Below are 123,428 nucleotides of genomic sequence, written 5' to 3'. Positions count from 1 at the left end.
GGTTCCTTGTGAAATGCCAACAAAGCAAATTTGAAAGAGCCTATGTGATTAATTACTATTCTTGGTGCGCTTATGCAAATATCCAGGCCAAATAGAAACTAGACTTTAGTCTGGCTGATGAAAACTGAGGGTTATTTTAGGAAAAGAAATTGTGTTTCAGTGGAAATCACAATGCCCAACAGTAAATATTGGACTGTAGTTAAAGTTTTATTTTTCACCTACAAACTGAATTGTATCCTGAATTTGATTCTGAATTTTTCTAGTTTTCTTTCAAACGAATGTTTTACTTTTTCTTTCATCTTTTGACTTGGAATTACTGAGAGCTCCTGATGCAGAGCTTCTGTATGATCAGCCATACAGAATTTACCTGAGCACCTGAAAACATCATCGGAGTTATTTAAACTGCAGAAAAAGAAGCTGTATCAGATTGTCAGTTCTTAATTTCATTCCAGCAAAAGGTTTGCATTTGGAAGTCTTCTCAACTGACAGTCTTGCAGACTCAGAAACTGGTTTTTGATTTGCTGTTTTGTTTTCATGTAGTGTACAATATGACCTTATTTATCCAGTTGCATGTTTACGCAGTATAGGTCACACTTTAGAAGTCCATCTGCATTGCCTGAAGTTCCTGAAATGAGACTCAGTCTGGCTGAAATGACTTCTTGTTAGTACTAGATGATTGAATTGGAAACAATTCCATCTCATGATCTGGGGATTCCAGCCTACCACTACTTTGGAAGAATCAGCTAATAGCCTTTTGGTTCCAATCTCAGATCCTATCCCCTTGTCTTCTTAGATTGGGCAGAAAAGAGACTTCCATACCCTATGCAGACAGGGACCACATCCTTGTCAGCAGGAAGCAGTTACTGAAGAGAAAGAAACCCTCCTCCCTTCATCACCCCTAAAGATTTTAGGGATGGAAGTCTCTGAGTGGGGAATGAGACAGCATAGCAAGAAATCAGGAAAATTCCTTGGCCAGTGGACTAGGGAAACTGATACAGATGATTGAACACAATGGCTGAGCAATTACAGCCAGGTGCAGTCACCAGGGGAAGGCCTGGCAGGGAGCAAAAATGGAAAAGAAGGACCTCACCCTCAAGGTAACCTTTTCTCCCTGGCCTTTCATCCATGGAGACAACATCTAGGCCTCAGTTGTGTTTTAGCTCCAGCCCTAGAAAAGCAGCAAAATCAGGTGGGCAATGCCAGAACCAAATGCAATGACTAAAGACCCCCTGCTCTGTCCCTGACCAATCAGTGGAGACCAGGACCCTGGAGAACTGATTAATATTCTACCAACCCCCCCCCCCCCCCCCCCAGACCTCCCCTAATATTCCTGCCTGCCTGGGAGAGATAAAAGCCTCAAGACAAAAGAGTCAGTGTGTGTGCTCTCTCTCTGGACAGCAGCCTGTACCATTCCCTTTCGCCCTCACCTACCTTTCCTACTTTATTCTTCACAGGTATGTACCTCATATACTCTAGGGCAATAGGCACTGGCAGGTTGCCCCACGCTAATCCCCTCAACCTGTCTCAAAGACCCCCTGACTTCCCAGTGCGCTCAGGCAACCCAGTCTAGGCTCTCCTGTTGCTTCTTCTTTGCTAAGCCCTTTGTTTCACTGTGCTCAGCTTTAATAAATGAATCCTCCTAGTCACCTAGACTTATGTTGTGAAATATTTCCTACATGAAGTCAAGAACCCATATACTACAGCTGGCCCTAGGCGGACCCACTCTGGGCCAGGCCCCCGTCTGGTAACATAATTACCTCTAATCCTTATCATGGTTGTGCTCAAGAGATATTACTATACCTATTTTTTAAAAGATTTTATTTATATATTTTAGAGAGAGGGGAAGGGAGAGAAAGAAACATCACTGTGTGGTTGCCTTTAGTATACCCCCAGCTGGGACCTGGCCCGCAACCCAAGCATGTGACCTGATTGGGAAACAAACCTGCGACCTTTTGGTTTGCAGGCCAGCATTCAATCCACTGAGCCACACCACCCAGGCTTACTATACCTATTTTATGAACAGAAAACAAATTCAGAGTCAGGAAAGGCTTGGGTTTAACTCAAAGTGACCCAATAACAAATGCTAATTTTAGCAATAAAAGCCCACTTTAGTGATTGCAGGGAGTCATGTAGCTAGACCCAGTGCCACTGAGGGAGGTAGGGAAAAGGAGGAAGGCAATGATGAAAGGCAGAAATGGCTTTTAGTTTTGATCTCCTCATTGCAAGTGTCAAACTCTTGGCCAGAGAGGTCATCTGGAACTGTCTGACCTAGAGCCAACTTGGATATGTGATAAATGGCTTTCCGTATCTGAAGAGCTACCAAGGAGCAAAGAGAGACAACTTTGATAGCCTGGGACAAGGTGTCAGCTGCCCATTTGTTAAAGCTTCAGGAATGGTGACTTTGTTTTATGATTGAACACCCCATGCAACAGTGGAGCAGACTACCTTAATGGGGTGGTGAACCTCCCATCACTTGGTAAGCAAGCACAACTGACTTTCTTATTTGCCAGGGATAACCCCCCAAAAAGGGTATTTTAGTGAGAGAGGTTGGCCTAGGTAATTATTTCCCTGCATGCGCTCAGACCAGAGAGTTTTCAAAAGGCCAGGCAAGGAATTCTGCCCCAAAATATCTTCAGCAGGAGGCTTTTGATTTTAACAATCCTAATCACACTTGAAGCTGTAGTCTGGCTTCTGCATGTTTGGGTGTTCTCTTTTCATGGAGTGGCAGGATGCAGGTTGGGGTGGAGGAGTAGATTCCTCTAGTTGCATCAGCTTTGGTGTGACCTCTGATATTTACCTTCTTTGTTCTCAAATAAACTAAACACACAAAAACTCATTTTCCTGGCTCAATAAAACAAGAGAGGCAGCCAGGTAGGTGAGGAGAAAACTGGGGCTTCTGTGAAATACATCTGGGGAATTCTCTGTAAGAGCCCTCCCCCTTGGTGGGCTCCTCAGAATTGGCTCTGGTTCCAGCAGGCCCAGAGGGCATCTTCTAACACTTATAACAGTGCTACATAGGCAAACCAGCTCTTGAGCACCTATTGTGTACCCAGCCCTGTCACACCAAGCGGTTATTTAAGCAGTTCTCACAGCACTGTGTGGTGAATTCAGTCCTGTATGTTGAGTTTTACCACTATGTATTGTCCTTTTGCTTAAAAAAACCCTGAAAGTCAACAGTGCATGCTCCAAAGCAAGGGTCCTTCCTGTCTCTTTGATGGGCACATCCCATCCTAAGGCTATTGTAAAGGTTGGGCCTGTCTGTAACAGCAGGCAGCACAAAGGAGCATCTAGGGGATTGCTCAGTATATGCTGGAAGACTGGCAGATGCCCAGCGCCAAAGTGGAGTGCAGTGAGCAGCCTGAATCAGGAAGCAGCAGACCTCCCATTAAGTCTGGATTCCAGCTGCCCGGACGACTTGGCAAAATATGGGAATCTCTTAAGCCTATTCCCCTATATACGTATTTAACACCTGGCTGCAAAAGGGACTCTCCTGGCACCCAACCAACTAAACTTCCGCCTACTTCCCCTAAATCCTTCCCTCTCGCTGCCCCTCCTCCACAGCTCACTAGCCTTTCCTGGATTTCGGAAGTGCCCTTAATTCTGCCCTGTATCCTGGTCTTCGCACCAGCAGTCCCTCTCCCAAGTCTGCACTGCCCCCACACCTTTTTGTGTGGCACCTCTCCCTTAGTTTCATCTAACCTAGCCCCCAGTATTTTCCACTCTAGTACTTATACAAATTATAAACCTTTGTTCGTGTTTTGTCTCATTACTTCCGTTAGGAGACAGAGAGGGCCTGGATCTTCTGTTGCTGGCTACTGCTTTGAGTCAGCAAATACCTGATGACTGAATGAGAGTGCCAGAGGTGTTTCTGGCTGGGGCAAAGACCGTGGACGCCGCGGACGCAGCGCCCCGAATCCCCAGGAGTAGCCGGGAAAACGTGAACCTCAGACCAGGTGGGGGACTGGAGCCTGGGCCAAGGCCGCAGGAGGCTACGCCGGAAGCTGTTCGTACCTACGACCTGCAGCCGCTGGCCCTGCTGCCGCCAGCCAAAGACATGGACGCCAGGTCGGTTGGCAAACCGGGTGCCCTAGGAGCCGGGGACCAAAGAGAAAACTGAGGACACCGAACCCCAGAGGACAGTGACGCGAGCCCTCCTCGGAACCCGCAGTAGCTGCAGCATACGACTCTGGGAGTTGTAGTTCTCGGTTCCTGGAGAGGCCGGCCCGCGAGCTCCAGGAAAGTGGCGTGTCGTGAGGATGAAGAACTACATTTCCCAGAAGGCGGGGAGAAGGTGGGGTCACAGGGAAAGGGTCCCGGCTGGCTGCGCTTCCCGGGCGCAATGAGGCCGGTCCTAGAGGCCAGTGTCTGCCGCGAGGCCCCTACGTGGTCTGGCCAGGCCCCTGGTTGAGAGAATCTGTGGGCCTGGGAGCAGAGCCAATGAGCAGCTCCCTGGCAGGGCCCGACTGCTGCGGAGGACTCGACAATATTGACTTTAGGAAGGTACTGAGCTCATTAAGCCTCCAGGAGTACACGGAGAGGGTTCCAGAGCGTCCGCGTACCACGCAGGCCTGCGGGCACCGCCCCCAACGCCTGGAGGGTGGGTCCATCTTCACTAGGGAAACTGGGGCGGGGCGAAGTGCTGCTGCTTGACTGGCGAGGGCTAGCGAGTGCGCGTGTGCCTGCTTGTGAGCCTCAGGGACTGTGTGTGTGTGAGGTCTCATAGTCAAGGGTTGCGATGCGAGTCCCTGAGATTGTGAGTCTCTGAGAGTGTGTGGCTGGAGCTGCTCTGAGAGCAGATCCGGGAGTCTGCGTGTGAATGTGATGACCAGCACACCCCTGCAACGTGTGGGAATGTGAAGCAGGCATGCGTGTTTGGGAGTGTGGATGGTGGAAGCATGCTGATGTTGGACCTGGAAGGGTTCCCGCTGGTATTTAACCTGCACGTGTGTGAATGCGTGTGCGTGAATGTGAAGCAGGCATGCCTGTTTGGGAGTGTGGATGGTGGAAGCATGCTGATGTGGGACCTGGAAGGGTTCCCGCTGGTATTTAACCCACAGGGCAGGGGGCTTGCTCTGTGCTGCGGAATATGGCCTGTTTCCTTGGCGGGCGGGTCGGGGAAGCATCTGGCCAAAAGGGAGGCGTCGTGGCGCCGAGCGGAGCGCATTTCTTTGCAAGTCGTAGGCCGCAGTTTGCCTTTTCATGGCGTCTGTCCTCTGGCTCCCGATTCCAATGGTTTCCTCCTTCCTGCATTTTCTCTTAGATTTTGCATTTACCTTTTTCATTAATCAGCCACTCTCCATGGACCCCTAAGATGTATCTGTCCGAAGCAGCCTTTAATCTAACTAGGTTCCCTCTCTCAATGAATCTAACATTCATTCCCTCTCCTCATTCATTTATACAGGTGATCCTTACTGAGAATCTAGTTGGGGGACAGTTGGGGCCAGCTGTCATTGAGCTTCATGTTAGTGAGGGAGACAGTCAGCCCGGAAGCAGGACATTTTCTGAAGGACATAAAACTGGTCCATGTTTTAGGGAGTAGCTGGTGGGAGGTGGGATTAAAATCCCCTGATAGTGGTTTCCTGTCTGTGAGGGATGGTCTGAGACCTGCATGATGAACCAGCCAGTGGGACCAGGGGCTCCGGGTGCGGGTCAGCAGGGTAGGGGCTCAGGGGAGGAAGTACTGCTCCTGGCATGAAGAGAAGGCAAGCTCAGGGCTGGAGGGAGTCAGGACTGGTGGAAGTGGATGGGTGGGAAGCAGAAGAGAGAAAGATGTCTATCATCATCATCATCATCATTATTCTATAGTAAACTCTTCCTTAGGAATAATATGCAATCAGATGGAGTGAAAGATCACATGGGTACAGCTTAGACATCTCACAAAGTGAACGAACCTTCCCATGGAATGAGCACGGGGATCAAGTTGGATCATCACCACCTGCAGGGAGCCGACCTTGGGGGATGATTGTATTGATGACATTCTTAGCACCTTAAATTGTAAATGGCCATTAGAGAACCTCTGGATGTGCATGGTTGGTGGTGGGTCTGTGATTCATGTTTCCATCACAGCAAATCTCAGATACAAAGGGCACTTGGAATGCGAAAGAGGGACCTGTGGCATTGCCTGGCTCAGGTGGGCACTTCGTGGACTAGTGACTCCATGTGGAAGAGGAACTCACCATTAACCTGAGGTGGGAATGCCTTCCAGCCACCAGGGAAGATGCAGGAGCCAGGGGTCCCCCGGCGGGCCCCGTGGGGCATTAGGGCCCTGCCTCCCGGTGTCTGAGCAAGGCCTGTGTTCCAGATTTAGAAGAGGACGGTGAGGATCACCCACAGGAAGAAGATTAACTCAATGTTTGCTTCTTTGCCCTTTTCTCTGGAGCCCAATGGGCCTGTGCGGCTGGAGAGACCTGGGACAGGCCACTGTGACCTTAGTTGACTAGTGTTTCATTTTTTTCCACTGCTGCCCTTGTTGGTACAGTTAAGCTTTCTGTTGCCAAGGGATTTCCCTTCAAAAAAGTAAAACGACAACACACAGCATTATGTATTTGTTTTATGTGGTAGCTCTCCTCCCTCAGTGAAAATCTTTGGTTTTAAAGGACGTCAGCTGCTGGCCTGAGTGGTTTTTGAGGTTCTTCTTCACCCTGGGGGCAGCTGAGCTGCAGGATCTCAGTGTGTCGGCTCAGAGCCATCGAAGAGCAATACAGTGTGTCACATTTATAACTTAAATGTACCTAGTAGCCACATTTTAAAAAGTAAAAAGAAATTGGTGAGGTTACTTTTAACACGTTGTATTTATATCAAAAATACCATTTTGTCATGTGACACTCTGAGTACTCAGTGACCACATTTAGTGAGTGGCTACCATGTTGTACCAACCAGTGCAACTGTTGAGTGCAGTGTCCTTAACCAGTTATCTTCTGGACTTGTATCATTTGGTACAGAATCAGTTTTGCTTTTAACTTTAAAAAGTCACCTGTTGGGGTGTTGAGTGCACCTGCTCTAGCCTCGTTGACCAAGGCTCTTTTTTCCCTCACCACCGTGGAATTCCAGACCCTTATTCCTCAGCTTGGCAGCATCATGAAGCAAGCTGACTGATGGGTGGGTGGGAGCAGGGACTGCCAACTTGCTGTGCCTAGTCAGGAGCCCCTCTGGGACTCAGAAGATGACTCCAGAGGGGCTGAGAGATGCTGGCTGCTTGAAGAACCCAGGCTGGCAGGACACAGTCAAGGTGTATCCCTTTTATGCTCATGTATCATTGGGATCCTCTTCCATGTGGACTCACCTGGTCTTGTGACCAGATGGGTGGTGTCAGTCAGTGTAGGTGTCAAGAGGTACACTACAGTTTCTTCATCTATAGAATAGGGCTAGGAAGGGGGCTGTGATGAGGATCCAAATGAGATGAGGATGCAGAGGAGCTTTATGAATTGTAAAGTGCCTTCCACCTGATAGTGGTCTTAAGATGGCAATGTCCCTGTATTCAGGAAGCTTCAAGGTCGTTTTTAATGTGGGGGGTTAAATAAAACATTGGAGGCACAATGTTGGAGGCAGATATGGGATATCTTGATCGCCTTTTGGGCCAAGATATTTGTCTACTGGACAAATTGTTTTTAAAAGTCTTTTTATTTTTTTTTAAATTTTATTTATTTATCTTTAGAGAGAGGGAAAAGGAGGGAGGGAAACGTCAGTGTGTGGTTGTCTCTCACATGTGCCCTACTAGGGACCTGGACCACAACCCAGGCATGTGCCCTAACTGGGAATCAAACTGGCGACCCTTTGGTTTGCAGGCCAGCACTCAATCCACTGAGCCATACTAGTCAGGGCTGTTTAAAAAAATCTTTTGGTGTTATCACTTTAGGTGGAATAAATATACCCCATTGTATTGGATGACTCATTTTGTGATGTTCTCAAGGACATCGTTTTTGTTTTCAGTATTTTTTGGACTAGAGTTCAGACGGCAGGGCTCCCCTCTGCCTAACCTTGGGGACAGTCCCTTCAGCTCCTGTAGCCTCAGTTTCTCCTGAGCCCATCCTGGCTTGTCCTTAGTTGTCTGTGAAGATGGTGAATTGTGGGGGCAACTTTGCCTGCAAGTACCCCCGTATGCCACAGATGAAAGTGAAACTACCAAGACATGATCTGCTTGGGGAGCAGAGGTGGTCAGTCTCTCAGAGGAGAAGGACCAAGAACCTCTTCTTCAACGGCTTTTATTGGGTTGTAATATGCAGGAATACAGGTAAAGCTCATCAGTTAATGTCAGGCATCAAGGATCAAACAGTAGATAACATTTCAAAGAAATCTGAGGCCTTAGTCTGAGTCGGTGTCTGTCAGGTAAGGGGGTTGCAAAACCTTTGGGAGACATACTCATTTCCTGCTTGGACCCTTATCATATGAATGAAAGCACTCTTAGCAAAGCAGGCTTCACGGGACTGGGAATTCTTTCTTATGCCCTATCACCCCGGAACCCCCTCTAGCCGGCAAAGGGCTGCACTATCTTCCCAGTCATAGGTTTTTAGGCTTAAGTGGATTAGAGCCAGGAAGCCTTTCTCCCAGGTGGAAATGGGGACTCGGGCTATGTCAGAATAGCCAGGGGGGTGAGGGTCCATCACTCCCTCTGCTGCAGCTCCCCGTGTCCTTCTTTGAGGGCCTCCCAAGTGATCTTGTCTGGCTTAGGTTGCCCCTCCTCTGAGGGGTTTTTATCTATCCCTGACTAACCAGCCAAGCATTGGGGTCAGGGGATGAAGAAGCAGTGTTGCTGCCAGAGACAAGCTTTGTCTCCTTAGTGGCTCATAGTCTGGAGGTTGCTCACTCAGCCTTAGCCACGTGGAGGGGGGGTGGGGGGGGAGGTGTCAGTTATAACTCCTGAAACCAGGCAGAGCAGTTCCCAACAGTGAATGACATTGATGTTTCGTTTGTCAGACCAGCTCTGCATTCCTGGGATGACACCCACTTTGTCCTGCCATGTTATCCTGTGGATGTATTACTAGATTTGATTTACTGTTACGGTGTTGAGGGTTTTGGTGGCTGTGTTCATGAAGAATATAGTTTATAGTTTTCTTATAGTGTCTTTGTCTGGTTTTAGTATTAAGGTAATGCTGGCCTCTTAATGTAAGTTGGTCGGTGGGCCCTCTTCTATATTCTGAGAGAGATTTTGTGGAATTGGTGTTACATGCTCCTTAAGTATTAGGTAAAATTCATCTAATGAAACCTTCAGGGCCTGTGAGTTCAATTCCTTCAATAGATATATGACTGTGTCTTCTTGAATAAATCTCGGTAGCTTGTGTTTTTCCAGGATTGAACCATTTGGTCAGAGCTATTGAACTGTGGGCATGAGCTAGTTCTTAGTGTTCCCTCTTACCCTGTAATGTCCAAGAAGTTATGGGAAACCCCACTTTTAATCCTGGTATTGGTGATTTGTGTCTTATTTCTCCTTGGTCAGTATGGCTAGAGGTTTATTGACTTTATTTTTTCACAAAGAACAAGTTTTGAGTTTGATTTTTCCCCCTCTAGTTTTCGCTCTTCAATTTGATTGATTTTGAGTCTTTTTTCCTTCTGCTTCCTTTGAGTTTATTTGACTCCTCGATTTCTTAATTTCTTAAGGACAAAATTTATGTTACCGATTTGAGACTTTTCTTCTCCATTAATATAAGCTACACATTTTTCTCTTAACCTTGTATCCCACAATTTCTGATATGTTGTGTTTTTATTTCATTCAGTTCAAAATACTTTCAAATTTCCCTTTAGACTTCCTCTTGACCCATGGATTATTATACTTTAATAAGTATCTTTCTGTTATTGATTTCCTTAAAAATTTAATATATTTTATTGATTATGCTATTGCAGTTGTCCCATTTATTTTTCTCCTTTTTATTCCCATCTGCCCTGTACCCCCTCCCATCTGCATTCCCCCACCCTAGTTCATTTCCATGGGTTGTATATCAGTTCTTTGGCTTCTCTATTTCCCATGCTATTCTTAACCTGCCCCTGTCTATTTTGTACCTACCATTTATGCTTCTTATTTCTTGTACCTTTTCCTCCATTCTCCTCCTTTCCCTTCTCTGCTGATAGCCCTCCATGTGATCTCTATTTCTGTGAATCTGTTTCTGTTCTAGTTGTTTGCTTTGTTTTTGTTTTTTAAGGTTCAGTTGTTGATAGCTGTACAATTGTTGTCCTTTTACTGCTTATATTTTTTATCTTCTTTTTCTTAGATAAGTTCCTTTAACATTTCATATAATAAGGGCTGGTGATGACAAACTTGTTTACCTTGACCTTACTGGGAAGCACTTTATCTGCCCTTTCATTCTATATGATAGCTTTGCTGGATAGAGTAATCTTGGATATAGGTCCTTGCCTTTCATGACTTGGAATACTTCTTTCTAGCCCCTTCTTGCCTGCAAGGTTTCTTTTGAGAAATCAGCTGATAGTCTTATGGGAACTCCTTTGTAGGTAACTCCTTTTCTCTTGCCGCTTTTACTATTCTCTCTTTATCTTTAAATTTGGATAATGTAATTATGATGTGCCTTGGTGTGTTCTTCCTTGGGTCCGACTTCTTTGGGACTCTCTGAGCTTCCTGGACTTCCTGGAAGTTAATTTCTTTTGCCAGATTAGGGAAATTCTCCATTATGTTTTCAAATAAGTTTTCAATTTCTTGTTCTTCCTCTGCTCCTTCTGGCACACCTATGATTCGGATGTTGGAATGTTTAAAGTTGTCCGAGAGGTTCCTAAGCCTCTCCTCATATTTTTGAATTCTTGTTTCTTCATTCTGTTCTGATTGAATGTTTATTTTCTTCCTTCTACTCTAAATCATTGATTTGAGTGCTGGTTTCCTTTCCTTCACCACTGGTTCCCATGTACATTTTCCTTTAATTCACCTTTCATAGCCTTCACTTTTTCCTCTATTTTGTGACCATACTCAACCATTTGTTTTTTAATAATATATTTTATTGATTATATTATTACAGTTGTCCCATTTTTCCCCTTCATTCCCCTCCACTCTGTACACCCCTTCCTACCCACATTCCTCCCCTTTAGTTCATGTCCATGTGTCATAAGTTCTTAAGCTTCTACATTTCCCACACTACTCTTGCCCTCCCCCCTGTCTATTTTCTCACCACCATCTATGCTACTTATTCTCTGAACCTTCTCCCCTGCCTCTTCCCCCCACTCCTCTGTTGCTAACCCTCCATGCGATCTCCATTTCTGTGGCTCCATTCCTGTTTTAGCTGTCCACTTAGTTTGCTTTTGTTTTAGGTGTGGTCGTTAATAACTGTGAGTTTGTTGTCCTTTCACTGTTCACGTTTCCTTAACTTCTTTTTCTTAGATAAGTCCCTTTAACGTTTCATATAATAAGGGCTTGGTGATGATGAACTCCTTGAATTTGATCTTATCTGAGAAGCACCTTATCTGTCCTTCCATTCTAAATGAAAGCTTTGCTGGATAGAGCAATCTTGGATGTAGGTCCTTGCCTCTCATGACTTGGAATACTTCTTTCCAGCCCCTTCTTGCCTGTAAGGTCTCTTTTGAGAAATCAGCTGACAGTCTGATGGGGACTCCTTTGTAGGTGACTGTCCCCTTAGCTCTTGCTGCTTCTAGAATTCTCTCCTTCATTTTAATCTTGGCTAATGTAATGATGATGTGGCTTGGTGTGTTCCTCCTTGGGTCCACCTTCTTTGGGACTCTCAGCTTCCTGGACTTCCTGGAAGTCTATTTCCTTTGCCAGAATGGGGAAGCTCTCCTCTATTATTTGTTCAAATAAGTTTCCCACTTGTTGCCCTTCCTCTTCCCCTTCTGGTACCCCTATAATTCAGATGTTGGAACGTTTAAAGATGTCCTGGAGGTTTCTAAGCCTCTCCTCCTTTTTTTGAATTCTTCTGTCTTCATTCTTTTCTGTTTGGTTGTTCCTTTCTTCCTTCTGGTCCACTCCATTGATTTGAGTCCCAGTTTTCTTTCCATCACTATTGGTTCCCTGTGCATTTTGCTTCATTTCACTTAGCATAGCCTTCATTTTTTCATCTAATTTGTGACTAAAATCAACCAGTTCTGTGAGCATCCTGATCACCAGTGTTTTAAACTGTGCATATGATAGGTTGGCTATCTCTTGGTCACTTGAAAGTATTGGCTCTGGGGCTTTGATTTGTTCTTCTGTTTGAGCCATACTTTTTGGTCAGGTGGTGCCTGCTTCACATGAGGGGCAGCAGAACCTTAGGTGTTCACCAGGGCGGGGCAACCCAGTCTCTGGGCTGTGATGCTGTATGTGGGGGTGGGGGTCAGAGAGGGAACAATGGTGCTTGCTCCACTCTCTCTCGGATTTTGGTCCCCTCTGCCACTTCCCACAAGCAAATAGGGCCCTTCTGGTGCTGGTTCCTGGGTGGGTGGGCTTGTGTACAAGCCCTGTGGGTCTCTCCAACAAACTCTCCTGTGAGGCTGGGAGTCTTTCCTGGCACCTCAACCCCCACAAGTGTTTTCAATCAGTGCTTTTAGGCTATATTTCTTGGCGCTGGGGCCGTGTGTTGTGTGGTCTGTCTCACTGCCCATTTTCACCTGGTTTATCTGTGCACAAATTTGTGCCTGCGGTCAGCCAGCCACCTTATTTGCCTTACTGGGTCTGGTCATTTCCTCCCTGAGCTTGGGTCTTCCAGCCACCGCCTTTTCTTGCTGCAACCCCTCTTCACCAGCTGCCAACTCTGCCCCTCTTACCAGTCTGGATGAGGGTTTGTCGGACTTCCATACAATTCAATTTTCTGTCTATTCTGGTTGTATTTTTGTTTCGAAATCTTTGTTGTCTTTAATTTTGGTTGTGCAAGGAGGCACAATGTTTCCACCTACACCTCCATCACTGTGGAGTCTGAACCGTATCTGTGAGTATCCTAATTACCAGTGTTTTGAACTCTGCATCTGATAGGTTGGCTATATCTTCATTGCTTAGTTGTATTTTTTTTCTGGAGCTTTGATCTGTTTTTTTATTTGGGCCATATAATATTTTTTTGTTTTGACTCACCTGTTACATAGTAAGGGGTGGAGCCTTAGGTATTTGCCAGGGTGGGGCAACCCATGTTTTTTCATTGTGGTGCTGTATGTGGGGGAGCGGTCCAGGAGGAAACAAGGCCCCTTTCGGCCAGCTTTCCATCACTTTCTTTGCTACCCACAAGCACATTGGGCCCTTCTGACTCTGGTGGGTGGGTTTGTGTATGTTCTAGGACCCTGTGAGTCTCTCCAACAAACTCTTCTGTGAGGCCAGAAGTTTCTCCTGCTGCCACAACACCCACAGGTTTTTATAGCCAGAGGTTTTTAGGCTTTATTTCCCCATGCTGGAACCCTGGGCTGCGTGGTCTGTCTCCCTCCCCAGTTGTTCCTCCTGGTTTATTTGCACGCAAATAGGGGACCACTCACTCCTCCAGCTACCACCTTGCCACAGGTTGTCTCCACCTCGGCTGCCTGTCTCTACCCCTCCTACCAGTCTGGATGAAGTTTTCTTCTTTAACTCCTTGATTGCTAGACTTCCATGCACTTCAATTTCCTGGCAGTTCTGGTTTTTTTTTTTTGCTTGTTTTTAAATTTGTTGTCCTTCTTTTGGTTGTGCGAGGAGGCAAAGTTTATCTACCTACACCTTCATCTTGGCTGGAAGTCTGGTTATTGATTTCTAGTGTAATTTTGTTATGGTTTAATAACATACTTTTGTGCTCTTAATCTTTAATATTTAAATGCAGTACTTGTTTTGCCCTGAATGTGCCTCTCTCAGTGAGGGTTCTGTGTGCATCTTGAGAAGAATGTGCCCTCTACCCTTGTCGTGGGCATTCTGTCAGTGTCGGTCAATCCATGTGCTTGGTGTTTAAACCAATACTAGTGTTTTGCCTTTCACTCTGTCAGTCACTGAGAGAGGAGTGTTGAGGTCCCTGACTATAATTGTGAATTTGTCTTTTTCACCTTTTAGTTCTGTAAGTTTTTGTGTCAGGTGTTAGCCTCAGTTCTTTAACCTAAGAAGTGGGCAAGCCTCCCAGAATCGCTGCATGGACTGAGTACCATCGTCCTAATAGCTAATGTGTCTCAAGCTCCTCTGGTGCCAGATGCTATGCTGAGTGCTTCCTTGTATGATCTCATTTAATCCTGAGAGTCCCGTGAAGGAGGTGCCACTGTCGTTCAGATCTTACAGACGACATGTGACATGCCTAAGGTTAAAAAGAGTGTAAGGCACAGGCAGTCTGGGGCAGACTTTGTTCCAGGACCATCCTCTGCCCTGCTTCATTAAAGCCCTCGCAGGACTGGATGCCCAGTAACTTTCAGGTGAAGGTCAGCTGGCTTATTGTTATTATTGCCTTTAACTCATAATGTGTATTTAAGTAAACATGCTCAGTGGTGCTGACCTGGTGGGGCCTGTTGGGGCCCTTGAGGGTGGCTGGAGGGAAGGATCTGCAGTTCACAGTCCTGGGGGGAAGAAGGGAGAGGGGAACCTGGGGAGAAGATGAGGACTTCGAGAAGCACAGGACCAAGCCACAGCCTTCACTCCCAGGAAGGTGGCCTGCTTGGGCCCCATTGCTTGGGGAGCATGGGTCCTCAGAGCCTTTTGCTCATAGCCCTGGACAAAGCTGTTGAGTGAGGAAGAATGAGTAAACAACCTTCCCTGGCCTGAAGGGAGATGTGGATTTAGGGAATTGGAGCAGCTGCTGGCTGTTTCATTTTATTGTGGGACATAGGGACACTCCGAAGCTCTGTTTTTTTCAAAAAGTGTCTGCAGTGGGTCACTGTCACATTGTGACATCTCAACAAGCCTCCTGCCTGAACGGGGTTTGCAGGGCATGCCTGACCTTCACCTCTAGCATGGGGCCATGCCACCTGGGTCAGTGTCCTGTCTCTGGCTTTTCCTGAGGTTACATGTATTCCTGGGGGCCCTTCCAGAAGGAGTGGTGTGATGTCTGTCTAAGCAAACGGAGGGAGGGGACACAACAGCCTGGGCCCTAGAAGCACCCTCTGAACCTTGTACTTTCACACCTGTTTTCCCCTCTGTCCAGTATGTGACCTTGTGGGGACAATCTTGTCACCCTGGGCTGCGACTGGTCACGAGACGCCTGCCTGTGTCTTTCTTGGAGGGTGGAACACCCTGATCCCAGCCCATATGGGGGCTGGCTGGCAACCTTCTGTGCAGTCAGTGCTCCCCCACCCCAAAGCAGGGTAGGATAAATGAGATTGGGGAGCTGCCTTAGGGTGAAACTTCTTCAAGGAAGAAGACTTTGACACATTTACTCTTAGTCTGGTCCAGTTGCAGGGCTCCTAACCAGAAGTTGGCCAGTGCCTGTTGTCCGAATCAACTGAGAGCGCCAGGGCATGTTGGGTTCCCTGGGAGAGGCGGGGGGCTGTGGTTCCAAAGATGTCTGTCACAGCGATGGAGGATCCTGCTGGATGACCCTGTCCTTTTGGGCCCCCACCCCCACCCTTCCTCCTGTCCTTTGGTCTCTCTGGTATGTGGGTTTTACTTGTGATCAATGTGATGACTCTCTGGGCCCCTGCTGTTTATTTGGATGTCACAATGTGACCCTGGGTGCTGCTGACTTGTGGAGGTCACTTCCTGGAGTGTTCTCAAATCCCTCAGTAAAGTGAACCTGCCGTGAGCTACTTCCTTACCAATCCAGGGGGCTGCCATAGCCAGGCCTGTCCGCCGGACCACGGGGAGCCCTTCCCGGCTGCGGTAGGTAGCGCCTCTCCGATTCGGGCCCAGAGAGCTCTGCAGTCTGTGGCCTCAGAGGCGGTTCTCTTCCTAGAGTTACAGGGCAGAAGAAAGCCGGGGTCTCTGCTACTTTAATAAGGTTGGAATGGAGAGGGGGTAGGGGGGCACTTCCCTTGGTGATGGCTGCTCACAGGCCTGCAAGGCAGCTGAGGGACCTCCTGCTCTGCTCCTGTCTGACCCTGTGGTGGGTTCTCTTCTGCCAGGCCAGTTACAGGATTGAGGTCTACCCTCTGAGGTGGGTTTTATCTGGCGGGGGAAGTCGTAGGGGCTCATCCCTGCTGCCTGGAATCTTCTGTGGACTGTGACTCATTCTGTTTTGCTGAGCAGGCCTCTCCGGGCAACAGAAATCCCTGCCACTGACCAGGGTGATGGGAGTACCTGATACTTTCCTCCCACCAAGGCAGGTTGACCCCAGGGCACTGGGACCCCAGTGGGCGGGAGGCAAGGTTTCAGTTTTGACCCACGCGGCCCTGATTGAGAGGCCTGCCCAGATGTCGGTGGCTGCTGGCTTCAGACAGTACCAGCTGGTCAACCTGTTGGTTCCTTGGTTTCCCTCCTCCACCTCTGCTCCCACAAAAGATGAAAGAAGCACATTTCTTCTTTCTCATTTGCCTGGTCTCCTTGGGATTTTCATCCTTGTCCCTTTGGCAGCGGTGGCCCTAAGTCCTGACCGAAAGCCCAGTTTCTATCAGGAATCTGGAAGGGCTGGGCTAGCCAGCCGGGCTCTGCTCTCAGCCTGGATACGGGGCTTCTCCCAGGCCCTGGCCTTCTTATCGGCAAAATAGATGGAACAGTAGTGCATTTCTTCCTGGGTGGTTGGGAAGACTGCTTGAGATAAGGTATGTGAACTTGGAACTTTAAATGAATGCTCACTGGTCTTGTGAACTGGCAGGCTCAGCATCTGTTGAATAACACTGAATTGAATTCTTGAAACTATCTTAAGCATTTGAGAGGATAGTGTTTACTCCAAGGGCCTGGTGGTGAAATAGGGGACAGCACTCCCAGCTCCCAGGGTTGCCGGGTGCTGGTGCTCTGTTCCCGAGGCGTGATCCACACCTGGTGAAGGCACAGTCCTCTGTGCCCCCTGTGGGAGGTCTGACAAACGAGCACTCTGGCTTCCGGGCTCTGTCCCCCCAGAGAGTCCCCTGTGCCACTGCAGTCAGTAGCCAGCCTCATTCCCTGGGCAGCCACTGTTGGGGAGCTGCTCCTCCTTAGACCCCCCTGAACCATTTGTCCAGCTTTTTCCTTCCCGCTTCTGTTCACAGGGCTCGGTTCTCAGCTGGCCACCCTCTGCACCCTCTACCCAGCTGGATGGGACTCTGTCTGCCCCTCACACTTGACTCTCCCTCCTCTTGTGTAGAGGCCCAGAGCTGGGGGTACACAGGGTTTGCCTGGGTCCTTGAGCAGGTAGGTGTACATGCCCTTAGCCAGCCCCTGGCCCCCACTAGGACCCAGGGAGGCGTGGTAAGGACCAGAGAACCCTGAGATAGTGTAGGCTGTGGGACGCCAGTGGGGCCTGGAGAGCAGGCCTTCAAGGCTGTGAACTGGGCCTCGGGTGCTGTTTCACAGCATGAGGTGCTGAGAACTTAACTGTAGCGCACAGGCTTGGTGGGCAGTGGCGGGAGAGAATGTTCTACTCCTCTCTGCTTGGTGAAAATCGGACCACAGCCAGCTGTGCACCCTGACTGCAGACTGCAGGGGGAGTTTCATCATCTGAATTCAGCTGCTCGATTGTGTTCAAGGTCAGGAGGACGGGGAATAGAGGAGTCGGGTTTAGCAGAATGGTGCCCTGCCAGGACTCTCCTTGAAGGGGGCGTCTGGCCAACAGTAAAGTCCTTGCCCATGGAATTGCCATTAAAACCCCATGGGACTCTTAGTGCTGAGTTAGCAAGTGTCAGGAAGCTCCTTGCTCCAGGGGGGTGGGGCGGGGGGCGGGGCGGGGGATATGCCCAGGCCCTCAGACCCTGTGTGGGAGCTGCTGGTTGGTGGGGACTCCTGGATTCCGGAATTGAGGAATGGGGGTAATGGTCCCTGAGTGTGGGCTGAGGTCATCCCTAAACACCATGCATCTAGATGCACACCCCAGGGACAGGCAGGTCTCAACTGAGGTGACCTGCCTTCAGTAGAGTCCAGCCCTGGGGTTTCTAAGCACACGTTGGGGCCCTGCCCTCTCCTTAGTCTGGCCCTCCCACCTCCTGTCAGTGCTTGTGAACATTGCTGAATCTCTCAGCTTTAGAGATACCATAAAAATAAATATTTGTGAAGCACAGTGTCTGGGCAGCTGGTGACTCTGACCATGCCTCCTGAGTCCAGAGGGGTCTGCTGCCCACCTGCAGAATGCTCAGAGTGGCCCCTGGACAGTTCATGCCTCCTGGGGAAAGCCAGAGGGAGGGGACCGCAGTCCCAGGAGCACAGGTGGCCAAGCTGGAGGGCCCCTCAGAGACATGCTTTTTACTCCTGAGTTTTACTGATGATTGAATGAGGATCACTGTTTGCTCAGAAAACATTTCCTCTTCGTGTCAGGCAGAAGATACAAAAGGTGGGGTAGAAATGGCCCCTTGCCCAGGGAGCAATTGCAGGATAGGGACAGATAATCAGGTATTTGTAATGGGGTGTGTACTAAGGAGACAAAGGAGAGTGCCATGGGTGAGGGTGGAGGAGGTACTCCCGCTGAGTCTTGAAGGGTGAACACTGGTTTGCTGGGGGAACTTACAGAGGGAGAGAAGTTGTTTCACACACGTGCATAAGCCATTGGGAAAGGTGCAGCATGCCATGTTTGGTATGGGTGAAGGGGTAGGGCAGGAAGGCTGGCAGGTGGGGTGAATCCTCATCTGTCAGTGAATGCTGAGAGCAGTGAGCCCTGGGTTGATGAGGAGGTGTGTACTGGGCATGGCAGAAAGTGGGGCTCTGTGGGCATCGTCCTGAGGGCCACTGGATGTGCTGGCATGTGGAACAGGGGAACTGTGGGATCGCCACACAAACAACCTGTGAGTGGTGTAGGGGCAGCGGCAAGGTGGGTTTGGGTTGCTAGGGGTAGAAGGAGCAGAGATGAGTGTGACTGCCCGCTGCGGAGGGTCTGCTGTTCACTCCTCTGGAGCAGCTGAGCAGGACCAGAGCAGGGCTGTGTGGTTTCCCAGGCCGGCTTTCCTCCTCGAAGGTCCTCCCTATGGACTGGGCCTTGCAGTCAGACATGCTTAAAAAATGTGTCTTACCAGACAAGCCAGAATGTCCACCGGTTCAGCCCTCGGGGTCTTGAGGCTTTGGAGCTGGGCGCAGATGTCCCTAGCTCAGTTCTGAGGCCTGTTCCAGTTGCTTGTCTTCAAGAGTGGCTGCGCCCTGCCTGGTGTGTTCTCTAGGGGAACGAGAAGCTTCCTGCCGTGGTCCTGGGCTTGGTGAGGCCCAGCTCTGAGAGCCGCCAAGTCTCTGATGGAGGCCAGGGTACTTACTGCTGGGACGAGACAGAGGAGCTGGAAGGCCCAGTGTGGTTTGCAGGCCTGCCCAGTGGGCATTGGCAGTGCCCACAGTGGGCCCAGAGGCCACAGTCAGCCTGGGGCAAGGCTGTGCACCCAGCACCCCTCCTCACTATAGGCTGAGTTGTTCTTTTGTCATTCATTCATTAATGCATTCTGTGTTCCTGTGATCACATTCCCTCAGTCATTTTGCGCTAATGGTGCACCTTCCGTGCCTTTGTCAGTTCATTCATTCCTCATGCACTGTTAGGTTGGTCTGAATTGGAGTGCTTATCTCTGCATAGCTCCACCCTTGGCCACACAGACAGGTGAAGGTTTGCTCTTGAGAAACACAGGCTAATGGGAGAGGAGGCTCACACAAGTGAAGGACGTGCCAGGCCACATCCTCCACACTCAGTGGCTTTCTGGAATCATACTACCGTCACACCCAGCAGTGTCTGGATGGCAGGCCGAGTTAGGCCAGAAGAAGGTCCTGGTGGAGTGCATGGCATGGCGGCTGCTGCTTGTTCCCCTGCTCGGGGCTGCGGGGCAGACCTCTCAGGGGCTTCATCCTCTCCCCTCCCCTCTGAGTGTGAGACAGATGCTTGGGGAAGAAGACACTGGGTCCTCAAGCAACAGAACCAAAGCACCATGAGAATAGACATTGTGGTCAAGATGGGAACTCTGACAGACTTAGACTTATTTTCCTTGAGTTGCATATGGAGAGTGACTAGAATGCTTTCAGTGCTCTGGGCCTCTAACACCCTCTGTAACAAGAGAAAGAGAAGTACAAAGGGTAATGCAGGGACCGGGGGAGGTGTCTTAGCTTTTTAAAGAAAGAAATCAGTGCTGAAAGAGTTGAGCTCTTCTCCCCTCTGGTCCCTAGTGGCAGGGCTCTCAGCTGTGTGTACTTCTGTCCCTTGGGGCATCCGGGCATGTCTGGAGACAGTTTTAGTTGTCGCTGCTGAGGGAAGCTACCTGAATGGAGTTGGTGAGGGCTGGGGTGCCAGCCCTCAGTGTGGGGACAAGTGGCCCTACTCCAGATACCATGAACTCTGTGTTGCACGTCAGTCTTTGTTTAAACACACAGGGAAAGAATTTTTAGTCCATGTGGTTGGGTGTTGCTATGTAAATATGTGATGCATGCTTTAGAGACTCTGCAGCTCGCCCTGTGCAGTCGGCGTGCCACACACCGATGCATGAGTGCAGTTTGCAACTCTGTAGCTTACCTACTTTAGGGGTGGGCTGTACTGTAGTTTTCTGTCCTTCCATAGATGGACATTTTCTTTCTCTTTTTAAATTGAAGAGCAAACCCTTACTAGAAATCCGTACCCATGTTTCCTCCCTCTCCCATATCCCTGCCTCCCCAACACAAACAACTGGGTTCTTGATGTCTGCTTTGAAAACTTTCATCACTCTGACAGGCAGAAGCTACCTCCTGTCCCTGGCTCTGAGAGGTGGTTTGCTACATATTCAGTGTAGCCTACTGCTATTGTCTAGTTCATTTGTCTTCTAAGACTTGACTCTTTTACTCCTTATATCTCCGAGATTCCTTGTAATTGTAGTGCATTCATTTCCCCCTGTTATTTAATGTTGCATACAGTGAATAAACTGTCATGTAAAAATTCCATTCTCCCATTGATAGATAAATGGGCTGTTTCCAGTTTAGGATTATTTCAGGCAAGGCTGCTGTGAACCCTGCTGTGTACACGTGCGAGCGTCTCTCCAGGGTGCATGCCCGGGGGGGAAGCATGTCTGTTTTCCAGAGGGGCCGTACAGGTGCATGCCATAGGTGCCCCGGCCAGCTCTTCCATCAGGACAGACTCTCGCAGCGTTCACTCCAGTGGGCCGTGCCTTTGTTTACCTTGCCAGGCACCCATCGTGGGCACTGGTTATTTTTCACCATTCACAAAATGATGTGATGAATACCCCCCAGATTGTAAGAAGTCAGTAACATTTTCCATTCCAGAGGCAGGCTGAGGAGGGCAGTCATGTGCCTATGCCCCACGGCTGAAGAGGGCAGAGCCGCCCTCTTGCAGGCTGACTCACTATTGGGTGCAGTGCTCTGGAGACTCTGGGTGGGCAGCCCAGGAGATACTCAACTGATTCCATGGGTAGTGTGCTCCAGGACTCAGTTTCCCATTCCGGTCATGGCGACAGTAACACATGAGAGAAGTGGGTATGACGTGCTGGCGGGCTCTGGAAAGCTGTTACTCTCATTGCCACTGCTCAGATGGACACATTAGCATTGCAGGTTTGCAGAGAGGGAGGCCTTTGCACATGCACTGGTCACACATGTGAGTTTCTCTGGGGCAGATGCCTGCGAGTAGAACTGGCTACGTGGGAGTCCGCCAGGTCACTTCACAGCCTCATCAACACTCAGGACTGCCTGCCATTCAGGTGGTAGAGAAGAGGCACATGGGTTGCTTAGCTTGGTTTACTTGGTTGCTGGTGAAGCTTTGCGTCTCTGCACGCGATGCCGGTCCCTCATTTGCTCTGTGGTCTCTGGCTGTCTTGGCAGGGTCCCCGTCACAGCACCTGGTGATGCAGGTGTCAGGCCCAGTGGGGTCACTTCCCATCTGGGTGCCGGACACTCATCCTCTAAGCCACTGATTTCCCGTCTGGCATCCGTGCACACTGCTCTGGAGCTCACCTGGCTCCCAACAAGGCACGACACAGCTGACTGGGTTTTGGCTCTTTATCTTCAGTTTTATGAGATCACACTGCAATAACCTTTATTGGACTTGGATGTGCCTGAGCCTTCCAGCGTGTTCCCAGAGGGTAACTTCTGAGTTCTGGGGGCTTGTCGTTCCTTTGGGCTGCCCTGTGTGGGGCTGGGTGGGGTCAGGAGGGGGCGGGGGGGGTCTCCTGCTGACACTGGCTCTGTCTCTGCAGGCAGACCTCTACGTTATGACCTGGCTGCTGGGCTACGTGGACCCCTCAGACCCCTGCTTTGTGGCTGCCATCTTCACCGTCATTTTCAACCCGCTCTTCTGGAATGTGGTGAGTGCCGCTGGGCAGTTGTGCAGACAGGGAGAGGAGCCCCTCCCTTCCCTCTGTCTCCTGTGGCCAGCATGGAGTCATCCCTTCTGCTGGCACCCGGATAGGGGATGCTGACCAGGGAAGCCCACGGTGTCCTGGTCAGCAGGGGGCCCCAGGCTGCTGCTGGGATGGCTGGGGCTGCAGGGCTGACCAGATGGGGCAGCCCACCTGTGCCCGGCAGTCTCACTTCATCTTCTCATTGGCGACATAGACTGTCTCAGGTTGGGGCTTTCTTTCCTCTGCTGTGCTAGTCAGTGGAGCTATGTTCTCACATGAGTTCCGTAAACACGGTTATTTTTCCTAAACAAGGCTTCCTGTAGAATGGTTTGCACATCACTAGCCTGAGGTGTGCTGGGTGGCGAGAACAAGCCCGCGAGGGGTGAAAACAGGAGACAGCTCAGCCTGCTCTCTGTGGGGGCAGAGGGCACTGGCAGAACGAGAGCTGAGGTGGTGGCAGGCTGCGCGGGAAGTGGCCTGGGCCCTGAAGGAGGCCTGGGAGGGAGGACAGACCCTCCTGCCGCAGCCTGTCCCTGAGATGACACCCCCTACCCCAAGCTCTTGGAGTTTCCAGTCCGGCTGTCCCACGTCACTACCTCTGGGGGACCAACAGGGTGGTAGGCATTCTGGGAGCTGGGCTGGTGGCCCCAGGGCCACGTGCCTGGGTTTGCTGAGGCAGAGCCCCCAACACCCTGTGATCGCCCTTGCATGCAGCTGAAAGAATAAGGCCAAGTTCAGTGATAGCAACACCCTGTTCCAGACTGTTTTCATTTCAGGTGACCCCTTGGTCCCCAGAGCAGAACAGGACCTGTTTTTCATCTGGTTTATGAGTTAGATCTTTCATCCATCTGGGGAGATTGGGAATGGTGGTGAGGCTGCTCCTCTCAAAGAGGTGGCGTTGCAAAGGCACCATCCCTCCTGTCCTAAGCATGCTGGGCCTGCCCTGATGCAGGCCCCCCCGTAGGAGCCGGCACAGGGGGGTCATGCTGTGGAGCCCCTCAGCCCTCCTTGCTCGAGGCTGCTCTGCCTGAACCTGTGCATCCCCCATCCTGTCCCACCCCACCCTTCAGCAACTGCTGCAGCAGACAGTGAAGGGGAAGAGGCTGTGGCAGGCTGAAAGAAGGCCCTCAGAGATCTCCACAGCCTAATCCTTGGGAAGTGGGAGGGTTACCGTGTGTGGCAAAAGGGCAGAGCAGAGAGGCTTGGCAGGTGTGATGAAGTACAGGACCTTGAGATGGGGAGATTCTCCTGGATTATTGGAGTGGGTCTGAACTACACTCAGGTGTATCCTTGTGAAGGGGGAGCAAAGGGAGGTATGGGGTACGGCCATGAGCTGAGGAAGGCTGCAGCCCCCGGAAGGTGGAAGAGGTAAGGAATGGATTCTCCTCCAGGGCCTATGGCGGGAGTGAGTCCCGGCCACGCCTTTGGTGGCCAGTGATGCTGATTCTGGACCTCTGGCCTGTAGAACTTTGAGAGGATATGGTCCTGTTGCTGTGAACGACCCAGCTTGTGATCATTTGTTACAGCAGCCACAGGAAACAAATACAGGATATTTAAAGGCTATTGATCTCTTCTGGCAGACACCAGGGTCTGCTGGGAGTGTGCACTGGTCTTTCTAGTCCACAGGCCTTTCCCCACAAGCCTGGCCTTGATCAGCAGTCATGCCGGTTCTCCCAGCACTGTGGGCGTGGCCTGGCAAGCACATGGTGGGTCCTGGGGACACTTCCTCATGCACGGGCCCCTGAGTTATTTCCTGCTGCCCCTTCTAACAGTGTGTTTTTGTGAGTTCATTTTGAAGCTGTGTGGTGGCCTATGGCAGTACTCCTAAAAGCAGTGTGGGTAAGGTATATAAGATTTGGAAGTCAGGCAGGTTAGGCGTGTGTGTTTATAAAAGGCTTTTTTTCTTTTGTCAGAAGTTTTTGATTTGCCTTACTTTTGAAAAAGAAAAAAAAGGTATTCATTGGTTATTTGTGGGGGAGAGAGGGAGAGCTCTTCAGAGTCATTTTAGAATGAGAAAAGTTCTGGAAACACGTTTCAGTTTTTCGAGCTTCTGCCCCGGAGAGCAGTGGACGGGCACCGCAGGCCAGCAGGCTGGGCCCCAGCTCTGCAGCGCAGTGAGAGGCCGAGCCTGGGAGGCACTCAGTGACCCCGAACTCAGCCCTCCTCACAGCTACCGCGGTGCTCGGCAGGACTTGCTGCGTGGGCTGGATACCCTTCCGGCAGTGTTCTGGGACATCGTGACAGCAAAGACTGTTATTCTCCCCTTTGGAAACAGGGCTTGAGGAATGTTGCTCACTTCAGTCAGGCATTGTCCTGAACACCAGCACGCTTGGCCTGGGTGTCAGGGTGCTGCACTTCTAGGAGGGGACAATACATGGACACGCACAAGCAGGTGAAGGGCAGGGAGGGCAGGGAGGGCAGGGCAGGGGTGGTCTTGTAGCAGAAAGCTGCTCCTCTGAGGGGAGGGAGCCCTTGGGTATCGGGACAAGAGAGAACAGTAGTTGCAGAAGTCCTGGACAATTTCAAGGAATAAACACTGTGTGGAGTCCACTGGGGTGGGGGTCACGGAGGGCAGGGTAGAGAGGGGCTGGGACAGCAGCTAGGACTTCAGGCTTGGAGTAGGCAGTTATGGGATAAGTTGCCTGGCCTGGCCCTGGTCTTCAAGGTTGATGCGGGCTTTGGTGAGAACACATGAGGGCAAGGGCAGAGTTGGGGGCTGTCACAGCCGTGGGGGCCCAACACATGGGCAGGCAGCCCCTGCGAGGTGGAAAGAATCATCAGATGCTGAACCTGGCTTGAGGAAGGGCCCCCTGGACTCATAGGTTTTGGTTGGTGAGTGCAGGAGTGGAGGCAGGGCTAGGTGCAGGTTGGGACCCGAGCGACTTATTAGTAAGAAATGTGCACGTGGTCTCCTGAGTGCTGAGTACAATCAAAACCCAGAAGAACTGGCTTTGGAGAGCATCCAGGTTGGTGACCACCTGAAGAAGTGGGGACAGTGGCGCACCCAGGGCATGGAAGTCCTTTCCTTAGACTCTGCTTTGTGTGTCTCTTCTATCTGGTTGTTGTTTTGTATTCTTTAACATCCGTTGTAAAAATCCAGTGCGTAATCTGGCCTCCTGAATTCTGTGAGGTGGGTAGACAGTGTCAAAACTCAGTTGAATTGTGGGACACCCAGCTGCTGTCAGAGAATTGCTTGGGTGTACGGGGAAAAAATATGGGTGCAGAATGGTAGAGGGCATGGCCATTGGCTGAGATTGGACCATGAGGGAGGCAAGGTTGTGGAGGATGAGAGCTCAGACCCTGTCCTGTTGGATTTTTGATGTCCCTGAGATTCCAGGTGGCGATGGAGCCCAGGTGAGTCTGGAATTGAAGAGAGTGTTTGGGGCTGGAGATGTGGGAAGCGCTGGGGCATGGCCGCCCAGCGCCAAATCTGGCCTTGAACCCAGGCTTGCCTCCTGCACAGGGCCCGCTTTCCGCTTCCTTGGGACAAAGCTCTTGGCAGTGCTACAGGTTGTTAGCTGGAGTGGTCTGCCTGTGTGTTGGGTCCCCCACCCCTCTCCCCCTAGCATGGTAGCCCAGTTCTTTCCTCCCCCACAACCCCCCAGCAGCCGGTGTGCCAGTCTCCACTGGCAGCACCCTCCCCACAGGCCTCACGCTCTGTGCTGCTCTGTCCAGAGGAGGCTTTCTGCCTTCCTCGTCTTCATTCCCTGGGGAAACTCGAACATTGCTGGCCCTCGCTCTTGGTGGACACCTTCTTTCCTGTGCCCCACCTGCTTTTCCAGCTCACAGTCTTTGGGTCCTTGTGAAAGTCCTCTTTCTCTGTCTGTCAGTTACTCTCTCAGCGGAGGTTCATGGAGAACCACTGTGTGCCGTGCCCCATGGGAGCCCATGGGTGCCAGGGGACAGACTGGGCCATCTCTGTTCTCAGAGGCTACAAACCGATTTGTACTGAAAAGATGAGGTGCTACAGGGGGACTAATGGGGCTTTTCCCTTCATCTGTGTCTTGGCCTCTGGCCCAGAATCATCGCAGAGTTCTAGGAGCTTGGGGGCCAGTTGTCAACGCCCAACCTGGGCACGTTAGACCCAAAAAGAGCTGGCTCTTTGGGCCCCGGCCAAGACTTCCTCAGCGTGCTCTCCTCCACCATCCCCAAGAAGGAGGAACCCTGTTCGGGGGCCCAGCGCAGAGCTCCCAGGCTAACTTTTCCTGCTTTCTTGTGCCCACACCCGCAAGACGGCCCTTATAGGTTCACCTGCTCAACATGGAGCTGCCACCACCATGGGGCGGGCGGCTGGTGCTGCCTGCCTCTCCCCGGCCCCTCCGGCCTTGCCCACACACACATTCACTCACACGTCGTAAACACGGGGCCGGGGGTTGGCCCTCACCCCGTGCCCTCAGGGGTGCTATTTGTCCAGGAGACGGTGTGAGCCCTTTTGCCTGGCCTGTGGGGCTTCTCTCTGGCAGCACCCTCATCTCTGCACCCTTGGTCACTGTGGGTTCCTGCCTTTCCCTGCTGATGAGGTCTGTCACCCAGGGTCCCATACGCCTGTACTGTTGTCCCTGCTCCTCACAATGCCCTCCCTAGTCCTACCCTCTCAGTCAGGGTTGCTGACCTTGGCGGTGGAGCTGTTTTGGGCCATCCTGTGTACTGCAGTTTGTTTGACCATGTCTGGGTCTCTGCCAACCAGGTGTCAGTGGTCGTCCCAAGTCCTGATGGTCTCAAATGTCTCCAGACATTACCAGGGTCCCCTGAGGGTCTCAGTCGCCCCTGTTGCTCTCAGTGAGGCCACCCTGCGTGCCACTGCTTGGCCCTCAGCCTTCTTAACTAGAGCGCTGAGAGCGCTGATGTGGTGCATGCATTGCCCCCATGTGCCCAGCCCAGGCACTGTGCGCTGCACGGATAGCAGAGTGTTGGCCTCACTGCGGGCTCGCACCCAGCACCACCTCACAATGGGCCTGTAGACAGTGCTGGCTGGTTCCTGAACTGGGCTCTTTCCCAGCTTTCTGCCGTGGCCCCTGGTGGGGGAGGGCCGTCCCCTCTGTGACGTCTGCATGGGCCTGACTGTGAAGAAGGGGGACTTCGGGGTTTCCCTGTCCTGGGCCCCACCGTGGGGGTGGTGGGGGCCTGTGTGTGGCAGCTCCTGGGACGCCCTCTGTGTTAGGACACAGGCAAGCAAGCCCGTGTTAGCACAGCGCAGCCTGGAGCTCTCCCCTGTTGTTTGAAAGAGAAATTGTTTACATGCTTTGGTGTCGAAGGCAAACTGCTTGTCATGGACACCAGAACTGACTGAAGCACTTTGAGATGCCCTGGTGAACCAGGTGGGTTTGTAGACAGAGTGACCATATAGTTAATTTTCCATGTGGGGACTCTTGGGAAAGTGAAGGGGGGTCACTGATAACCCTGTCAGGACCACACGTGCAGGCGGGGCGGGCCCGGCATGTGGGTTCTTCGGCATCGAAGGAGTGCCTCTGAGTGAGGTCGTGCTCTTCCAAACCCCCGGCCCCAGCCTGCTCTGCCCCTGCCCGCCCCGGCACTCCCACTCACGCCCAGGCCTGAGACCTGCTGCCCTTCAAGAGCCAGTGTACAGCCCCCAGGACACTGCCGCCCTTGCCGCCCCCCACAGCCGAGCCCCAGACCCCCTCTCTGAGGTCCATTGCTGGGCTCTGCGGTCCCTCACGTGTGCTCACAGAGGAAATGTATTTAGTGGGTGGAGACATATCACGGTTGGTCTTCCAGACAAGACTGCAGCCAAAGCCCCAGCTGGGCCCTGCTGGTGTGTGCTGGTCCCACATCTGTAGCACCACTGCCTGCCTGCCCTGTGGCCCTGGGCTTTCCTAGCTGTAGCCCTGGAGTCCCTCCATCCTGACTGGTTACCCTAGGGAGTGACAAGGGAGAGGAGACTTCTCCCAGAGGGTGAGAATGAGAGCAGGCGGCTTTTCCTCTCACTGCCTGGTGGGGGTGGAGGGTTCCTTGGCAGAGTGACCTTTATCCTTCCAAGTCCCTGGACTGGTGGTGCCAGCTCATGGCTGTGGGCTGCAGAGGGAGCCAGGGCAGCAGGATGGCAGGTGGCGCTGTGGGCAAGGCGAGGGACTCCTGGGCTCCACACGCAGGCTCAAGGAGGTGCCCGTGAGAGCGGGGCAGAAGGGTGTGCTCCGCAGCCTGCCCTGCCCCTTGCCGCTCTCTGCCCTGCCTGACTCCTCTAGTGTGCACTAGCCATGCAGCCTCAGCTTCTGCTTTCAGAGCCTCAGCCAACAGTCTGTTGGCTCATTTTGGGGTGTCCTGGGGGATCCCCACAGGTGCTAGGAAACTGGCCCTGCAAATGCTTCAGGCTGGAACAAGGGAGCTGGCCTGCTACTGGGAGGGGCCAGGTCTGTGTCCTCTGTCCACGCTGCCCTCCGGGCCTGTGTTTCTCCAGCCATGGGTAAGGACATCAGCTGAGACCCTGTCTGGCTTGGAAATGCTGGGACCCACTCACTCTGCCAATCCCACTCTGGGGCAACCCTGTGCTGGGCCCAGGGTTCCGAGTGTATCACCTGCCCTCCTTGAACTGTGATCTGATGAAAGTATGAGCATGTTAGTGTGGGGGGTGTGTGTGTGTGTGTAAGTATGAGTATGGGCAGGCACGTGTGAGTGTGCGTGTGTGACTCCCTCAGACACACAGGGGACCTGCCATGGGGACGTGGACCAGACTGTCTTGAGACCCTTGCTCTTATCTGGCTCAGAAACCTGGCTCCCAGGGCCCAGCCACATACCCACCGGGCTCCAAGCGGCTGTATCAGGACAAGTCTCCCTCAGCCAGGTGAGTCTGGTGTTTGTAGAAATGCTGAGCTGGGCAATGGGCATAATCTGTAAGCATTTTCTCTCAGCAGAGCTGGCTGGCAGGTCCTTGGTTCTGAGAGCACAGGACTCTTTTAGTGGCTGGCCACTTGTCCCTCCCGACTATGTCACCTAGGCCACTGCAACCCCCTGGGTCTCCTCCAGCCCCCAGCCCCTGCCCGGCTGTGTTCAGCTGGGTACCTGTAGAACTAATGGTGTCACTGGCCTTGGCTCCATGGCTGTGGAGTCTGCTCCTTGTTACCAGTGACCCATGCTTCCTCCTCTAGCCTTGATATTGGCTCAAGTGCAAGATGTTCTTTGGCATCTGTGTGATGTTCTTTTCTGAGCCAGGGTATAGACTAGAGTTTGGGCCAGAAGCAGCCTTGCCTGCCTGCCCTGGCCCTATGGCCTGTCCATCTCTGAATGGAGAGCCTTACCGGACAGCAGCATCTCCTCGCGGGGCTGCTGTGAGTGGCTTGCCAGGGGAGACTTGTGCCATTGGCCAGGATGAACTTTAGAATCTCAGTGTTCCAGCACCATGCTGATAATGTGTCTGTGGCACTTTGGGTCAGCAGCTCCTGGTCTCTGCTGGGATCACTCGGAGTGACACAGTTACGGACAAAAGGGAAGGAAGCAAGAGGAGGCTCTCCCCGTTCAAGCCTGGGCCCTGGGTGCACCCTGGCAGAGTGGGTCTCTTCCATGAGCTCACCCTTCCTTCAGTTTTCGGTATTCTAGAGGTGGGCTTTAAGCTTCCTCAGGAAGCCCGTGCTGTGTGGGTGGGTCCAAGCACATCTCCCTCGGGGGCTGGGTTTTGGTCCTGGCCTCTGCAGCGCCGTGTGTGCGTGTGTGTGTGTGTGTGTGTGTGTGTGTGTGTGGCATCCAGGTGGTTGGGGCCCCGCGGATCCTGCTCCTGGATGTGTGGTTTGGTGTCGGTAGTCTGGGATTTTTCCCAAGCAGGGCAGGGGGGCAGGTTTGGGTTACCCCACCTTTTCCTGGGTATTCCTAGCAGGCGGGGCCCTTCTACTTAGACGTCCTTGTAGATCCTGTGGCCTCCAGGTGAAGCGAATGCTTGGGAGGCCTTTCGTGGACCCACCTACCCACCTCCACAGGGCACATCTCCTGCAACCTCCCACCCTACTTCCCACCCTCTTGCTCTGCAGATGCCAGCCTTCCTCTGACCCCTGCCCTTGTGCAGTCTGCCCCCTCTTTCTGGAAGGGCCTCTGCACTCTCTGCCTGGCTGCCTCCTGTTCCCTGCACAGGCCTTTGCTGGTCCTCTAGCTGGCCTTCCCTGAGCAGGCGTAGCTGAGCTGAGACCAGCCAGAGTTGGGAGGTGTGTTGCAAAGGTGTCCCTCCTCACTGGTGGGTGAGTCCTGGGGGACCAGGTAAGATGGTGCCTTCCTATCTCCATCTGTGAGGGGTTGTAGGTCCTCCATCAGCCCCATGAGTGAATAAACGAGGTGCCTCTGGGAGCTTCAGCAGCCTGGGAGCGAGCCTGGTGGGGCTGCTGTCTTCGCCCTTCCCCGGGTCTTCTTTTGGGTCCAGGTGTTGATCCGTGGGGAATATCCGAGGCTAGGGTATTCATCTCATTTCACTGCTGACTTGCTCTGTGACCTGGCAAGTCCTTTCACTTCCCTGTCCCTCCATTGCTTTGTCCTAGGTCTGGAGGAGCAGCCTTTGCCCCTCTTTCCTCATGACATGGCAGCGAGATTGTTGGGGAGGGAATGAGTGTGAGGGGCTCTGGAAGTCTGAGGTGCCCAGCACCATGTCTGGCTCTAAGGAGAGGCACCTGTGGGGGCCGTCCGGCGCAGCATATGCCCAGGAAGCTCTCGTGTCACCGGAAACTCCCCAGCTTTGTGCCCAGCTGTGGACCAAGTGCTTTCACTCCTCCCAGAATCTCACCCCCAGCAAATGTCTACAGCCTTAGCAACTATCTTGGAGTGTATTTCTGCAGCGGCCGGCCCCTTCCTCAAAGCCAGCGGTCGGGAGTCAGCCTGGACGAGCCTGGGAGACTCAGGAGATGGAGCGGATGTGTGCGGCTGCCTGGCGCCCTGGGCCCTGTGCTGCCCGGTGCTGTCGGGCCCTCCAGTGTCCTGGGTACTGCTGCCGGGCCGTGGGGTTCTGGGTTGCCAGTGGCCCAAGAGGCAGTTCCATTCCTGCCACCTTTGTCCCCATTCCTCACTGTGGGGCTCAGCCAGGTTCTGGAGACCCTGGGTGACATTTGTTGCATTTCCGGGAAGGCTCCAGCACTCGTGTGGGTGCCCGTCCTACAGTGACAAATCTAGGAGTTGACACAGAAGAGGGCATAGTGGTGTAGGCCTGGGGGCCTGGCCTCCCGGGCGTTTGGGGCTCAGGGAGCATGGCTGGGGGTGCCAAGGTGTATGCTGCACAGGGGCCGGGGATTGGGAAGAGGGACTAGACCCAGCCAACGGGGCCTGTGCAGAGGCAGATGGAGAATCAGGCTGCCTGATGGAAAAGGGAAATTCGGAGAGGGTGGGAGGCTGAGCCTGCAAAAGTTTCTCAGCCATGGTTTCCAGACTCAAGTGCCCACCATCTGGGACTCTGGCCTAGCCTCAGAGGCCAGGCTTTGTGCACCAGGACACGGCCATGCCTGTGTGCAGGTGGGCATCTGCCAGCCAACACCCATGTGCCCCTTTTTGCTTCATCCCACCAGCCCGTCCTGAAAATGCTCTGAGATGAGCCCGCTTGTGCCGCTGGGCAGACAGCCCCTGTGGGGCGCAGACCAGTGACAGCCTCCCTGCCACTGTGTGTGGCCACCAGACTGACCCTAGGGAGCCACCAAGGGTACACACAGCAGGTGCACCCAGGTCCAGCCTCCCAAGGTGAGCTCACAGTGGGAGGGACCTGTGGTGAGGGCACCAGTGTGGCAAGGGTGGCCCCAGGACTTAATGGGTTATCCTGCCTCAGGGCGACCCTTAGCTTAGAAAAAGAGCACGGAGTGGGAAGTGGGTGGGTGCTTGGGCACACACTGGGTGTCACTGATCCTGCCCTTCTGCCCGCTAGCACGGCATGGGGCCCTGAATGAAGAACGGGCGGGATGGGGATTTATGAGCCATGAATCTCAGTACAGTAGGAGGGGTTACATGATACTGTGATTTATAAGGCATGTATTTGGTCTCCCTCCCAGTTACTGGCTGAGTTCCTAAGATCCTTGGAATTTCCTAAGTGATAAGAGGGATCAAACTGTCTCTTCTTCTGTTAATGAAGTGACTCCGGACAGCCCCTAGGTCTCCTCAGTGGGGAGCTGTGTGCCAGTCAGAGGGCTGGAACTTTTTGTGCCATCTGGGACCTCCAGAACATTGGGCAGAGGGGCTGAAGGTGAGTTTAATTGCCAGTGGAAAATGAGTTAATTAATCATACCTATTGTAATGCAGCCAAAGGATGGAGTGTAGAGAGCTCTGGGTCGGTGGGAGGTGGGGCAGTGGCGCCGGGCACTGGCGAGGGCGCTGCCACGTGGGCGCTGCCAGCCCTTCCCCAGGTCTCGCCCGGAGCATCTCTTCCATTTGGCTGCCCCCGAATCACATCCCTTATTGTGTGCTGGTGATCTGGTAACTAAAATGTTTCTCCGAATTCCACGAGGCACTCCAGCAAATCAATCAAACCCGAGAAGGGATGCGGGGACCCCCAGGGTATCTGACACGGGCAGGGGCAGTTCCGAAGGACTGAGTTCTTAACCTGTGGGACTGGATGCCTCTCAAAGTAGATGGTATCAGAATTGAGAAAACTGCTTGGTGGTGTCAGGAAACATACACATTGGAGGTGTTTGTTACTATTAATTTTATTTGCTCGTGCAGTTTTAATTGCCTTTTTGGTCAGGCCTCTACCTTGGGCCTGAACTTGCCCTTTTCCTGAGGTGTGCCCTATGTCTGTCTCTCCAAAATCCTGGTACTTCTTACCCAGTTCTGGTGGCGAGCTTGGCAAGCAGTGGAGCCTGAGGGGGGGGTCACATCCCATGAGGGTGGTGAGCTCTGTGGGAGGGTTTTCCCTGCACAGGCAGGAGGGCCCCCATTCCTGCCTGCTTACACCAGCAGTGACACCCCTGGGGACTGAGGTGTCTGCTTACCTGTCTGCATCCACCTTCCCTCGGGAGGCTGGCTGCCCACCCGCACGCTGGCTTGGGTGGCACAGGATGCCCCAGGGCGAGTGCTCTTTTGCGTGGGAAGGTTTGGGCCCTTGAGTGCAGGCAGTGTTCCGTGGGGAGGTGGCCCCACAGAGGGGCGCGCTAGGCCTGGGCCCCCGGACCCGCCCACCTGCGGCCCACCTGCAGAGGCACCTGCACCTGACAAGGTCCCTTCCCTCAGCCTGGAGAGCCCTGGAGAAAGGGGTGCTAAGAGAGGTGCGATGGGTGCGGGGCTGTCCTGTTCAGACCCTGTGCCTGCTCCGGGCGGTAGGGATCTTAGACATGGTCACGGGAAGGGTAGGTGGGAGCGGTGGCGTGGACCTGTTCTCCCTGGCAGCCTCGGAGGCCGGGCCGAGGGATCTGGGCCATAGGGAATGGACAGAAGAGCCCTGGGTAGGAGCAGTGGCTTCTAGGGGGGCACCCTCAGCACTGACTGTCATGAGTAAGCAGCATGTTGTCATTGCCACCACCACTGGGTGGGTTCATTTTGGCAGGACCTGCAGAGGTCAGCCCTGGATTGTTCAGCAGTAGCAGCAGCGGCTGAGGACCAGAGAGGTTGCTTGACCTGCTGAGGTCACACAGCTAAGAGTGCCTAGGTGGGCCTGGCAGCTGACACATTCACTCCTGTGCATTGTCCACCCTCCGGCCCACCCCCTGGAAGGCTTGCCTGGTGCAAACATAGCCCTAAACGGCAGCATGGCTTGGCGCGGATGGGGCAGAATGTGGGGGTCTGCCAGCAGAAGAGGCCCTTGGAGCACCTATTGGGATCCCGCCTTGTGGTCCCCTCCCCTGGACTGTAGTGTGCTGGTGTGCACCCTGCACTGACTTCCTGATGGCCTGGCTTCCTGGTCAGTGTTTGCCCTCCCTTGTCAACATTATGGCTGCACATGGACTTCCTGTGGGCAGGGCCTCACGTGGGCCTGCCACAGGGGGCAGCCATCCAGAAGAGATACTGCTCTTCTGCGTCCAGAAGGGTGGATGCAGGTGTCTTCAGGCCTGTCCTTGTCCTGCTCAGTCCCAGGAGCTCTGTGTAATCATGCTGCCCTGCCCACTCAGGCCTCCCCCACCTTCCCCACAGCCAGTCCTCCCTGCCCATCTCACTGGGCCAGGGGAGGGGGCATGGGCCTCTGAGTAGGCCAGCTGTCCTGTCCATGGTGCCCCCTCGACGAGGGCCCTGGGGACGGTACAGACTTCTCCGAGCCTCCGCTTTCTTGTCTGTAATGTTAGCTCAGCATCGGGGCCTCCTTGGAGAACGTCAGGGGCAGAACAGTGCCGGAGCTGGTACAGCACTTCTCATGCCCGTTCTTTCTCTCTTCTCGCTCCTGGCACTCACTGTCAGCTCTCTGTGGCTGTTCCTGTGGCCGATCTGCCTGGGTCTTTTGTTGTGGAACTGTCCTGTGGCTTTAGTCCTTCACAGTGGGCTCAGGCAGGGCAGCAGGCCTTAGCGCCCAGCTTGGGATCCGGTCACCTGAGTCTGAGCTGTGGCAAGCCGCTGACCATGCCGCCTCAGGCAAGGTCCCCACCTGGGCTCCAGGCTTCAGTCTCCTCCTCTGTGAGATGAGTTCGCTGAGGCATCCGTCCCAGGGTTGTGGTGACATTAGTGAATGACATGCAGGGCTGTGCCAGGTGCTGAGTCTCAGCTGGAGAAGTGTGAGCCCTTGACTGCCAGCTCCTGCCTGGACCCATGGTGACTAGGCTGTCCGCTCGTCTTGCTGTTTGTGTGATCTGACCTTGTGGTCAGAGGAAGGGGCAGGGGAGGTGGTAGAGAAAGGAAAGAGACAGGAGAGGGTGTGCACGTCTTCTAGCCTTCACTGGTCACACTGCACATTGGCCACTGGGTCCCTGGCATGTGCTAGGCCAGACCCAGGATTCATGGCTCAGGGGAAGGGCCAGCTGGTTACAGGGAAGTTCCAGGACGGTTGGGGACAGTGGTGGGAGTTGAAGTTAGAAGAGTGGTTTTGTGGATCTTCTGAGGAGTTGGTACCTGCTGCTGGGGGTGGCGGGAGGCCAGTGAGGGGCCTCAGGGTCCTTGTGAGAATCCAGCAACTTGGCCTGCTCAGGGTTCAGAGCTGCGCCCATTAGTGCTCAGGCAGACGTGTGCTGTGGCCACTCTGGGGCCCCCTCCCAGACAGCAGAGAGGCCGTGAGCACTCTGCAAGTGTTGGTTGAATAAATGACTGAATAGATATCATCCCCCTCCTTTCACTTCTGTGCTAAGAGTTCTTTTTTAAAAAAATCTGCTGAAATCACACTGATTGATACTGATGAAAACTGCCATGGAAAGGCTCCATTGCTGGTCCCCGCACCCCTGCCAGCAGGGCACTGTGCCCACCAGGCTGGGTCCCAAGCAGTAGCAGGTGTTTACATCTCTCAGCCTCTTTATTGACTGTCACGCATGTCACCTGTCTACTGAAGGACAAAGGCCCTGGTCTCACCGTGGTTGATGGCAGAGGTAAAGGAGTCCAGATCTCCTCATGCTGTCTCCCTATATTGAAAGCCAAGTACCTGTGCACAAGCTACTTCTGCAGGAGAAACGGACAAGAGATGTCGGAGGCACCTCTTGCCTTGCAGGATCCTGCCCCAGGGCCTCCTGGCTTGGCCTCAGCCTGCCTCCTGGGGTACAGGTCAAGTGTCCCCTCCCACAGAAGATTCTGGCTCTCCAGCCTGGAGCAGCCCTAGCCTTTGCAGGGTGTGTGTTGGGCAGCAGGAGAGAGAAAAATCAACTCTCAAATGCAGCCCATCAGCCGCTGTGGCTGGAAGATGGCATTTTTCAAGACAGGCTAAGGAAAATATAAAAGGATCCATGTGAGAAGTTTCTAGATTTCGCTAGACTTCCCAAGTAGAGGCACAGAGCTGGATGGAGCCATGAGCCTCGTTTCGCTGAGTTGCTGGCTGTGAAGGGTGCTGTGGAGGGTTCTGGAGGTGGTTCTTCCTGGAGGATGCCAACGTGATGAGAGGGAGGGTGGGGCGAGGGCTTTCCTGGGCCTGAGCATCTGTGGGCTTAAAGGATGCAGAATTAGGGGCGTTCTGAGGGTGAGGCAGCCAGGAGCACGATTTCGGGCGTCATCTCTGACACAGAACCTGGGTGGCAGTCGGAAAAGATGATTCTGGGGTGTGGCGTACCATTGCTTCTGCTCAGTCTCAGATCTGCACACTGCCTCCCTGGGAAAGAAGGGTGAGTGCAAGTGGAGGGCGGAAGGTCAGAGCATGTGTGCAGCTAAGCCCCGGACGACGCTTTGAGCTCAGACAGCAGCCTGGGGGCTTCCCCCACCAACTACAGGTGGTAGGCAGAAGAGAATTTCAGGGTGTCCTTCTCTGGAGGGGCTGTTGTCACCCTGACCCCTTGCTGTCTGGCTCTAGATCTGACCTGTGGCTTGTATGGAGGATGGCCACTGGGAACCCTGAGAGCTCAATCCCCAGAGCACAGTGTGGGAACCTCACAGCCTTGCTAACCCTCAGCCCACCAGTTGTCCTCATACCCGAATAGAAACCTGCAGTTTCTAAAGACTGGTTTCTGGAGGTGGTGAGTGCAGGGCTGGGCCCTGCGGCCTCCCAGGCCCACAGAGGAACAGGCGGTCCTCAGCCAGGCTGGCAGGAGCAGCCTGTTCAGAAGACACTGTTCCCTGGGCGTGGGTTTGACACCTTCCACCATCTGGGCTGAGACACCTCCTCCCTGGGAGCTTGGAAAGTCAGGTGTGAGATCCAATGTCTTAATTTTACGCTTTTAAATACTTATTTATTTATATTTTATAGATTTAGATACTAGGGACAGATTGCAGGTTTTCCTTTTTTAAAAGTTTTTAAACTTGCAGTTTATATTCAATATGATTTTGTTAGTTTCAAGTGTACAACACAGCTGTTGGACAGCCATGTACTTCATAAGGTATTTTTCTTGGTATTTCTGGTACACACCTTGGCCTGGTTTTAGACTTTGGATCTCTGTATGGAGACAGCAGCAGGATCGTTAGGAAGAAACAAGAGCAGTAGCAGCCTGACCCGGACCGCTCGTGAGTGGTAAACCAGGCCCGCCTCCGTGGGCGAGGGACACGTCCAGGGAAGGCGCTGTGGCCGCCCCCCGTGCCTGCCTGGAGTGTGCCCTCACTGAGCTGCTCAGTTTTCCCAGGCGTGAGGGCCATGCCTCCCTTGCAGGTGGTGGCTTCTGCCCTGAGGGACAGAACGCTAGGCACATGTGAGAGTAACTGGGTAGATGAGATGACTGTTGTCCAGACCTTTTGGGGGAGACCCAGAAGTTTCTCACCAGTGAACTTTCCAGTTTTCAGTGAAACTTAAATGCCCTGAGTTATTTTTTTTCTCATCTTTTAAGTCCCGCACATGTTCTTCCTAACGTCACACATAGGCGGCCTTGCCCCCAGCAGCACAGACATGGGCCCAGGCGCCTCTCAGACTGCTGCAGAGCGGGCCCACGTCCCTGCCTGTGTGGCCCCGGTTGCTGCACTTCTCTGGACCCTACACTTGTTCCAGTATTTCCGGCTCCTTGTCAGCTGTCATCTCTGCCCATAGTGCACCTGTCTTGCTCCCTCCTGGTCTGCCCCCACCACAGTCAGGTGTGTTGGCCTGAGACACCCCGGCCCTGGAGTGGAGACCCCTGAAGTGCTGCACCACCTCCCTCACCATGAAGGTCAGTGATCAGTCCCAGTGGCTGCCTCAGGTCCCTGCCTTCCTAATGCAGCCACCTGCCCCTCACGCCTGGGCACAGGGTTGTGTTCTTTGTAGTGTCTCTGTAGTGTGTATGCTTACAATCACAAATGTGAAAGTAGATAATACATGTGCATAATAGAAATTCAAACAGGACCAAAGGCATCTAGTGAAAATTTGTCCCTGGCCCCCTTCTCCTGCGCCCCCTTGCCAGTTTTCCATGACCCTCCCAAGATGTTCTTTGGGCACAGGTGCCTCTGTGCACTTCGACCCTCTCTTCTGCCACATGGCAGCCTCTCCACAGCCCGCATCTTCCCCTTCATAAAAGTAGAGGATGCTGATCTTAGAACAACCGTGGACACTAACCATTGTGTTTCCTGATTGCCAGGCCCTGTTCTAGTTAACCCTGTAAGTGGTTCTTAGCGAGTTTCAGAGATTGGTCACTTTCCCATCTGTGGATGTATGCGTTCTTTTCAGTCGCTACTTGGTGTTCTGACGCATGGCTGTGATTTATTCACCATTCTCTCGTGGATAGACATTTACTTTAGTTCAGGCTTTTAAAGTGAACATCCTTACACTGCATGTGTGTACACGGGCAATATGCCTGGGGTCTGCTTCTGGGCTGGAGTGGCAGGGTGTGACTGTGACCAAGACTGTCAGGGAGGCCTAGCACCCTGTGTACTAAATTGGACTGCCTGGTGTGGCTTGTGCATGTGACTTTTGACCCCCTGAGCCCTGTCCCAGCCTTGCATCTGCAAAGGCACGAGGTGCCCAGCCTGGTCGGGGCCGCAGGCAAGCCATGCAAGCTCATCCGCAGAGACGGCCCTGTGGCAGGCAGAGACCGTGCTGTTCTGTTTTGTCCCTTCCTTGGGTGGCAGAGCACCATCAGTGTCCCTGTCCTCAGAGGTCATGAGGAATGTTCCAGTGGGTTGAAGGATTAGCACTGAACATGGTATTTGGAGCCCAGACTGTACCCAGCTAGGAGAGTCCTCACACCTAGCTCTCTGGCTCCTTGGCGGGTGGGACTAGTTTCAGGTACAGTTGCACCACTCTGTGAAGGGGATTGAGTTTCAGTCAGGACGCTGACTTCTATGTTCCTCCCTACTGCTGGGCAAATGACCCCCCTTCCTGTCCTTGCTCTGCCCTCAGCATGGTGTGGGTCTGAGGGGACCAGGTGGGTCTGAGGGGACTGAATGGCTATAGGAGGGTGTGCCTTCCTCCTGTCTGCTGGGCTCCAAAGCTGACGAGTCCTCAGACCCAGCAGAAAAGCACTGCTTCTGCCCACAGAAGGGGTGAGCTCTCTCAGCTGCAGTTGTAACTAATGGGCCGCAGGTCCGGTGGCTCCAGCCTTAGTTGGGTTGGCCACAGGCTTGAAGACTCCCTGGGCATCTGTGCAGCTTTCCTGGAAATTTAGTATTCCAAAATAAAAGTTTATTTCTGAATGGCCTTGGCCACTTGTCACTGGAGAGGGTCTGTCCCAGTGCCTGGCCAGCGAGAGGGACCACTGGCCAGCGTCCCTCTCATCTCTTCAACTACATTGTGACAACGAGACACAGCCCATCTCCCTTATCACCTCTCAGGGCTGCACACATTCAGTGGCTCATTCCTTCATTCCTTTTCAGAACAAACACTACTCTTGCCTGCTTCCAAACTTTCGCTCAAAATGTTCTCTCTTGTAATAATGAAGTTGTGCTGAGGTAGGAAGTGTATTCTTAGTTCTAGAAATGCTACCATTCAGCAAATAAGGCAAGATGTTCTGGAAACTATTTGACAGTGTGGGAGGTTCATTCTCTGCTTTTCTGTATGCTTGAAACCTATCCATTAAAAAAAAGTTCCCTCTGCCTGAGAAACCTGTTCCTCTCCTGCTAGTTTCTTCCTGCAAAAGCCTGCCTCCTTCAGGGGCCTGGGCCTCAAGGCTGCTCTGCCCTGTCCCCTCTCTCAGCCTCTCAGCTCCTTGCTTGGGCCTGGATCATGGCAAGGTGTCTTCTGAGCCAAAGTGGGAGCATTTTCTGCTCCTGCCTTCCCTCCTCAAGCAGCCTATGAACAGCCCAGAAGAGGGCGCCACACCTGGTTCCTCTGCACCTCCCAGGGGTCCTGCACTCAGGCACACAGGCCAAATCACCAACATGCTAATGATAAGTAAGCATGTCCAGTGTCACTTCTGCATGGGCAGCGGCCCAAGCAGAACCACAGGGGAAGAAAGAAAATAACAGCATCAGGGCGAATAGCATGTGCCACAGCCAAGCCGTGAGCCAGGACCTGCTATACACCACTGCCACCTGTGTGGCCAACCCATACAGGGTCCACTGTGTTCCCTTGGCCACAAGCCAGGTCACCCCTCAGCCCTCCCCCTGGCATGGAAGACTCCCCAGCAGGCCCAGCTGGCCCCACAGCCCTGAATACACCACATTCTGGGCTCCTTCAAGGAGGCGGCTGGGCTTCCCTAGGACGTCTGCAGCAGCAGGCTTCAAGCTGGTGCTGGCCTCATGTGGCCAGGCTAGGGGGTGGTGGGCTTGCTAAGATTTATTTTATTTTTTAAATATATTTTATCGATTATGCCATTACAGTTGTCCCATTTCACCCCCTTCATTCCCCTCCACCCTGCACACCCCTCCCCCATCATTCCCCCCCTTTCATTTATGTCCATGTGTCACAAGTTCTTTAGACTCGATATTTCCCATACTATTCTTGCCCTCCCCCCTGTCTATTTCTATCTACGGTCTATGCTACTTATTTTCTGTACCTTCTCCCCCCTTCTCCTTCTCCCACTCCCCTGTTGCTAACTCTCCATGAGATCTTCATTTCTATGGTTTCTGCTCCTGATATAGCTGTCCTCTTAGTTTGCTTTTATTTTAGGTGTGGTTGTTAGTAACTGTGAGTTTGCTGTCCTTTCACTGTTCATCTTTTTTATCTTCTTTTTCTTAGATAAGTCCCTTTAACATTTCATACAATAAGGGCTTGGTGATGAAGAACTCCTCAAATTTGACCTTATCTGAGAAGCACTTTACTTGTCCTTCCATTCTAAATGAAAGCTTTGCTGGAGAGAGCAATCTTGGATGTAGGTCCTTGCCTCTCATGACTCAGAATACTTATTTCCAGCCCCTTCTTGCCTGTAAGGTCTCTTTTGAGAAATCTGCTGACAGTCTGATGGGAACTCCTTTGTAGGTGACTGTCCCCTTATCTCTTGCTGCTTCTAGAGTTCTCTCCTTCATTTTCATCTTGGCTAATGTAATGATGATGTGCCTTGGTGTGTTCCTTCTTGGGTCCACCTTCTTTGGGGCTCTCTGAGCTTCCTCGACTTCCTGGAAGTCTATTTCCTTTGCCAGATTGGGGAAGTTCTCCTTTATTATTCGTTCAGATAAGTTTCCCACTTGTTGCTGTTTCTCTTCCCCTGCTGGTACCCCTATAATTCAAATGTTGGAACGTTTAAAGATGTCCTGGAGGTTCCTAAGACTCTCTTCCTTTTTTTGAATTCTTGTTTCTTCCTTCTTTTCTGTTTGGTTGTTCCTTTCTTCCTTCTAGTCCACTCCGTTGATTTGAGTCCCAGTTTTCTTTCCATCACTATTGGCTTCCTATGTATTTCCCTTCATTTCACTTAGTTTAGCCTTCATATGTTCCTCTAATTTGTGACTAATATCAACCAGTTCTGTGAGCATCCTGATCACCAGTGTTTTAAACTATGCATTTGATAGGTTGGCTATCTCTTAGTTGCTTGAAAGTATTGGCTCTGGGGCTTTGATTTGTTCTTCTTGAGCCATAATGTTTTGGTCTGTTCACGCTTGTTATGTAGGAGGGGCGGAGCCTTAGATGTTCACCAGGGTGAAGCGACCCAGTCTCTGGGTTGTGATGCTGTATATGGGGGCGGGGTCAGAGAGGGGCAATGGAGTTTGTTCTGCTCTCTCTCCCATTTCGGTCCCCTCTGCTGCTTCCTGCTAGCAAATTGGGCCCTTCTGAGGCTGGTTCCCGGGGGTCTGGGCTTGTGCACCCTCCAGGTCCCTGTGGGTCTCTCCAACGAACTCTCTGTGAGCCTGGGAGCCTCTCCTGGTACCTAGACCTCAAAAGTTTTTCCAATTGGTGCTTTTAGGCTTTAATTCCTGGCAATGGGGCCCTGGTTTGCGTGGTCTGTCTCACTGCTCACTCCTCTGCCTGGTTTATCTGTGTGTGAATGTGTGACCTCGGTCAGCCAGCCACCCCACACCCTCACTGAGTCCACTCACTGGCACCCGTGCCTGGGATCTGCCAACCGCTGCCTACGCGCCTAGGTCAGCTGGCCACCTTTTTCTGCGCGACCCCGCTCTGCCAACTGCTGATGTCGCCCCTCTTATCAGTCTGGATGAATGGTTCATTGTCAGACTTCCGTACAGTTCAATTTTCTGTGTTTTGGTTGCGTTTTTGTTACTAAAACTTTGTGGTCTTTAAACTTGGTGTGAGGAGGTGTAGTGTTTCCACCTATGCCTCCATCTTGGCCGGAACGGCTTGCTAGGATTTAACCAACCAGGAGCATTTCTGACATTTGCTAAACCTGCCAAGGACACAAAGAAGAAAAAGATGCAGCGATGGTGTCTGCCAGTCTATAGGCTGCAGCTTGAGGACACCTTGTCACATAACCCCACACGCCCCACCTTCCCCATCCAGCCCACCCGGCCTGTTGCTGGCTCATGGAGGCAGCACAGAGATGCTCCAAAACCAGCCTGTGCCCGGCCTCAGGAGAGCCTCACTGTTAATCCTGGGGGTGGGGAGGCATGGCTGCCTTTGTACCACTGCTAGAGGGTCTGGGTGTAGGAGGAGCAACTCCCGTGCCAGGGGTAGGGCTGAAGGGTGACCTGGCTTGTGGCCTAGAGAACACAGCGGACTCTTGGTAGCCCAACAAGGGCTCGCAGTCTGGAGGCAGGCCACAAAATCCCAAGGAGCTCCTGAGGATTGCAAAGTCTATACGCCAATGAAGGCCGCCTCGTCATCTCTGCCGCTGCCATCAAAGCTGAGCTGAGATCATTTCGTTTGCCACATGCTGACACAGTGCTCTGCCCACTGGGCTTGGTCTTCTTTCCTTTCCTTTTAAAGGGAAGAACAGCGATGGCCAGGGACTGGGCCTCCACATGAGGCTGAGGGCTGGATGAAGCCCAGTAACCAGTTAGAGAGGTTCAGGGGGCCTGCACCTTTCTCAACGGCCCGAGTTAAAGGCCATTCTCCTGTGTCTGGGGTGCTCGCAGCCAACTCGGAAGTAATTAATTCCACAAGAAACAGTTCAGCAGGCCAGGAGCACGGTGGCACTATTTCACACCTGCAGAGGCCAAGTGGAGTGTTTACAAACCAGCCTGAGCTCCACTGCCGGCAAAGGTCAGGTGCAGGTGTCAGGGGCCACAGGGCTGTTCTTTGGGAAGCCAGGGGGCATCTGCCAAGTGCCAGGACCCAGACGCTACGAACAGGCCAGACACGCCCCTCTCCCGTGTGGGACTGACGTGCCAGAGATATGAGCACAGAAGAACCGGGGCTTGGAGAGAGAATAACTTGGTGGGGTGGAAGGGGAGTCAGGAAGGCCTCTATAAGGCCTGAGGGATGAAAAGGAGACACCACACCAGGTACGGAAAGAAGGATTATCTGGGCAGAAAAACAGGGCCTGCAAAAGTGCCCAGTCTTCTGACCAGACTGGCCCGCTTCCCACGTGGTCCCCTAGGACTGCCCGTGTGTCAGTGCTGGGCCAGGCTCTCCCTGGAGGCCTCATGCCCACCTCTCATCGGGATCCTGGGCAGCATGAGTGCCAGGGCCAGGGGTTTAGAAAGGGAGGGGAACTGAGCAGGCTCCAGGGCTTTGTTTTTAACCTAGGACTTGCTTGGTATTGAGCAAGGTAAGGTGTCGTCTGCACATGATGGAAGCCAGAGGCACAAGGAACACAGGAAATCTCAGCCACACTACTGAGCTTTGGGGGAAGTAACTCCAACATGGTGACAAGGGAGATCAGATACAGGGGGTGGAGAGGGCAGGACAAGGGAGTTAAGAGAAGGAAGAGGGAATCTGGAATTCCAGAGTTTTCAGATCAGGACCACCAACATCCAGGCCTACCCAAAGAAGCCTAGTAGGAGATGGCACAGGGCATTGGCTGGTACCCACCAGTACCGCTCCCTGTCCCCAAGGGGAAGGAGCACCTCCCCCATCCCCACAAGAGCTCTTAGAGGTAGGCCAGGGCCTGCAGACCACAGACGGCAGGCTGAGGAGTCTGTAGGCTGCACACTTGGCCTCCCACAAAGGCTACCCATGCCCAGGGGGTGGTGGAAAGCAAGTGCAGGAGCAGGGAGGAGGATTCTGAGTGACACTGAGCAGGACTAGGGTTCATCTGGCCTGAGCCCTCAGGGAACCAAGAGGATCCATGACCTGTGGTCTGACTTGTCCCAGGGCCCCTGGGCCACGGGGACTGGAGCTGGGAAGCAGCCGCACAGGCCTCCACTCAATGACTTCTCCAGGAGAGGTCAGGCACATCCTGGTGAGGTGCTGAGGGTCTGGCAGGCCAGACAGCCTCACTGCGAGTGCCCTGTGGGAAGCGGAGGACACCAGTGGCCCTTGGAATGGGAAATGCCCTGTGGAGTTGAGGAGGGCCTGGTCCAAGGCAAGCTTACTCAGGATGAAGTCCAGGAATGGCCACCTCATGTCACCTGGCTAGGTGCTTTCTCCTTCCTTCAGAGCACAAGTCTAGATCCCCTCAAGGGAAGTGCCAGAAGCTGCAGTGGAGTGGCCCACACTGCCCATGCCTCTGCCCCAATCTCACACACGGGTAAAGCTCCAGTCTGGTGGGAAGGTGTGCTTGGGACCCAGGTCTACTGGCCAGGATGTGGAGGAAGCAGCCCCATTTGCCGCTCTTCTTGGAACGGCAGGATGTTGGAATGGGTGGGGCTGTTAGACAGCATCTCCCGCCTCAGTGTATGGTCAGTCCCAGCCTGTCAGCCAGAAGGAGGGTGAGCTTAGTGGCTAGAAACACAGGCTAGGCTTTCCTACTTAGCTGTGTGGCTTCGGGCAAGCTGCTTAACCTCCTTCTGCCCTTGTGTGTGCAGTGAAGTGCTTTCCTTTAGGTGGTGAGGACTCAGACAGTCCCTGGGCAGGGGCTGCACGGTAGGTGCTCAGCTTTCCTGAGCCCCCCGCGTCTCCCCCAGCCCAGCCCTGCTGCTCTCTGGGCCGCTTCCCACAGGAGGCCCTGAGACGTCTCCCAATAAGTCTGTGTTACCAAGGCTTGTCAAGGCAGGGCACTTGAACCTTGATCTCTGTCCTCCCTGCATGGTGACAAAACTTTGTGGTGTCATAAGTAACTTGTGGTCACTAGGGTCACTCCTGGTGAATCAGGCACACAGTCACGCTGTTTCAGGAAAGCATGGCCGGATTTTGCCTTCTGCCTCATGCCAGTCTCTAGGCACTTCTGAAGGGCTGCTGCGGCCACGCTCTGGTTGGGGCCCTGGACGCCATCAAGGGGACCTATGCCACTCTCAGGGACTGCTCCATGGGGCAATCACCTCCAGAAGCAGAGTGTTGGGTGGTCCTTTCCTAGGGCCTGGGCTGGGTGGAGGGCCACGAACTGGCCAGGTCCTGAATCTGTCACGACTCGCGGGGGGACTCATTTGCACTGTGGAAATAAGGGTGAACCCCAGGGCACATGCGTAGGGCAATCAGAGGAGGGAGAATAACTTGTGGGGTAGCAACAGACAGACAAAGGAGGGCCACACTGGCACCCTCGGGACAGCTTTCTGGCAGCGATTCTGTCAGTACTTGAGTGGGCTTTCGAGGGCCCTCAAAATGGTGTGGAATGGCATGGCCGCTCTGGCGACCTTTGGGGCTGGGTTTGCATCCGACTCTGACTCATATCGTCCAGCTGGGCCTGAGTCTGCACTTCTAATGGGCTCTCAGGGGATGCCCCTGCTGCCTGTCTGGGGGCCACACTGAGGAATGGAAGCAGGGTCCTCTTGTCCTATAGAGTGGCTCTGGTGGCCTGGGCCCTGCACCCTGTCGGTGGCATGCAGGGCAGCATGGAGAGCCCCCGGGCCTGGCCCTGCTCAGCCGTGGCTCAGGCCGTCTCTGCCTCCTCGCAGGTCTAGTCAGAGGGTTGGACCTGGTGTGGCTGCAACCCAGCCTTGGAAGCCCAAGAGGCGATGTGAGTGCCAGAACTGGGATGCTGTTGTGGCCAAAAGGGCCAGACTGGACTCTGTCCCATCGGAACACAAGGACTCTGCCCTGTGCCTGGCTGTGTCCCTGATTCTGGCAAATGAGCCCTAGGATATGGGCACCCCCCCACCCGCAGCCCCACAGGCACCTGGAGCTGGTCATTGGAGGCCATGTTGGTGGGAGGTTATAAGGCCGTCTGGGCCATGGTGAGGTGAACAGCCCGCCTGGGGTCACCTGAGAAGTGTCTCTGTCCCTGCCAGGGTCCCTTGGCTATGCCACCCTTCCACAGAAACAGTCCTCCTCTCCCGGAGAGCCTGTGAGGGAGCTCGTTGCCTCCTCCCAGGGCTTCCCTGGAGAGTAGCAAGGTTAGCTCTGCCAACCAGGCCAGTGTCTCAAGCCTGCCTCCTGGAAGGTGTCAGCTCTGTCCTGCCTCCCGGAGCTGGGGCTAGGCCCCTAAGGGTGAGAGCCCCCCTCCCCTGCTGCTGCTACAGCAGCTTGGCCCTCCCAGGGGCCCCTGTAGGCATGCAGACAGCTCCTTTCCACATGCCTGGCTGAGAGGATAGCAGGCAGCCCCACACCCTGGAGCACTCAGAGGACTCTGCTGTCCCTGCTTCCCAGGCAATAGATAGCCTGGGTCAAGGTGGGGTGTGGTGCTGGGCGACAAAAGAGGTCTGAGACTGAGGGGCTCATGCCCACCACTGCTGTCTTCTCCACCCCTGTGAGCCGCCCAGGGGCCCCCGCCCCCTCCTCCCTCTGCAGGACCCCCATGGGTACTCTCTGTGCTCTCTGCTGCCTGCAGGCCCCTGCACTGGACTCCTCTGGGCTGCTCTTGAGTCTCAGCTCAGATAGCTCTTTTCCAGGGAGGGATGTATGTGCCCCCCAGCCCCGCAGCTCTCTGTGGCCCAGCATTCAGGTGCCTGTCCTCACCTGCTTAAACCAGCGACCCTTTCGGTTTGCAAACTGGCACTCAGTCCACTGATCCACACCAGCCAGGGCTAAATTATGTGAATTTTATTTTTACCTTCATAAATCTGATAAAAAAATGTTTAAGTCTCCCCTTCTAAAACAAACCTTGTTTTCCAGAAAAAAATGAAAAGAAAGAGCCAGCTGGCTGTAGGTGCTGTGATGCCGTCGATGTAGATGTTGCATCTTCTCACTTGGCCTTGCCTCTGGCCTGTTGCTCATCGAGACCCTGTGTGTCCAGACAGCCCCTCAGGCTGAGTGCCGCACACTCTCCCGCTTTGTCTCTGCGGCTGGCTGAAGTCCATGTACATAATGACCAAAGAAGGCAGACCAGGTTGGGCACTGTGTTTAGTTAATAGTTGAAGAGCCACTTACTCTTTGTCTATTTTTCCAGTGGCTTTGTACAAGTGGGCATTGTTTCATCTAAAAAAAAAATTAAAAGATCTTGAAAAGCTGCGTGCGAATCAAGCATTGTGGGTGCAGTAGGAAAAGCCCACAGACTGTGTCTAGATGAATCTCAGAGCAAACCCTTTGATAAAGCAGTAACCTCTCTCATCCCCTTTAGTGTGTTAAATAAAACTTAAAAAGAGATAAGCCACATCTTCTTTATCCAGTTGTCTACTGATGGACACATGGGCTGCTTCCACAGCTGGGCTATTGTAAATAATCCTGCAGTGAACATAGGGATGCATTTATCTTTTCAAATTAGTGTTTTGGGTTTCTTCAGGTAAATACCCACAAGTGGAATTGCTGGGTCATAAGGTTGTTCTATTTTTAATTTTTTGAGGAACTTCCATACTGTTTTTTAATAATGGAGGCACCAATTTACAGTCTTACCAACCATGTAGAGGGTTCCCTTTTCTCCACATCTCCAAGTGGTACATATGTATAATGGAATATTACTCAACCATAAAAAATGAAACCTTAACCATTTGCTAAGTGAAATAAATTACAGAAAGACGCATACCTTGTGATTCCACTCATGTAGAATCTGAAGAACAAACAAACACAACAGGAACAGGCTCACAGATACAGAGAACAGACTGATGGGTGCCAGACGGGAGGGGTTGGGGGCTGGGTGAGCGTAGTGTGGGGATTAAGTACAGAGTGCTAATTGCAGGACAGTTGTAGGGATGTGCAGTACACCATCGGGAATGCAGTTAGTGACGCTGAAATAAGTAGGTGTGGTGCCAGCGGGCACTGGGGATGTCGAGGAGAACACTGGGTGGCTTCTGTGCTTCCCGTTAAGGCGGGGGCTGGTGGTGGCATCCCTTTAGCATCCCTGCTGCACTGTCGTGGGACCCAGGCCCTCACTGGTCCCCTGGGGCTGGGACAAGGAGAACACATCGCACAGGGCAGGTCCCATTTGGGTCCTTCCAGCCAAGCGTCCCCTGAGAGCACCTGCGAGCTGAGAGCACCTAGCTTCTGCCGGGGTCCCCCTGAGGCAGTAGGCTGGGTGCCAGGACACCATACCAGTGTGGCCAGGCATCCCCTCGGGGAGGACCCTGCACACATCCCATGTGCCCTCCGAAGACTCACGGGGCTGAGTGCCTCATCTGTGGCTTTCCTACAAAGCGAGGACTTGAACCTGGCAGTCTCCTCTCTAGGCTGTGCCTGGTCTGGGGCTCAGGGCCTCCCTGTGGGCAGAGCCCCTGGGCCCTGAGTCTGGAGTAGTCAGTCAGGGCTTTCCTTGCCTCCTCCTGCCCTACTTACTTTCTACTTTCTTCCTACTTACCTGCAAAAGGAAAATACCAGGGATGGAGAGATGGCCAAGAGACAGCATGGTTCGTTGACAGCTGGACTGTCCATACATCGGTTCTGCTTGGGGCCAGTGTGGGGTGAGGCTCATGGCTGCCATGTGGGGTTGCATGGGGTGGGGGTAGGTATGGCTTCTTCTGGCCCTGGTGTCCCTGTGGGGAGCAGGGCTTGGGGGCCTGCAGGAAGGGCTCTCCCCTTTTGGTGCTGGCTGCAGGGCCGAGGAAAGGCCAAGATTGGGCTGGGGGCCTTGTGGGTGCTGGGTAGGTGGCTGTGAGGCTCTGCTCAGAGGTGACCCCCTTCTCTTCCTTCAAAAAATTTTAAAATATCTTTTGAGCGTACAGTTCAGTGGTGTTAAGTGCACTCACCTTGTTGTGCTACCCTCTCTAGAACTCTTTTCACCTTGTGAAACTAAAACTCTATCCATCCTGTCCCCCATCCCCAGAGAGTGCCTCTCTCCCTTCTGTCTCTGTGGGTTTGGTCATTCTAGGTACCTCCTATGAGTGGGGTCACATAATATTTGTGCTGTGACTGGCTGATTTCACTTGGCATAATATCCTCAAGGTTGGACCAGGTGATGGACACATGGGCTGCTTCCCATGTGTCCATCTTTCAAGGCCTTCTTTTTAAAGGCTGAATAATAATTCTGTTGTATGTACATATCATGTCTTGCGTGTCCATCTTTATCATTGATGGACACTTGGATTCTTTCCATGTCCTAGCTGTTATTAATAATGCTGCATTGGGTGTACAGATATCTCTTTGAGGGCATGTTTTTAAATTTTTTAAATATATTTTATTGATTATGCCATTACAGTTGTCTCTTTTTTTTTTTCAAGACCATGTTTTTAATTCTATTGGATATATACCCAGCAGTGGGAGTTTTGGATCATATAGTAGTTATATTTTTAACTTTTTGTGAAACTTCAGTACTGTTTTCCATGGTGGCTACACTATTTACAATTCCACCCCAATGCACAGGGTTCCCATTTCTGCACATCCTTGCCAGCACTCATTGTTTCCTGGCTCTTTGATAAGAATTATCCTAATGGATGTTGCAGTGGGATCTTGTTTGATTAGTGGTGTTGAGCACCTTTTCATGTATTTGTCGGCTATTCATATATTGTCTTTGGGGAAATGTCTTCAGGCCCTTTGTCCATTTTTGAGTTGTGTTGTTAGTTTTTTTTTACTGTTGCTCCTTCTTTCCAGGGCAGCACTGACCCAGCACTCAAGACACGCCATGTTTGTTAACGGGCTCAGAGAGCATGGTTTGAAACTCATATGGGCACAGGAAAAGGAGCCAGACATGGTCGTTGTGCAGCCAGCATCTCTTCCAGGCCACTCTGGTCTGCTCCCTGCCCTGCAAGGGCCTGGTTTTGGTTCCCACTACAGGCAGATTTCCCACAGGTTTGGGGGGTAGGCCTTATGCCTCCCACTTGGGCTCAGATGGACCATTGGTACTGTGAACGAGAGCAGCTTGGAAGGAGAATTGATCCTGCCTGGTGAGCCCCAGTCTCCCAGACCGCCTCCCACGCATCCCAGCCACTGTACAGGCATGCTGATAAGCCTCACCCAGAGGCGCCATGTGACCGCCCCTTATGTGGGAGCAGAGAGTGTTCCACGCAATTATGGTTCTGCCTAAACCAACAGGAGCCACATTTTGGTAAACGTACCCTTCCCAGTCTGTTCTTTGCATACCTCCCATGCCCAGCCTGCATTGAGCAGGGCATGCCAATGGAGTGCAAGTTCTTGACAGAGGGCGACAGGCGTCTCCAGGCCCCCTGCCCCCAGAGGAAAGGTCTGGAAGCTGCCTGGTGCACTTGGGGACCAGAGACACTGGTCCTCTCCAGGCAGTCCTAGGTGGGTAAAGGAGACCTTTGGACTTGGCTTTAGGAGTTGGGTGAAGCCAAGGACAGAGGCTCAGGGTCTGGGTTGGGGAGAGCAGGTGTTGGGAAAGTGAGTCTTGGGTTTGTCATCCTCGCTCATCCTCACTTCTTCTGAGAAGGCCCTACACCGTGGCCAGCTGGGCAATGGCGTGATGCTGATGAGGTGGCTGACCAAGGGCAGGCCACTGCCAGGCCCCTCGTGGAGGGGTCTTCATAGGCAAGGAGAAGTCAAGAAGGTGCTAAGGGACGCCCACGCTCCCGGGTCAGGGTAGCGGGAAGGGGTTGGGGCAGATCCTCTGCATCTGGGCGAGCATCCCTTTGCTCACCGTGTGCCTGTGGCAGGTCACCCTGTGAAACAGGCCACTGCACACCCCTCGTAGAGTAGTGCTGATCAAGTGGCAGAGCGTATGGCAGAGTGCTGGGCACGTGTGAATTGCCATTGAGAGAGCTGCGGTTGTTATCCTGCAAGACCCCCACTCTGGATGAGGACATTGTGTCCTAGTGGCCACAGCCACATGCAGAGAGAATTACGGGACCCACAGCCACTCCAGTTACTCAGCCAGACATCGTACCAAGATCCCTCAGAACCCGAGGGAAGGGCATGGTGCTCAGACGAGGAACCCTTCTCTTAGGGTTCAAGTTATCAATTTTTTTCTCTTATGAATCATGCTTTGTGTGCTGTATCTATGAAATCTTTGCATAATTCAAAGTTATAAAGATTATCTAGTATGTTTCCCTCTAAAAGTTTTAAAGCTATAAAATTTAGTTTTTTTTAAAAAAAGATTTTATTTATTTTTAGAGAGAGGGGAAGGGAGGGAGAAAGAGAGGGAGAGAAACATCAGTATGTCATTGCCTCTCGTGAGCCCCCTACTGGGGACCTGGCCTGCAGCCCAGGCATGTGACCTGACCAGGATTGAACCCGTCAGGCTGGCACGCAGTCCACTGAGCCATACCAGCCAGGGCATAGCTTTAGGTTTTATATTTAAATTTATAATCCATTTAAGTTCATTTTTATATGGTCCGAGTTATGGATTGAAGTTAACTTTTTTTTATATGTGACATCCAGTGCTATTTGTTGGAAAACTATCTTTTCTCCACTGAATTGCCTTTGTAGTTTATTGCAGATCAATTGACCTTATGTTTATGGATTTATTTCTGGTCTTGCTTTTCTGTTCCAAGGATCTGTTTGTCTGTCATTACATGAGCACCACACCGCCTTGATTGCTGTTGCGTTATGATATAGTTTGCCGTCTGGTTGTATGGGCCTAAATTTGTTCTTTTTTCAGAGTTGTTTTGACTATTCTAAGTTCTTTGCATTTCCCTATGAATATTAGAATCGGTTTGTCAATTTGCAACAAAAAGCCTGTTGGGATTTTAATTTGGATTGTATTAAATTGCTAGACCAGTCAGAGGAGAGTTGATACCTTCATAGTACAGATTATCCTGGGCATATGATCACATCGGGTTGTATCCCAATGAACCCATCCTGAGTTGAAAGCACTGTAAATTGAGAGTGAACCCTGACCGGTGCTGCCGAGCACTTGCTTGAGCCTCCGGCCAGGAGCTGTGGCTTGCAGTGTCGTGAGAGTGCTGCATGGCAGCCATATTGCTAGCCCAGGAAAAGATAAAAATTCAAAATTCTAAGTACAGTTTCCACTGAATGCATATCACTTTTGAACCATTGTAAAGTCAAAAAGTCTTAAGTTGAACTATTGTTAGTTGGGGACTCTCTGTACTGAGTCTTCAGACCGGGGGACATTGAGTATCTGCTCATTTACTTAGGTCTCCTGAAATTTTCTCAGCAATGCTGCAGTTTTCAGTGTGGCACTCTTGCATATATGTGTAGATTCCATCAGATTTTCTCCATAGGAGGTCATGTGTCTGTGATCAAAGACATTTTCCTTCTCTCCTGGCCATTTTGCAATGGTGAGCAGGTGGGGTAGGCAGGCCTGCTTGTGGTCCCTAGGAGCACTCAGGGTGGTGCAAGCTGGAGGTTTTCATAGACGCTCTACGTTGAGGTGAGGAAGTTTTCTGTGTCCCTAGTGTGCTGAGTTTGTATCAGGAAAGTATGTTAGATTTTGTCAAATGCTCTTTTGTGTCTATTAAGGTGTTGGTAATGGTTTCCTTCTGTAGTTTGTTTATAAGGTGAATCACATTGATAGGTTTTCAAATGTTAAACCACCTTTTCACTCCTGGAATGAAAGGTCATGATGTATTATTCTTTTAATATGTTGTTGGATTCCATTAGCTAATTAGCAAACATTTTGCCTAGAATTTTGGCATCTGTGTTCAGAGGGGCTATTTGTCTCTAGTTTTCTTGTAATGTGTTTGACTTTAGTATCAGTTAATGCCGACTGCATTGAGTAAGTTGAATTTTTCAATTTTGGGGAAGAATCTGTACATAATTGGTATTGTTTCTCCCTGAAGTGCTAGATAGAACTCACCAGTGAAACTGTCTGGACCTGGACTAAGCTCTCAATGTACTGGTATAAAGTTCACATATTCCCCTATTTCCTTTTTAATGTCTATACAGACTTTATAGTGACATCTTTCATTCTCAATACTGAGAATTTGTGTCTTTTTTCTTGATGACTATGGATAGAGATTTTCCCTATCTCTTCTTAGAGAACTAGCTCTTGGTTTTATCGATTTTGCCTTATTGTTTTTCTATTTTCTACTTCATTGATTCCACTCCAAATTTTCTTGTACTTACATGGGTTTCATTTTTCTTCTTTTTTAAAAATATACTTTATTGATTATGCTATTACAGTTGTCCCATTCCCCCTCCCCTTTTATTTCCCTCCACCCTGCATACCCCCTCCTACCTGCATTCCCTCCCTTTAGTTCATGTTCATGGGTCATACATATAAGTTCTTTGGCTTCTCCATTTCCTATACCATTCTTCCCGCCCCCCGTCTATCTTCTATCTACCATTTATGCTACTTATTCTCTGTACCTTTCCCCCACTCTCCTCCTCCCACTCCCCTGTTGATAACCCTCCATGTGATCTCCATTTCTGTGATTCTGTTCCTGTTCTAGTTGTTTGCTTAGTTTTTATTTTTGTTTTAGGTTCGGTGGTTAATAACTGTGAGTTTGTTGTCATTTTACTGTTCTTATTTTATTATCTTCTTTTTCTTAGATAAGTCTCTTTAACATTTCATATAATAAGGGCTTGGTGATGATGAACTCCTTTAACTTGACCTTATCTGCCCTTCCATTCTAAATGAGAGCTTTGCTGGATAGAGCAATCTTGGATGTAGGTCCTTGCCTCTCATGACTTGGAATACTTCTTTCCAGCCCCTCTTGCCTTGCCTGTAAGGTCTCTTTTGAGAAATCAGCTGACAGTCTGATGGGAACTCCTTTGTAGGTGACTGTCCCCTTATCTCTTGCTGCTTCCAGAATTCTCTCCTTCATTTTAACCTTGGCTAATGTAATGATGATATGGCTTGGTGTGTTCCTCCTTGGGTCCAACTTCTTTGGGACTCTCTGAGCTTCCTGGATTTCCTGGAAGTCTATTTCCTTTGCCAGATTGGGGAAGTTCTCCTTCATTATTTGTTTAAATAAGTTTTTCATTTCTTGTTCTTCTTCTTCTCCTTCTGGCACCCCTATAATTCGGATGTTGGAGTGTTTAAAGATGTCCTGGAGGTTCCTAAGCCCCTCCTCATTTTTTTGAATTCTTAATTCTTCATTCTGTTCTGGTTGAATGTTTCTTTCTTCCTTCTGGTCCACACCATTGGTTTGAGTCCCAGTTTCTTTCCTGTCACTGTTGGTTCCTTGTATATTTTCCTTTATTTCACTTAGCATAGCCTTCATTTTTTTCATCTATTTTGCAACCATATTCAACCAATTTTGTGAGCATCTTGATTACCAGTGTTTTTGAACTGTGCATCTGATAGGTTGGCTATCTCTTCACCGCTTAGTTGTATTTTTTCTGGAGCTTTGATCTGTTCTTTCATTTGGGCCAGTTTTTTTTTTTTTTTTTGTCTCAACATGCCTGCTATGTAGTAAGGGGCAGAGCCTTAGGTGTTCACCAGGGCAGGGTACCCCACATCGCTGTGCTGTGACACTGTATGTGGGGGAGTGGTCAGAGAGGGAACAATGGCACTCTCTGCTGGTTCCCAGTCACCTCCCCCTGATACCCACAAGCAAACTAGGCCCTTCTGGCACATTACCCAAAGGATGAGCTTATATATGTTCTAGGACCCTGCGGGTCTCTCCAGTGAACTCTCTTGTGAGGCTGGGAGTTTCTCCTGCTGCCTCAACCTCCACAGGTGTTTTCAGTCAGAGGTTTGAGGCTTTATTTACCCGTGCTAACACCCTGGGTTGTGAGATCTGTCTCACTCCCCAGTTATTCCTCCCTGTTTATCTGCACATGAATGTGGGACCCACCCGGTCTGTAGTCCCCCACCTAGCCAGGTCCACCAGCCACTGCCTTGTTGCGAGTCCTCTCCACCTGGCTGCCCATCTCTGCCCCTCCTACTGGTCTGGATGAATGTTTCTTCTTTAACTCTTTGGTTGTTGGACTTCCATATAGTTTGATTTTCTGTCAGTTCTGGTTGTGTCCTTCATTTGGTTGTGCAAGGAGGTAGACACAATGTGTCTACCTATGCCCCCATTTTGGCCAGAAGTGCCTCATTTTTTCTTCTTTAGTCTTAAGATGGATGCTCAAGCCATTGATTTGAGACATTTCCTCATTTTCTAATATAGGTATGTGCTCAGTGATAGAAATTTCCTCTAAGTACCGCTTTAGTAAATTTTGGTGTGTTGTATTATCATTTTCACTCAGTTTCTTCAAGTATGATGTGAGGTCATGTGGGCAGCTGCTGCCAGGTTTACAAAAGGCTTTGTGCCCTGACCTCTGTCTGGGGACCCTCTCCCAGGCAGTCAAGTCCAGGAGTGAATTCGCTGCAAGGGGAAGTCTTGGGTGCACCTCAAAACTGAGTATTTACTTGACAAGCTGGTAGAAGGTGTCAAGTGAGTAGGTGTTGACTGAGTGAAGTTGTAGACAGTAGTGAAAGGGCAGTGCAGCTGTGGGCAGCTGCTGGACACTGCCCTGTGCTGCTGGTTCCACGTTCCTGGACAGGTATTCAGAGCAGGCTTAGTGCTCTGAGGTCCGCAACAGCACTCTCAAAGGATCTGGAGGAACAGGGTGGCAGGGAAGGGGACGTATGAGTTGGCATGCAGCTTCTCTCACTCTCTGGCCCAGGGTTTCTTGGGTGTGAGCAGCCCTGGCTCTGACTCACACCTTTTCTTTTCCCAAGGCCTTGGGACCCCTCCCTTCTTCTTGGAGCTCCCTGGCTCCCAGGAGCTTCAGGTCAGTGGCTCCCTACCTCTCCCAGCCTCTCTGAGTCTTTGATCACTTTTAAATTGAACCACCTGCAGGTAGGTGGAAACAGAGGAGAGGTCAGAGCATTGACTCACCAGGCATGTTTGGTGGGAAGCGCCCAAGCCGCTGTGCATTCACGTGTTCACATGTTCACTCATTCATGTAGGCGAGTGTGCCCTGGGCTCCTCCCTCCAGAGCAGCTCAGTGCCAGATGCAACACTGAGTGCAGACATAGGTGGAATGTCATTTGACCTGTGAGCCAGGTCAAGAATTCCTCAAGTGAGTATATGACAGGAGTAGAGAAGCAAGAAGGTCCTGGGTGTGGCTCCGGTGCTCTAGGGCTATTCAGGTTGGAAGTGGGTAGAGTCCTGTGGGGGGTGGGGCCTGTTGCAGGTGGTGGAGTTGGAGGCACAGCAGGATGGCAGAAAGATAGTAGGGGAGCCAGCATGTGTCTGGGTGGGCCATGGACCATGTTGTCTGAACAGGAGGAAGAGAAGGGGGCTGCATCAGCAATTCTCACCTTTGGGCCCATGGGCCCCAATGAAAAGCTCATGGAAACTATGCCTCCTCTTTAGCAGAAGTTACAACACAAGCCCTGGCTGGTGTAGCTCAGTGGATTGAACACGAGCCTGTGAAGCAAAGGATCGAGGTTCAATTCCCAGTCAGGGCACATGCCTGGGTTGTAGGCCAGTTCCCAGCAGGGGATGCGTGAAAGGCAACCATACATTGATATTTCTCTCCCTCTCTCCTTCCCTTCCCCTCTACAGATAAATAAATAAAATCTTTTTTTAAAAAGTTACAACACAAAAGCCCTTTACCCTTTGCTTCAGTTTTAGGTGCTCACTGAGCTCTTAGACTAGGGGCATGACTAGTGGAGGGGATGACTTGGCTGATGAATTTGGAGATGCTGTGTCTGTAGCTGTGCTTGAGTGGGTTTAGCTATGGAGGCAAGAGGAGGGCTGGCCAGGGTGGGGATAGATGACAACTGATCGGGCCTGGTGCACATTGTGATCCAGGGTATGTCTGTCCTTTCCCAGGGATGCTGGTCCACATCAGACTTTCTTCATCCGTACTGCAGTGGCCTCTCAGGCCAACAGTCAGGCCTTCTTTATGCCTCAACTCCCACCCACTGGTCTATACCTGAAAGAAAATAAACAACACCCTCAGCATCTCAAAGTGCCGTGCTTCAAGCATGCACTTAGCATTTCTCACACGTGCTCTGAGAGTTTCGTGTGCATTAACTTATCCTCACAGTAACACTGTGAGGTAGGGTATTATTAGCTTCATTTTACAGGTCAGGAAACTGAGGCAGAGAGAGAGGAAATAATCCACTCAAGGTCACAGAGCTAGTAAGTAGAGGAGCTAGTGTTTGAACCTAGAACCTCACACTATTGTCCAGCAAGCTGTCCTGCTGGATGCCAGGGTAGATGCTCAATAATTAGTAATTTAATAAACATGAAATGAAGGAGCCTCTGCCTCACTTCAAATGCAGCATTAAAAAAATCCACCTTCATTGGCCCTCACTTCAAGGATATATTGGAAATTTGAACTGCAAAAAGAAAGGTATTTCTGGAAAGGGGCCTCACTTTTTGGAGAGGTGCTATCCAGGCCTCTGCATAGGTTCCGCTGGTCTATTCTGATGGCTCTGGCTTTTGTCCTGTGGGCACAGGGGAAGCGGCTGGTGCTGGTGTTGTCAGGGCATGAGGCATCCTTGGCTTTAATTACCATTATTAAATTGCATGTATTCCATAAAAACAAGTACCATTGTTATGAATGACATTCTATGGTTCCCCCGCTCTTTTCAAAACATTCTGCTGTGTAGCACAATATCTGACCTGCAGTAGATCCCTCAACAAATGTTGGGTGAATTGGTAGATGAATGGATGGATGGATGGGTAGGTGTATAGATAAGGGATGGGGGCTGGGTGGGTGGATGGGCTAATGGATTGAATAAAAAGGTAGTTCTCCTAGTCTTCCAAAACTGGAGACTTTCTCTGGTCTTTGAACTGTAGGCATTGAAAAGACATCCCAGATCCCCATCTCCCCCTCAATGGTGCTTACCCATATGCCTCCAATCTCTCAGTTGCTGTCACCCACACTTGCTATGTCCCCAGTGAGATGCTCAGACAGTTGAAAGCTGCTTGGAAGGTCCTGGGTCTAATAGTGCCCTGGGTTGTCAGCATCCCTGAGTGAAGTTTCCCACAGGCAACACTGACCGTTCCCTGGTTCTGAGCTGAGCACACCATGCAGACGCTGCACCACCACCAGCAGCTCTCCGGCTGGTGTTGCTGTTTGGAGTGGAGGAGATGGGCCAAGGCACACAGTCTATAAAGACGGGCCAGAACCCAGGCCTCGTCCTGCACTGGTTTACATGCAGAAGTCTCAGGTCACGAAGTCACCAATGTAACCAGTCACACACTGTAGTTTATGCCCGTGGCCCTGGACCTCACAGCCAACTGGCTACGGGTCTCAGTGGCAGGGACATCACCATGTGATGTTGATGGCTTCTGGTTCCAACATGTCACATTGTCTCGGGGACTTAACAAAGTCAGATTTCTGTTTCCCTGGGGACACTGAGGAGCGTTATTTTTCTGGCTAATGGGGCTGCCCATCTTGGGGGCACGTAGCAGGCAGCAGAGAGGTACTGGAGGCCTGACGTGTGAATTCCTTATTCAGTGCCTGTTGAAGCTAAGTGAACAGTCCTGGCATGTGGGCAACATGCGCACAGCTCCCAGGAGGGTGCCTCTGACCCCTCCCACAGTAGCCACGGGCACACAGGCCTCTAGGAGCCGCAGCTGGCGCAAGTGCACGCACCTGCCGCATCAGGGCTACCTGCTCCTGTCCGCCCTGGGAGGGTGGGCTGCACTCACTGCTGTAGCCAAGAGTCTCCATATAGGGTGGCAGGCCTACTGTGGTCTCATTGTCCAGATTTTTCATTGCAAACTGGATGCCTAGGTTTTAATGTAAAAACTATGAATCTTGGATTATTAGATCAAATATTTGTAAAGTGCTATGAGTTTGACCAACACCCATCTTGGGCTACCAGTTGTCATCTGTCTGAACCCAAGGATGCAGTCCCAAGGGTGCCAAGAACAGAGCCCTGCAAAATGCGAGAAAGACCCTGGTAAGGGCTGTAGTTGCTCACCTCTGGGGGCAGACCGTGGAGCTGCCTCCCTTAAGGGCAGACCCAGCACCAGCAGAGGTCTGCCCTGAAAGGATGGCCAGAGGGCTTCCCCAAGTGTTGTGTGGGTCTGAGAAGTCAAAAAACTCAGTGCTGGCTCTGGGAGCCGAGAGCCTGAGGGTGGTGATGGTCTCTGGCCTGGTGAGGTGTGAGTGCTGACATCTTTCTACCTGTTGCCAGCCTTCCTGCCAGCCTGGAAGGTAAGGGAGTAAGGGCTATTTTTCATATTTCACTGCGTACTCGATGAGGCAGCATACATGGAATGAAGTGGTTTGCCTACAGACACAGAGCTGGTTGGGGGCCCTCAAGACTGGAATGAGGTCCCTGGATTTCCATCTCATTCCAGTTCCCTCCTGCTCCACCACCCTCTGCCCTGTCTCTTCTGCCCTAGCATAGAGCCTGGGGGAGAGAATTGCTTTAAAAAAAAAAAAAGAGGAATCAACATTCCGGAAGAAGAGGACTGTCTGCTGCAGGGCCAAGCTGGGTGAACCTGGTTAGGGGTGTGGAAGAGGCAGGGTTGCAATGTGGCACACAACACAAAGCCCCAGTTCAATCTGGATCTCAGGCAAACAACAAATGCAAAATTTGGGACAACTTATATCAAAATTTTATTTGTTGTTAATCTGAAATTCAGATTTACCTGGGGGACTGATTTATCTGGCACCCTAACAAGAGGGAACTGGGCATGGGATAGGGGAGGGTGGGACAAGTTTATCTCCATTTGGGGATTCTGGAAATCTAGAAGATACACAAAGCCAGGAGCAGTGACAGCAGAGCATTGTGCCATTCTGCCTCTTGCCACATGCACACACAGCCTGTAGGACAGTGATGTATATAATCCCACAGCTGGCCCCTGGCAGCCAGCCCCTGTGGCTGTGCTCCTCAGCCTGTACCTGGCCCTGCCTGGGTCAAGTGTACAACTGGGTGCTTGGGGAAGGAGGAGGCAGCCCCGGGCAGAGAAGGAGATTCACCTTGGATCCAGCGAGGTCACAGGCCGATTGCCTTGAAATCACTGCTCGACGCACACAGACACACAGGCACACCGGAAGGCAGAGTGTCACAGGTGTAGGGTTCACACTCCCAACGCTTCAGAAGGACGGCCCGTTTGGCCCATGAACTTTGTGCCTCTGACAATAGCAGTTATTCACGGGACACACTTTTCTGTTTCCTTTCCCATGGGGCCTGTGCCCAGGCCCCAGCACCTGTCATTGTCAGATTGCTCCGAATATGCCTCTGTCACTTCTCTTTCTCATGGTTCATTATCAGTGTACAGGGAGGCACCGGATTTTGTATATTGGTATTATTGATACTGTACCCTGCAAGTTTACTGAATTTGACTACTAGTTCTAACAGGGTTTTTTTTGTTTGTTTGGTTTTTGGTTTGTGTGTGTTTGTGTGTGTGTGTGTGGCATCTTTAGGGTTTTCTATATATAATATCTTGTCATCTGCAAATAGTGAGAGTTTTGCTTCTTCCTTTCTGATTTGGATGCCTTCTATTCCTTTTCCCTGCCTGACCGCTCTGGCTAGGGCTTCCAGTATTACATTGAATGAGAATGAAGACAGTGGGTGCCTTTGTCTTGTTCTGGCCTTAGAGGAAAAGCTCTCCACTTCTCACCACTGAGTATGATCTGAGCTGTAGATGGTGATACATGGCCTTTGTTACATTGAGGTACATTTTTCTATACCCGCTTTGTTGAGGTTTTATCACAAAGTGATGCTGAATTTTGTCAAGTGCTTTTTCTGTATCTATGGAGATGATTAAGTGATTTTTATCCCTTATTTTGGGGATAATAATAAGTGGGGCCACACCACACTTATTTTGTCAGTGTGGTGTGGCACAGTGATTGATTTGCAGATGTTGAACCGCCCTTGCATCCCTGGGAGCAGTACCACTTGGTTATGGTGTACGATCTTTATATCGTATTGGGTTTTTAAAAATTAATTTGTGGCTGAGGTATAATTGACATACAACATTATAGTTTCAGGTATACAACATAATGATTCAATATTTGTGTATATTGTGAATTGATCACCACAATAAATCTTGTTAACATTCATCACCATACATAGTTACAGAAACTTTTTTCTTATGATGACGAGATTTAATATTTATTCTTTTAGCAACATTGAAATATGCAGTAGTCTTATTAACTTTAGTCACCATGCTATACTTTACACCCCCGGACTTATGTATTTTATGACTGGAAGTATGTTCCTTCTGACCCCTTCACCCATTCCCACTCCCCCCTGCCTCCGGGAACCACCAGCCTATTATTCTCTGTGTCTGTGAACATTTTTTTTTGATGTTGTTACAATTCCACATGTAAGTGAAGCCATAGGTGTTTGTCTTTGTCTAAATTATTTCACTTAGCATCATGCCCTCAAGTTTCATCCACATTGTTACAAATGGCAGCATTCAATCTTTATATGGACGAATAATACTCCATTGTACATGTGTGTATATTGTATGTATGTACACTGCCCCCCACCCCCATTTCTTTAGTTGATACATTGCTGAACCCAGTTTGCTAGTGCTTTGTTCAGGATTTTTTCATCCAGGGCTGTCAGGGGTATTGGCCTGAAATTTTCTTTTCTTGTGGTTTCCTTGTCTGGTGCTGATATGTTGACCTTGTGATACTAGTGTGGAAGGGTTCCTTTCCCTTCTACTTTTTGGAAGAGTTTGAGAAGGATTGGTGTTAATTATTTAAATATCTGGTAGAATTTACCCATGACGCCATCTAGTCCTGGACTTTTGTTAATTGAATGTTTTTTTTATTACTGATTCGATCTCTTTACGAGTAATCAATGTGCTCAGATTTTCTATTTCTTCACAATTTAGTGTTGGTAGGCAGTATGTTTCTTGGAATTTATCCATTTCTTTTAGGTCATAAAAGTGTTGGCATATAAGATTTCATAGTAGTCCCTTATGATCCTTTGAATTTCTGTGGTATGATTTGTAATATCTCTTCCTTTATTTCTGATTTTATTTATTTAAGTTCTCTATTTTTCTTGATCAGTCTAACAAAAGGTTTGTCAATTTTGTTTACCTTTTCAAAAACTAATTCTTAGCATCATTAATCTTTTTTATGTTTTTTTATTTATTTTGTATTGTATTTTTTCCATTTCCATTTACTCCCCTTATTCCCTCTTCCACCTCCACCCACTCCTTCCCCAGTACTGTTATATTGTCTTTTTAATCTCTATTTCATTTATTTTGCTCTGACCTTTTTTATTTTCTTCCTTCTACTAACTTGAGACTTTATATGTTCTTCTTTTAATAGTTCCTTGAGGTATAAAGTTAGATTGTTTATTTGAGGTTTTTCTTGTCGATTGAGGTAGGCCTGTATTGCTATGAACTTCCCTCTCAGAACTGTTTTTGCCGCATTCCATACATTTTGATGGCTGTATTTCCATTTTCCTTTGTCTTGAGGGATCTTTTGATTTCTCTTTGGACTTCTTCTGCAACCCACTGATTGCTCTGAAAGGGCCTCTCTTCATGCCTCTGCCCAGCTTTTTTGGAGGGTGGCTGCATCTTTCAGGGGACCTTCAGGGAGACTCCTGCACAGGCCATACCGCCCCTCCTGCAGTGTCACCACCCAGTTACCCTCCTGATTTAATGCAGATCAGTTCAGCCAGTTTGTGTGCCATAGGGACACAGATGGGAATGCAGATCCATGTGTTGTTCTGGTAGACTCCGGGCTCCCCGAAGGCAGACCTAGCTGTTTCCCCATCTCTGGACACTCACCCGCGGTGCCAAGCCCATACCAGCAGGCCCTGGAGGAAGATTGGCTGAGTTGGGTTGAAACAATGTGGCCCACCAAAATAAAAAATTTTTGTTCATCAAAGGACAATAAAAAGAACCGAAAAAGACTACTCACAGAATAAGAGAAAAAAATTGTAAATCATAAATCTGACAAATACCTACAGAATATATAAAGAACAAAAAGATAATCAATTTGCCCAAATTTCAAAAATGGGCAAAAGACTTAAATAGATTTTTCTTTAAAGAAGATATACAAATAGCCAATAGGTATATGAAAAGATGTTCAATGTCATCATTAGTCAGGAGGGAAATGTGAAGCCAAGCCATGACTCGACACTTTACATGCACTAGAATAACTGCGCTTTTTGAAAACGGAAAAATAACAAGTGTTGGCAGGGGTAAGGAGAGATCTCAATGCCTACACACACTGCCGATGGGAGCATAAAACGGTGCAGCTGCAACGGGAAATAGTCTGACATTTCTGTGGTAGGTGAGAGATAGACTTACCACGTGACCAGCAGTCCCACTCCTAGACACGTTCCCCAGAGAAATGGAACAAGGCCCACGCAAGCACCTGCACATGCACGGGCACAGCAGCACTGTTTCTGATGGCTCAGAGGGGGAAACGTCCCCAGTGTCTGTCAACTGCTGGATGGATAAACAAAATTTTGTATTTTAATGCAATGGACTGTTACTCAGTCATAAAAAAGGATGAAGTGCTGACACATGCTATAACATGAATGAACTTCAAAAAGATTCTGTTAAGTAAAAGAAACCAAAGTCAAAAGTCACATATTGTGTGCTTCTGTTTATATGAAACCTCCAGCACAGGCTAATTCATGGAGACAGAAAGTAGATTAGGGGCTGGAGAGTGAAAGCTGACAGGCCTGGGGTTTCCGTGTGGGGTGATGGAAATGTTCTGGATTAGACCATAGTAATGGTTGTACAGCTAAACACCACTTTGAAATTTTATTTCAAAATTAAAAAACAAAACAAAACATGGTGGCCAGGGTATGAAGTCTGCGACTGTGGGCCCTGCAGTGCCCCCCGGAGCCCTTAGCCTGCCCTCTCAGAGTGAATCCTGAGCTGCCCACAGGGTGAGCAGAGGCCACTGCTGGCAGCCCACAAACCAAGCATTTTCTTACCTTCTGGGGAACTTGGCAGCAGGGCCAACACTCCTCACTCCTCCTTCTGGACACCTTCAGCCTGGAACCCCCCTCGCCCCCGTCACACACCGGGAAATCTGAGGACAGGCACCAGAACTGCCTCTGGGGCCAAATTATGGGCTGACCTGGAGGTGCTAATCACTCTCTCGCTCATTGAATGAGCAAGGGAGGTGCATTGGGGAAGCCAGGCGGGCAGCTGGCAGAATCAGTGCTGAAGCCATGATGGAGGCACATCCAGGCCTCCTGTGGCAACCCAGAAAAAAGGGTACTGGACAGAGCACAGCTACCTTGTCTCCCAGCTGTCTTCTCTCCAGGTCCTCATGCACGTACCTGTTAGCATCCACTCGGTCTCTCCCTGGTCATTCGCCCGTGTGCAGTGACCTGGGTGCCTGGCAGCAGGGGTGTTTGAGATGAGCAAAGGCAGGAGGGGCCTTCGTTAAAGCTGTCTGTTTACTTCACTTCACTGTTAGCTGTTGAAGGTTTGCTTTAGGTGTGATTAGTTTAAAAAGTAAACTAAAAATGACCCACCTTGCAGATGCCTGCGCCACTGCCGCTGCCCTGCCTCGGACCTCCCCGCGCCCAGCCGTGGCCGACCCCGTTGTGTTCTTCGACATTGCTGCTGATGGTGAGCCCTTGGGCCGTGTTTCCTTCAAGCTGTTTACAGACAGAATTCCAGAGACAGCAGAAAACTTTCATGCTCTGAGCAATGGGGAGAAAGGATGTGGTTATAAAGGCTCCTGCTTTCATAGAATATTTCCGGGATTTATGTGCCAGGGTGGTAACTTCACAGGCCACAGTGGCACAGGCAACAAGTCCATCTACGGGGAGAAGTGTGATGAAGAGAATTTCGTCCTGAAGCACACAGGTCCTGGCGTCTTGTCCATGGCAAATGCTGGACCCAGCACCAACAGTTCCCAGTGTTTCATCTGCACTGCCAAGACCGAGTGGCCGGCTGGCAAGTATGTGGTCTTCTGCCCCGTGAAACGTGCACCGATGTTGTGACAGCCATGGAGCGCGGGGGGTCCAGGAACGGCAGGACAAGCAAGAAGATCACCATTACTGACTGTGGACAACTCTACTAACTTTGACTCGTGTTTTATCTTAACTACCAGACCATTCCTTCTGTAGCTCAGGAGAGCAGCCCTTCACCCCCATCTACTTAGAATGTTCTATAATCTTCGTGCTCTTGATGTAATTCATTGGGTTCCATATTTTCCTTATCCCTTCCAAGTCTAGCTGTTTTGCAGAGTTTATGATTATGAAATTAAAAACTAAGAATAAAAAATAAACTAAAAATTGAAAGCTTGAAAGTCTATGCCTTTGGAGGCACTGGGGAAGCAGGCATGAGGATGTGGGCCACCCCTTCTCTGCCCTGCCCTGGTAGGGGGATGGTGTGCAAGAGCAGCCCTCGGGCTGGGCTCAGGGCTCGGGGCTGGGCCTGGGCTCCGGGCTAGGCAGTCCTCAGGCTCCTTCGGCAGAGCCTTCCATCTCTTCTCAGCAGCCTCTACCCCCCTGCACTCCTACTCCGCCCCTAAGTCCGCTGCAGGCTTTGGGGCTATATGCTGTGGCCCTCGCTCAGAGGGGTGCCTCTGCTGGCTGAGGGCACCTCCTACGCTGATAGGTCTCTTTCTGCTCTGTGACATGCATGGGATGTGTCTGCTGGAAGAGGGTGCAGTGTGGTCCACCCAGACAGGACTGAGGATGTATGGGAATCCCTGCAGAGCCGAACGACGGGTTCGCAGGGCAGGTGCCTCCTGTCCCGTTCCCTCCTCAGCTTCAGAGCCTCAGGGCCTGGAAGCACTGCCCCGCTCACTTCAGGTTTCTCTCAATGCACACCTCACATGCCTTCTTCTCTTTCTCATTCAGGTTGCAAGATGGGAACAGAGAACCCGAAAGCTGAGCCAAGCCATGGGCTCCCCCTACCTGGCCTGCTACATGCTGGGCGGGGTCATCTTGCTCCTAAATGTCCTGCGCTCACACTGGTAAGCCTGCCCAGGCTGTGCTGCCTACCAGTCAGCTCACTGAAGGAGCCCAGGGCTACTGTGGTGCAGGGGTGGCCAGTGCAGGGCTTGCTGGGGTCCATTAAGACTCTGGAGACTTGTGTCTGAATGCACAGGGAATTCTGCTCTCTAAGGCCCCATGCCGCAGCCTGCCATCCCTTCCCCTGTCTGGGCCATCAAACTCCTATCAGCAGAGGAGTCCTTGTGACCTCAGAAAAAGATGGCACCACCTCCCTGGGATTCTGGCATTGAGGATGAGGCCTGTATGGCCCCCAAGCTTGCATCCCTGGCTTCCAGGTTGTAGACAAAGCCACTATTGGAGTGCCTTCTGGTAAGTTCCAGACAGGAGGCAGGCCAGTGTCCCTGAAGAGGCGGGCCTCACCCAGACCTGGGCTGGTATCAATGAGTCCCCCTGAGGACCTGGGATGTGTTATTTTCCTGCCTTCAAAGACAGAGGCCAGGATAGGCAAGCTTGTTCCAGATGATGAAGCATAACCTGTGTGGGACATGAGAGCAAATGCTGCCACCCAGATGTAAGACAGGATTCTCTGGGGTGGGATGAGGCTGTGGAGAGGCGGAGTGGTAGCAGTGGTCAGATGTGGCCACGTCCAGTGTGGCCTGTCCCTGAGCCAAGTTCGCACCTCCTGGAGTTCTGTGAGACCCACAGCAATGGTATACTAGCTCATGGAGTGAACACGGTCTGTCTGGGTGGTGCTTTGAAAAAAGAGCACTGGTGCATGGGGGTTAGCACACGGGAGTGGCAAGGCTCAGGGAGGGTAGAAGGCTGGAGAGAGCCCTGTCTCTGGGGGTACCTGGCGCCCTGAGGGCCTGTGCACAGCCAGGACAGCACTTGCATCCCACAGCTCTCAGCCTGAGCTAACAGTCGGGGCCAGGTGACTGTCCAGAGGTGCTGGTCTGTGTCCTGAGGCACAGAGTACGGGCATGGACAGCTGTGCCACCTCCTACCTTTGGCACCCTGTAGTCACCACAGCTGTCCAGGGTTGGGTGTTTGAGCCCATGTATCACGGGGGTGCCAAGGCTGGTTAGTGGCTGAGCCAAGAAACTAACCCAGCTGTCCTGACCAACCATCCTGGCCCTTCCCAGGAAGCTTCTCTCTGTCTTGGTGCTGAGTTCTGGTTTCCCTGCCTCTCCCTAGCTCAGTAATGCAGTCTCCCTCTTCCCACTTGGACAAGCCAAAAACCTAGGAGGCATTTTTTATTGTATCCTGATGTTACCAGGGAGAGACCCAAGTTTCCCCCTGCTTCCTGCCCCGAGCTTGTTCCTTGGTTCTGCCTTGCCTGCAAGAAATGGATTCAAGCAAGAGACAAACACATATAGTGCAAATGAGGTAGCTAGTTTATTTATGAAACACACAGGTGCAAAACTACAAGCAGGCTTTGGCTAGTCTGAATGCCCCATGCATAGAGGAAATAAAGTTGTTAGTAAGTTTGTTCTGTACGCTTGAGTTGAGGCTACAAGTGGGCACTCAGCTAATTGAGTGTGCCAACTATTGAGGTTGAGGGGTTATATACCTTAGACAGCTTCTAGGTTCCCCCTCCTTCTTCCCCTTCTAAACCTTGGGAATAATGTACAGCCATAAAGAGTTTCCTTCTCGGTTAGTAAAGGCCCTTTGTCTCGGTGAAACTTCTCCAGAGGCTCCCTTTCCCAGCACAGAGTCTCAACTCCCCTGCCTCCTGCACTGTCCCTGCTTGTGTTGTTCAGAACGCCCGGCAATCTTATTGGACCTGGCTCAGGACCGCTGAGTCAGTGGGTGAGACGCATCTGCCCCTCTTCCCTGCCTTAGTTTACTACCTGTCCTCCCTAGCACTGCTGTCTCCCTGTGCAGTCCAGCAGCACAGCCTGGGGTCAGCCCCCTTTGCCCTCTCGTCTCTAGACTGTGAGCAGTGGCCTTCCTCTGCACAGCCTGGTGGAAATCTTGTCAGAGTGAGAATCAAACTGAGTCATCTCTGCCTGACCCCTGGCTCCTGGCTTCCTGCTGCAGTAAAAATAACATGCAGATCATCCATGGCCTAGCTAATTCAGCTCTGGTCATCTCCCTGCATTCCCACAGCAGGGCCTCGGCCCCAGCCCTCCCTCCCACAGCTCTTGGATCTGGCTTGCCCTGCTGCATTTACTCTCAGCATCCATGGCGCCCCCCCCCCCCAGGGAGTCCCACTGACTATCTCCTGTGTGGAAGAAGCCCACAGTTCCCTTGCCCAGGCCTTTGTCTGTTTCAGTGGACAGTAAGCTCGAGGAGGGTCACGACTGCATGTGTCTCGTGAGCCACATTATCCTCAGAGTGGAACACTGACCCTGCCTCAGCAGTGATCAGTGAGTACTCAGGATAAGTTCAGAGTGGACTGGGCCTGCACTGGGAGCCCAGCTGACCCATGACCGTGGAGAGAGGTCATGACGTGGCTGGAAGACTTCAACGTGATCTCTAAAAACTGGCGAGGCTTCCAGTCAAGATGATGGTGTAGGTAAATCTGGTACTCACCTCCTCACCCACATCAAAATTACAACTAAACTACAGAACAACCATCATTCAGAACTGTCGGAAATCAAGCCAAATGGAAGCCCTACAACTAGGGAATTGAAGAAGCAGTCACATCAAGACTGATAGAAGGGGTGGAAAGGGCTGGTCCCACACCCAAGTGTGGCAGACAAAAATCGGGAGAGAGCTCAGCGGCACGTGTCCCCCCTGAGGAGCAAGGGGTCCCAGCCATACAATAGGCCCCCCAGCCCAGGGTTCCAATGCTAAGAAGAGAAGTTGCCCTAACTTTTCTGGCTGTAAAAACCAATAGTTGAGGCTGAGGTGGAGGGCTTCTGGAGTTCCAGGCAGTTCCTCTTAAAAGGGCCTGCACATGAACTTACTCAGATTCACTCCCTCTGGGTTCTAACACGGGGCAGCAGCTCAGAAGGCACCAAAGACATGTGGGAAGGATCTGGACTGTCTGGCATCAGGGCGAGAGCTGGGGGAACAACTTTCTCCCAGACAGAATTCCTGACAGGGGCCACTGCTTCTCTGATGAGCCCTCCCACACAGAGCCAGCAGGCAGGCACCATATCAGAGACTCCATCAACCTGGCTCGCACTGTTTGCCCCACTCTGGTGATCCTGAGACCCAGCCCCACCTGGCTTATGGACCCACTCAAGCTGTTTCCAGTGGCTTTTCCACATGAAAGGCCTGTCGTGGCTCATATTCCTGATTTTCCTAAAATGTCTCAAACAAGAAGCATCTGGCCTCAGTGAGCCCCATACCTCTCACCAAGTGGCCCCAGGCCTGGCACTAGCAGTAGCCAGCCTTGGCTCACAGCTTGGTTTTACCTGAGCAGCTCCAAGCCCACACAGGTGGTAGTCATCTTCAGATCACTTTATAGCTCATGCTGGATGGCACCAGGCAGAACACAGGGCCAACCTTGGCCTGCACCTCCCAAGAGGACCCAGTGTTAGCACAACCAGTAGAAAGCCTCTGACCATATCGAAGCACTGCCCAGCTACCCCCACAAGTGACACAATCAAGGGGCAAACACAGCAGGCACCAGAGTGCTGCTGAAGTAATTCCTATTCTGTAGCATGAGCCCCTGCTGAGCTGATCTTCCACAGTGGTTACAGCCAGTCCTTGCAGCCGTTTAGCCTAGGGGTAAATTTCCCCCATTTACCTGCCAACAGCAATCAAAGCTCTACTACAACAGGAGGATGTACACACCCCATACAGGGGGCGGGGGTGATGCATACCTTAAGTGCCCAGCCTGGGTGATCAGGAGGCTGTGCCACTGGACCCTCCTGGACACCTAGTACATTAGGCCACACTACCAAGCCTGGGAGATGTAGCAGATCTACTAATACATAAAAACATACCCAGTGGGCAGCCAAAATGAGACAAAGAAACATGTTAAAGGACTGAACAAAACTCCAGAAAAAGAATTAAACAAAATAGAAACAAAAGCAATCTACTAGATGCAGAATTCAAAACACTGGTTATAAGGATGCTCAGTGAACATAGAACATCAACAGCATAAAAAAAGGACCAGTCAGAAATGAAGGATACACTAACTGAAATGAAATGAAGAATATTTACAGGGTATCAACAGTAGGGTGGATGAAGCCTAGAATCAAATCAGCAATTTTTTAATATAAGGAACACCATTCAGAGGAGAAAAAAAAAAAGAACCCCCCCAAATGGGGATAGTATAAGGAGTCTCTGAGACAACTTCAGGTGTACCAACACTCACATCATGGGGATGCCAGAAGGAGAAGAGAGAACAAGAGATTAAAAGCATTTGAAAAAATAATGACAGAAAGCTTTCCCAACTTGGTGAAGGAAATAGACACACAAGTCCAGGAAGCACAGAGAGTCCCAGCAAGATGAACCCAAAGAGGCCCACTCCAAGACACAGCATAATTAAAATGCAAAAGGTTAGAGACAGAGAGGGATTCTTAAAAGCAACAAGACAAAACAGTTAGTTACCTATAAGGGAGCTCCCATAAGACTGTCAGTTGGTTTCTCAACAGGAACATTTCGGACCAGAAGATACTTGTAAGAAATATTCAAAGTGATGAAAATCAAGGACATACAACCAAGATTACTCTACCAAGCCACACTATCATTCAGGATCGAAGGGCAGATAAAGTGCTTCCCAGACAAGCAAAAACTAGAGTTCATCACCACCAAACCAGTATTATATGAAATATTAAAGGGTCTTCTTTAAGAAGAAGAAAAATAGATATATCAAAAATATGAACAATAAAATGGCAAAAATACATATCTAACAACAATGGAATCTAAAAATCCCCCAAAAATAAATGATCAAGCAGAACAGAAACAGACTCACGGATACAGAGAACGTTCTGAAGGTTGCCAGATGGCAGGAGTGGGGGTGGGGCACTGGGTGACAAAGGTGAAGGGATCGAGAAGCGCAGATTGGTGGTTACAGAACAGTCACAGGGATGTAAGTTACAGCACAGGGAATCCAGTCAGTAACAGTGCAATAACTGCATGGTGTCAGGTGGGTATGAGATTTATCAGGATGATTACTTAGTTATATCATGCCTAATCACTGGGGTATACACCTGAAACTCATATAATAATGTATGTTAACTAATTGAAAAATTATTTAAAAAATAAAAGTTAAAAAAAACTGGCACATGCTCAGGACATATGAACAGAAGGTTCACTCCTTGCCCTGCCCTTCTTTCCCCAGACCTTGCCCCAGCTGTGACTTCAGTGCCAGCTGACAAAAGTGTCTACCTCTCCCTCCCATCTTGCTCTCCCTGAGGAAATGGCTGTCTGGGGTTCTGGGGAGGGGTCCCTGGCCCAGATAGGCCTGCTTCTCTCCTGCCTGCTACAGCCTCCCAGCTCTGAATTCCCCAGCTGACTGGCAGGAGAAGCAGGGGGCTCTAGGCCCGGCCCTTACTTGGTCTTCTGGTGGCAGGTGCTCAGCTTCAAGGTGCTGAGGACCTTCAGGCTTTGGGTGAAGTGGGCAGGGATGTGTGGTGGGCACTCTTTCTGCTGCAGGTGTCCTCCTGTCCTTACTGGTACCAGCTTTCATGTTAAATATGGTCCACTTAATAGGATTGGTGCTAGAGGATGCTCCCACTCTCCATCCCTCTGCCTGGACCACACATTTCCCTTTGTTATCTTACATTTTGTATTGTGGTGGGATATACATAAGGTAAGACATTACTGCGTTAACTAACCATCTGCATGTGTATAATCCAGTGGCATTGAGCACGTTCACACTGTTTGCAGACATCACCACCACCCATCTCCAGAACCTTTTCACCTTCCCAAAATGAGGCTCGGTCCCCATTAAACACTAGCTCCGTGTTTGCTCCCTGTAGCCCTGGCAACCGTCACTCTGCCCTTCGTTTCTGTGAGTGTGACTTTTTGAGACCCGTAAGTGGAACCACTCAGTATTTGCCTTTTTGTGCCTGGCCTGTCTTACTCAGCACAGCATCCTCACGGTCCATCGTGTGCTAGCACATGTCAGAGTTTCTTTCCTTCATGATCCTTCCTTCACTGGCGACGTGGATGAACCTTAAGGACCTCATGCTCAATGAAATAAGCCAGTCACAGGAGGACAAATATCATGTGCTTCCACTTCCACATGGGATCTAAAAAACCACAGCCATAGAAACCGTCGAGTGGTGATCACCAGGGTGGGGGCAGGGGCACAAACTCCCAGGTACAAGAGGAGTAAATTCAGCGATCTCATGCGCAGCCTGGTGACCGTAGGTAACAATGCTGCCTTGTGAACTTGAGGGTGGCTGTGACATGACTGTGCTGAGTGACTGTGTCACAGCTCACACGTGCATCGATCGTCACTGTGTGCCTGCACTCACCCACCACTCCGTGCCAGTTATGTTACAGTACAACTGCTCAAATAAAATAAAAGCACTTTGAAAAAATTATTAGAATAGATTTCACCTCCTTTTCAAGGCTGAATAATTTCCCCTGTATGTGTGGAGCCACACTGTGCTCACCCATGTACCCGCCCAGACACGGACTGTTTCCAACTTTCGGCTGATGCGAGTAGTGTGTGAGGATCTGTGCGCCTCCCTGCTTTTGGTTCTTGGGGGTGTACACCCAGAAATGGGATTCCTGGGCCACTTGGTGGTTCTCTGCTTAATTCTTTGAGGGTCTTCCATAACATTCTCCACAGCAGCTGCACCCTTTTACATTCCTACCCATAGTGCCCAAGGGATCTAATGTCTCTGTATCCTGAACAGTTTTCATTATTAGTGTTCTTTTTAAACATAGCCATCCCAAAGAGTCGAGAGGGTGGGTATCACACTGTGGCTTTGATTTGCATTTCCCTAATCAGTGCTGTTGAGCATCTTTTCATGTGCTTGTTGTTCTGTTCAAGTCCTTTGTCTGCTTTTTAATCAGGTTGTCTCATGCTTGGCTACATTTGAGATAGTTATATAAGTATGATATCCTTTACCTGTAGAGCCTAAAATGTTTACTACATGCCTGAAAAAGTTTGTGAACCCTCAACTAACTCAATCAAACCCATAATTTGGGTTATGTCCACCAGCTATCAGCAAACTTTTTCTGGAAAATCTTCTACTAGTAAGTCTTTTGGGCGCCGTGGGGCCACACGGCCTTCACTATGCTGGTGACGGCACAGAAGTGAGTATAGTGGGCCACGGGCTGTGGGTTGCCAGCCCGAGCTCTCCAGGAAAGGAAGGTTCTGTTGCTGCCATCGGGCATCCAGGTACATCTGGTAGCCAGTATCTGGAATGTGTGTCAGAGCAGCCTGAGGAAGGGGCAGATGCCCTGGGTCAGTCTCAGCTCTGCTCCTGAAAGGGCTTGACCTTGAGCATGCTACTGAGCAGCCCTTCTGAGCCCTGGCCTCCCGTCTGTGGCCAGGAGCAGGAGCCCCAGGCCTGCTCCCCGGCTGGGCTGCACTCACTGGTGGCAGTGGTTTCTTCTCTCTCCTCACCAGGGGTGTTGGACAGGTGGGCGGGGCTTCGGGGACAGGCTCCCGAGAGCCCTGCCAACACTAGCTCCTGCCTGTAATCCCTCCCCCACCATTTTCTCAGTGTGCTTTCACACACATCACTTCATTTGATTCCTAAATGTATGTTTTGTTATTTTGCAGGAAAAGACACATAACAGAACTACTATTTTAAACTACATAGTTCAGTGGCGTTCAATACACTCACAATGTTGTGCAGCCACTTTTGTCTAGTTCCAGAACTTTTTGCCTCAAATAGAAACTCCTAACCCATAAAGGAGTCACCTGTACCTGCTCTGCCCCCTCCCCTAGCCCTTGGAAAATACTAATCTGCTTTCAATCCCTGTGGGTTTGCCTGTTCTGGACAATTGCAGCGTGTCTGTGCTTTCTGTAAGCTGAGCGAGTGCTGTATGCGGGGAGGGGCAGAAGCCTTCAGGGCTCAGAAGAGAGCCATCCAAGAGCTCTGGGCAGCAGGCCTGCCCAGCATGGGGTCAGGGCCTGGTGGTTGCTAACAGGAACCAAAGGGTAGGGCCAGGCAGCCTGAGGCCGTCCTCCAGGGCCTGCAGGGTGAACTGGCTCTCTTTCTGGGGGCCATTATCACAGACCCGCCTGCTCTGTCTGGGTGAGACACTTACCAAAGGCTAAGTGGGGGGGACCTGACAGGCGGGGCACACCCTATGCACAGCCTGCCTCGGCTGGAGCTGGCAGCCTGGGGCCATCACCTAACATCGAGCCTGTTGGGGGGCTCCTTGCGCACAGCCAGGCAGGCCTGGGCTCAGCAGGACTGGCACTGCACTCTCCTCACAGCGCCAGGATAGGATGGCAGTCTCGGGTGTTTCACAACGGTGTGCAGGGTACTGGGAGCCCCGGTGAGGCTGTGTGCGTCTGCCTCAGAACCACACTGGGCCGTGTGCAAATGGGCCTGCAGGTTCAGGGGAGGGGGGCCCCATTCAGCAGGATCGGGGGTGTGGCTGGGGTGGGGACAGACCTCCCTCCCCACTCTGTGCGCCAGGGCTTGGGGGCATGTGCACACTGTGAATGGACTGATCAGACCAGTGCTACGTCAGCATGTGTGGCTCTCCTCCCAGTGGCCCCCTGTGTGCCAATCATTGCTTCACCAGGGCCTGGCAACACTGTTCACAGGGTGTAGTCCCAAAGGAGTGAGGGCACAGTGTTCTCCCAAGGCCTCCCAGTGCCTCACCAGTGTAGGCAGGGCTCAGCTTTTATTTATTTATTTAAAAATTTTTTTATTGATTATGCTGTTACAGTTGTTCTATTCCCCCCTTTTATTCCCCTCCACCCTACCCTCCCGTCCCCACTATTACCCCCCTTTAGTTTATGTCCATGTGTCTCAAGTTCTTTAGATTCTATATTTCCCATGCTATTCTTGACCCCCATCTATTTTCTATCTACTGTCTATGCTACTTATTTTCTGTACCTTCTCCCCCCTTCTCCTTCTCCCACTCCCCTGTTGCTAACCCTCCTTGAGATCTTCATTTCTATGTTTCCACTCCTGATCTAGCTGTCCTTTTAGTTTGCTTTTGTTTTAGGTGTGGTTGTTAATAACTGTGAGTTTGCTGTCCTTTCACTGTTCATGTTTCTTTAACTTCTTTTTCTTATATAAGTCCCTTTAACATTTCATATAATAAGGGCTTGGTGATGATGAACTCCTTGAATTTGATCTTATCTGAGAAGCACTTTGAGAGTACCAAAGAAGTTGGACCCAAGAAGGAACACACCAAGGCACATCATAATTACATTAGCCAAAATTAAAATGAAGGAGAGAATTCTAGAAGCAGCAAGAGCTAAGGGGACAGTCACCTACAAAGGAGTTCCCATCAGACTGTCAGTGGATTTCTCAAAAGAGACCCTACAGGCAAGAAGGGGCTGGAAAGAAGTATTCCAAGTCATGAAATCCAAAGACCTTCATCCAAGATTGCTCTATCCAGCAAAACTTTCATTTAGAATGGAAGGGCTCAGCTTTTAGAGTCTGCCTGTTGCCGGGCAACGCGCCCCTCCCAGCATGGCCGCAGGCTTCCTCCGGGCAGTGTGGGCAGGGGCGTCTCTGATTTCTCTCTCTGACCTCTTCTCTCAGTGAAAGCCATTGGGGCCCCCCCAAGTTAACTTGAGTCCACTGACTGGGGTGGGGACCTTCCTCACACCCCTGAAATGCCCTGACCTTGCCCTGTGTGGGTTGGGATGTGCCTGGTGTTGGCGGCCAACTCTCACTCAAGTGGGGCGTCCTGTGAGTCCTGGGTTCTGGGCCGAGCGGGGGCCAAGCGGGTTCGCAGGCCACGGGGGAACCCAGGGGTTTGCCTCCCTCGCAGGAAGGGCCTTGGTTAGAGGAGGGATCTGGAAGGAGGCTGGAACCAGAGGCTGAGCCAGGTGCCTGGTGTGCTGCCAGAACACAGCGGGCCATGGCCCCCTACCTGCCTCCACCCAGGTTCCAGGACTTCAGGGTAGCAAGGTGTGGACAGCCTGAAGTCACATGGGTGCCCGAAAGCTCAATTTAAGTTTTACAAATAGAACTGGAGACAGACAAAGGAGTTTCTCCACTCCCACCCTTAGTGTAGAATATTTCTAAAGGAAATTACCTATTTGTGACTCTTCTGTTCTAGAGTGTGTGGCCCTCAGAGCCACTTGTTCCTTAGTTAATTTTCTGTGGGGGATGGACTGTGCTTTCCTGACTTAATGGAGGGGCTGGAACCTCATGGGTCACTAGACAGGGGCCAGCCATGCCACCTCTTTAAACCTGCCACAGAGCACACAGCCATGTGTGCAAGGGCACCTGGCTGGAGCTGGGAGGGGCCTGGCCCAGCGTCTCTGTTGAGAAGCCAGGTGAGTACCAGGGGTGCTCAGTGGGGAGCTGGACTCCCAGGCACTGAGGGAGCCCGGGGAGGTGCTCTCCAGGACCCTCTGTTCCTATGGCACAGGATGGAACAGAGCTGCAGGTGGACCAAGAAAGGCCCTGGGTCTAGTCTTGGGCAGCCGTACGGCTGCTTCAGGGCTGCCTGCACCCCCACCACCGGCCCTAGGTCTGCCCTTTGTCGGGGGTCTCTACTGCTCCCAGCCTGATGGTTTTTCCTGTGGAGCCGTTCCCTGGGTGGGAGCTGTCCCCTGAATGGGCTGCTTCAGGTGCGTCATGGTGGAGTGAGAGCCCCCCTTTCATCTGTTCTGCTGTTGGCACTGGGCCAGGAAGCGGACCTGCAGGTGAGCCAGCCCCGAATAGGGCAGCCAGCCTTGCCAGGGCCCACACCTTCTCCACACCCCCTGCTCCACAATGGCCTTAACTGCTGGGTTGGCAGGGTGGTGGGGTGCCTGGCTCAGGTTCACCAGAAGATCAGGTGAGGGCCTGGAGGAGTGGGGCATGGCGTGGTGACCGGGCATAGCACCGGGCATATGTGACCCTGAGCCAACCCAAGAGTCCTGGCCTGCAGCTGTAGGATGACCCTGAGCGCAGCAGCAGGAGGGAGCGCAGTGGGGGGAGAGAGCTGGGGGTGTGGACAGGGTGACCAGTGGCCAGGTGCACCCTGACACAGGGGTGCTTCCATTTGGTGGGTCACTGTGCCAGCCTCTGTTGGCTGTTCACAGACTCTCTCCACTCTGGGGGGGTAGGAGGGAAGGGCAGGGGTTGCTGTTTTTTCTGCTCTTGGTGACTGTGTACTATGACCCACTCTGCCCGGAGTGTGCCAGGGGATGCTCAGGGGAAGGAGAAGCAGCCTGTGTTTTCTAAGCTGATAGCTGCTAGATGAAAGTTCCAGGAAGGCAGCTCTTGGCTTAGCATAAGGATAGTGTTATGTTGGTGCGAGTTTACAAGCAGGGTGAGTGAAGGTGATGAGTCTGTGCTGCTTGCAAGAGCCTGGCAGACAGGTACCTTATGGTGATGGAGGATGGACGGGTGGATGGGTGGAAGATACGTGGATGGATGGATGGATGGATGGATGGATGGATGGGTGGATAGATGATAGATGGATGGACAGACACAGGACAGACTAATGGATGGAAGGATGGGTGGGTGAGTGGATAGCGAGCTGCCCTGCTAGGGCAGCTTTGCCCTGCATGGTACAAAGTAAGCGCAGGTAGTTGTCCCTCATGAGGCATATCTTGTTTCTTAGAGTCACGGGGGTGGGAAATAAATGCGTGTGGCACTTGCTCCCACACACATCCTTTCTTTGGAGAGAGTCCCTCCCTACAGAGGCAGTCCCTGAGTCCTGCTTCTATGCATTACTGTGAGCCCAGTCCCTTGGTCCTCGCTGTACCAGGCCTTCTAGTCCTCAGGAGCCAATAGGAAAACCTGAATTTCAAAACCCACAAGTATAGTCACCCCTTTTGGTCAACCCACTTGCCTTTTAACAGGCCTTGCATGGCTTGGCCCCGAAGGGAATAGCTGGGAGCTCTTCAGGTGTGGAAGACTCAGACGGGGTCTCCGAGGCGCCTCCTGGGATGTGGCCGGTCCTGCACAGGACCCGAGGAGGCCGGGGCAGGGGCAGAGCTTGCCCAAGGCTTCAGGGCACTGAGTCCACCAGGGGAGTGGGGCACCAGGACCATGTGGGATGCATGCCAGATATGGGGGCCCGTGGACACCAGGGTGGCCTGGGGCACAACCTGGGGCATGCGTCTGACTTTCTGAGGTTCACTTTCCTCCACAGTACCAGTGGCTAGCTGGACAGGGTCAGAGTTTGCAAACTGGTGGTCTTTGGGCTGCATCTGGCCTACTGACACGCACAGAATCCAAAACACTTTTCATTAATTGCCTATTTTCGTTTGTTTTTAATCAGGATACTTCATATACAAGTCAGGATTTCTGACTTCTCTTGGAAAACCAAAAACCTGGCAGGCCTGGGCCCCATTCACGCCATTCCCTCAGGGCAGCAGGGCATTGGTGCCTAGGATGGCTGTCTGGGCGAGCCGGTGCTCCCCTGGCACCCCACTCCCCTGCAGCCACTTCGTCACCTGTCTGGCCCTGACAGGCACTGAGTTGGAGGCCCTTGGACTGGCTCCTCTGGGGTGCAGCTTGGGGGACAGGGGTTGGCAGGAGTGGCAGCCTCCTCTTCAGAGCAGTTGCCCCATATCCCCATGTCCCCTCTCTGCAGCTTCACACAGGCCATGCTGAGCCAGCCCAGGATGGACAGCCTGGACAGCCCTGTGGCCCACCTGACGGGCCTGCTGCTCCTGGGGGTTGGCAGCGTGCTGGTGCTCTCCAGCTTCTTTGCACTGGGCTTCACCGGGACCTTCCTAGGTAAGACCCCAAGAGCCGGGGTTGGAGAGGGGCTAGAGCTGACCTGTTCAGGGTCTGGGAAAGAGCAGGGTGTCTGACTACCCCCCCCATCTGTGACAGCTGCATGGGGTTTAGGGCACCTTCACTCTTTCACCCCTCAGCTTATCCCCAGTCAGCTTAGGAAGTAGGGCTCTCACATCTCATCCTGCTGCTTGGCTGCCAGGCCAGGCAGCGTGTCTGTCTGCTGTGTCTGGACCATGAGCCAAGGCTGGAGCAGGACTAGAGTAGGGGAGGGGCAGGGGGACACCATCCCTTCTCAGCCCACAGCTGTCAGGCTCCTTCGGGCTGGGGGCTCAGTTCAGGCCTGGCTGGAAATCCTCATGACATCAGTGACTTCCAGCAACGTGGAAGCCCAGGAAGGAAGGCCACAGGGGATGGTTGCAGGGCCAAGGGTGACCCTGGGACAAGAAAGGAAAACAGGAGGCGGCCGCTGCTCAAGGGGGAGCTCTTCCCAGCAAGCAGGTGGCACAGGCAGGTGCCTGGCTGCCTGATGGGCTGGGTCAGGGGCCTGGGTTCAGGGTCTGGGTCCCTCCCCGTCTCATCCCTGCCTCAGTTTTCCTCAGTGCCTGAGTGGCATCTGGTGCCTAGCTTGTCCGGGTACCTCTTCGCCACGTTATCTGTGGGGCTCTGGGCCTGGCACTACAGGCCACAGCGGGGGCCCCTGGGCCCCCCAGGGGCACGTGGTACCATTGGGGAAAGAGGCTCTCCTCTCAGCCCTGGCGCAGGGCCCGGGCTGGTGCTGGTGCTGGTGCTGGTGCAGTGCCTAGTGTTCAAGTAGGCACCACGGGGAGGCTGGGGCTGGAAGGGGGCACAGCAGGGAACCTGGGGAGAAGGGACGTTGAGAGCACCTGGCTCTGGCCGGTGGCCTGGTGGAAAGGACAGGTCCAGGAGCAAACTCGAACTCAGGGAGGGCTGCGGACAGCGTGCCGGAGGGGCAGGCAGGTGGGCTGGTATACAGGGCCAGTGGGGGCTGCCTCGAGGTTGGGCGAGGCCACGTCACTTGGGTCCCCAAAGGCCATGCAGGGACTGACTCCACTCCCAGGGAGGAAGGGGCAAGGGCAGGGGGTGAGAGAGGGCCAGGGAGGAGCAGTGATCATGGTGTGAGCGTGGCCAGGCTGGCAGGAGGGTGGCTTCGTCCTCTGGAGACCAGGTGTGCACAGCGCCCCAGCGCTCAGGCACTGCTACAGGGTGGATGCAGAGCCAGGAAGGGGCTGGCATAGCCCCCCACCACCCAGGGCAGTGTGGCAGCGGTGTGTAGTCAGAGCCACTTGGTGAGGCTCAGTGGGAGGGATGAGTCAGGGTGGTGGGGGTGAGGGAAGGAGCCTGAGCACTGACCACTGCAGCCCCGGAAGGACTGGCCTAAATCTTGGAGGGCTGCTGTGCTGCATGTGGGTCAGGCAGCCACCTCCCTGCTGGGCATCAGCCCCAAGCAGGTTTCTGTGCCACCACCTTCAGGCCCACCAGCCTCCTAGAGAGAAAGCCGCCCCAGCTCTTCCTGGGCCGAGCTCTTTGTCCCCAGACAATGGGTAGGTGACGCAGCTCCTGCAGATTCCTCCCACCTGTGGCTGTCCTACTTCTTCTTTGGATGAAGGTCCAAGGGATTTCTGGGGAGAGGAGCCTCTGGTTCCAGGGCAGTGGGGCCCACTGTACCTGCCTCAGCCCCTCAGCCACAGGGGCTGCTGCCCTCCCAGGGATCTGTGTGCCTGTGGCCTGAGCAGGCCTGCCCCATGGGGGTCCCTGGCTTGTGTGCCGGTAGATCTGCTCCCCCACGGCCTGGAGCCTCCTGGAGGGCAGGCCCCGCAAGGCCAAGCCCTCACTGAGGGATGGTGTGGCCAGGATGTAACCCTTCGACCTGCCCTGCTTTGTCCACAGGTGATTACTTCGGGATCCTCAAGGAGTCCAGAGTGACCACGTTCCCGTTTAGCGTCCTGGACAACCCCATGTACTGGGGCAGCACAGCCAACTACCTGGGCTGGGCCATGGTGTGAGTAGTGGGCCTCCTGCCGTCCGCCCGCGGGCCGGCCCCACCAGGAAGACAGCAGCCTCACAGCCCTTGTGCAGCCGAGGGCACCAGCCAGCTGTGTCCACTGGGATAACGCCTTTGTGCAAACAAACAACACCTAGAACAGGGGTCGGCAGACTGTCCCTCACAGGGTCAGAGAGTGAGGCTCGTGGACCCAAGGCAGGAGAAGGGGTCTGTGCCCGAGGACTCTGAATGAGCCTGTGTGACTGGGCGTCATTGCACTCGCTGACATTTGAGTCTCATACGATTTTCAGGTGTCACAAAATATTGTTCTTTTGATTCTCTTTTAACCAGTAAAGAAGTACACGCCATCTTGGCCTGTGGGCCCCTGTGCTAGGGCACCGGGGTGGGCGGCAGCAGCTCCCAGGACTGATGCAGACCTCAGGGGCCCCGGCACTGGCAGGGCCTGCATCCGTGCACGAGCCTGGGTTGCAGAGCTCCTCACCCCGCAGCAGCACAGAGTGCCGGTGTCCTCGGGAGCCTGCAGGCTGCAAGACTCAGCGCTGCCTGGTGAGCAGCCCTGCTCCAGCCTCCACCAGGCCAGGGAAGACAGCTCAGGGAGTGCTGAAGGCTCCGGCTTCAGAGTGTGCCCCTCCAGAGCATTTCTTGCTTGTGGAGAGTATGCTACCACCTGCCTAGGAGGTCACAGGTGTTCCCAGAGGCCAGGAAGGTTACAGAACACAAAGGAATGGATCTCAAATGGTAGAAAGTCAGGACTGATATTCCGGCCTACACCCCGCTCCCACCCTGGGATCCGAGAGCACTGGGCTTTGAGTGAGGAGCAGTACAGGAGGGCTTGTGGGCTTGGCTGGGACCCGCCCCACGTATACCCCAGCTCCACTTCTAGACTGGGCAGCCCTGGGCCCTCTTGCCCAGATGTGGAAGATGGGCTTTTGGGGGCCCCAGGCTTGCCTGCTGTTCCACAGAGCACCTCCCACCGGGACTGAAAGGATGGGCCCTCCCTACCAGCACGCAGGCTGTTCCTTCCCACTTCCACCCCTCGTCTGTCCTTTCAAGCTCAGTCTGAGTTGTCCTCTCCTCTGGGACTCCCTCCCCGACCCCCCCCCCAACTATGGGTGCCTCATCCATGCTCAGATGGGGCCCTCCAAGGACAGAGCCCATACATGGGCCATCTCTGTGCCCAGCCAAAGCCTGTATCCTGGAGTAAGAGGTCACTGCCCCCCACCAGCACCCCGCCCTAGGGCTGTCAGTACCTGCAGGCCCCTCAAAGAGGACATCAGCACACAGCCAGGTGGCCGGGCCTCAGCTGTGCTAGGGGAGGGAATCCTCCATTCATCCTCCACCTGACAGCTCATCAGAGATAAACCATTAAAGGGGCTTCCGGACACTGCCTTGGCAGTGCCGCTTCCAGGACTTTTGTAGCCTATCTGTCTCCCTTCTGGGGCCCTGTAGGTAGGACTTCCCAGTGTCCGAGCACCTGGAGTGTATGAGCCCTGGGAGGCCTGGGCACAGGACTCCCAGGCCACCAGGCGAGGCCGGGGCCTCACACAGCCCCCAGGCCCCAGGCTCACAGCCTGGCTGCCAGGACCAGTGCTGCCACGTCCCCAGGCTTAGCGCCAGAGCTGGGATTTAGCCTGTGGGTTGTTCTGGGCCCTGTCTCCTCATCTGCACTTGGATGGCCACTTCCACACAGAACTACCAGGGTATTAGACAAGGGCATGGCCGCACTGGGAGGTGAGAACACTGGACATAGATATAACGGAAACAAGAAGCTGGTGTGGCTCACATTCTGGGGTCCAGTGTGAGCCTGACCAGGGCCTGGCTGAAGTTGGCGGCAGGTACCATGCTCCTTCCTGGTTTCCAGGACCCCTAGTTAACTAGGCTGCCCAGATCATCCATCTTAGGGACCCTGTTGCCATGGAGCCAGCACCTGAGCCCCACCTGCAGGCTGGCCCCGGGTTGGGGGAGGTGAGGTCTAGCCTGTTGCCCACCTCCTCCCTGGAGGCTGTGCTTGCTCTGGTGAAGCATGCTGGGCCCAGGGACGAAGCTCCAGGAGGGCAACCTTTGTCTCAGTTCAGCCTCAGCCTCTGCTGGTGACAGTTGAGCCACAGGGCAGAAGGGGCAGCGTCAGGCATGCTCAGCCTTCCTGGGACTGCCTGACAGAAAGACAGCGTGAGGTCCTAGGCAGCAGGGAAGAGTGTCCTCCCGCCATGGTCCTGGGGCCGTCTGCCTGGGACCCCCTCGTGAAGGAGGCAGTGCTGGGGATACAGAGCCAACCGGCCATGCTCCCCACTGCCCTTTCTTTCTCTCTCCCCCCTGGCTATCTAGAGTGGTGGCCCAGCCCCTGCAGAGTCCCTGGGACCCAGAGAACTACAGAGAAGATGGGGACAGTCCAACAGCAGGCTCATAGGGCTCTGGCACATGGCCATCACCAGCACCCATAATGGGCCCTGGGGACACTGTGCTTCGCCTTGGGAGGCTCGGTCCCATTTCCTGAAAACAGAGTATCATTGCTGGTGGGCAGCAGTAGCATCTTCTATCTCCTGGAACACCCACCCATTCAGAACAGGATGCACTTGACCACTTGGGCGATGCTGAGAGGACAGTCGTTCCTTCAATCCCTGATTTGCTCCTGTGACCCGCTGAGCTCCTGGCTGGGGGCTGGAAACTTGACCAAAGGGGCACTGCCCGAGGCAGCCCAGGCAGGCAGGGCGCTGGTCCACTGGTCAGACCCCAGACGGCGGGCGTCGCCCTGGTCACCCTGCTCAGCTCATGAGGCACAGGACTCAACTTGACAGGCAGGAGGCCCAGGGCCAGGCCTGCCCACCTACTAGGCTTGTCCTCTCCCTAGGCACGCCAGCCCTGCTGGCCTGCTGCTGACGGCGGTCGTGGCCCTCACCTATGTGGTCGCCATCCTGTATGAGGGGTGAGTAGGTGCCATCGTGGGCCTGGGGCTAGGGTTGCTGTCTGACGTCACCGTGGCTAGCTAGCTGGTTCCCAGGACCAGGACAGGTTGGGTCAGCCAGGCGATGCCCGGCCACTGGCAAAGGGCAGATAGGAAGCTCAGAATAGGTACAATGGGGGCAGGGGCCCAGAAAGACCGTCACTCTGTCCATGCCCCAGGGGGGCAGGGCCTAGGAGTGTCAGTACCACACCTCAGATCAGCTGACCAGAGCCTCCCCTGCCCCTGCAGGCCCTTCACCGCTGAGATCTACCGGCAGAAAGCCTCCCAGCCTGACAAGAGGAGCTGACTGGGCCATACCAAGGGTCTGCTCCTCCTGGCCCGACCTTCCACCCACATGCCTAGTCCAGGAGGGCGTAGTGCCCAGCCACTGCTCAGTGCCTGCTTGGCCAGGGCCACCCCAGTGCCTTGGGAATTGCTGCCTTGGGGGCCATGGACATGCTGCTGGGTAGCCACTGAGCCCTTGCCCTGCTGCCCCCTCCATGTTTTAACTCACCAATAAAGGTCCCCCTACCCCAGCTTCCTGTCTGGATCTCTGTCTGTCCAGGTGGGAAGCAATTTCCTGGAGCTGCTGTTACCCCGGGCTCCAGGCCAGGCTGGCGCAGCCCTACCCCTCCTTGAGGTGGTCCCGCTGTCTCTGTGTGGCTGGAGGGGTAACAGCAGGGGCCTGCCTCGACCCTGACCTAGCATTCCTTCCTCTGTACCTTTCCTTCAGGGAGGGAGCCCAGCCTGGGGGTAGGCATCTCATCACTCTGGCTAGCAGCCCAGCAGCCCTGTGTGCCAAGGGGCTTCCAGCCCCTGTGAGCTGGCATCCAGGGAAAATAAATGACCAAAGAGTAAAAAATATGCTGAAAAAATTTTAAATTTTACATGTAGTTGTGTTTATTTAATTCATTTATGTTATTTTTTCAGAGAGAGAGAGAAACATTGATTTATTGTTTCATTTATTTAATGCACTCGTTGGTTGATTCATGTAGGTGCCCTGACCAGTATCAAACTCACAACCTTGGCATATTGGGACGATGCTCTAACCAACTGAGCTGCCTGACCAGGGCCATGCTGAAAATTTTAAAAGTGACATGAATGTTCCTGGTGGAAGTGGGAGCCCATAGTTGATATGGTGGTCAGGGGCTGGGCCTTTCTGAGGAGGTGACATTTGAGCTGAGTCTGTCAGGGAAGGGGCCGGACCACGGACACCTGGCCTATACCGACTCTGGCCCACCCTGCACTGGCTTTGTGATGTGAGGACTGCAGTGACTGGGTCACCCCATTTTGGTAGCAGAGGATGAGAGGCTCAGAGAGGCTGGGTGGCTCATCTGAGGGGACACACAAGTGAGTGACAGCACGTGAACCGGAACCCAGGTCTGCGCCGCCCTGAGCCCACCCCCCCTCTTCCTCTCAGGGAGGGCTTGCTGCATGGGGCTGTTACAGAAAACAACTCAGCCGCTTTCGGTGTACGGAGTGGAAGTTTATTTTACGTGCAGACCCAGAGGAGTCAGTTTCCAAATTCTGGGCCTTGAGCAAAGGGAAAGCAGTTATTTTATAGAGCGGGGGCGGGGGATGGGGAGGAGGCCTGTCCTTCAGACCAAATTAGGAGACAATTTACAGAAGCAGAAAGCAGAGTGTTTCATTATCTCTGGTATGTAGTCGATAAGCTAGAAGAAACAAGGCAAATCACTGGGCTGTTAAACACCTGGGTTGTAAAAGGTCCCCTAATTGCTGTGCTGTATTTCTAAAACAGTGAGTCACTCCCTACACAAAGAGCTATCAATCCCCCAACAGGGCCAGGGCACTTCCCTGCTTAGCGCTGCGCCCCTGGCTGAACTTGGCATCTCCAGTTTCTGCTGCTTTTCTCTTGGCCCTCCCTCTTTGGGCCTCATGTTGCCTCAGGGAGCAGGTTGTGTGACCGTTTGGGCCTGTTTGCTGAGCCTGACCACAGCCCTGTGGACAGGGCGGCTCCACCAAGGACACAGCCTCAGCCTTTTTCCCATTCAAGCTGGGCTTTACCTATGCACGCAGCATAGGCCCTGGGCCTCAGTCTCTCACCTGTACAATGATCACCGTAGTCATGCCTTCTTGTGTATACAGCGGGTGCTCAGGCAGTGCTGGCTGTCACCTTTGGAATTCCTCCAGGCTTTCTCCGTGGTTCATGTCTCAGCCTGAGAGGCACAAGCTACATCTAATGCTTCGACCCCTGCCCGTCTGCACGCCCCGAGGAACAGGGAGCACACTTCTCCAAGGCCTCGCCTCAGCGCACACAGCTTCTGAGGACGCACTGGCCCCCCGAGGGCCTGGGCCACGCCCCACTCAGTGCAAGCCCGTGAGCTCCAGGGGTCCACTTGGGGCCAGAGCTGTGGCCTGACCTGGCTCTGCTGTGAGGAACAGAGCTCAGGGCCAGGAGGAGATGGCCAGACTGATATAAGTAGCCTGTCAGAGGGAAAGCCAGACCTGCTGTGTCAACAAAAGGCCCCTGACATCAATCCAGTGCCTGTGGGAGGTCCCAGTGGGGTGGGGGGAGGGGAGAAACCTAATGTAGTAAAACAACAAACCAGGGAAACTGTCTTCGGGAGAAGCTGGAAGTGCGCCCCACTGAGATGGGGCGTGGCTTGTACAGAGAAAGTTCCCACCCTTGTTCAAACGAGGGCTCCAAATTCACATGGTTTCACTGGTCCCAAGTGCACTCTTACAATTGGTTGACATGATCTGGTCTGGTCAGTAAAGGTGCCGAAGAGGGCACAGCTGCACAGCTCCGCCTGCCTGTGGAAGGTCTCCCTCAGTCCCTCTGTTGGGGGTGGGGACTGGGCTGCAGGAGTGGAACACAGCACAGCAGAGGGGCAGCCCATACTGTGGCTTCCCTGAGAGTGGCTTCTGCAGCAGGCCTCTGTGGACAATGGCTGCTAGCCTCTGGTGACAAACTGGGGTCCTCTTGGCAGGTGTGTGTTTCGTTGGTATGTGCCCCTTTCCTCTCCTCCAGGCAGTGGCTGTGGCCTGGGTGACAGGACAGGCAGGGCCAGGGCTGTCCATGCAGGGAGCTGCTCCGACTGGCGTGATGCTGCAAGGACATTCAGGTGCTCGTCAGAAGTTCCCACACGCTTTGACCCCAGGAGGGGACCTGCCTGACTCCCTTCACACTCAGCTTTCAGGAACCTTCTAAAGCCTCTGTGCCACGGGATCAGGCTGTGGCAGACATTCCTGCCTTGGGGCCCAGCTGTCCACCCCAACCCATCCCCAACATTTCAGATATTTTTAGAAGCTCCACCCCACTCCCAGCAGGGAAACTGCTACACTGCCAAGTCATGATATTTACAGGCAGGTTCGGCCTTAAAAATGCTGTTTGCCAAACACAGGAAACAAATTCATTTGTAACTATTACAAACCTGGACAACAGAAAAATAATCCTGTGGCTGGAAGGACACAGCAGATGGGAGTGCAGAGAAGCAGGAGCCAGGAGCCAGGCCCACAGGCTGGTGGTTATAAGGAATGTCTGCTTGTCTCTGCCCAGCTGACCAGGGGGCGGAGGAGGGGTGCTCACCTGTTGAAGACACACTGGGACTCAGTCACCTGGGTGGAGCTTGGTGCAGGTGCAGAGGCCACCCTGTAAGAACAGAAAAGCGAGTTCAGTGGACAGAGCTGGGTGGTGGGCAGCTTTGAGGGGCCGTCGGTGCGTGGGGTTGAGTGCCTCCCCAGGGTGAGCCTTACTCCCATGGGGTGGGGGGGGGGGCTCTTGCTTCCAATCCTTTCACTCCGTTCCTTTCTGAATCTGAATGTTTTAACACCGTATTACTTTTTAAATCAAGAGATATTCCTTAAAAAAAAAAAAAGAAATGAGGCAGCCCAGGCTAAGTGTCACCTCTGTCCACTTCCTGAGGAGCAAGGGTCCTGGCCGCTCTTGCAAAGAGGGGCGCACAGGTTTTGGGGCCTTCATCAGGCTCAACGGACCCAGCTCGCCTGGTAGAACAAGCCTTACAACCTAGTGCCTGTGTGGCAGTGCAACATGCCCAGAAGGGAACAGCCCGCCAGGTCTCCCTGGGGTGAGCTGGGGTCAGTGTCTTGACCCTGCTGCCCTCTGGCCTCTGTTCCCTAAAGCGGCTCTCGGACTGGAGGCTGCGGAGGTGTGGCTGCCTGGGAGCTGCTGTTACTCCAGCTCCTGACATGGGCAGTCAGGAAGGGGCCACAGCTGCCCTGTTGCAGGGCCCCGCTGCCTGGTGTCTCCATGGGGGGTGGAGGGAGGCCCCTCTTCCGGGATAATGCCAGCCATGTGCGGCCATCCCTGCTCACATCCTCGGCTGGCCCTGTGTATGCCACATGCACACCTGCTCAGAGAAGATGGGTAGGGCAAGGGAGGCCAGCTTCGCCAGGGTCAAGAGTGGTTTTTCAGATACTGCCTCCATAAGTGGTGGCAAGAATCTGGGCTGGCTGGAGTTGTCCACGGTTCAGACCCATGTGCTCCCCATGTGCTGCATGCCTTTAAAATGACCTCATGGGGACAGCTGGAGGGGACACGGTGCTCTGAGGAGTGGCTCCTGGAAGGGGGCACAGGCAGCACAGGCAGAGGACAGCAGGTGTCTAAGTGCCCTGAGGCTTGAGCCCAGCCCTGCAGTTCTGAGCTGTGGACCCTGGCAAGTCGTTTCTCTCTGCCTCAGCTTCTCCACCTGCAACACACAGTAATAGCTCTCAGCCCTCAGAGGTCGCCATGAGGAAGACCTTAGAATATCACCTGGCCTGGAATAAACCCTCTCCTGGCATTCCACTGTGAAGAATGTGAGATTGCACTGAATCCTTGTCACAGAGAGGCTGAAGAGATGACCTTGGAGAATGAACCCCTGAGATTCCACAGGCCCTATGCAAACAGTGGAAGTGTGTGGGCTGGCACCCCCAGAACAGCCCAGGGCACCCTGGGCCATGGGGTGGGGGTGGCACCAGCTGATGTCTCCCTTCCTGGATTCCTCCAGGTTAGACACAAAGCAAAATACAGCACAGCCTCATCTGTCACCTCGAGCAGCAATGGCCTTTCCAGGAACTCCAGGCTTGAGCAAACCAGCTCCAGAAAGCCTATTTCTAGGCTCATCAGGAATATCAGCCCCACCCCTGGTTACTGATCAATCTACTGCCCTCCTCCTTTGCTCCTTTTCCCCACCCCGCCCAGCCACCTGCCCAGTCCTGTGGCCTCACAGGTCCCGTACTATTGTTGTAATTACCAGGTCCTGCCTTCTAAACTGTTTGCATCGTCTTGCTCACAATCACAGAACCAGAGCTACCATCTTCCAGAAAGAGCACCCTGAGGCCCAGAGAAGGCAAGAGATGAACCTAGGACCTTCCTCGCTTCATTCTGTGGCTTAGAGACCCAGTTCCCCTATAAAATGGAAATGTTCACCCAAGGGACTCAAAAGGCACGGAGCACTATGGAGAAAAGTGGGGAGGACGTTGGCCTTGGCCCGGCCAAGAAAGGGCAAGTTTCTAGTCCTTTTTGGGTTGAAGACAGGAAAAGGAGGGGCATAAACCCTGGCTGAACTCCTCTGCCAGGCTCCAGGGCGAATGTGGTGGGAAAAATGGAGAAGCTGAGGTCTGCAGCAGAGCATGAGGCAGGGGAGGGCTCCTGCTGAGTGCAGCCTGCCACCCCAAGGCCCGGACCCACACGTTCCCAGACTCCAAACCTGCAGTTTGGTCCCCCTGCAGCTCTGAGTGTGTCGCCCTCTGCTGCCCTTTGGCGGCCAGAGCGCGCGGCCCAGGAACGAGCAACCGCGGAGGGAAGGGAACCTGGCTGGCACGGTGGGCTGTTTTCAGGACTGTAAGAGGTAAGGTGCGCAGAGAGAGCCCTGGCATGGTACCCAGCACCTGGTAAGCACCTGCTGTTACGCTGCTGCGATGACCGTATCGCTAGTGTTACTCTCTGGGGAACATGAGGCCCTAAGAAAGTGTGTGCGTGTTGTGGCGGGGTGTGTGCCAGGAGTCACAGAGGTTAGAGGCACATGCGGGATCACAACTCTGACGCCCGAGCAGCCGCTGACCGGGTGCAGTGGGAGAGCGCAGGGTCAGCGCGTCCTTAGCCTTAGCTAGATCCTCGGCTCAGTTTCCTAACCGCCCCCAGCGGGCAGCGGCGGCTTGCTGCCCGCCAGCCCCGGAGAAGTGGCGGGAGGCCGCTGGTGTGACGCACTGCGGCCGCGGGCGAGTGGGCGGGGCGGGCCCGGGCTGCTTATAAAGGCAGACGCGGGGCGCGGAGAGCAAGTGAGCCAGCGACTGTGTCCAAGAGTCGGAGCAGCTTCGGGAGCCAAGCCCGAGCCCAGCCGCAGTCAAGCAGATCCCCTTAGCCACTCCGCGATTCTCTCAGCCCCTCGTCCGCCCGCGACCCCGCTGCTCGATGAAACTGGCTGCGATGATCAAGATGAGACCGAGCGACTCGGATCTGAGTATACCGGCCAAGAATTGCCACCGCATGGTCATCCTCGGCTCCTCCAAGGTGGGCAAGACGGCCATCGTGTCGCGATTCCTCACGGGTCGCTTCGAGGACGCCTACACGCCCACTATCGAGGACTTCCACCGCAAGTTCTACTCCATCCGCGGCGAGGTCTACCAGCTTGACATTCTCGACACGTCAGGCAACCACCCGTTCCCCGCCATGAGGCGCCTCTCCATCCTCACTGGTGAGCCGGGCAGCGGTCGGGGACGGAGCCGCGCCACCAGGGCGCTGGCGCCGGGGAGGTCACGACCTACAGGCACGGTCAGCGGGTCCACCGCCCAGCGCCAATAAGACCAACTTAAGTAGTCCCCTTGCAGCTTCCCTTACCTTCCCCTCTTCTCTTCTCCCGTAGGAGACGTGTTCATCCTCGTGTTCAGCCTGGACAACCGCGACTCCTTCGAGGAGGTGCAGAGGCTCAAGCAGCAGATCCTCGATACCAAGTCTTGCCTCAAGAACAAAACAAAGGAGAACGTGGACGTGCCCCTGGTCATCTGCGGCAACAAGGGTGACCGGGACCTCTACCGAGAGGTGGAGCAGTCCGAAATCGAGCAGCTGGTGAGCAGTGACCCCCAGCGCTGCGCCTACTTCGAGATCTCGGCCAAAAAGAACAGCAGCCTGGACCAGATGTTCAGGGCACTCTTCACCATGGCCAAGCTGCCAAGAGAGATGAGCCCGGACCTGCACCGCAAGGTGTCAGTGCAGTACTGCGAGATACTGCACAAGAAGGCCCTTGGGAGCAAGAAGTTGCTGCGAGCCGGGGGCTGCGACCAGGCAGACGCCTTCGGCATCGTGGCGCCTTTTGCACGCAGGCCCAGCGTGCACAGTGACCTCATGTTCGTGCGCCAGAAGGCGGGCGGTGGCCAGGCGAAAGACAAGGAGCGCTGCGTAATCAGCTAGGACCCCCCCTCCCCCAGCCCGTGCAGAGGACAGAGCGTAAGGAGTACTGTTGCTCAGAAGTCGTCCTGTATCCGGTCCAGCCCTGTATGCCCTGTGCCACGTGCTCGAGTGTGTAGTGGCTCTTCCCTCCCCAGACTCGGGGCCCCACCAACTGGGGAGGTGAAAACAGCTGAGAAGGTCCAGCTGTCTACTCTGGAAGGAAGAACTGGGTGATACGGGGACGCCTCACATCTCTGATTGCCTGTCGGCACCCACCACCCTCACTACCTGGGGGACACAGGGCCATCAGAGGGTGAATTTGTCTGGTTTGTCACAAAGACCCAAGAATTGGGAGGGTGTGTGTATGTGTTAATCAGCCACTCTTAGGCTTGGAGAAGCCGGTCCGCTGAGGGTTAAGATGAATGGTGTTATCTTGTCTGTGATTTCGGGTTGCCATGACAACTGGCAAAAGCTTTCCCCCTCCTGAAACTAAGGGGTGTGAGTCAAATCAGCCAAGTGACTTGTTTACATGTGTATGAAATTGCACAAAGGAAAAACGAAACTTGCACTTTAAGAGTTCTGTTGTCATGAACAAAATCTTATCCAGATGTTTATACTGTAAGACAGTCTTTATTATTTTTTTTTAAATATAAAATAATTAAAAATGAAAACCCATGCTTTCTTTGCGTCTAGAAATGGCGGGAGGGGGAAGGGGGGGCACGGGTTTCTACTTCAGGGGACTCAGGCTGGCAGATAACCCCGATATTCCGAAAACGCCTTCAGTGCTCCTGGGAGAAAAGCAACCCCCTCCATCCCTCCATTCTACCCCCCGCCCCCCCGCAAAAAAAAAAAAAAAAGCTTCAGGTGACTGGGCTGAGGCCTGAGGCCTGATTTGGGGAACAGTTCCTGGTAAGTCAAGGATAAAATTAGAGGACTTCAAGGTCATTCCTAGAGATGCATCTTTGTGGCTATTTACCTTAAGTCCCCGGTGGCCAGCCACAAAGGTCCCTGGGGCTGTACTCCAACCCTTCAATCCTCTACTCAGTGCAGGCCCAGGGCGACAGCAGTGGTCAAACCTGAAACTCCCAGGGCGTGTGAGGTGCCACTTGGCCAGTGGTCACAAGTAGAGAAGTAGGGCCCTGAAAGACAGCTCTGCTGTGGGGCTGGGGCCTGACTCCTCCCCAGCCTTGCCCCATGTGTGTGTGGAGGCATAACCACCCAGCCTCCCAGGCCCCTCCAGCTGCAGGAAGTATGTTTTGCCCCAGATGGGGTTCCAGCACCCTTCCCTGTGTGCTCCTTTCCTCAGTAGTGAAGGGTACCCGCTTCCAATTCGGGACCCAGTTCTCTGCCATTCTTAATTGTGCAAGCTCAGGACAAGTGACATCTGCCAAGCCTCCTATTCTTCACAAGGAAAACACAAGACTACTCAGCACAAGTGCCTGCCACCCAATAATGCAAACCATTGGCCTCAAGAGGGTGCTCAGCCCCCTCAAGGGGCCACTTGGTAGGAGCACCAGGGCTGCTCCTACCAAGGCTACACCTGCCTCTGGGATGAGGGATGGGATGGCCATGGGCAGGCAGGACCACCCACCACGCTGCTGAGCCCCTGGGGACAGATGCCGGCTCCTGAGAGTGTTCCTGTTTTCAGTTTCGCCCTGTGAGGTGAGTGCTGGGGAGGGGGCCTTGGAGAGGGGTGTGCAGTGGAGGTTGTCACAATTTGTTCTGTCTTCTTTGAGCAAAGTGAACACACCCAAGAGACATCCTACTATGAATTTCTCAGAACAAAAACAAAGACATCCTGAGAGCAGAGCACCAGTTTGTTTAATTATACTCTTGAAAAATGTCACAAGCCAAAACACTGAAATTTCAGCCTTGCAGAAAGGCCCCAGTGGTCTTGTATTCTATGTATTTCATGGTATTTGGTCAGAGCCTTAAAACCGGCCCACACGACTGTGAAATTTCAAGAAAATAACTGATTCAGTTAAATAATGGTCCCAGGGTAGAAGTCTAATATAGGTGACTATCCATTTAAATTCAGAGCCTGCTCTTCTGTCCAAAGACTGAAACTTGATATCCCCCGTCACACATCTGAGTTCCCAACATGCCTGCCATCTAACAGGTGGCTGGAGGGACACATGAACCTAACCTGTGCTAAAATAAAAACACGTTCAGCCAACCTGCCAACAAGGTCAGTCAGCAAGCATCTGTTAAGCCCCTGAACTCGTCGGCGCAGGTTATTCGCTCATTTCTAGATTTAAAGAGTATTCGGTTACTATTCTCACCTTATCCTTAAGGGGCAAATAAAACATCCTATCTGCAAGAAATTAGGGGTGTTTGTAAACATTTTATAAACCAGGACTAGGCTGCATAACTTCCAGATATAGCTCACTCCACCCTTCAGAACCAAATCAGAACTGGTGGGTCACACCCATTTACCTGGAAGCCTGTCTGGGTCTGCGCTGAAACAACAGCACCATCTGGCCCTGTGTTAGGTTTGAGGTGGTTCGGCCACTCTTGGGCATTAATGGCTAAACTGTGACTGTCAATGTCAGGAAATTAAGGAAGCAAGAGCTAAAAGTAGCAAGAACATGCAGTGGCAGAGAACCTGGACAAGGAACCATCATCTGGCAGGGCTCTGGCTGACACCCGCAGGGGCACAGTTATATTCATTGGCTCAAACATAAAAAGAAACATTGTTTTAGGAGAAAAAGCCACCTTGTAGTCTTTGAAAACAGTGCCCTCTCGCAGCCTTCCTTTGCCACTTTAAACCCATGCCATGTGAGCACAAGGCCTCATCCGTCCAGAGGATTCTATGCAAATGTTGAATGGCACTGCCATTAACAGAACAATATGTATCTGGGACACACTGATCATGTATGTCCAGGCAGCAGGAGGACAGGGAAGGCAGGAACGAGGAGGAGAGGTCTCCTTTCCTACTCTGCTCTTTGGATATGCCGGTGGAGCTGGAACGCAGAGCAGAAGCCCCCCCCAGAGGTAGGCCTCCATCCCCGCTGCAGCCTCTAGGAACAAACGAACACACACACATACGTACATACACACATATACACATACACATACATATACATATATGCTCTCATAAAGCCAAGCTCCTAGGCGGGCTCCTCTCAGCTAAGGAAGCAGTACGGTGGCCCCTGCCCCAGTAAGCTAGAGTCCAGAGCTGGTGTTGACCCACACCAGCAGAAGGGTTCGGGGCAGCAAGGCCATTGGATCCTCAGCTCTCTCATGGGCATCCCTGACAGCCTGCCTAGTCTACTCCTTGGGGATCTCGAACATGCAGAGGCTCTTGTACTTCTGCAGAAGCTCGTTCTTGGTCTTGACTTGCTCCTGGAGGCTATGCAGCTGCTGCTGCTGCTGCTCAGGACTCAGGTGGATGCCAGGCATGGTGCTGACGACCTTCCGCATCTCCTGGAACTTGGTTTTGAGAGCGTTCAGGTCCTGGTGGATGTCCGGGCTGTCCTTGTCCATGCTGCAGAGGTCAGATGGAAGCCATTAGCGTTCACAGCTCAGGTCAAGACAGCCCTGGGCTTCCCTCCTCTGCCCCTCACAGAACTGTTTTCTGTCTGTCCTCCTACTTGGCTGTGTGAACCCAGAGAATAGGGACTGGTTCTCTGCCATGCAGCCTTATGGCAGGCATGTGACAGCTGCTCAGTAAAAGCGCCCCAGCGCCTAGCAGTGCCAGTACAGCCCCTCTCATAGCCTACTTGCAAAACTAGATGCTTACATTGATTAGCTAAGAGGGGAGGACCCATGTCTGCCCACTGACAGCTATACCCCCAGCGCCTGGGCACTTGGGCACTCTAGTAACACTTGTTGAAGGAATGAGTACTTTCAACAAATAAGATTATAAATGTCTGTTGAATGAATGAACAAACCACTACCAATATCAGGTGACAAATGGCAAGCAAAACTTGCCAAAACACATTTCTTCTCATTTGAGCCATTTCCAGGCCAATCGAGGGACTATGAGCTAACAAGAGCTAATTTTAGCTGACCTTTTGATGCTTGAATCTTGAATTGTTAACGTAAAAACTAATTTCCACAAAGCTATTCATAAAATTGAAATTAGTTACAAACTATTGAAAAATTTTCTGCAGGTATGAGCTCTCTCCTTTCGCAGTTATATAAACTCCTTGCCTTTAGCTCAAGTTCATTTTAAAGGCAGAATCATTCATTTCAGCCATTATTAGTTGCCCAGAGATCCATACTACCCTGTCACAGTTTGGCAGGTGGTTGTACAGGTCATAACCCACTGAGGCCTAAGAGGAGAAAAGTATCAATGATCATTTTTAAAAAATAAATGTTCACCCCTAGTGGGAAATTTCAAACCAGACAGTGCTAATTCATATTTATTATTTACCACTTCCCCACTCGTACAGACAGAATGTCCATCTTTCTTGGTGATCCTTCGGTCACAGCTCACACCTGGCAAGTGAGATGGCTGCTAGGGCCTGCTCCCTACTCACTAATAGCTCTAACTCAGAGACAGGGTGTGGCTGGTCAATCACGCATCCTCAGGAGTGAACGGCCGGGCATTTCTTATTGTCATCTGAGGCCCTCAATTTATATATGTCCACACTTAATGGTGTACCTTCCCTCAGCTCCTAGGGAGTATTCTTTCTTTCTTCTTTTTTTAAGATTTATTTATTTATAGAGAGAAGGAAAGGGAGGGAGAAAGAGAAACATTGATCAGTTGCCTCCCACATGCCCCCAACCAGGGACCTGGCCTGAAACCCAGGCAAGTGCCCTGACCAGGAATCTAACTACCACCTTTCAGTTTATGGGACAATGCCCAGCCCACTGAGCCACACCAGTCAGGGCAGGAGTATTCTTGAGAGCTGTAAGGAAACAAATCAGGAGCATGTTTTACTTTAGTTCTTTTAGGTCTCAGCTCTGAGACAGAAACCACCTATACTCCTGAAATCATTATACTTGAATGGCATGTGTGTTAACACAGTATGGATTTAAGTTCTGATGAGGGACTTTGAAATTAGTTTTAAGAAAACTGACTAACATCATATAAGTCTGAAAGGACATAGTAAAAGCAAACAAAAATACATAAAAGTGTGCAAGGAAGTTAGGATAACCCAGTTCTGGGGGCAAATATTACCTGACCCCAAAGAATTTTTAATTCTGAAAGTAAAAAGTAGACCATGTTTAAGACGCTCATTTCTGAAAGCCCCCAAATCTCAAGGGCTGCCCATTCTTTCCCAGGTGAACTTTCAGTGGAGGGCATCATCTCCAGGCAACAGAGAAAGAGCCACAGGAAAGGGCACCTGAAAGGCAGCTGAGCTGGAAGGGGGTCACGATGACCACAGCAAGACCCCTTCCCACACCTCTCAGCCTGCCCTAGTTGTGGAGGTAAACAGTATGGAACTCCTGGGATGAGAAAAACACTCTATTCAGGAAATGGCTCTCACTGAGTGGGAACCTGCTAGGCCGGGATGACTGTGCAATGCTGAAGCCAAGAGAAAAGAGGCCCAAACACTGAGTGAATAAAAGCAGAAAGCCCCAGATGAATCTGCCTTTGTGTCTGGTGTTAGTCACCATCTAACTTTAGACAGAAAGGAGACTAGGCCAGGCCAGGAAGCACAAACGTTGTACCAACAGGAGCAAGGTGAGGGTACTTTGGTCCCACCTACCGTAGTTTTTAAAAGGTGGACAAAATATTACTCCTATGGCTAGACTGACAGGCCACTTCCTGACAGTCTTTTGTGCACATCTGGGTGACACTCAGCATCATTTTCAGCAATGGACATAGACATCCTGAATTTGTGTCACCAGACTTCAGGGCAAACATCCCAAGTTTAGGTGGGTGCGTCCAAGAACAGAGTTTAGCATGGGTGTTAGTGTGTATGGCACAGCTCGGTTTCTACTGTAAGTGCTTTGGGACGTAGAAATGCAGACTGGCAATGACTGAGCCAAAGCATGCCCATGGCTCAGAAGTACAAGGAACCCACCAGATCACTGAAGCCAACTGCCTCCCAAACCTGACTGTCACTTCTTGTGACCTCTTGGTGGCATCTGACTCAGTCTCCCATTTCTTTCTCCTCAAAACTTCCATCCCCTTCAGCATCCTGCCCCCAGTGTCCTAGCTGGACCATCCTGGGACTGGTCCCTCTCACCCTCTCTGCCTCCCACACTAACTTTGGTGGCTGGCATCTTCTTAAACTAGTGTTTTTGTTGTTGCTGTTATTATTTAATACGATAGTAATAGGTACTTGAGGAGCAAAATTAAAAGGACAGATACCAAGGCTTAGAAAAGTCCTGCTAATGCTGTGTCCCAGAGATAACCTCTGTTAATATGTGGTCTCTGCTGTTTCACACTGCTTCAAAATACACAGCAACAGACAAATACACACACGATTCTTTCACTGTGGCCACCCTACACAGCTCTGACTGCTTTTCCCTCCTTGGATATCTTTTCATGTTAACACGTATAACACAGCTAAATTATCTGGCTGTTGATGGGTCTTTGGATGTTCACGGTTTATCATTTACAATCGGAGTAACATCAGACATTTTATACCTATATCTGTATGTATTTGTGTGAGTATTTTAGTAAGATTATTTCCCAGAAGTGGGATTTTGGGATCAAAATTTATGGGTATATTAAAAATTTTGACAGGTTACCAAATGCCCTCCAAATGCCTGGTGACCGTGGACACAATGCTGCTCCTCAAACTGTTGACAACACTGGCCTTTACTTACTTGTGGTCAGCTGTACTTCTCTGCTGCGGTTCTGCCCGCATGTAAGGGGACTTTGAGAGAGTCTTTGAATCCCACTCTTACCCTTGCTTTTTTCTATTCCTGACTTACATGTGAAAAAAAAAAAAAACTTTTTAGGGAGGAATAGTGGTATGTTCTGTTAAAAGAAGCCTGAAAAACACACTGCTCTACAAAACAGTCCAGAACATGTTTGTCTGCTCCCGTCTTCAGATGCTCAGAGCACTGCCCAACCCTGCCCAGCCCTCCTTTCTGAAATTCAGTTTCCTTGTTCCAACAGTTATCAAGAATTTTCTCCTTGGAGACTTGCAAAGCCAAAGAAAACTCACTGCCCCCTTAGCACACCCAAATTCAGGTGATGAGTGCCCCATCCGCACAACTACGGTGAGCTAGAAGCACAAGCTTCGTGCCCCACTGTTACTCAGCTGCCAGTCCTGCCAATGCCACCTCCTACATATCCCTCGGGTCCTCCGGCCTCCTCTTCCTACTGTCACCAGTTTCCTACAGACCCAGGTCCTCTCCTAATCCCCTTGGCCCCACCAACCTCAACAAAACTCAAGCCTGCCCTAAAAAACTTCAGATGATTCCCCCACTTCCAGACAACACCTGCCAGCAGGTTCCCTGCAAAGGAAGCTACCCAGGCCCCCACACATGGAGCCTCCAATCTCTCAACATCCCATTCTTCCCAAGACCCAGGATGAATGTTCCACCACTGGCATTACTCATGTTGCACTCAGTAACTGTGAACCTATGTGGCTGCCTTCACGAAGCCTGCATCCCGGGAGGTGCTTTGTAGGTTATCCTGCATAAACAAAGATGAAGTGGCACGGGAGAGAACAGGCTTGTAAGCAGACCCAGAAATAATTCTTCCAAACAGGCTACAAATGTCCCCTGTCTGGGGGCTCACCCTTTTCACCTGGGACTTGGTTGAACGAGAAGAAAGTGAGTGGCAGAGAGAGCTGCAGTAACATGAGTGCAGACAAGCCCCATGGAACCGGTGGGTCATCTAGCAGACTTTGCTAACGTGGACGCTGCTTCCTCCACAACCCAACGATGGGCCTCAGCTGGCGTGGAAGGCCAGTCAAATTAAAACAAATACTCGTGTGGGGAGAGGCAGGTCAATAACACCCTGTTGCCATGAAAGAAGTCTTACAGGGCTCTGAGGTCTTGCTGACCTGCCTCAACAACAAATGAACTTGTTTTAAGCAATATGGCTTCAGCTTAAAAGTTCAAGGACAAAGTATTGTGTTCACCACTTGAAATATCTCCACAGTATCAAAGATGATGGCTCCCCTCTACTTACCCAGCTACCTAAAAAATTACTGAAAAAATGAAATAAAAAAATGTCTAAGTACCAATTTTGACAAAATATTTTTACCAGGTGAGCCAAAGCCATCAGTCAAGGCAGTAACAACTGCAATTCACAAATCCCTAGGCTGGGACACCTTAATTCTAGACTCAGATTAGATTTAGCAAGTTTGAAAGAAACAAAAATTGTCACTTTCCCTGGTCCAAGAGGCCTCATTTTATTTCTTCTTTATTATATATAATAAAGCCACTTCTACAATGTGGCTTTTATGCACACCAGAAAAAGTCTCAGACAGTTGGGATCTATAAAATTTCTTACAGGCATAAAAATGAGGTTTTTCTTTTTCCTTTCCTCATTCTTTGAAAATGACATAAATGTTAGTTTGGACTTTTTATTTAGCCACGGACAAGACACCAGGAAGGATGAAAGTGCTCTGGGCTGTGGAACTCCTCTCCAACCCCAGGCCGGTGCACTTCAGCCAAAAGCACTACAGGAACCAGGAGCTCTTCAGTCGCAGGAGGTGGCCTCTGAGCAAGTCCCTGAAAATATGTGGCATTTCCCTGGTCAGAGAGAGGGCAGTAGGGCATATGCCAGCAGAGGTTCTGGAGTGCACACAAGTCTGATGACTCCACCCACCCACAAGGCACTTGCAGGAGAGTCACTCATGTGGGGCTTTGTTGCATAGTTCAGGCAGAAGATTTGAAGATGCTTTGCAGAGATCTCTGAATGGAGGACTAAACACTGGCAAAAACAATTTGGAAAGATTTTTTGAGCAGAGAAAAATTAATCCATTAACATATACAGGATAAATTAGAGAGAGAAGATGAAGGTAAAGAGACAAATGAAGAAGTGATTATAAGATCCAAAAATGAAGTTAGAAAACCTGGACCATTAGTGGAATAAAGCCCACTGGAAATAAAGCAGTAGATTAAAGCCTAACTATTCTACTAACCAAAAGCACAAGGTATCTCAGACCTGTTACTAGGAAATGGGCTGGGAAAGGTAAAGATGCCACAGGTGAATCTTGACAAGAAAGACAACAGAGAGAAGACTTGCCTTGAAAGACAATTCAGTATTTCTGCATACAAAGTGTAATGATGTACTTTATGCTAAACTTTTTATAAATGTTTAGTTGTAAATTTAACCCTTTTATACAAAATAAATCAAGTGTGTTTATTAAAAAAAAAGAAAGAAAGAAAGAAAGGAAAAAATGCAATGCACCATGAAGATTTGACAAGGAAAACAGTTTGGTACTGGAGAATAGAATTTCCAGAATTAGATCAGGAACATGGGAAAATCATAAATATTCAGTAGCAGCAGTGGGAAGATACGGCTAACTGCAGGAAAACCTGGGTCTTTCCCTTACTCTTTCCATAAAAATAAACCCAGAAGCATCAAAGAATTAAAAATAAAAAGTGAAACCATAAAAGTCCTAGAAAAAAGGGATCAACGTCTAGGATACTATTACAGTAGACCTTTTACCTAGGACCAAAACTCAGAAGCCATAAAGGAAGATCTTACTCAATCTGCCTCATAAAATGATATGCTTCTGAACAACAACAAACCCCCTCAAGTCAAAAGAAAAGCAACAGCTCCAGGAAAATATTTACGATACACTTGACAAAGGCATACTTTCTTACTGCATAGAGAACTCATAAAAGAGGAATAACCTAATAGAAAAATGAGCAGTTTATAGGGAAGAAAATAACAAGTGACATATAAAGTTGCATATGAAAAAATGATTTACCTCATAAGACACAGATTGATACAATGTATCATTTCTGACTTATCAGATTAGCCAAGATTAAAAAGTTAATGGTGATGGAAGGGGTTTGGGAAAGATAAATACATTGTTGCTGAGGCATAAATTAGTGTATTCTTTATGACTTTACTAACAGTGATCAAAATTTTAAATTCACAAATCTTGTTGCTAAGGATTCTTAAAATATTAACACAAGTAACTTAGGAGAAGAAATCCTTCATTTTATATCTTTCTGAACTTGCAATTTTAACTTTTTAAAAATAAAATGTTTTCATTAACCTAATGATGTAGTACTCTTAATTCTTACCAGAACAAGAGAGCTTAAACTCATTTCTGCTTTTATTTCCTCATTCACTCCCTAGGCGAGGAGAAAACAAATAAAGAAAGGGCCACCATAGAATCTACAGAAGAAGAAGAGACCAGGTGAATGATGTGGCCCTGGCCGGTATTTCCTTTCCCCAGGCCCACCAGGATCATGTCCTCCCCACCTGGCTTCCCAGCCTGTTTGCTGAGACACCACATCCACCTGATATGAGCACAAATCTGACTAAGCCACCCTGGAGTCCAAAAGCTTCACCAGCTCCCTCAAAGAACAAAATCTCACTTCCTCAGGGGGACACACAGTTGTTAGTATCCTGGCTTTTCTCGCCTTTCTGGTGCTTCCTTCCCACCTTGTATCTGCATTCCAGCCCCACCAAAATGAATGGACCTGCATGAGTTGATGCTATTTCTTGGTGCCCCATCCTTACACCTGCTCTTCCCACAGCCCCACCCCTGCCCTCCCTCTCATAATTTAAGACGCATCACTGGCTCACCCCTTCGGGAGACTTCTGACTCCTCCATGCCTCACAAGGTCTCTTCTCCCATCACTGCCCGACCTCAGTACATCCCTTTCCCTCATTAGCCTAGAAACTCACATACATACTTCGGCATATTTTAAAATCAGATCCTAGCCTTTTTTTCATGGTTACCCTCTCTCTCCTTCACTTCGTGCCTACCATGTCAACCAAGTGGCTTTTCTGCTCCTCTTTGTCCTTTCTTCCTAGGGGTTTTCTTCAAATGCTTAGTGACCTTGGTTATCCAGTCATATGAACTAACTAGGTTCTTTTCTAGGGGACCCCCAGTGACTTTTCCCTTGGGTTGGTCACTCAAGAAAAGGTACCCCTATTTACTTTGGCTGCCAGGGGAGAAGACAGGTGAGGGAAGGCAAGGGTGGGGTCTTAGTACTATTCAGTGTGTGAATTTTGTCTTAAGCCCTATATTCAGGACGGTTCCCTCCCCTCAAACTCCTGCGAAGTGCCTAGTTTCTGAGATAATCTCTGGCTCATTCTCTCCTGAGAATAAATCTTGGAAAAGAGCAACCCTTTGTCTTCCAAACTGGAAGAGGGGTTGTTACCTGTCTGCCCGTACTTGGGGGAGAGAACTATGGGGATCTCCTTAAATTAACCTTTAAGTAATCCTCCTGTTCTCGGTCTCCCTTCCCCTCTATTTCCACAGGTGTCTTCCTGAGATTTAGGGGGAGGACATGGTCAAAAGCAGCTGCTTCTGGCTGCTTCTTGGGGCTGATTGTGGGTTGGCCCTTGGCTATCTGCTTTGTGGCAATTATCTCCTCTCCTGTTTTTTGGTTTGTTTGTTTTGTGTTAAAAACCAAACCAAACCAAACCAAACGGCCCTGGCTGGGAGACTTAGCTGACTGGAGCATATCCCATATACCAAAAGGTTGTGTGTTCAATCCCTGGCCTACACTCATACCTAGGTTGCTGGTTCAACACCCCATCGAGGCGCATACAGGAGGCAATTGATCAATGTTTCTCTTTCACATCGGTATTTCTCTCTCTCCCCCCAACCTCCCTCCCTCTCTCTCTAAAATCAATAAACATCCTCAGGTGAGGATTAAAAAACAACCCCCCCAAAACACAACTTTTCCTTGTCCTTTTATTATTTAATTTTTATTTATTTATCTTTAGAAGGGAAGGGAAGGAGGAGAGAAATATCAATGTATGGTTGCTTCTGGTGCACCCCTTGCTGGGAACTGGCCTTCAACCCACCCACGTGCCCTGACGGGGAATCGAACCGCGATCTTTTGGTTCGTCCTTGTCCTTTTAGAGAAGACAAACACATATAAACAACCCATCAACACCTTCACCAGACTGCTCGAGTACACCTCACAGCAATCTTATGATTCAAGTATCATTAGTCCCATTTCACAAGAGAAAAAGAGGCTCAGAAAAGCTAAGTTGTTCAACCATGGTCACCCTGTCAGTACATTATAAAGCTATAGTTCAAATTCATTGTTTGAGGCCCATTATTGTTATTCATATATTAGAGATTTTAAAAATCAAGGCCTTAGAAAGGCTATGTATTCATCAAGAGCACAAGGCAAGCAAGCATCAGCATGAAATCCAAACCCAAGGCTCTGCCCTTGAAGCCTGTTTACTCAGTGTACCTCACAGCCCCATTTAAGGGCAGCCCAAAGCGACTGTTCTACTGAGGCTCAAGAACAGTACTACTTCCAGGGGGATAAGAACTATCTCTGGGACCGTGTCCTAGTGTGTTTTCGTTTTTCCATATTTGTATTAAAACCAGTACAGTTGTGATCCAGCTCTGCCCTGGGGCTGCAGGGGCTGCAGGGGCTGCACCTGCATTTATTTTTCCAATCTCACTGCAGCCAGAAGTGCCACCTGATGATCAGAGGCTAATTCATGAGAACAGAACACAGTGTACTCCATCTGAACAGTATGGCCACACCAAGTGAAGCCGAAGGAAGCCGGGGTGCACTGTGAGAACAAAGCCTTGTAGTTGTTTGAAAAGCAGAGGAAGCGTCAGGCAGTCCCATCTCAAGTGAACCCAGTCTGGCTAAACTCAGGACAAGCTGGGCCATGACAACCAACACTTGGATGTTGTGAGGAGCAATTCCATTTCAACCAAACATCCAAGAGGACACAAATGTTCCCTTGAGTGTCACTGCAACAGTAAACCTGTGTTACCTCACTCTGTTTTGGTTTTTAATGGTTGGATAAGAGCTGTAAGCTGAGCAACTTACACCTAGTACCGTGTAGATATAAATAACACCAGTAAAAATAGCTTGGCCAACACAGGATCCAGGAGGCTTCGGTTGCCTTGTTAGCTTCCTTTGCACTGTAAGTAGGCTACGTTTTAAAGCTCAGGTAACCTGCAGACTGGCCCAAGAACCGCAACCCCTGCTCTGACGGTGTGAGACCGGCCTGCAGGAATCAACTCCGGAGCGGCCTCTTGTCTGCTTGCTTTGACGGTTCTCGCGGTCCCCCCTCCGCACCTTTTGAGCTAGGGGTTATTCCCGATCGCGTCCTTTTCTCTCTCACTAGTGAGCGCCCCAGCAAGCGAGCAATGTGGGAGTGGAAGGGGCCCTTTTTACCGTGCACATCGCACGCAGCAACGGGCCACCCTGGGGAGATGATGCATGTCAGAGCTGCTGAAAAAGAAAGCGCAGTGAGCACCACCCCGTGTCACGGCTGAAAGCCCGGGGCTGGGAGCTGGGTTCGCCATGGGAGCTCAGGGTCGGTTCCTGTGAGCACACCCGGTGCCCGCCCATCACCAGGTCGGCCACTTGAGGCTCAGAGCATCTGCTACCTCAGGGACAGCCCAGTGCGGCCTGGTTCAGGCCTCTTCCACCGAGTCTTGGCTTCGCTTTTTATGATGGGGGCGTCCCGGAGCGCGCCTACGCCCCTGCCGTTCTGCTACGGCACAAGGAGGGCGTGCCCGTGGCCGGTCCTCCCTGCGGCCCTTACCATTTGATTATGTTGTGGACCAAAGGTAAGAAGGAATAGGTCTCCTCCTTCATGGCTGCGGGGGAGGGCGGCCTCGGCGCCGGCGAAGGCTGCTGCGGCGCGGCGACCGGCGGTGGCGGCTGGGGCTTCGTCTCGGGCAGCGGTGGCTCGGCCGGCAGCGGTAACGCGTCCTCGGCTTGCCGCCCGGTGGCCAATCCGGCGGACGCCATGGCGCTCGGGACTCCGCGAGTCAGTCAGTCAGTGGATCCGTCACTCGGGAAGCAGGACGAGAGCAGCCAGAGGCCGAAAGTGTCGCGGGACCTGTACGTCACTACCGGCTCGCCCGTGGGGGCGGGACCTGGAGGAAGGCCGTGAGCGTGCGCGCTAGGGCGCGGGGCGGGGCTCGCTGTTACTAGGCAACAGGTGGTGAGCAGGCGTAGGTTACCTGAATTTGGTGGTAAAGATAGCTGAATTATCAGGAATAGGCGATTTATTTCAGAAAAACAATTTATTCTCATTCACTTGACGAAGAGGCTCCAAAAGTCACTCATAGAGAAAGCCTGGAGGTAAATAAGCGTCAGCATGGCTCAGCCTTCAAGGAGGCCTTCTGAAGAAGCAACTTGAATTACAAGCACCTGTTCTGTGAAACCCTGGGCCTACTGGCGCTGAGAACTTAAGGATGTAGAACCCGGAACCCTGACCGCGCAGAGGCCCCCAGGAGAGCGAGCTGGCCGAGTTGGCGGGGAGGGACTCCGCGCTAGTTCTAGAAACGGAGAGACCTCTAGATTGCTCCCCACCGAGTTCCACAAGGCTAGATGGGAAAGAACTAGTAATTCAACATTTAATATGCATCTTCTAAATGTTGTGCTGGATGTGGGGGGAGGCGTGGGAAGGCTTCCTAATACAAAGCAGAAAGGGATTGGTGGCAGGAATAGAGTATCATATCCGGAAAGGAAGTCAGTGTCTCCATGTGTGTGGGCCAGTTTCTTAAGCCCCTAGGCTCCAGTGTCCTCACCTCTAAAATTTGCTTCAGTTCAAGGTCATGGCAGAGCCTAAACTGCTTTCTTCAGATACATGATTGACCTCCAAAGGTCTGGTTTAAAGACACCCTAAGATTCAAGACCAAAGTGGGTGACTTTTGGGGGGTTTGTAGGTATGTTCCTCAAAACAAGTATAATTTCTGGGCATTGGAGACACCCATCATAAGCCTATCTAGTAGGTGGAAGAAGATACGAGGTAGGAAAGCCCCATCCTTCCTCAGGCTACCATCATGGGCCTTATAGAGAGGCCAGGAAGTCCACATTCTAGTAGCAAGAGTTGCAGTCACACTCCAGGCCAAGGGATGGTCCCAAGGAAAGTGGATGCCCACATTAGCTGAGTCAGGAGAGGTCTCTGGAGGCAGAGGCTAGGGAAGCCAGATTGCAGAAGGAGGTAGAGGAGTAGGAGGATGTGCTGTAGAAGCTCTCGAGTAATGAGCCTCAATACGCTTTCTTCAGCGAGAGCTGCTCAGGGCCCCCGGCAGGAGAACAGGTGGAGGGAGAAGCTGAAGGGTTTTCTTCCTGCAGACGGTAGCCTGCTGCATAAGGGAAGAGTTCAAGAGTCCCGGTCGAGAGTGGAGAAGAAAGTCCTGTTGGGTTAGGACCAGTCTCTTCATGTTTGAAGGGACTGTGTACCCTTGGAGTCATCTGGGGAAACGATGATATAATAGTAATAATAATAGTAATTACCACAACCACCATGGAATAAAAGTAGCTACAAGGCACAGAGTCACAATCATTATCTCATTTAGTCCACAAACTAGCCCCAGCAGGCAGTTATTTTCTGCATTTTGTAGAGGAGGAACCTGAGGCTTACAATGGTTAAGATACTGATCCCAGGGTTACATAGCTTGCCGGACACGGAGCTTATGGTTTTAACCAACACATGGGAGACCTCAGGTCCCAACCAGTTCTGTAAATTTGTGATTTGAAATGTAGAAGTAAAATTTTTATTCAGAATTCAAAAAGCAGTTTAACATTCATCAGTAATATCCCCATGGCGCCCCGGCTGGGTGGCTCAGTTGGTTGTGTTACTGAATGGGGGTCTGGTTGCCTGCCCCTACAAAGCCAGTACTTGAGAGGCAAATGCTGATGTAAAGGAAAGTGGTTTATTTTGCAGATGTCAGCCGTCTGGAAGATGGGGGACTCACATCTCAAAGCACATCTCACATCTCAGTGCAGGCAGAGGTTTTTATCAGGAGTGAGAGGGAACAGAACAGAGATCAAGGGAGGGGGCTGCAAAGTTCTCTGTGTGCAGACAAGCATGGTCCATTCTGATGGTGGTGCACAGTGGAGTGGGGTTGCCTGAAGGCTGGAGTCCATCTTTTGCAGTTCCCAGGATTCTTAAACAAATATGCTGTTCATCTACAAGCTGCATTTTAGAGTCAGCACTTACAGAAACAATGTCTGAAGAATGGTGGGACGGGTCATAATTTTCCATTTTTATGATTTTCCACTGTTATAGTTACAGTGTCATCCTATACACCAAAAGGTTGAGGGTTTGATTCCCGGTCAGGGCACATACCTAGGTTGTGGGTTCGATCCCTGCTTGGGGTGCACATGGGAGACAACTGATGGATGTTTTTCTCTCACATTGACATTTCTCTCCCTTTCTCTCTGTCTCCCTCTCAAATCAATAAAAACATCTTTGAGTGAGGATTGACAAAATAATATCCCCATGGCAATTGCATGTCATCTTTTCCCTTCATTGTGTTTTATAATTTAATTTCAAGCCTCACTTTTATTGTTGGCAGAATATGAAGACATTTCTTTTTTAGAAAAAAATACTTTAGGTATAAATAGACATAGCTAAAGAAAACCAGTTGAAACATAGGAGGCACGAATGAGAGTATGTTGCATTGACAATTTGCCCTAAAAAATAGTTAATATAATTAGTGGCAAAGAGTAAAGCTGATTTCATAACATTGTACGCAGATACCAAAAAAAAAAAAAACCCTCTGATTTTATGGTTTCATTAAAGCTGAAATTGCCACAATAAATATGTACCTGTTCATTACTGTTTTATCAAAAGCCAAAAAAGCAGATGTTCTATTGATATGTAAGGACCGTATAATGCTAGAGACGTCATCAGATTAAGCTGTTTGTCATTGCCTCCTTGGGCAGATTCGCACTTTTTCACGGGCTTTTCCAGGCCAGTTGGCAGTTCCAAGGCCAGCCCTGGCAGAGCCAGCTTCCTGCCTGCAGTGGCATCACACCGCGCCACCTCACTTAGTGCAGCCGGCCACGCAGCCTTCCAGGGGACCGAACAGGTTATGATATACAAGTCACTTAGAAGAGGATCTGTGAACAGTAAACGGGTCCTGTTGTTCAGATTGAAGGCTTACTCCTTCACCACGACTAACAAAACCCAGACTGACAGCATTAAGAGGAAGGATCTAGATCAAAGCTCTCTAACAGATAATGTGAGCTGTAAATCAAGCCACATATATCGTTTTCAATTTTCTAGTAGCTACATTAAAAAAAAAAACAGAAGAAACAGCCCTGCCTGGTGTGGCTCAGTGGATTGAGCGCAGGCCTGGGAACCAAGCAACCACGGTTCAATTCCCAGTCAGGGCACATGCCTGGGTTGCAGGCCAGTTCTCTCCCTCTCTCCTTCCTTTCCCCTCTAAAGATAAATAAATAAAATCTTTAAAAAAAAACAAAACACAAGAAACAGGCAAAACTGATTTCAATATATTTTATTTAACTCATTATAACCAAGATACTATCATTCCAACATATAATCTATATAAAAATTATTTGAAGTATTTTATTGTTTTTCATACCATCTTAGAAACCCACAGAATGTACTTAGAATGTACTTTACACCTACAGCCCATATCAGTTCAAATAGCCATGGGTCTGGTGCTCAGTAGCCAAATGTGGCCAGTCGCTACAAGACTGGATGGTGCAGTCTGAGGGAACGATACATGCCAGCATGGAGCTTAGTCTTAGCAAAGAGAGAAAAAAAGCAAGTTGCACAAAGAAAATAAGAGTATATTACTACTCTTATTAGAGAGTAATTTCATGTGTGAAACATTTCCCAAGCAGGGAAATGTTTCACACATGAAAAATGACAATATATATCATCCATAGATAGAAGGAACTGCATCCATATACATCCATATATGTAACAATACCCTTCAAAGGAACTGCAGGGTATACCGCACTACAATGTTAGCGCCTAATGGTGAGCTTTTCACTACTGTGGCATCCATTTCAAGGACAGACTGCGGGCTACACAACTAGATATAGAGCCCCCCGAAGTCTCCCTTTTAGAAAGCCATGGGTAACCTAGATTGATTGACAGTTTGACCACTTGCTTTCCCTTCCTGTGCTTTAATCCCTGCTCTTATGTTTTAAATTCAACAAAAAAGAGTGAACCCCTAAAACCTAGACACCGTACTCTCCACCCCAATAAAGACGGATACCAGGTCTTCTCTCTTTCTCTGTCTCCCTCTGACCCTGGAAATGCTGTGTACCCCCAGGAGTTATAATAAACCTTGTGTTTGCAAAGTTCCCTGATGGTTATTGCTAAGGTGTATCTTGCAATTAATGTTACCAGGACCCCAATACTTGAATCTGTATGCCTGGCACACTGGCTCAAGAGAAGTGCATATGCAAGACTTTGCAGTGTAGAAATAAGGTTTATTGGAAAATTGACCAACCCCAAGTGTGGGTAGCCAATGCTGTGAAGACCGGACTCGTTGAGGCTGTGTAGGTTACAGATTATATAGGGCAAAACCACAAGGCACTGTGGGTATGGGGGTTCCATCATCGTGCTGGGAGCTGATTGGTCAGATGTGAGGGAAGGGTAATCGATAATTTCTTAAACTCTGAGGTCTGCCCTGTGTTCTTCTGTCTGGTCTGAAGGGAAAGTAGCCAGGGGGTCAGTCGAGAGGGCTCAGGTGTTGAAACATAACTTAGGTCAAGATGTTATCTTTAGCTTGCCAGCTATTGTCTTCTGCTGCCTGGGGGGTTTCTCATTATTAGGGAAAGAATAAATCTGTGAGGGGGATATATATAGAGAGAGATGACTTCTACAGCTAGGATTTAAAACTATATTTAATTAACGTCATGAGGACTCTTGGGTTCCAGAACTATAAGAGCCAGGCCAGCCAGGCTGGTTCTGTGGAGACTGCCACGAGAGGTGTGGGCCCAGGTGGGTGTCCTAGGCATCCTGGTGATGGCGTCACTGTCGACAGGCTGAGACAGATGCAAAACACACAAAGTCATGGGACAGGGATGGGAATACAACAGGTACTGTGACTTTCTCTGTAGTGTCATATTTTAAATATATGTATTTTTATATAAGTACATTTGAAGCAAATAGAAAAAGTATGCACAATTGCCAAATGTGGGTGAAGTACATGGGAGTTTGGTACATTAGAATCCAGGCTCTGCTCCTTTCTGGCTGTGTAACCTTGGACACAGCCAGTCATTTAACTGTCCTTGCCTCAGTTTCCTCATCTGCAAAGCGGTATCAATAGTATCCACCTAATAGAGCTGTTGTAAGGGTTACAGGAGTTAATGTATAACTTCAAACAATGCCTACCACATGGCAAAAGCACTGTTTAAACTGTAGCAACTACTGCTTCTGCTTTTAAAAATATTTCTCAAAAAAACCCTCATAATTATTCTTTATGAAACAACTGTTACACAAAAACAAATACAAAAATCAGACTACATCTAAGAACTGAACTCTCAGATGCTCTGAGCGGACCTACAGCACAAACACCAAAGCATGTGTTTGTGACACGTTTCTGCTCTATGGGCTCCAAAAATAGCTGCTGCTCCGTTAGACACGCAGTGTGGGAATCATTAAACCGATCGTGTCACTGAGTGACTGGGGGCTTTTTCATCAAAGCTATATTCTTACTTGTGATTCATCCTTTTCTTTCATTTCCTGGAGCCTTATGCAGGCTGAAAAGCTACATGCTTCTTTATTTTTTGTGAGCTAAAATACGTATATATATAGGCAGCAATCATCGTCCAGGCCAAATGGAATGCTGCATACACCAGGAACAGGCTCGCTCAAGCCACGATTTATTGCTCAATCTCAAGACAAAAGCCTTTTCTTCAGATATACCCTGTGGATCACTTTTCTTCTCTCTCTAGACTTCACTCGATTTTTTTTTCTTTTTATTCCTTTCAACTATGCTCTTCTTACTCTAAGGTAATCCATTATGCTCAGTTTTGCAACTCACTCCTTTTAGTCCCATCAAAAGGTTATGTTTTTGATCCCCAAGCTGGCATTCCAGAGGTTGAAGGAAGGTCTGTTTCTGTAATTGTCCAGTCACTCGAGTAGCCACCACTGAAGCCGAACTTTTCTGGTTAGTTTTGTATTTCCCACTGAGCGTGTAACTCTCATATCTATGAGATGTATAGGGGAGCTCCTGGGCCTCCTCATCTGTTGTTAGATTCATCATTCTTTTCTAACATTTCTTGGGGATGGTTTCTATCCTTTTTATTTTTCTTTCTTCTTTTTAAGATTTTGTTTATTTTTAGAGAGAGGGGAAGGAAGGGAAAAAGAGAGGGAGAAAAACATTGATGAGAGAGAGAAACATCAGTTGGTTGCTTCTCCTATGTGTCCTGACTTGGGGACCAAACCTGCAATCCAGGCACGTGCCTTGACCAGGAGTCCAACCAGGGACCTTTCGCTTTGCGGGATGATGCCTAACCAACTAAGCCGCACCAGTCAGGGCTGTCCTTTTTATTTTTCTTTTTGAGCTCTGGGTAATCCTTTCTCCGATGGCCCTCCTTTCTTCCGAAGGCACGCTGGCAGCTAGTGGGTCTTTCCCTTTTCCTTTCAGGTTCTGCTTCTTCTTTTGGTTTTCCCGCATTGTTTCTAAGAAAACCACGGCCTGTTTTAATTTCTTTGTTTCTTGGGCCTGGTAAACTTTAAAGACTATGTCCACCTGCTGGGAGAGATTCATTCCCAGTGCCCTGTCTACACACTGGAGTTTCCTTCTGATATCCAAAGCATTTGGCCCAATAAAGGTCACGTTCACCATCTGGATGTTTCTGGTACCTGTGGGTCAGCATTAATGTGCTTTTAATAGGCCTGATAGATCCTCTCCAAAAATTCATAAGGGTTTTTGTTTGGTTTCTGTCGAATGGCCTGTATCATATTCAGGCACTCCTATGTTTAGGCACTCCTTTATTAAGCCCTTCCAATATGTACTTTTGTAATGGCCTAGAGAGGCTAGGTCCCTGCTATTTGAGTCCCAGTTGGGCTCTATCGCGGCAATTCCCCTGATTTGGTTGGGGGTCACATTGGGATTCTATTGATGGAGGCAATGAGCCTCCTCATTAGCTTTATTTAAAAGTAGCCACCTTCCATCTGCCATTAGCCAGATGTTAAGGAGAGCCTGTACATCTGCCCAGTTCGGATGATGAGTGGCCAAAATTGAGGCAATAAGATCTGCCATTCTCTGAGGACCATCTCTATATGAGGAGCTGGAATTCTTCCAATTCAGCAAGTCTGAAGTGGAAAATGGAGTATAGGCCCAATAGTAGCCAGTGGGCTGGCCTTATTCCACTTATACGGTGTTATTGCCACAAATGAAATTGTCTTACTCGGGAATGAGATGCGCCCCCTGGACAAATCAGGTGCCCTGCCAGGCCTTTGAGTGGGAGATCATTTCTCCTCACACAGGGGTGGATCTGTCACCCTTCTGGACCCTATTTCATGGGTATCTAACAGTGGGGGAAATCTTGCTGCTGCTAATCTGGCATCCCCTGGGTTCAGGGCATTAAAGAGACTCATTTTCTTATTTTTCTTTTCTTCCCTAATAGTAACTCATCTTACTATCAGGAAGGGATTTTAAAGCCAATTTCCTTCTCTGCATCATTAATTTGGTCCCTTTCTTTGCCAAATCCGTATTGTGTGAAGTCATAAATGCCTGGACATAAGAGATTCCATCTCATTTCCCTCACCTTTGGCAAAACGATTCCAATTGTGTGATGGTGTGGTAATTTAGGGAACTGCTTACAGGCCATTTTCTCCATATACTAAAGTATACATAGGGCAAGTATTGTTACAGTAGAAAATCAATTCCTTCTTAGTCATTAGATCATAGATTTACATGGACTAATCTGCTAAAATTTAGCCCAATGGGTTCCCTTCAGGAGCCAAAAGAGAACTGCTGATGGCATGAGAGTATAAACCCCAAACCATAGCCAAACACAACCCCAGATGAAGTGGAACATAGAGACAAAACTTGGGTCCACAACTCCATTATTCCACATGAGCACTCACAAGCACGTCTATCAGGGAGGCCTGCTCATTATCCCAGAGACGGCTAACTGCCTGGGACGAGAATGCTGCGGTTTTTAATCTCATTTTCCCTGAATTTCAAAACCCTCCACTACACCTTGCTCTCTGTTATAAATAGGCTGGCTTGGAAGGAAATGTAAGAGAGTCCGTTAGGTTCGATTTCTCAGATCAACAGCCATTTGAATAAAGTGGCCATAAAGATTCAATCCCTATCTCTGCTTATTGGGTTCAGAACGTGACAGCCAGCACATATACCAGCTTTTCCAGTTTCAATAAGACACTAAGACGTGCTTGTGAGCGCTCATGTGGAATAATGGAGTTGTGGACCCAAGTTTTGTCTCTATGTTCCACTTCATCTGGGGGTTGTGTTTGGCTATGGTTTGGGGTTTATACTCTCATGCCATCAGCAGTTCTCTTTTGGCTCCTGAAGGGAACCCATTGGGCTAAATTTTAGCAGATTAGTCCATGTAAATCTATGATCTAACGACTAAGAAGGAACTGATTTTCTACTGTAACAATACTTGCCCTATGTATACTTTAGTATATGGAGAAAATGGCCTGTAAGCAGTTCCCTAAATTACCACACCATCACACAATTGGAATTGTTTCACCAAAAGTCTCCAGCTGGGCCCCAGGAGGCCAGCTGTCTTTCTCTGGAGTGGTGGGTTGTACCTGCAGTTCTTGAAACAATAGCTTTAACACATATATTACCTACCAGGCTCATTAACTATTTACTAAGATTTTCCAACTCTTGAGTCCCCTATCATTATCTCCTGCCAAACAATACCACAGTGACCCTAACCTAACCCAAATGGCACACAGCCTGAGTGGCAGGGATAGAGGACCTCCAGGGTGTACTCCAGTTCAACTTATCCAGTCTTGGAGTCCATCTGCTCCTCAGACCTGTTTTCTTTCACCACCAAGCATTTCAGGTGGCTGATGCATTGAGATGGAGCACAGGGGTGTTAGGAAAGGTATTAAGAAAAGTTCTCAAAAGTTGCTGGTAAGTCCTCACAGTCCTACTCTTGGGGTCAGCCTGCTACAGGCAGTTAGGAACCCAGCCTAAGTCCTCTGGGACTTACCAAGGCCCATGCCATCCCATCAGAGTCTAAAAACTGTAAGCAAACAAAATTGAGGATTGGCTGCCTGCCACAACAAAAGCCAAACTTGTGAAGCAGGTGCTGGTGCAAAAAGAAAGAGGTTTTATTGAGGTGCCATGCAACCTGGGAGAATGGTGGACTTCCATTTCAAAGATCACCTCCTTTTCCCTGTGCTAGCCCCCAGTTCGTCCTTCCTTCCTTCCTTCCTTCCTTCCTTCCTTCCTTCCTTCCTTCCTTCCTTCCTCCCTTCCTTCCTTTTTGACAATTGTTTAGTTTTTATTTCATAAGCATAAACTTAACTCTGCAAATCAGCTAGACTTGGAAGGGGTAAAGAAAACATGGAACCCAATGAACTGCATCGAGAACATGAAGATTATAGAACATTCTAAGCAGATGGGGGTGAAGGAGTGCTCTCCCAAGCTACAGAAGGAATGGTCTGGTGGATAAGATAAAACACAAGTCAAATTTATTAGAGTTGTCCACAGTCAGTAATGGCGATCTTCTGGCTGGTCCTGCCATTCCTGGACTGGGCATGGGAAGGTCCGAGGCTGAGACAGCATCTGCAAGGCTGCCACCAGTTCTTATAGGTATAGAGAGGGGAAGGCTTTTTCCCTATCCATTTATATTTCTAGCTTTTGGTGTGCTGGAGGCAGGGGCTATCCATTCATCTTTCTAGCTTTTGGGTACTCCGGCCCTATCAATTCATCTTTGTAGATTTTTGGCGCTTGTGCTCTCATCTTTCTAGCTTTTGGGTGTTCAGATCCTATATATTAGTCTTTCTAGCTTTTTGCATGCTGCATGTAAGAACCTCCCTGTGCCGCCCTCCTGACCAATATGGGAGGCTCCCTGTGCTCTGACTGACTGTCTGTGGTAGCTTTTCTTCTATGCCTCCTCATGGCAAATGAGAAGCAGGAGCCCAGGGAAGCCGAATGACTTGCTTAAGGTCGCACACTAGCTGGTGGGAGAACCAGCCATTGAAACAGGAAGAAGTATGTGATATTGGCATCAGGAAGAAATCAGACACCAAAGAGGACAGCTGCTTTCCCTGATGAGGGAGTTTCTAGTTTATTTATGCTACCTCCCTAGCACTTTAATTGGTTTTAAATTCACAGAAAATGCACATTGTCACCTTTTTTTCCTGCTTTGGAAATATTCAGGGCTGATATCAAGGAGAGGGCTTGAATGCAGCAGCTCTTAAGTAGGTAAAGAGTATGCAAGGGCAAGTCATTGCTGGTTTGCCTGGAGATGGGGAGCCACATCGGGACCACGAGTCTCCACAGGCAAAAACAGCAGGACACAAGTAGAGAACGAGCTGGGGTCTCTGACAGTATTGCACACAGTTGCGCAGGCCAACCTCCGGGCTTCTTATTGGGTGGGGAGGAGAGGCCATTCTGTTACCTGCCCTCATATACATCCTTAATGACAATTTCCTTAACACAATTTTTTTTACATAATTTTAACATAAAATAATATTATTTTAGAATCTCTTAACTAAAATACATATTTAATGGATAAATTTTGTTAGTATGAGTCACTTTTTAATGATAACAATGTGCATAAATGACAGAATAGTGCCATCGTGGGCAGATGGTGGTCACAGAATACCCATCAAATTTATTCTGTCCAAGAAAGTGGGGAGGGAGGGAGGGAGGACACAGGAACTCACAGGCTGCAGTCGGAACCCCCTTGCCCATTGATGATGGGGTCACTGATTATCGGCCTGAACACGCCAGCTGAACTTAAGCAGAGTTTGAAAGCATGGAATGATAATACCGGGTAAGCCTTTCCTTGGGCAAAACATCTGAATCAATTCATTGAAGATCAAAAATATACCCTGTAAACGAACACATCATTTACACTTGCCTTTTCTTCCCACTGCTGCAGCAACGATGTGTGAAAAAAACTGTCTAGTTCCACAAGCAGCTGTTTGCCCCAGGGCACACCGGCCCCTTTCACCTGCCCATCTGGTCTATCTGGCAGTCTTGCCGGCTGTGGCTGGCCAGTCTGTGGGGACTGAACGAAAGTTTCGGGGGCTGGATAGGGCCTGTGTGCATCTGTCCAGAACACTAGGTGGGATGGGGCAGAGGGAGGGTGCAGGAGCTGCCAGCTCAGTGCAGACTTTGGCTCCAGGTGCATTAAGAGCGGAGGCCATGACGTGAGAGGTGTGAGGTCATCCTGCTTTGGGTCCCAGCCTCCCAGTGCATGTGGCTGCCTCATGTCTGTCTCATCTCCTCCCGGTCCACCCCACTGAATGGAGGAATTTGGGGGATGCAAAACAGCACATAAAAGAAAATAAAAACTTGTTTGCAAATACTTAGAGATATCCATTCTTAACATTTCATTGTCTATCTTCTATATTTTAAATGTGTGTATGTATTTTTAAAACATATTTGGGATCCTATTGTTTCATAATTTGCTTTTTTAAATTCTCTTAGCAATTTGCCCTGAATGGTTTTTCCTTTAAGGTAATATTAACCACTTACAACATGGTTTTCAATAAAAGGATATGTGGGAAAAGAAAAACTAAACCAAAGAGAAAAAACAGCAAGTTCCTACAAAAGGTCAATAATAGTAAGGGTTGTGGTGGGGCCAGACACCCTACAAAGCCTCACAGGATTTTGGGGACTGTTTTCACTGAAATGAGGCCATTTTCACCTCCTCTGGGATTCCTAGTTCTTAAACTGTCCTGAAATCCCATTTCAGCCTTTTAAACTTTTTTAAAAGGAAAATTGTTTACTATTGCTCCCCTAGCACCACTTTCTGCCAAAGGGCAAAGGCATCAGATCTTATACCTACCTGCCTGCCTTCACACCCACACATCCGAGCCATCCTGCTGTGCACGGCTCTGCACCAGTCAGTACTGGCTTACCCACTGGGCACAGGCTCTGCACCGCGGGGGTGGCAGACAAGCAGGTGAGCAAGGCATGCCCTTTTATGGTCCAGCCCCGCTGTCTCCCAACCTGACGACTGGTGTCCCCACTGAGTATTGAACAGACCGATCTTTGCTTTCGCACTCCTCCTCTCCTATTGCGTTATCAAAGTCTCAATAATCCGTGGGCAACACAGTGCTGCCTTTAAAAAACCATGGAGAGAAAAGTAAAGCCCCCCCCCCCCCCCCCCCAGCAATATACAACCCCAGTGGACCTCACTGCGCTGGGCACCCAGGTAACACCCCTCTGCGAGCAGCAGCACACAAGCCTTCCATGGCCGGCTCGGAGGGCTCCTGGAGCCTTCAGAAGGGTTTTTACTTACTCACTTATTTATTGAGGTGACATCAGTTAATAAAATTATGTAGGTTTGAAGTGTACGACTCTCTAACATGTCATCTGTGCACTGGATTGTCTGCTCACCACCCCAAGTCCAGTCTCCTTCTGTGACCCTTCATCTCCCTTTTATCTTCCACCTCCTCCCCTACCTTTCCCTCTGGTCATCAGATGCTGTTGTCTGTGTCTATGAGTTTATTTTTCATTTTTTTGCTTAATTCCTTCATATATTTCACCCAGCTTCCCCAACCCTCCTTCCCTCTGACAGCTGTTAGTCTGTTTTCTGTTTATGAGTCTGTTTCTCTTTTATTTGCTGGTTTATTTTGTTCATTAGATTTCACATACAAGTGAAGTCATATGGCATATGTCTTTCTCTGACTGGCTTTTTTCTCCAGGTCCATCTATGCTGTTGTAAAGGGTTAGATTTCCCTCATTTTTTATGGCCGATTAAAAAAAATATATCACAGCTTTGCTATCCACTCATCTACTGATGGACATTCAGGCTGCTTCCAAATCTCGGCTATTGTAAAAAAATGCTGCAGTGAACATAGGAGTGCACATATTCTTTCAAATTGTTGTTTTGGGTTTATTGGGATATATTCCCAGAAGTGGAATTGCTGGGTCATAAGACAGTTCTGTTTTTAATTTTTTGAGGACACTCCATACTGTTCTCCATGCATCAGTCTGCATTGCTACCAACGGTGCACGGGGCGGAGGGCTTTGAAGGGTGTCTTGTCACACCTTCATCCATTGTAGAAAACGGAACTGTGAACACTGCCTACCAGGTGAGTTTGTAATCTGAATACACACCCACACATGCGACCAAGATTAGACATTACATTTAGGCAGAGCATTTTTTTCCCCTGGAATTAAAAAACAAGCCTTTCAAATTCCTGAATATACCACTAAGGTTGGTTACTAGATAAAACTCCAAGGGAATACAGACCAGCACAGGGTTACCAACCAGCAGGTACTTGGAGAATGAAGGTGGGGATAGGTCCTGAGAGCACTAAACTGGGATGAGGTGGAAATAGAAACTGGGTAGAAGGGATATAGTGACCCAGAGACACTCACCTGTGGCTTAAGATTCCTGTTGTGAGGAAGTCCCTTAAAGCTGGTTCTCATCCTTGCCTGGGAGGCCCCTGATGATGGGCCTACAGTGAGTTAAGCAGAGAGCCCAGAACTATCTTGGTTTAGTACTGAGAAAAGGGTCTGAGAGCTCAGGGTAGTGGGCACATGAAAATGGATCTATTAGATGGGACCAGAAACCCCCACCCAGGGCCCCTCCCCGACACTGACACAGAAGGCTGGGGCACTGGCAGCTCGGACATGCGTGGTGGCTGTCCTCTGTGAGGCAGGGCAGATGATATGAGGTGCAGCCATGAACCTGGACTCCCTGGTGTTGAAGGGGGTCATGTGGCAGAGGCCAGCATGGTGTCATTGCTACCATCAGTGACCAGGCAGGAGTGGCCAGCAGGGCACCTCAGCCTGTGATGATGACAGGATATGTGATGGCAGCCATTAGAGCAGGGCATTCTGAGGACTGAAAGTGATGGAAGCCACACAGGCTTTACTTGACTTATACAGTTAAAAAAATGAACGAATAAAAATAAAAAACTGGTGGACATACAGCGGAAGTTAGCTGCCACAGCAGGAGTGACAGTCCCTCACCAGTGTCTGGCTCTGAGTCGCAGCCTATGAAAAGGAAGGAAGGCCAGGTGTCCTGAGGAAGGGTCTGCAAGAATGCCTCAGCTATCTACCGGGGTAACGGCACGGGGCCAAAGGGCCTGCCCAGGTTGGTCGCTGTTGGAGTTAAGTTCTGGTTAACACTGAAACTGGGGCCCCGGAAACCCTGGGAAGTCCTCTGGGTGGAGTGGTGGCCAAAGAAAGCCACGTCTGGCCAAAGTCCATCTCATGGTGGATTCAATCACCACCCTACACCTCCTTTTTTCCTCTTCTTGGTTACATAATTGCATAGACATACTTAGATATAGGTAGAAATCAGATTGTTTCTCTGTTCTGTGCAGTAAGAGCCACTGCAATACAAAGGGTCAGGTTGAAGGGTGCCTTGCCAAGACAGTAATCCAAAACAATCCTGCCTCCTAGAAGAAATTCCTGAGATTAATATACACCCATCAGAAATGCAGGTGTGGAAATCTCCATCCAGTTCACCTGTCTGCTCCTGAAACACCAGATGGATCTTGGGATCAAGTGATGATGGTAAACACCAGTAAATTTAACCAAGCAGTAAGTAAATCAGTTCCAACCATCAGGCCTTGGAACAGATCAGCACAGCCTCTAGCACTTGGTAGACATGGTAACCTGGTAAATACATTCTTCTCAGTCCACATTGGTATGCAGTCAGCTTGCACATGGGAAGAGCAACAGGTATGTTCATTCCCTGCTTTACCTATATTAACCCATCTCCCTGTCATACTACAGTCTCCAGGGATGCTGATCATGTTGAAATTCCATGAGCATCATGCTGACTAACACACCGATGACTCTGTGTTGCCTGGGCCTGAGAAGGTGGCAGCTACCCCGGACTCCCCGGTGGGACATGTGCGTGCCAGGGCGGAGGAGCTGGGTAATCCAAAGAATTGGGGCCTGCTGTGTTGATGAAGTTTAAAGAGGCCCAGTGGGCTGGCACTTCAGGACTTTTTCTCTAAGGTGAGGGCTAGAACTTGCTGCACCGCTTGCCCCTGCCCCTTGAGAGTCTCAGTCAATGCCACCCTTTTGCTTCTGTAGGCCGGACATACTGAACACGGGAATACTGTTGCAAGCCATTTGGGGGTGATTGAGAAATCACTAGTTTCAAGTGAAGCCCAGAGCAAGAACAGGCTCTACAGAAGAACTAGGTTATGGAGGAAGCTAGTCTAGCCCTGACCCAATAGTCCAGAAACAGTGCAGTGGGTGAGGGCCTGTGTGGAGTCTCCGGGAAGCACAGACAAGACAGCTCTGACACAGACCCAAGAAACAAGGACAGGTGCCTGCTCCTGGTGTTTTTCTGGGCCTTAGTAGAGATGAAGCATTGGAACCTGGGACATTAAGAGATTCTGTGGCCAGGTGACCTTCTTGAGCTGGGCATTAATCTCAGGTGGGTGTGGAACAGTCAATCAAATACTTAAAAATGGTACATTCAGGTTTAGGATTGAACAGTCACAGGGTCTCGAGTAAATGACATGAATATGTGACCAGAACCCTATGTCTCCACCTGTTGCAACAATATCTCTCCTTCAGTACATACCTACAGCCTCATGGTGTGGCAGGGAGGAGGTCTTCAGGACCAGCTGACAGAAGAAAAACCCGGCCAGGTTTGCACGTTGGTCTGTATGCTGTGCTGGTGCTGGTTGAAAATGCGCTGCCACTCACTAGAGCCACATTCAGCAGTGACCTTGCAGGACAGTGGGAAAGGGAAGGCCTTCCGTGGGTGGACTCTTGAGCATAAGCCTGGCTGTCATCTCTAAGGTTACACATAGACTTCTGAGCAGTGGCAAATGGCTTGCTTATTTGATGAGGGGCCCTGAGGGTAGGGTTCATCTGAAATTTAAAATTTGAGATTATCCGGAAAATATCAGAAGACAGGAGACCGGGAAGCTTGGGAAGGAGGGACGGAGTCAGATCTGTGGGAGTGGCTCCCACGCACAAGGGTCTCTGTGGCCCACGAGGTGCCCTGTGGAGGGATCTGCTGAAGAGGAGACAGAGAGCACGCAGGGGGATTTGGCCTGTGCGCGTCAGCCCGGATCTCACCAGCGTCACCTGGAGTGATGCAGTCGGCCCATGGGTGGGAAGACGGTGTCCTGGTATGGGTACTGGGTGTCGTTCCTGCCACTAACACTGATTCCGCTCCAGGGCTGACGAACGCCAGCCCACCAGCGCAGGGCCCACAGTGAGTGCGGGACCCAGAGCCGCTCCAGGAGGCGTGGGCGGGAGATGCCCAGGCCCACTGTCTGAGAGCAGAGCTTTCCCTTCTGTTTCCCTTCTCTAAATACAGAGGTTTTTTTTCTTTAATTCTTAAAAAAAAAGTTTTAAATTGCAGTTTACATTCCATTTTATTTTCTATTAGTTTTGAGTGTGCAGCCTAGTGGTTAGACATTCTTTTCAAAGTGTCCCTGATAATCCCGGTCCCCACCCGACCCCACGTGTAGTTAGTGTGACATCACTGACTACTTTCTATGCTGCCCTCCACATGACCACCACAGCCCTGCCAGCACTCTTATTTGAAGGACTGCTGAACGCTTGATCTGTCAGTGTGCTGTCCCATCCAGTAGTGCCTTAGGCCAGGAAATGCTTATGACAGAGGAGGTTTAGCAACAGGATGGGCACAGGACCCGGGAGCCATGGCCGTACCATATATTACATTATCCAGAAGCACTTGGCCCAATAGTGCAGTGGAATGTGGTACTTTGTCTCCAAATGTCAAAATACGGGCATACTTCATCTTATTGCACTTTGCTTTATTGTGCTTCACAGATGTTGTGTTTTTTACAAATTCAAGGCAAGACCCTCCACCAGCAAGAAGATGGTAACTCACTTCATAGCAATGGTCTGAAACTAAGCCTGTGTTATTGCCAAGGTGAGACTTTATACAGGTCTTACACCAGATGGATGGAACTAAAATCAGCCCTCTCACCGTAATGCCTGTGGATCCACATTTCTGCCTGTGCTTCTCATCCTCCTAATCCTCGGCCCCTTGGGAGTGGAGGCCATGGTTCCTGGTGAGGGTGGGAAGGGGGTATGTACGCTAGGGGCTATGGGGAGGGTTTTACTGAACTTGAATCTGTGACTACTACCTGCGCACTTTCAATTTTTAGTGCCAGTGGATAAGCTGTCAGAGAAGGGAGTTGGTATGTTGGTGGAGATAATCAGTCTTGATTATTATGAGGAGCTAGAGTAGCTGACACAAAAATGGGGACAGAGAGGATTATATTTGGAAACAAGGCATCTATTGAGCCAGTTCTGATGCTTAAGTGCCCAGTGATAATGGTGGACAAGCAGTGACAGCAACCATGGCCTAATGAGGGCAAGGAACCTAAGAACTCAGACCCCTTGGGTTGGACATCAGACCCACCGATAGTTATAGCATCAGGGTCAGCTGCAGGGGTAGCTTTTTTTTTTTAATCTAGAGAGAGAAGAAGAGAGGGAGGGATGGAGAGAGAGAGAAAGAGAGACAAACAGAGAAACATCTATGTGAGAGAGGAACATTGATTACTCACCTCCTGTATGTTCTCTGAATGGGGATTGAACCCACACCTAGGTATGTACCCTGACTGGGGATCGAACCTGTCAGGTTTTGGTGTACTGGACAATACTCCAATCAACTCAGCAACCTGGCCAGGGGAGGAGTAGCTCTTGTGAAAAGAGCTACTAATCTCTTTTTAGAGATTATTGCTGCCACCCTGCAGAGAACTCAGAGATAGTCTGGACCTGAGGACTGAGCTGGTCCTGAGTAGTGCAAGGGGCAGATTGCACCGGGCCCCTCCTGTGCTGCACTGAAAGTCTTCTCAGCCCGACTCTCACTCTATGCCTGCCATAGTGAAAGCTTTAACCACCTTCTGGCGGGTGCAGCCTGCCAGCCCAGGTCCCTGTCAACCGCCCCTCACTCTGAACCTCAAACCTCGAACCTCAAGCATCTCTGATACTGCAGAACAGAAGGCCTGCAATGCCCTCGGTGTGGGGGTGGGAGGTATGTGTGGAGGATGCAGGACGGGAAGCCGCCTTTGAGCAGTAGGTGACTGGAATCTGCAGATTAATGTTCCTTTGGTCTTGAGACACATTGCATAAAGCTTCTACGATGGTCTCATGCATAATCTTCAAATAAACTGTAATATTCACTGCTAGAAGTTAACAATTATTTAGGAGTTGTGAAACTAAATGATGAATGTGCGGCTCTGCCAGAAATTGATTAACGTAGTCAGGCTAGGCATTGGGAACAACTTGGAGAGTGCTCTTCCAGCTTTCTGTCACAGTGTGTTTGCCTCCGGAGCATGGAGTCCTCCTGGCCACCTGAAGGAAGGGCACCAAGAGGCTGAGACTGAGCCTGTGGCAGGAGGGCTGAAAGAGAGGCTTTTGGAATAATAAACACTGTGAGGGGCGGGTGGAACAAATCTAAAGCAGCAATTTTCTGTGTGAAAAAGGGAGTTAGTCAGCAAATGCAAGGGCTAGCTGAAATTTAG

General features: G+C 50.9%; 3 protein-coding genes, 1 long non-coding RNA gene and 1 pseudogene across 11 annotated transcripts; 4 read left to right on the top strand and 1 right to left on the bottom strand.

The window, feature by feature from the left end:
• The first annotated feature begins 4,319 nt into the window (after positions 1–4,319).
• On the top strand, positions 4,320–84,197 carry PEMT (phosphatidylethanolamine N-methyltransferase). Of its 6 annotated transcripts, none has more exons than XM_037163247.2 (8): positions 4,320–4,500; positions 22,057–22,164; positions 64,528–64,617; positions 65,859–65,974; positions 78,549–78,694; positions 80,606–80,717; positions 83,569–83,643; positions 83,911–84,197. In XM_037163247.2, the coding sequence occupies exons 1-8, from the start codon at positions 4,438–4,440 to the stop codon at positions 83,966–83,968; spliced, it is 768 nt and encodes a 255-aa protein (XP_037019142.2). In that variant the 5' UTR covers positions 4,320–4,437; the 3' UTR covers positions 83,969–84,197. The 6 variants fall into 6 exon arrangements, with proteins under 6 accessions (XP_037019142.2, XP_037019143.2, XP_037019138.2 ...); XM_037163245.2 differs by lacking the exon at positions 4,320–4,500 and adding an exon at positions 4,509–4,597; XM_037163244.2 differs by lacking the exon at positions 4,320–4,500 and adding an exon at positions 15,510–15,673.
• Positions 24,772–47,970, top strand: LOC128627505 (uncharacterized). Of its 2 annotated transcripts, none has more exons than XR_008391705.1 (3): positions 24,772–31,111; positions 31,689–32,353; positions 33,650–47,970. It is a non-coding gene; the product is annotated as an uncharacterized LOC128627505 (long non-coding RNA). The 2 variants fall into 2 exon arrangements; XR_008391706.1 differs by having other exon boundaries at positions 24,772–31,857; positions 32,163–32,353.
• LOC119062257 (peptidyl-prolyl cis-trans isomerase A-like) lies at positions 64,623–65,833 on the top strand (annotated as a pseudogene).
• A 3,619-nt stretch (positions 84,198–87,816) lies between the features above and the next one.
• On the top strand, positions 87,817–91,629 carry RASD1 (ras related dexamethasone induced 1). Of its 2 annotated transcripts, XM_053665717.1 has the most exons (3): positions 87,817–89,474; positions 90,008–90,320; positions 90,489–91,629. In XM_053665717.1, exons 2-3 carry the CDS (start codon positions 90,038–90,040, stop codon positions 91,031–91,033), a joined length of 828 nt encoding a protein of 275 aa, XP_053521692.1. In that variant the 5' UTR covers positions 87,817–89,474; positions 90,008–90,037; the 3' UTR covers positions 91,034–91,629. The 2 variants fall into 2 exon arrangements, with proteins under 2 accessions (XP_053521692.1, XP_037019148.1); XM_037163253.2 differs by lacking the exon at positions 87,817–89,474 and having other exon boundaries at positions 89,491–90,320; positions 90,563–90,645.
• Positions 91,630–92,816: 1,187 nt separating this feature from the next.
• On the bottom strand, positions 92,817–104,889 carry MED9 (mediator complex subunit 9). The gene is made up of 2 exons (XM_037163222.2): positions 104,595–104,889; positions 92,817–94,499 (listed from the first exon to the last, which is right to left on the bottom strand). Exons 1-2 carry the CDS (start codon positions 104,801–104,803, stop codon positions 94,283–94,285), a joined length of 426 nt encoding a protein of 141 aa, XP_037019117.1. The 5' UTR covers positions 104,804–104,889; the 3' UTR covers positions 92,817–94,282.
• Positions 104,890–123,428: the final 18,539 nt, after the last annotated feature.

This window comes from Artibeus jamaicensis, unplaced genomic scaffold (assembly GCF_021234435.1).
Source record: "Artibeus jamaicensis isolate MK-2021 breed Jamaican fruit bat unplaced genomic scaffold, CSHL_Jam_final contig_419, whole genome shotgun sequence".
NCBI lineage: Eukaryota > Metazoa > Chordata > Mammalia > Chiroptera > Phyllostomidae > Artibeus > Artibeus jamaicensis.
This window is presented reverse-complemented; position numbering and strand designations above follow the sequence as displayed.

Coding starts and splice junctions, on each gene's coding strand:
- PEMT (XM_037163247.2), top strand. CDS start 4,438: ATGAGCAGCTCCCTGGCAGGGCCCGACTGCTGCGGAGGACTCGACAAT. Junction 22,165..64,527: donor ACCCGCTCTTCTGGAATGTG/GTGAGTGCCGCT, acceptor CCCACCTTGCAG/ATGCCTGCGCCACTGCCGCT. Junction 78,695..80,605: donor CTTCACCGGGACCTTCCTAG/GTAAGACCCCAA, acceptor CTTTGTCCACAG/GTGATTACTTCGGGATCCTC.
- MED9 (XM_037163222.2), bottom strand. CDS start 104,803: ATGGCGTCCGCCGGATTGGCCACCGGGCGGCAAGCCGAGGACGCGTTA. Junction 94,500..104,594: donor GTCCACAACATAATCAAATG/GTAAGGGCCGCA, acceptor TGACCTCTGCAG/CATGGACAAGGACAGCCCGG.
- RASD1 (XM_053665717.1), top strand. CDS start 90,038: ATGAAACTGGCTGCGATGATCAAGATGAGACCGAGCGACTCGGATCTG. Junction 90,321..90,488: donor GCGCCTCTCCATCCTCACTG/GTGAGCCGGGCA, acceptor CTTCTCCCGTAG/GAGACGTGTTCATCCTCGTG.